The 144,179-nt window shown below is 35.6% G+C and overlaps 1 long non-coding RNA gene across 1 annotated transcript; it reads left to right on the top strand.

The window, feature by feature from the left end:
• The first annotated feature begins 65,432 nt into the window (after positions 1-65,432).
• Positions 65,433-142,896, top strand: LOC141279275 (uncharacterized). Its single transcript, XR_012333247.1, has 3 exons — positions 65,433-65,496; positions 72,607-72,665; positions 142,829-142,896. It is a non-coding gene; the product is annotated as an uncharacterized lncRNA (long non-coding RNA).
• The last annotated feature ends 1,283 nt before the right edge of the window (positions 142,897-144,179 follow it).

Genomic DNA, 144,179 nt, shown 5'->3' with positions numbered 1-144,179 from the left:
TATTGTCCAAAGAAAAGTAATAAAAGGAATAAAGTACAGAAAGATCATCACTAATATGTTTATAAACTTTCAAGAAATTATTTTAAAAAACAATTTTTACAAATTTTGATGAGAAAATAATTATAATTTCATGAAAACATGAAGTGAGTGGATTTAGAATAATTAATTTTTTACCTCCTTGTTTATGCAGATGGAGAAGGCTTGCTCCATAATATCACCCAGGACCTTAATTTTCCTGCCTTAATGTTGCTCCATCCTCCTATAGTACAATGTGCTCATTTTTCATGGTCAGAGTTAGGTTCTCTCCTGATTCATTATCAACCCTGCATAAAGACTAGAGATTGACCTGGGCAGGTAATTTTATTTTGATTAAGTCAGTTGAAAGTTGCCCACACCTCTCATGCTATTTTTCATTGACAAGAACCCAGTCACAAGGCCACATCCAGCTGCAGGGGAACCTGGGAATGTGGAGTTATCTGGATGGCTATAGGCTAAGGAAGAAGAGGAGAATCAATTCTAGGAAAGAAGGTCAACTTGCACTCAAACTTCCCCATCTGAAAAACAGAGCAACAGTAGCCATCCTTTATTGCACATTTGCCCTCTTGGTCCTGTTCTGTTTCCAACTGCTTTGTATGCTATCTCTAAGCCTCGCAACATGACAAGAGAGACATTAATCCATTACTGATGAAAAATTCAAATTCAATAAACTAAAGTAACTTAACCAAGACTCATAGATTTGGTGGTGAATGATACTGGTTGTCTTGGTATAAAGTAGCAGCAATGTTTAATACAACAAGCCCATGACATTTGGTTACCCTGGTTATCATCATATATGTCTTCATATATCTTCATATGTCTTCATATAATGGAAGGAGATTGGAGCAGAGTGCCTTAAAATCCACATCAATACAATATCAAACACATTCATTTACTGCCATGAACAATGAATATAGTGATGAATATGTATAGAGTCTGCCCTTAGTATGCTCTAATTAGGGTGTTTAACAAATAGACTAGTTATATATTTGATTTACCTATATTTTATATTTGCTTCCAGTGATGGTTCATTTTTAATGTGTCAACTTGACTGACCATAGGTTGCCCAGATTAAACATTATTTCTGTGTGTGTGTGTGTGTGTGTGTGTGGTGTTTCTGGATGAGACTAGCATTTGAATTACTGGACTCAGTAAATTGCCCTCCTCAATGTGGTTGGACATCATGCAATCCATTAAGGGTCCAAATAGAACAAGAGGGAGAGGAAGGAGAAACTGCCCCTTTTTGCTTTCTGCCTGCCTACTTGAGCTGGAACATCTCATCTCATCTTCTCCCACCCTCAGACTACGATTTATACCATCAGCTCCCCTTGTTCTCTGTCCTTTGTACCCAGACTGAATTATATCACTGTCATTCCTCGGTCTCCAGCTTGCAGATCATGGGACTTCTCAGCCTCCATCTCTCCTACTGGTTCTGTTTCTCTTAAGAAACCATACTAATAAACTCCCTTAGCTCAGGACTCTAATGTATCTCGAGCTTTAGCTCCCTGGTATTTATAGACTGATCTTTGCAATCAGTACCTTGTTTAGATCCCACGTTTGAGCAGAAGAAAATATTCACTTCTATATAGTCTCAATCAGTGATTCTGGATGTCAATCTACAATCTACTCTAAACTGTAAAGTCTTTGGTGATTCCTTCCACCTCTCGTCATGACTCCTTCATTCATCGGTCATTTGAGCATATGCCTATGCCCAGTTGCTTTTCACAGATGCAGAAAAACGTTTGAATGTGATAAAAGGTATTGGTCCAGGACAGGAAAAGCATTACAAAATTAAACTTTGTAAATATATAATTGTATGTTTACCATGTTTATAACTATCAGACATTTGTATCACAAACTAACTCTAATGTAGTTACACATAAATGTTCTTTCATGAGCCATATGAATGGACTTTAATATGTTTAGTATGATATGGGGTGAGGCTGTAAAATCAAGTAAATAAAGCCCACAGAAACCTTAAAAGGGCCCTGCCACCTCCCACTACTGGCAAAGAGAAGTCTTTTTTAATATATGAGACAGAGATAGATACAATTAATTAAGTGCCTGCTGTTCAGGAAATTCTGGCCAGTTGGGTCTTATTGCTCTGCTTAAAGGAGAATGATGTATGACATCTAAATTATCCTGACCTATCAAAAAAAAAAGTGATAATATTTCTTTTAGGTCACTGTAGCCCTGAGTGACTTCTGCTATTAGGGTATCCTAAGAATTCTTTTATTAAGTCACTTTTTATCTGTAAAAGGAAGGGAGAGAGAATGGTATGGTAGAAAGGGCAACAAACTGAACCTCATGGATTTGGGGTTCATGCTCTAGACTTGTTATTTTATCCTAGTAACTCAACAAGGTCTTTATTTGCTTCTATGTGAAATAAGGAATTTTTACTATATTAAGAGACCTTATCTTGGGGTCCATGGCCTATGAATAGTTTCCAAGAAATCTGTGAGCTATATGTGTACTTTCTTGTTTTATAAAGAGTATCCATAACTTGAATAATATTATTAAAAGAGTTTTGACCCCCAAAATGCAAGGAGTAGGTGAGTATATGACTTTCTAAATGTGGCATTGTATATGAGCCATTATATACAGGATTCTTTCAATAATATATAGTGGTGACTATCATGTTCAAGGAAATATGCTCACCTGTGTTATGTTTATGATACAGGTATCCAGAACAGGACATTGCAATGGAATATTTTAATGTTTGTTTTCTAGCGTTCTCTTTCTGAGCTATCTAATTTCGTATACTTCTAGGGGTAGATTCACAGTTGAACCTAAAATGGCATCCCAGAGTATTTGTGTATGTGACTGTGCCCGTGAGCATTTATTCACATTGTTTGGTGTGCAGGATCTCAGGGGTGTGTGAGCAGGTGGGTTATGTACTTACACCTGGGGATAGCTATGGGGGAGAAGGTGTGAAGGGGTCTGCTCTTGTCCCCATCAGCCTTAAAGATTTTTACGTGCACTTTTAATGTGTGTGCTCATTTGTGCAACATGAAGGGTTGAAGGAAGAGTAGAAAGAGATGGCCTCACAATTTAATTAGTGAGAAATTGAGACTGAAGCACTGAATCCTGCCATCAAGGAACATACAAGCTAGGATTATACAGAAGGAACATGAAGGGTGGCAAAATATGCCACCCCAAAATACGCACCTTTAGCATAAGGATTATTTTGAGCTAAAGACACTTGAAAAACAGCAGGTACAAGAAGGATACTCTGACCTTCCTTTTCCTCAGGAAAGCAACAGATAAAAACTCCCATGTGAAAGATGCTTTCTTTTTACCAGGAGCAAAGAAACATTCTTATCACCAGAGACGAGAAGTCAAAGCCGAGAGAAATCTGTTCAAACAGACCTTGCTAAAAGTAACTCTTATCTTCCTGTAGTTTCCCCATATATTTCAGTTGCTTTTCCATACCGCCTCTCTGTGTTCAGCCAAGTATATAAACAATTAGGTCCAGCCACTTATTTTGGTCTTTATTTTCCTATGGGGACTACCATATACATGTATGCTTTTCTCCTGTTAATCTGTTTTATGTCAATTTAATTCTCAGGCCCAGATGGAGACCTTAAAAGAGCAGAGGTAAAGTTTTGCCTCCCCTACACAGACACAAACAAATAAAATTTCTGCTATTACTCTTAATGTACCTTGTACTGATCTGCTGCTAGAATGCAGAGGACCTATAGTTACATGTTTTATAGTTTTGTCTTTGCCTTAAGATCTTTCCACTTCAATATTAACTAAACTTCGTCCTCTATGAGTCTGAAAAGACCAAGTGATACAACCATGAGAAAATTATTTGTTTCACCTTCTGCATTTTTTTGTTTAGTAGATGAAACTTCGCTAACTTCAAGTTTTTCAAGAAGAAACGATGCTGAAGCTACTAAGCCCCCAAAGACAGATAAGTCCAGAAGTATACTTTCCTGTTGTTAAAAAAAAGAAGTTTACAGTATTTTAAACTCAATACTCAGAGATTAACTTCAAAAAGAGGGCTTTCAGCCTTAAAGCATGTGTTTGATGATGAAAATTCAAAAGGAGACGTCACAGTGAATTCATGATATGTTCCTCTTAGGTGCTACTCCATGCTAGGAGATAGGGATTTAAACATGAATAGGATGGGGGCTCAATCTAACCATGAGAAATAAAGAAAGGAACAAGCATATAAGCGGAAATAACTAGCACCTTACCACGTAACAAGCATATAATCAGACATAACCAGCACCTTACCATGTCCTGTTCTCACCAGGCAATATCCAAAGAGCAAAAATGATTCTACTGCCCCATTTTATATCTAGTTTCTCATTTACTGTTGTCCTATTTTCTTTCAGCTAGTTAAGCATTAGAAAAGAGACCCATTGAATTTGCACTACAGTCTTTTCTTCTCTCTCATTTTCATGCAAAATAAATAAACCCCTTCTGTGTGTTCCATTAAGATTTCAAATATCCCTATTTTGTGGTAATTATATTAATTTGTGTGTCAGCCCCTATTGCCCTGCATAAAATCTCTGTTAGTTATATTTATATACTCAGAGCAATGCCACTGTAAGCTTTCCTATAAATGTTTGCTGCCTGATTTAATTCAGAAGTCTACCCGAAAGCAGGGATGAGTGACAACTACTGAATAAGTTGTTCTTCTGGTAGCCATTGCTGTCGAAGAAGTCTCCAATAGCAATAACAGTAGTTCAGAGCAAAGACTGTTTGATACCTGAATATTTCAGTTATGGGTAAACTGTGGGTGGAGAGCCCTTCTAGTTTCCCCGAGGACAAATACACTATGAAATGAGAAAGTATTCATTAATGTGACTTGATTTTTTTAATAAATAATTTTGAATATCTTTTAAGCACTCCCTTGGAGTCATAGCCAGAGCTAGGCTTGCATCCCTCAGCCAGGTGATTGCTTTTATCAAACCTCTAAAGTCTTTTGGTGAAATCAATGCCCACTATCAATAAAGAGATGTTTGTAGCAGGAATAACTTCATGTATTATTATCACTATTATTATTTCTTTTAAATAACTTGGACAATGCAAGTGAAAACAACTGTTTTGTACACAGCAGTCAGAGCTATTGTATTTTATCAAATCTCAAGTTTACTGCTGGGCTGGTTAGTAGAACCATTACAAGTCATAAGCCCCATGTTAGGTCAATTTGTTTTAGGCAGGAAACGTCACTATTGTTGAGCAACTTAGCATTAGCAACAAAAAGTATCAGACTCTGTTCTGGTTTGTATGGTCAAAGTACTTTATGACACAATCCCACAGATTTATGTTTTGTCTGTAAGGGACAGTACAGAAGTTCTGACAACAAATTACCTGACGAGAATTCAAGTTAGAAAAAGAAAATTGATGTAGCTCCTCCGTTCTCCAGCCAATCTGACAATTATCCCTTCCTCCCCATCTCCCTCAATCCTTATAATTTATGCGCAAAACAGACCCACAAAATGTATCAGAATATACTCTTTACCAATCCTTCTCAAATACTTCTTAAATAAGAAGCAGAGATACTAAGCAATAAGCTAAAAATATGTTCAATAGGCATAAGTGCTGAATTAGTAAAACAATTCTTCAAAAACCCTCCATATATAATAAGATCCATTAGATATAATTTTAGTTTTTGAACTATTTTTTCTTGAACATTTCTAATTATTTGTAAGTGTTGATAATTTGTGATTTTGTGTGTGTGTGCTATTCCAAAGAGCAACAAAAATGTACTTATTTTTCAACTGAATAATCCTCATTTTATTTCTCTAATACTGAGTTGACTGTACTCTTTTACAAATCTAAAGATCAGGAAGAGGTCATAGTGAACTTGTTTTTCACTCCTGAAACATTTTGCCATTTAATCACTTTAGGAATTATTTCATTATTATTCATCAATTATTTCCCACTAAGCCAGAAAAGATTAAAAACAAGCAAGTGGTAGATTGATGGAATTGCCTAGAAGAATGATGAAATACTGAAACATCCTTAAGATAGGAGATCAGAACTGGCCAAAGGAAAAAGCTATTTCCTTTGTGGAAGCCTTCTTCAGGGAATGGTCTTAAAATTTAGGTAGGTTTGGGCCCATGAAAATGAAGCCATGGATGGGGAAAGAGACATCCAGGAAGGAGATGGGCACAGAAATATGAAAACCTTAAAGGTGTGTATAAGGCTTCACAGGAATTCAATTTGCCTGTGAAAACTTCAAAAGAAACTCCATTCTGCAGAAATATTTACAAGTCTACTTTTTTATTAACAAAGCTTTAGTTTAGTGAACTAAATTCCTATTTATGAATCATCATTACATCTTTCTCCATCTATTGAGGGAAGCTTCATAAAATAGTAGATCTGTTGAGGTGCTCGAGCGAAAGAAAAATGGAAAGACGAGTTATTTGTGAAAAGAAAGTCGAGTGTGCACAGGAAAAAGGACAAGAAAGACTTGAAGTTGTGACACAGAGAATTATTTTATCAAAAGGGAGAATGGAGCAAATACGCCTTCTAAAAAGTTGGGGCTGCCAACTGCTTTATGAAATGACTATGAATGAGAACCTGTTGTTATCAGTCGATAGTGAGAAATTATAACTGAAGCTAAAGTTTGCAATATTCTATTAGCATTTACTTGTTATTATGTTGATATAAGTGGTAGTTTTACTTTGGTGTAATATATTGTTGGTAACCTGTGTATGTAAAGGGTTTCATACTTATCGTTGCCATTCTAATTATTGGTATTTAATGTCACTTAAATTATTCAAACTCTTGTCTTATTTTTAATCTTGTTCACATTATGATTATTATTACATTGTCATCAGACACAAAGTATCATTACCCTACCTAAACTACAATGAATCATCATTTTGACAAGAGAATTAAAATTCAGTTCACTATTGCTATCTTTGGTTGGTTCTCAGTTTCTAAAAACACATTGTACAATTAAATAGTATAACAGAGTATGTATAGGATAGAAGGAATGCTTTATTAATGTTTAACCTTGATTGTCAGGCAGCCACAAAAAAATCCAAGTAAGTTTAGTAAAATTTAAGTTCATTGAAATTGGACTATTTAATGATTCATTCAATCAAGTCAAAAACAAAAGATTCAGTTGGCAAACATCACATATTGTATGTATCCATATTCTGTTTGGGGTTTGATTGATTTCAAAATTGCTGTCCTTGAAAAAGTAAAAGTTATCAAGAAACTCATTAAGGTAGGACTTCCAATGTTCTGGAGTTGGCAAGAAAACTGACAGGTTAAATTGTAAAAGTATGTATTTCTATGCTCTGAGCTGGATTACAAAGCTTTGGAGTTCTTTGGAATACTACTCTAGCTTTAGAACCACCCTGCCTTTGCTGGCTTTACGGAAGGATCTTAGCAGCAGTTAGATATGCTTTGGGTTTCACTGCTGTTTTTCTTCTTTCTTACTTGAAAGTAAAATTGCGTCATGCAACCAGAAAGAAGCCTGAAGGTTTTGGTAGGGTTGCATCTAACTCTAAGATATATAAGTATAGTATAGGTAAAATATCAAAGAATATTATTATCCTAGTTTTCCATCACCATGTTTGTAGGTACAAGATTCCAAAATATATTATTTTAATGCTAAAGCCAAATCTCTTTTGCTGCAATACTTTTTCAATTTTATCCTCTATAGTGTAGTTAAACCAATTTCTCTGTTGTGGAGACTAAAATCTATCCCCTTAGAATTTGATAACATTCCTTTTATTTCATGTATCTTCTTCAAACTCTCATACTTTTTATGAAATCACTCTTGTATCAGACTTTAACCTGACATCACATTCCTGTTTCCCCACATGTTAGCTTGGTACCTAAAAAATTACTTTATCAGTCTAAGCTTTAAATAGTTATTTGTAATATATTGATATGATATGATATCTGATATGATATAAATATATCATTTAATACATAATATGATATATACATGTACTTTATATAAATATAAGAACAACAATATAGGGTTTGCTCTTAGGTTTAAACTATATCAAAATCTTAATGCAGGGCATGCAGAATAAGCATTCAATACATCTTAGTGATTCTTCTCTTTCTTCTCATTTACTGACACTTCTCCCACACCCATTCCCAGCCTCTTTTCCTAACCCTCAAACCTAACATTTCTTAATAAATACTGTGCAGAGTAATTCGTTAACCACTGGGCCAGTACTAAGTTCACATCCCATTGGGGTATTTTTAACATCCTTATCGGAGTATAATTGCTTTACAATGGTGTGTTAGTTTCTACTTTATAACAAAGTGAATCATCTATACATATGCATATTCCCCATTGCAAATTGTGCTTAGGCTAATAGAAATGGGATTTCCAATTTGGGAGTTGAAGGAGGTAATCGGACCTACAGGATCCCTGAAGTCTTGATTACCTAGGATAGATGGAGAAATAAGGAATACTGATACAAGACTGTGGTAGCCTATCATGATGAGGTATACAAACAGGGATCATGAAGAACAGTGAGCTCAACAGGCTTGAGAAGTGACAGGAGATGGGGTCTGTTAGTCCTATGAGCTGCCTGGATATTACTAAATTACCAACATTTTTCCTGGATTTTTTCCCAAGTATGGATCATCACCATCAAAATGACCTGGGGATGTTTGTTACATTTTAGATTATCAGACACCAACCCAGATTATACAAGCATAGAATCTCTATATTTTCAATAGTTTCCTATGGAGCTTCTCCTGGGAACGAGTCTCTTAGAACCTCTTCTCCAGACATATCTCTCAGTTACAATGCTGATGTTTCTCTGGAATAGGACAGCAGTGTAGACAGCTATTCCTCATTAAGCTTAACAGGCCTCTGTGATGAACTATTTGGTAATAATGCCTCTCCCTCTTTTAAGTAGTCTCTAAATTACTCTTTGTAAAATTACTATTTTTTTTTGACACTTAAAGTTGTTTTATCTCACCTTGGAGAAATGGTTGAATTACAGGTCTGGGGTGGGAATGTGTAAGACAAGCCTATAATGCTTTGTCCACTGTTTCCCAATGGCTAAAGTGTTTCAAAAACAATAACTGCAATTGATTGGAGCACACTGGATATATAAAAGTTCCTGTGTTCCTAATGGTACTCAAGAAAAGGGAAAGCAACAAATGTCATGTATGTGTACGTCTGTTTGGGCCCTTGAATCAGCCATAAGGTCAAGGAAGAAAATTGAAATAGCAAGTTTCAACATGAACATCCTCTTAACTTGATTATGTTTTGTGTTGACTAACAGGAAATTTTACTTCCAGTTAATGGTTTTTTGTTTTGGGGTTTTTTTTTTTTTTTTTTTTTGTGGTATTCTCTTTGTTTTTAATCATTTCCCAAATGAATATCTGAATCTTCTTGTTTTCAATAATTTCTAATTCACTTTTGTTTTGTTTTGTTTTTAATTGCTACAAATATCCCTCCAAAGCAAATTGTGCTTTTTGGCTACATGGTCTCACAGCCTCTATTCTATGACAGGTATAAACTGCAGCAGGAACAGACCATTCTACCATATTTTGTCACTCCTTAGCACTGTATACTCTTACATTCTTAGTGTGCCTCTGTCATGTTCCATCTTAAGTAATACAAATACAGAATTCATGGTTTCCACAGTCATTTTTAAATTTACTATAAAGATAATGCTGACACTACAAAACAGTTTCTATCTTGAACCTATTCAAATGTCATAGCAGAATGCCATTTTTTTATGTATTGATATGCCATTGCCTTGTTTGTTTTACGTTGTACCTAAAAGCAGGGTAATACTCTACCTGCAGTGGATGGATCATTCAGTAAAAAAGGGGTTAGGGGCTTCCCTGGTGGCTCAGTGGTTGAGAGTCCGCTTGCCGATGCAGGGGACACGGGTTTGTGCCCCGGTCCGGGAAGATCCCACATGCTGCGGAGCGGCTGGGCCCGTGAACCATGGCCACTAAGCCTGCGCGTCCGGAGCCTGTGCTCCGCAACGCGAGAGGCCACATCAGTGAGAGTCCCGCGTACCGCAAAAAAAAAAAAAAAAGGGGGGGGGGGTTAATGTCACCTTATTACATTAAGAGAACGCTTAGTTTCCTTAAATAATCTATATATTATAAAAAATTCATTTAATCATAAAATTATATTTTATTAATGTTAATTAGGAAGATGACAATAATAATATTAATTCTAGATGATGGTTATTGAGTGTGTTTTGTATGTGATAGTAGTAACTGTGTTAAATACTTTTTTTTTTTTGTGGTACGCGGGCGTCTCACTGTTGTGGCCTCTCCAGTTGCGGAGCACAGGCTCCGGATGCGCAGGCTCAGCGGCCATGGCTCACGGGCCCAGCCGCTCTGCGGCATGTGGGATCTTCCCAGACTGGGGCACGAACCCGTGTCCCCTGCATCAGCAGGCGGACTCTCAACCACTGCGCCATCAGGGAAGACCTGTGTTAAATACTTTACATACAATATCTCAGCTATAGGTACAGGAATCCTATGATGGGTTATTATCAACTTCATTTTTTTGAAAGAATTGATAGAAAAGTAAATGAATATAGATAATATCACACAGCTAGTAAATGGCAGGCCTAGTGCTCTGAAATCACCTAAATACTTTCTAATCAAAAATTACTTGTTTTTATTAGAAAGAACAAGAGGAAGCTATCTATGTATGCATGACAATATAGGAAAGGAAAATGAACGTTTAGGTCACTAGGAACCTAAATTTGCTTCTTATGAAAAAATTATTGCTAGAGGCTGAACTTTTCTTTATGTATTGAGGCAAAACCTGTAAACATTAAGTCATTTCTTTCAAAAATATATCACATGACTTTATTGATTTGTTGATCTTTATAAATGCTATGATCTCTTCCTAGGATAAATTAGCTAAGTTTAGAAATACTTGTATTCTGTTGGAAATGTATTATCAAAAATGAAGTTTGAGAGGAGACAGAAAATGAAGGGGGTGCTAGAAATTGGATTTTAAAGAAATAAAACTATTAGCCATTTTTTATTCCAGAAAATACATAATGAAAGATTAACAACTACAAGTTTAAACCAGTGTTTCTCAAAATGTGGTCTTCTCCTGAGATATTTTAAGATTTTTGATCCCAAGCCCTACTAAATCAAAATCACTGAGCTTGAGACCTAGAAGAACAGATTAATAACAAGCACCCCAGGTGACTCTAATGCATTTGTTTGAGAACTAACATTTTAAACTTCTAAGGTAAAATTAACATTCAGCTAGATTGAACTATCATAAAAATGAACCAACTGACAAATGTTAAAAAAGAATCATCAGGGCTTCCCTGGTGGCGCAGTGGTTGAGAGTTTGCCTGCTGATGCGGGGGATACGGGTTCGTGCCCTGGTCCGGGAAGATCCCACATGCCGCGAAGCGGCTGGGCCCGTGAGACATGGCCGCTGAGCCTGCGCGTCTGGAGCCTGTGCTCCGCAACAGGAGAGGCCACAACAGTGAGAGGCCCGTGTACCGCAAAAAAAAAAAAAAAAAAAAAAAAAAGAAGCTTTCAGTTTCACACAATGAGGACTTGCAATAAATTAACCCCCATCTGTGTCCACTCAATTCACATCTAAACTTAAAAATAAAAACATCACTTACATAGAAGAGCCTCAGGCCAGAAACAAAACTCACGGGAGTTTAATAGTATCTTAGAGCCCAAAATATATATGACATTGAATTAAAAAGCAAAAACATAAATAGGGTTGGAGGAAGGAGGGGAAGGAACCATTTCCTCTTCTTCTTTTATCACAGAGGTAGTAATAAAAATAAGAACCAGACTATTTACTTTGAACTTTTGAATGTAGTACCATCTTGTGAATATGTATATTTTGATATCCAATAAAAATAGGCCATTTAATTGCTTTGACTTTTGCTTCCTAGAGAGAATGACTTCTTTAACAATAACTTTCAGAAAGGTATAATTTTCTTGTTGATCTATGAATGTTTCCCACTAAGCCTATTTCATGCTGATGCAGGCCAGCAGCCCTCCCTCCCATTATCATTAATTAGGCTAAGGCACTCAGTAATGGGAGAATGACCTTGTTTAAAGAGTAGTTATCCATCCAATTGCCTCTGATGGAAATGTGTAGGATCATTAATAGAATAAATGATCACACAACAGATACAAATGGTGGACTGATGTTTATAATGAGGGATGATAAAATCTTGGAGTGAAAGATAAAATCTTTCTCTTTAGAGTGTGGAGTGTAGAATGGATAAAATTCAATTTATGCTTAAATAAAACAGCTACTTGGCATTTTGGCAAAAAGAGTTATATCAGAGCACAGTTAATGACTGTCCATAGCTTTAAATAGTGCAATAGATTTGCTTCACAAGCAAGCATCATACAGAGGGATGAGTTGACTACATTGTCTATAATGAGACTTGTTATGGTCTATAGCACCTGCTTTACATACATACCCCAAGTTTATCATTCTTGAAGATAATCAATATAAATTATTCTGTCTGTAAGCAATCATTCAGCGTGTATACTTCATTGTTTTGGGGGGCATTCTGATATTAAATATTTGGATAATTGGCTCAATATTTTGGGAACACATAAAGCTCACTTTTCACTATTAGATATTACTAATAGTGAATAAGCTTATAGTAATGAGCTTATTTTAAAAATTTCCAGCAATGCCACTTTATTTATTTTATATGGAAGATGGTAAATTATTCTGATAGATGCAATACATATTATAATAATTTAAGTGGTATAGAAAAAAATAAAATGACTGTAACTCCCCCTGATTAAAACTAGCATCTTTAACTTTGGGTAGATATTGCTCAATTCACCTATTGAGATACAAATAGAAATGGAAAGATGGATAGACAGGTACTCTTTTATAACATACTCTACTGTACATTCAGTTTTTAAATACGGAGTGATGCACTTATTTTTATTTGAAAACATACAATTGTGAAGTTGAAAACATTCAACTTCAATTAACTCTTTCTTCAACAAAACTATTTTATAAAGAATTTCTTTCAGGCTATGAAAAGAAATTATTTTAAACTTTAAGATGCTGGAATCAATGTTTCTTTTTTAACTATATCTGTAAAATTTTCAGAGTTCTTGGAAATCCATCTAAATTTTAATTTAATATTTCAATGACATTTTACCTTCTAGATGATTTTTACCTGATAAAAATTGTGTCCATGGTCCAAAATGTTTGTGTCCTAATAATCAATTTTTTTTCTGAATAAAAACAAAATTATGCTTATATATTATAGGCATTTTTTTTTCAGCTTTAGACATTATTAAAACATCTGATTCAGCAGCTTATCTTATGAAGATTTTTTTTCTTTATTGATATTCCTTTTTTGTTTTGTTTTGGCTATGCCCTGCAGCATGCAGGATCTTAGTTCCCTGACCAGGGATTGAACCCATGCCCCCTGCATTGGGAGCGTGGAGTCTTAACCACTGGACTGCCAGGGAAGTCCTTTTATTAACATTCTTACATTGTCAATGTTTATAATAATTACTATCAGTTTCGAGGCATAATGTCCAGTTGCTTAATCTACATTTTGTTATTTAAATGTTTCAATCAACCTTGCCATTACAATGATAATATTTTTCTTGACTTAGTTGCCTAAATTTCATATTTTTCTTGACTTAGTTGCGTAAATTTCGTAATTTCCTTAAGAAATGTTTCCATCTCTCCAGGACAGAGTCACAAATGCTGTATTTTCTGAGTTAAATGTAACTTGAATTATTACTTGAATTATTACTTGAATAATTGAAGATAAAGTTCAATAAATTCAAGAACATGGTTCCATATATATTTCTGTGTAGCAAACTCTGTCTACATCTTTCCTGGAACAAGATATATTCTTGATCTCTTCATTCAGTTCTTTTTCCATTAGAGGAATCTTTAATACTTTTAGCTTCTGAATATTATTTTCTGTTCTTTAAAAACTTTTTTTGATCTTTAAAAATACTTATTAGGTTTTCTTTTTCCTCCACATCTATTAGCTTCTCTCTAGTATTTTTCACTTTTCATCTTCATTCATATTCACTGTGATCCTTTGTTAGCAGTTTGATCTTTGTCATGTATATTCTGTTTTGTGTGAAAGTCAGAATAATTATTAGTTTTATTATAATGGAGTTTTGGTCTTCTATTTGTTTTATTAGATTTTTATTTCTTTAAAATCTCTGTTGATTTATAATTACATTGCTGAATATTTTCTAACTCACATTATCTCACATTACCTTTTATTGTTCCAAATAACATGTCTTAGAATGTTAAAACAAAAACCAGTAAACTTGTTCATAAATTTCTAGAACCTAATGTGGAAATGCAGTTATACCCTATTTTTATGGTTAGTTAGGAATAAGGTACTTCAAACTTTGCTCATATTTTTAATACCTATTTATTTACTTATTTACTTGCTTATTAAAATCTTAAGAGGTTTGGGACTTCTATAAAAACATGAATTACTGACTAATCAAAAATATGACAATACAACATAACATAAGGAAAACTTGTCTTTAAGAAACTTGTCTTAAAATTCTAAATTAACCCATTTTCTTGTGTATACATTTTATTAGTATAATGTTAAATATTTTAATATTAGATAATTAGTTGCCACAGGAGGCTATATTCCTTTGTACTCTTCCTCTCCTCTCAATTAGTTCTTTTTTTCCCCCTGGAAACTGATATCTTCTCTTACACTGATTGTAAGAGAAATCAAATTAAAATAATATTAATTTATTAAAAATAATTTTTTAAGTTAATATAGTTAAAACAAATAATAATAAGCTCTTTACATATGAGGCATTATACTATAGTGTCATAGTCAAGACCTCAGGCCCTTCTGCGAGATCTGGCTCCAGTCTACCTCCATGACATACTCTAAGTATTTGAGCAATATTAAAATTGTTTTTCAGCTTTATTTTACTCATTTATAAATGGGGCATGAAAATATTACCTACCATATGGCAAAATACCTGCCATGTAAGGTTTACCTGAGGTTTACATGAAATAAGGCTTCACAGAGCCTGGTATATGAAGACCCAAATTTATTAACTAATACATTTTTCTCATTATCAAAAACCATCAAATCTCAAAGGCAATTATCTTTATATCAGATACTTATATTATTTCTGGTGCTGTTTAAATGTATTATTCAAGTTCTGTATGAAGTCAAAGTCATTTTTAACTTCATTATGTACTTAAGATTTTGAGGGACTTCCCTGGTGGCACAGTGGTTAAGAATCCGCCTGCCAATGCAGGGGACACGAGTTCAAGTTCTGGTCTGGAAATATCCCACATGCCACAGAGCAACTAAGCCTGTGCGCCACAACTACTGAGCCTCTGCTCTAGAGCCCGTGAGCCACAACTACTGAGCCTGCGCTCTAGAGCCTGCAAGCCACAACTACTGAGCCCTTGTGCCACAACTATTGAAGCCCGTGCACCTAGAGCCCATGCTCCACAACAAGAGAAGCCACCGCAATAAGAAGCACGTGCACCGCAACGAAGAGTAGCCCCCACTTGCCACAAACTAGAGAAAGCCCACGTGCAGCAACAAAGACCTAACACAGCCAAAAATAAATAAATTTATTAAAAAAAAGATTTTGAAAATGACTATTATATGCATGTTTTTGGTTTGATTTTATTGGCATCATCACAGAAAAATAGTTTCCAATACTTGATACTATTGTAGTCTACTGGTGCCCTCTTTGGCTTTATCTAGTTGACAAAAGCATCTTACTTTCGGAACTGAAGTTTTAATTGTACTGTTCTTTTCTGAAATATTTTCATGGTGTTTCACATCTCTGCTATATATCACTCTAAAAATAAGTTGAAATTTAGACAACTGCCCATTGACTCTGGCAAAGGAAAGGATTAGACCTCAGTTTCATGAAGATCAAGTAACTAAATTCCAATTTTCTTCAGTGGTTTCTTTCTTGATATCTGCATGGGCAAGGCTGCCTTGAGTCATGATCTCTTGAGCTCAATGACTAAGAAGGTTAGGCCAGGTCAGTGATTGACTTGAAAGCCATAAGGAAGTGTCCAGGGCTCACAATATTCAGGATGCATCACTGGTTGATATTTTTCTACTGTGAATTTCAGAGTTATATATCAGAGGCAGTAGATAAATTGATTTTTTGGTAATTTGGTATGTTCAGGAACTTAGCAAGTTGAACGTATATTTCAAAAATACCTAAATGTTCTTAAAATTCACCTTATGCTTTGGCTACAAGAAGATACATTCCTATACAAGTTACTTCCCTAATTCTACTTTCATTTATGTTTCTAACCCATACCATTTCCAAAGAGGAGATGTTAAGTATCATTGAGTAAAATCTCCTTTATTCTCTGAACTGCAATTCCTTTAAATATAAACAAAGAATTAATAAATCACATTTGCATAATTGCAAAAATTTAAAGAAATATAATATATGAAAGCCACATCAATCTTATTAAATGTGGTGCTTTAAAATGTTTGTAAAATTGTTCAAAGTATCAGCATTTATAGTCAAACATTTATATTTTAAATTTGTTCATTCAGCATATATTTATTTGTAACCTACATTCCTGAAAACACTGCTCAGTTCTAAATATGTTTAAATGATTCATTCTAACTGATGATCACCTAGAAGAGTTATAGTGAATCAATGTAAACTTTTCTGATTGTTGTATATACAGATCCACACAATCATCAATAAACATAAGAACTAAAACGTACCCTGCTAAGTGTTTTGAGCAGCATTTTAATATATTTAATATTTGAGGCAGATTTTTTTTGTTACTAGTTTAGTATACTTATTTTATTTTATTTTCTAATTTCCTTTTCTATTGATAGTTTACGACCTACAGAGGAAGGCCTGGCTGCTCCCAGGTTTGGCCATCCAATTAAATCACTGGTTGGTTGAGAGAGAACAAGAATCACTTCAATTCCTCTGCTTTTCTCCTTTCAGAAAGAAGATGTGAACAATATTAGTGATGGCACATGTTGGTGAAACAAAATTTTACTTTTTTATTTAACCTTATTCAAAATCTTTTGGTTTTAAGCAATCTACAAATATCTTCAGAATGAAGCTGGGCCATAGTAACTCCACCTTGTAATATGCAATAATCTGATGAAAAGTTTTTAATTATTATTGTAATTTATTCTTTTCCAGTTTTATTGAGATATAACTGACAGACCGCACCATACATGTTTAAGGTATAAAGCATAATGACTTGACTTAACATATATTGTGAATTGATTAACACAGTAAATTTAGTTACATTCATAACCTCATATAGATACAAAAAAAAACAAACAGAAAAAAAGTTTTTTTCCTTGTGATGAGAACTTTTAGGATTTACCTTTTTAGCAACTTTCAAGTATACCATATAACAGTGTTAACTACAGTCGTGTTGTACATTATATCTCCAATATTCATTTATCTTATAAGTGAAAATTTGTTCCTTTTGACCACCTTCATCCAATCCCCCCCACATAACCCACCCCTCATAACCACAAATCTGATCTCTTTTTCTATGAGTTTGGGGGGGGTTGTTTTGCTTTAGATTCCACACATAAGTGAGACCATACAATATCTGTCCTTTTATGATTTATTTCATTTAGCGTAATGCCCTCAAGCTTCATCCATATTGTTGCAAATGGCAGGATTCCCTTGTTTTTTATGGCTGAATAATATTTCATTATGTATACACTTCGTTATCCATTCATCTATCAGTGGACTCTTAGGTTGCTTCCATGTCTTGGCTATTGTAAATAATGTTGCCATGAACATGGAGGTGTGATGTCTTTTGGACTCAGTGTTTTCAGTTCCTTCAGAGGAAAATTCTTATTGTAGCGTTTAAGTTGCACGACTTCTCTTTCTTTTACTAATATATACGGCACTTGTGCAAATTCTCATGCTGATCAGGTTTTTTTAAATTCAAATGTTTGCTTTCATGGTAATAGTCATGCTCATGATTAAAAATTTAATTCAAATTCACCTCAGACCAAATGGTATCCTTCTCGAATATCTGTATTGTATGAAAATGCACGTGACAGCTAAGCTGCTAGGTTGTATGTTATGTTCCTGTTCAAATTATTAGTTACTTGTCTACTTTACTCCAGTGATCCTGGTGAGTCTAATCCGTGGCATGTAACTAACAATTAACAATCTTAGGGGAATTTCCTGGCAGTCCAGTGGTTAGGACTAGATGCTTTCACTGCTGTGGACCCAGGTTCTAGCCCTGGTTGGGGAACTAAGATACTGCGAGCCACGCGGTGCAGCCAAAAAAGCAAAAGAAATCTTAGTACTTTATCTCTTTGTACCCAAAGAAAGTTGTGCTAGGCTAGAATTCCAGTTTCTCTTCTTGAAGTCCCCTGTTTCTACAGTTATTTCCAGAATAATAAGTTGATTATTTGTTCTTAAGTTATTTCACTTTGGGTGTCTGTCTTTCACAACCAAACACAGTGGGGCTAAAGCAGAAGACAAAATAAAAATTGTAAATGCGTTTTCCTCTAAACCCACTAATGGTATCCAGCTCCTTTTTAATCTGTTTCTAATTGATCTAACATCACAAGCAAGTGGTTATCATGTAGTCATAATCAGCTGCCAAAATAGTCTTTCTCTCACTATAGTCTATCTCTACCAACAAATCAGAAAGTATGACCTATACTGAACAAGTAGTTTATGTTAATCATGAGTGATTAAGTAGAGATTAAGTAATGGGGCAGGTATTACAAGTTAATAAATATGTGCTATCCAATATTTAAATGTAAAGAAACATATATCTTCTTAGCCACTCTTCTCATTTTTTAGCTTAATACCTAATTATATAAAATTGTAAAATTGTTATAATATTTGTCAAAATTACACACAAGCAATTTCTTCTTATGGAAGCACAAGAATTAGAAAATTTTATCTAGCCACAATCAATTTTCCATGCAGAAGAATTTTTTAGCCACCAGATTTAACACTGGCTCAAAATGATGAAAAGAGTTACTAAATACTATTTTCTTTAAATTAATAATTTTGAACTTATGATAATTTGTTTAGATGAAAGGTACAGAAAAGTGCTTATTTAATAAGCAGAATGCTATTAAAATGAAAACTCCACAGAAATGCAAAGCTTTTGGACTGTATCTTCATTAGCCAAGTGGTATATATTATTATTTTTAAACTTTTAGGCAAAGAAGCATAGCCTCTGGTATGAGTATGTAAATATGCTGATGAGATTTCCAGTGTTTCCAGAAAGAATCTTTTATCTGGCCTACATAATGTGGAGTTGTAATCTCAGGGGGAAATGTAAGATGTGGAGCCTGTTGAAGGAGGTAAATGAGGAAAATTTATTGTAATCACGTGTAACTCAGGAGGCAGAATGCAGGTTGTCTTGTTGTAAGTCCACCATCTATCGGATATGTTATTTTATCACTTCATTTATGAAAGTAGAAATAGTATATATGCCATATTGACTTATATTCTTAAAATTGGGTGTGTTTGTGATTTATGACACACACAAACATATATATATGTGTGTGTGTATACACATACATATGATTGTTATTTACTATGGCATACTGGTTACTGATTCCTTATTATGAGCCAGTTGAACTCAATGTAGAGACAGAGATAGATTTAGATAAAGATATTGACATATACATAACATAGGAAATCAGTAACCAGTATGTGGTAGTAGTGATACATGGTTATTACTACTATCATCACCATCATCATCATCATCACATCATCATTTTTATTACCATTACAGGTTTCTCCCTCTATCCGAAAGTCGAGCATTCCTATGAGACCTTCGGTGAGCCGAAATGGCATAAAGGAAAGAAGCAATTACCTTAGAACACATCTTGCTAAGGGATGCACAAAATAAATCAAGATAAAGCACAGATGCTCACAGAGTTCAAAGCTATGGTGGCTTGGTGCTGAGATGCTGAGTGTAGGTCCTGGGGAAGGGACTTGGTGGTGCCACACTCAGGCTTGGGGTGCGCATTGCCTCTATACCAGATCGCTGTGGAACAAACACTGAAGGCAATTTTCCCTTTCTGAAATTTTTTCTTGAAAGTTAAAATCCTCTTACAATTTCTTCCAGTTAGCAAAAACAGGTACTAATTTAAGTCTTTCATAAAATTGAAGTGGCATAAGCTAACTTTCAAAAAGTGGGGGATACCTGTATTATCACTTTTTATATAGCAAGTCAGTAAGACAGAGTTGATGCCACACATGAACTTATAAATAATTTACTGAGGAGAAAAAGAATCCAAGAATATACTTTAATACAATAAACACTGTACTTTTTGTTTACCAAAAACTTTAATACCTGCTTTGAGATTTAAACTTGTTTTTGACAATTTATTCTTTAATCATATGTGAAGATAAAGTATTATTTTTTTACAAATGAAGGGAAAATTATTATTTCAATAGTGTCTCTCCTCTACTCAAAGCCTTTCAATAGCTTCCCATCTTACTAAGAGTAAAAGGTAAAATAAAGCACAGAAGGGTCTGCATGCTCTGATCCCCATCATCTCTTTGAACAAGTTTGCTACTCCTTTCCCCCTTGCTTACTCTGCTCCTGCCACAAAGACTACGTACTTAACTTTGCTTAGAACACGCTAGGACTGCTCCCATCTCCAGCCCTGGCACTATGTTCAGAAAGCTCTTTCTCCATACAATTTAATGATTTAATTCTTTAAATCATTCAAGGCTTTGCTCAAGTGTCACCTATGCAGTGAGACTTAACGTTACAATGTGTACTGGTTTATATGTTGCTTTACCATTTGCTTCCAAGATCGCCTTGGCACAGCACGGGAGAAACAAAAGAACTACACTGTGAAGAGTTACCTTCCCTAGATGCTTCTGGATTAGATTTTTATCAGTGAGAAGAACTCACATGAGATTTTGAGGCAGAAAAAGGAAACGCCATTAACCTCCAGAAACAGCTGCATTTAGAATCCTGGGCAGAGAGAAATTCAAAGTAATTTTTTCAAATTAATGTGTTTAAACGTGTATTAATGTGTTTGAAAAAGAGAATATTGGTAAAAGAAAAATCACTTTCAGATAAGCAAAATTAAGACAGATTATCACAAGTAGATTCTATGACAATAGATTCTAAAGAATTCATTTCATGAAAAAAGGGGAAAAAGTTCCAGAAGGACAGTCTGAAGGGAAACAAGAAATAGTGAATAAAAAGGTAAACATAGAAAAAAATAATGACTGGTATAAAATGATAACAATGATAAAGTTCATATATGACATTAAAAGATCACAACATTTTATGAGAATTAAAGTACAAGCCACAGACTGGAAGAAAATATTAGCAAAACATATGTCTGAAAAAAAACTAAAATATAGAACTCGTAAAAGAACTCTTAAAACCCAACAATAAAAAAACAAACTATTAAAAATTTAAGATGGACCAAAGATCTGAACAGATATCTCATCTAAGAAAACATGCAGATTGCAAATATGCATACGAAAAAAAATCTCAACATAATATAAAATTAGGGAACTGCAAATTAAAACAAGGTACCACTATAGACCTGTTAGATAGCTAAAATCCAGAACACTGTAAATACCAAATGCTGGTGAGCATGTGGAGCTACAGGAATTCTCAGTCATTGCTGGTGCGAATGCAAAATGGTACAGCCCCTTTGGAAGACAGTTTGACACTTTCTTACAAAACTAAACATACTCTTACCAAATGATCCAGCAATCACGTTTCTTCTAACTTACCCAAATTAGTTGAAAACTAACATACACTCAAAAACGTACTTACTAATGTTTTTAGCAGCTTTATTTATAGTTGCCAAAACATGGAAGCAACCAAGATGTCCATCAGTAAGTGAATGGATAAACTGTGGTACATCCCTACAATAAAATATTATTCAGCAATAAAAAAGTGACATGGTAGGATGAAAGCCACAGTAGAAACTTAAATGCATGCTGGCTGATAAGAGAAAGAAGCTAAATTTGAAAAGGTTACATGCCATATGATTCCCACTATATTACTTTCTAGAAAAGGCAAAACTATGGTTACAATTAAAAGATCAGTGGTTGCCAAGGATTCAGAAAGAGGGAGGGAAGGATAGAGCACAGGGGCTTTGTAAGGCAGTGAAACTATTCTATATGATACTGTGATGATTATTATATATTTGTGTTCAACTTTTTGGACAATCCAATACAACACAAAGAGTGAACCCGAATGTAAACTATGGACTTTAGTTAATAACAATGTATCAATTTTGGCTCATCAACTTTACAACAAATGCACCATCCTAATTCAAGTTGTTAACAACATGAAATAATGAATATGTATACAAGGCTATTCAAGATAATTGTTTTAAGACATGTAAATGGGTACTTAAGGCACTTTGGATAAATTTTCAAGTGATAGCATCATGCATGAATTTAAAAACTGCTGTATATCAAACATCTCCAATGGAGGACCACAGGATGTACTTTACAATACTTTTATTATTCAAAAAGTAGCTGATGTAATGTTGAAGACACTAATGGATTCAGTAAGAGACTGAAAAATATTTTTTTATAAGTTGGGATAATGGACAAATGTAATATGATAAACATATTATGATACATAATTCATAATTATGGATGTGTCACTGTAATTAAAGCATGTAAAAATTATAGCACCAATATATTAAAATTAATCTAATTATTTAGAGATAATATTTTTATACACATATAGACAAAATAATCTACATTACAAATTTTTAAAAGATAAAAAAGTTTCATAAGGTGGCTGGTCTAAGATCAGTGAGGATAAGTCAGCTGCATCAAACAACTAGAAAATGTCATTTAAAAGAAGTCATAATTTAAATACTGTCCGAGAATATAGAGTGCCTTGGATTAAATAATAAAAAAAAAATCTCTAAGACTTCTATGTGGAAAACTATAAAATATTATTAGTAAATGGTAAGAGACCAATAATTGAGGAGTCAGATCATATTGATGAATATAAAGATTAAAAGTCATAACACTGTTATTATTTACTGACTTATAGTTTTAATGCAATTCCAAATAATATTCTTCAGGACTTTATGACTTTAAAAGTTGATTCTCAAATTTATATTGGAGTCAAATCTTCCACTTCTTGATAAAGTTGGATAGCTTATTTATGATGAATCTCCCCACTGAGGACCATTAGAAAAATTAGAGAAACTGAAATAATGAGTACTTTGTAGCATCAGAGAACTAAGATGGCAAGGACCTGAGAGGTAAACATCCTGGGGAGAGGGGATACATATTGAGCTGATCTCTGTATGTTCTGGATAGCTTTTCTTTTCCTATTTGCTAATCTTTAAACAGCAGGTGAGAGGTTAGAAGCTGAGTAGGCTACAAATTTGAGAAACTGACAGGGCTTCTGACCTTCTGTTAATGCTGCATGAATAAAAAACTATAATTCAGGAGGCCTAGTAAACATTTCAAGCTTTCCTTTAGGACTCTTGAAAGCAAGCAACATATGCATAAATGCTAACACTCAGCCTAAAAACCAGCTTGGAATCATATCAAACTCAGATTGAAGTGAGGGAACTGCCATAATTTGTCTGCCAAATCCAAAAGTAAATTCTACCAGGACAAACAGAAATCCATTCGGGGCCTTAGATGTTCCCTTCAATTTTCATAGGCAATGTCCACTATTCAATTAACACTTGTCAATCAAGCATACCAAGATGCAGGAGCAATTTACAAAGGAAAAAAAAGCAATAAATTGTGAAAATATTAAAATCTTTGAGAATCTAAGCAGAGATTTGCAAAAAAAAGAAGCAAATGGGAATCCCATACTAAAAACACAATCACTGAAACTAAAAACTCAAAAGGATTTAATGTCAGGTAAAATACAGCAAGGTACAAGATACATATCCTGGAAGACAGGACAATAGAAAATAATCTGAAGCTTGAAAGGAAAAAAATAAAAGATTAAAATATAAAAGAAGCAAGAGACATATGGAACATGAAAAATATATTAACATAAATGCAGCTAGATCCAAGAAGATGAGGAGAAAGAGAATGATGCTGAAAAATATTTGAAGATAAAATAATAAAGAATTTTTCAATACTGGTGAAATACCATGCAACAGATTTAAAACCACTATGGATGCCAAACAGAATATATACAAAGAAAATCACACCTAGACTCATCATGGTGAATCTGCTAAAAATCAAAGACAAAAAGAATTTCTTAAAAGTATTCAGAGAAAAAGACACATTACTTTAAAGGATCAACAATAAGACTTACAACAATGGAAATAATGGAAATCAGAATATAGAGATAAAATCTTAGAAAATCTGAAAGAAAACAACTCACAACTTAGAATTCTATATACAATGAAAATATCCCTCAAAATTATGGCAAAATGATGATATACCTAGGCTGACAAAAAGTGAAAAAAATTGTTGTCAGCAGTCCTATACTTGAAAAAAAAAAACTAATGAACTCAAAATATCACTAAAGCAATAAGGATGCACCCAACAGAAATGCATGCATACATGCACCAAAAGGCATGTTTAAAAATGCTCATGGCAGTGCTATATGCAATAGCCCCAAACGCAATACAGCCAAAATGCCTATGAACAGTAGAATGTATAAATATGCTCTTCTACTTAAATACTATATAGTCATAATTAGGAATAGCCTGCTCCTACACACAACATGGATAAGTCTCACAAACATAATTTTCAGGAAGAAATCCGTACACAATAATAAATATGTTATCCAACATACTTGGATTTCAAAATCAGGTGGATTAATTTATGTTGTTAAGATAATGGTTGCTTTTGTGTTGGAGTGTGGGAAAATAAAACTGGAGGGTCACGAGAGAGCTTTTCCAGTACGGATTATGGTTTATTTCTTCACATTGGTAGTAATGAGTTGACCATATCCCCTGTGATATTTATGAATACACTTATATTTGATATTTGTATAAAATTATATTTGTTGAATTTCTGAATACTTATTATCTGATGAGAAATATATTTAATTAAAAAAAACCCAGCCAAACACAATCAATAAAAGAAAAAAAATAGTTACTTCACTTTTATATAAAACAGGAATATTAACAAGTGTAGTACTGATACACACAAAGTAATGAAGGAAGCGGATGAGAGGATGCAGAGAAAGATGCAGTTATATATGGAAACCTAGTATTTAATACAGGTGACTTTGCAGATTACTGGATCAAGGAGTAAATGTTCAATTAATGAAGATGAAAAAATTATTTATTTCTATAGGAAAAATAGGATTTTGTGTTCCTACCTGACAACTTTCAAGAAAAAAGTAAAACAGACTAAAGACAAATGTAAAAGTAATAATTTACCATTTAGAAGAAATTATAAAGGTACAATTTTATCATATTTAGTAACAAATTCACTTATAAGAATAGACAATAAAAGCTAACCACAAACAAAAAGATTGGTAAATCCAATTTAATAAAAATTAACATTTTTATCACACTGCAACCATAAAGGAAGTGAAAAGATTGGATAAAATGCGGGGAAAGATATTTGTAACACTATATAACTAACAAAAAATGTAACATACTAAACACATAAAGGATATCTATAAATCACCAAGAAAATGACAAAGCACTTAATAGAAAAATAGATAAAAGACCTGGATGGAAATTTTATAAAAAAAAGAAGCATGAATAATGAACTAACTAGTGAAAAGATTTCAACCTCATTTGTTATAAAGGAAATACAAATTAAGACCATAATAACCACCATTTTATACCAACTTGAAGGTCACCAATGAGGAAACGAAATTCCAATTAGGGAGAATATTGTAAATCAATGGGAACTCTTACATAACATGGATGATAGGTAAATTGGAAGAATACTATGGAAAACAATATGACATCATCTTGTTAAACTGAGCAAAAATATATCCTATAATTCATCACTATCTCTTCTTATATATATATATCGTGGGAATTCTTGCATGTGAACACCAACAAACATGCACTAGATGGGTTTTAGAAGCACAGTTTATTAAAGCACATAATTTTAATAACAAACCTGAACACCGTAAGCAAAATTTAAAAGTAAATTAACCAAATTGTTTGATGGAATATTGTATACTAGTGAAAAATGGATTACAACCAGAAACAATAACAGAAATCTTATAAAGATACTATTGAAGAAAAAGTCACAGAATATAACCTACAGCATGATACCATTTATATAAAGATCTAATACAACTAAAAACAAAGAGTACCTTATTTAAGACTCATGTATAATCACAATACTTTTAAAAAGAAAGTGGTAACTATAAAATTCATGGAAGTATGAAGGTCTATAAGAGACACAGGCTATAGAAAAGGAGACAGGCCGTGGATAGGTGAAATGGTATTGACAATGCTCAAGTAATAGCTACACAAAAATAAGAGAATAGTGATATTATGCTTATATTATACACATACTAAACAATTCTAGTTTATACCCTTATCTTATACAAAAGATAATGGAAAATCTACTTTTACATTTTGTCAATTTTTCTTATTTTTCTGATTTGTGACCTTTCCAAAAATAAATTTGGCACACTGAAAACAGTACTACATATTCTTAAAGGGCTTACTTAGACCTCTTCAAGCATAACAGCACAGTACTGCAGGGGATGAGATTCTTGACGGACACAAAGAACACATTGCCAAGCATAATAGAAGATCAAAAACATAAAACTGAAACTGTGAACTCTGGGTCCTCCTTTTCTATGCTCTTTATCTCCAAATAATCAAGTTTAATATGAGTTACATATATAATTTCTTGATTATTAAAAGCTATTACTATTTGATTTCCCTCTTTTTTTGTTGTTTTTGAAATACTTGTAGATGAGTCAATTACTTATCAGCAAAAGGTAAGTTCAAAACCTTAGCTGAAAATTCTTGGATTCTGTTCTTTTTCTCACGAAATGATATTTAGGGAATGTGGAGACGGCTACAAACTTGTGTTGTTCAACACTATACTGTCAACATATGTCTTTATATTACTTATACAATTAATGTCAGGATATCTTTACCCAAAACAGGTATTTAACACATAACCAATCTAAAGAAAAAAAAAACAATGTTTGATAGCCTCTTTAGCTATCTCAAATAAATTTTAAAAATATCAGTTTCCCACCCTTTATCCCATAGACCTCTATTGTTTTCAACAAATGACTTTCCCTCTGTCTTCCTGTTAACGTTGTACCACTTCTCTCTTAAATAAAGTGAAAAATTAGCTCTCTTCTTTAATAATTTTGTCTTCTTTTTAGCTAGGACTGGTCAATATAAACGAAGCCACAATACTGACATGTAGGTGTTACTATCACAAAGTAAAATACAAATATGTCAAATGATAATGTTATTACTACAAAGTTTTTCCACATTGTAACTTATCCACATCAATGTTTAATCTAACATCTTTTAATGTAGACAATATAATAAATGTTTTGTAGATGAAGTTTTATAGCCTATTACATACCTGTTTCTGAACATTTCTTTTTTTCTGCAACAAAGACAACTCTCTTCTAATTTGATCCTTTATTTTAAAGCTCCCAACACTTCAGGAGGGTTTTATAAAAGAGCTGAAAAATACTTCATATTTTTATGGTAATCCAGTCATTTTTCTTAACTCTAGGTAAAATTCACTAGAAATCTCTTAAAATGTAAAATTGTAGCCTTCTGCATGGGGCTAGATTTTATGCAGTTCACCTCTCACTGTCTGTCTTGTTGAATCATAAGTGGGCACCTATAATCAATTACAGATCATATCAGAGATTCCCTATAACATTTCATTAGAAAAATGACTCTTTTGGTGTCCCAATTCTTATTACTGGGATTGATGCAAAAACTTAAAATTATTATTTGTTGAAATAGTGATAATAAGAGGGATTTTGAATTAAAGCTGTGGGTGACACAGCTCATTTGGATCTTCTGGCCTGATTATTCAAACTGACTACTAGTCATTTTCATGTGACTTGTAAGTTTTCTGACCTACTTGTCTTGGGGCAAAATTGGCTAATATGCCCCAAACTTGGTTATTATAAGAACATTGATTTTATGTGCTGAAAATACTTATTCTAATTCTATCCTTGCTTTGCTCTGAAATACTGCCTGACATCAGAAAATAGTAAGCTTGCACACAGGATACATAACAGAGCAGATCAGAGTTCCTCAGAAATATCATAATTAAGGTAGTAGAAACATTATTTGGGGAGTGAACTCTTAGCAAAACTTACTCCATTGAGTTGCCTTAACTGAGGCAATTAATTTTCTCCATTTAATTGCCTTAACTGAGAATGCTTCTGAAAATTGGACTGATCACATCTATATCATGATATTCGTTGGGAGAGACTTCAACTGTCCACACATCTTTGCTAGTCTGCTAAACAACTGTTCGACGAGAATTGCCTTAAGATTTACAAAGTGCCAGTGGTCAACATTAATTTGATTTTAATGGCTTAGAGTCTCACATATATTATATAGATGGCATTTGACCACATTATGTAGCAATGTAGTAACTACAGACCTCTAAATAAAGTAGATCCACTACACTTCCCAATGAATTTACTCCACCATGAAGATGGGTTTTACCAATACTCATTTACGAAACTTACCTCAAACTATATCTCATAGCTTTTATAGTTTATATATTCAGAAGTTGATAATATAGCATGCATCCTAAGTATACCACAAGAGGTGAAAAGATTAAACTCAGGAAATTTTTACTCTAGTTACTTAAATCTAGTAACTAATTTGCTTTCTTTCTTTGTCCTTAATTGGGACAATATGTTAGTTATTTTCCTCATGTGAGCAGAGCTTTTAGTCATTTGGAAGCAATGCGTCTAAACAAATTTTGATGAAAAAATAATTATCATTTTTTTTGCCTTTATGACTTTCTAAAAAAGAATGCAAAAGACTAGTCTCAGGAGATACGATTTGGAATTTTGGTAAAAGTCAATCCATTAAAAATGTATTTTTATATAATTCTATAGTTACATAGAAAATAACTTAAAAGACTTTAATACCTTAAACGAATATTTTAACCAAAAATGATTTATGTATCAATAGAGCTAGGAGGAAGGGAACTGAAAATTTTTATATGGCTGCTTCCATTGTGTACATTCAAATTTGTCTAAATATGCTCATCAAATAAGTGAAATGCATTCCCTTTGTTTTTTTTTGATTAATATCACAATCTACTTCTTTGAATAATAAAAGCTATCCACTTCAATTCCCTAGTCATAGCTACAGCTGTGATTTTTTTCCCCTGAACTTCAAGAAGATGTAACATCTAATTCAATTCTACAGCAAAACTTATGCAAATATATTCCTTTGCTCTCTCTCCTAACCCATCTAGCCAATGCTTTTCAATCTTGTAAACTTTACTGAGTCATTCATTAAATGCAAAGTTTTAGATTTATTTAGGGTTTCTCTTTAATAGCATCTTCATTTAAAAAATTTTTTCTGAGTTATAATCTTTACAAATGGATGGCATCAGAAGAAATATCATGAGGATCCCTTATCTGCCTGACATGCAAGTGATCTGCATTGCTACAATCAACAAAATAAGTTCATCTGAGGTGTCCTTTAAAGGGACTATAAATAATCTTATTTCCATTTTTTATAATCCCAGTTTGGTGATTATTACTAATTTGCATTTTTTTTTACTAGAGGGAACTTAAGTTTCCATAAAAAATTAATAAATAGAAACCTCAATTAAATAGAGTTAAAAAGTAGAGCCCAACAGGAAGAAGAAAGACTCCTTTCTGCGAAAGGACTCAGCCAATGAGAAGCCATGGACTCTTTGTTTACTATAGCTCTTCCAACTTCCTTTTCCTCTTTATAAAAGAATTCTCCTTCCCTTGCCTTTCTGGGACTTGCATGTAGCTCATCATGGTTGCAGACCCTGGACTGCAATTCTCTACTAAACCTGAATAAAACTATCTTTGTTGAGGAAATATCTGGCAGTCTATTTGTTACAGGTTGAAAATTCCCACAGTCATTTTATCAGTGTCGGAGAAAATGAACCACAAAACCTGGGCTAGAATTCCTTTGGAGGAGAAATCTGATATCTTCATTTCTGAAGGCACTGTAAAAGAAGGGGCACTAGCTGAGAAGCTGAATCTATAAGATGTAGGAGCTATCTATAACTCTCTGTAGAGCCTAGAATAAATCACTTAGCTTCAGTTCCCACACTTGTGAAACTGAGACATAAATCTCAGAGTTAATGGGAAACCCAATGAGTTAATGCATAATAATTAAAATTCTGCATTAGCATAACACCATCATGAATTTTGCTGTGTTCTCATTTCATATGAAGTCTTATTGCTTATTACTTTTCTTTAAACTGAATCTTTAAAAAATTAAAGGTTATTTTCTAAAAGAAAACTATATCACCATTACAATGGAAAACAGGATGTTTTTCATAAACAGCAGACAATCAAAAAACAAACACTTGGAAAACAAAGCAATGCTACAAAATCCTACCTAAATACCATGTCAGCTGAAGACTCTGAGCCTGAGACTTTAGTTTTGTTAAAAGAGGGAGAGATTACAAAATGGATTAAAGACCTAAATGTAAGGCCAGACACTATAAAACTCTTAGAGGAAAACATAGGCAGAACACTCTATGACATAAATCACAGCAAGATCCTTTCTGACCCACCTCCTAGAGTAATGGAAATAAAAACAAAAATAAACAAATGGGACCTAATGAAACTTCAAAGCTTTTGCACAGCAAAGGAAACCATAAACAAGACCAAAAGACAACCCTCAGAATGGGAGAAAATATTTGCAAATGAAGCAAGTGACAAAGGATTAATCTCCAAAATTTACAAGCAGCTCAATAACAAAAAAACAAACAACCCAATCCAAAAATGGGCAGAAAACCTAAATAGACATTTCTCCAAAGAAGATATACAGATTGCCAACAAACACATGAAAGAATGCTCAACATCATTAATCATTAGAGAAATGCAAATCAAAACTACAATGAGATATCATCTCACACCAGTCAGAATGGCCATCATCAAAAAATCTAGAAACAATAAATGCTGGAGAGGGTGTGGAGAAAAGGGAACACTCTTGCACTGCTGGTGGGAATGTGAATTGGTTCAGCCACTATGGAGAACAGTATGGAGGTTCCTTAAAAAACTACAAATAGAACTACCATATGACCCAGCAATCCCACTACTGGGCATATACCCTGAGAAAACCAAAATTCAAAAAGAGTCATGTACCAAAATGTTCATTGCAGCTCTGTTTACAATAGCCCGGAGATGGAAACAACCTAAGTGCCCATCATCGCATGAATGGATAAAGGAGATGTGGCACATATATACAATGGAATATTACTCAGCCATTAAAAAGAAACGAAATTGAGCTATTTGTAATGAGGTGGATAGACCTAGAGTCTGTCATACAGAGTGAAGTAAGTCAGAAAGAAAAAGACAAATACCATATGCTAACACATATATATGGAATTTAAGAAAAAAAATGTCATGAAGAACCTAGGGGTAAGACAGGAATAAAGACAAAGACCTACTGGAGAACGGACTTGAGGATATGGGGAGGGGGAAGGGTGAGCTGTGACAGGGCGAGAGAGAGGCATGGACATATACACACTAACAAACGTAAGGTAGATAGCTAGTGGGAAGCAGCCGCATGGCACAGGGATATCAGCTCGGTGCTTTGTGACCGCCTGGAGGGGTGGGATAGGGAGGGTGGGAGGGAGGGAGATGCAAGAGGGAAGACATATGGGAACATATGTATATGTATAACTGATTCACTTTGTTATAAAGCAGAAACTAACACACCATTGTAAAGCAATTATACCCCAATGAAGATGTTAAAAAAATAAATAAAAAATAAAAGAGGGAGAGATTATAAAGAAATTGTGGTAGATGTTCTCTTTGATGAGATAAGAAGGCCAGAAAGAAAAATGGAAAGGAGCCCCTTTTTCTGTCTGTGACTCAGTGTTATTTAATGTTAAGACCACAGACCATCTATTTATATCCTATAACAACAACTCTATGTGTCTCATACTTTGTGAAACATTACAGTGATAAACATAAAATGTTTAACACAGTACATGCCAATGCACTTTGACAATTATACAAACTTAAAATAGTTCTGGCAAATTAAAAATCTTCATCAATCCAATTAAATAGAGCAAATTCATTTAGGGGCCTACTTCCCCAATAATTCATTTTCATTTCAATAAATTTGGATTACTTTGACAGGCCAGTTATAGTATTCCTCTTTTACGCATTTGGTAAAATAAATAAGTACCAATAACACAATGATTCTAACATATGTAGAAGTACTATACCTCCATTCTGCTAAGACTATCCACTAAATTTTTATTTTGATTATTGTATTTTTCAGTTCTAAAGTTTCCTTTAGATTTATCTTTATATATTTTCTTTCTTTGCTGATAATTTCTATTCATTTGCTGGAACTTTCTATTTGTATTTATTTATTTTTTGCTTCAAGTATGTTCTTTATTGTCCATTGAAACTGTTTTTCATGGTTACTTTAAAATATGTATCAATATTTGTTTTTCTCTTTCTGACTTACTTCACTCTGTATGACAGACTCTAGTTCCACCCACCTCACTACAAATAATTCCATTTCATTTCTTTTTATGGCTGAGTAATATTCCAAACACAACATTGTAAAGCAATTATCTCCAATAAAGATGTTAAAAAACATGTATTGATAATTCTAATATTTCTATCATCTTGCTCCTGGCATTTATTAATTGACTTTTTTCATTCTCTTCAGATCTTCCTGGTTCTTGGTATAATGTGTGCTTTTTGTTCTAAAGCTAAATAACTTTTAGTATGTTATGAGACAGCATGGTTAGCCAGTGTTGAAGCAAAGACTGCACCAAAGTTCAATGGGCAAGGAACACAACATGGCTATTGCAGTAGAGCAGAAAGACTACAATGCAGTCTCAACTCAACTGCACTGAAAGGAAGGACTGGAGAGTCTTTAAGAGCTGGGGATAGGGGCAGACTTAGGCCATGTGTGTTTGCTAATTAGTTTTACCCAAAGGCAAAGTAAACTTTCTGGAATCTTAGAGTAGGGGAGTCATAGATTTTTCTGTGCTCTCTGGCTATAGTTGAGCATTTGTGGTCTAAAATCTCTTCCTTAACTTTCTGGCTAGAGAGAGCAGGTATCTGTTGGGGCCATGTTTGTCTGTGTCCATTGGTGTTTCCAGGTTGCCAGCTTTTTAAACTCCAAGTCTGTGATATGAGACACAGAGAAATCCCATGTTGATCTTTGGGTCCTGAAGTTTGTAGCTGGTCTTCTTCTCTTCACCTTTCTTCCTCTTTTTTTTTAAAAAAAAAAAATACTGTCCACAGCTTTTAGTCGAGCTAAAACTAAAAACTATTTAGAAAGAGGAATAGGGAACAGTACATCTGCTCCATATTCCTGGAAGCAGAAAGATAATATACTTTTATTTTTAAATGAATAGTTCTTACTAGCTTCAATTGAACATTTTGGTTTGGAAGGCCGAACTACTTCTCTTCATTGACCTAAATTGTGCTGCTGCTGGAGATCCAAGCATTACATATCTTTAAAAAAATTTTTTCATGAATGCCAAATACTGTTCTTCAATGCATTGAAAATCCTTTCTTATACTCTTGATTTTACATGACAGAATTTTAAGCTTGGCAAAATAAGTAACTATTCATGAGATAGTAAGTTCTTAAATTCAATTCACCACTTATTGAATCTTTAATATTGGTCAAGTTGCTTTATCTCATCTAACTTCTATTTCCTTATACATAAAACTGAAAATTAATATTGAACTCACAGGTTGTTGGAACTATTAGATATGATGATACATGTGAATTTTTTAGCATATTACATAGTGAATATAAATGCTAAATTACTATTATATAACTTACCTTGTTCTTTCTTCTGCCCTTTTTAATTCTATTTTTTAAAAACATTTTTATACAATTTTAAAAGGATACTTTCCATTTACAGTTATTACAGAATACAGGCTATATTCCCCGTGTTGTACAATACATCCCTGTAGCCTATCTTACAACCAATAGTTTGTACCACCTACCACCCCACAACTATATGGCCCCCAGCTCCCTACTGGGAACCACTAGATTGTTCTCTGTGAGTCTGCTTCTTTTTTTGTTATATTCACTAGTTTGTTGTATATTTTAGATTCCACATATGAATGATATCATACAGTATTTGTCTTTCTCTGTCTGACCTAATTCTCTTAGTATAATGACCTCCAGGCCTATCCATGTTGCTGCAAATGACATTATTTCCTCCTTTTTTTATGACTGAGTAGTGTTCCATTGTGTGTGTGTATATATATATACCACATCTTCTTTATCCATTCATCTGTTGATGTACATTTAGGTTGCTTCAATGCCCTGGTTATTATAAATAGTGCTGCTATAAACATTGGGGTGCATGTACCTTTTCAAATTAGTGTTTTTTATTTTTTTGGATATATACCCAGGAGTAAAATCGCTGGGTCATATGGTTGTTCTATTTTTAGTTATTTGAGGAATCTCCATACAGTTTTCCACAGTGGCAGCACCAATTTACATTCCCACCAACAGAGTATGAGGGTTCCCTTTGCTCTACATCCTCTCCAACATTTATTTGTGTTCTTTAAAATGATATTCATTCTTTGTGCCTTTAATTGTATATGTTTCTGAATTAGCAACTTGACCTAAGAATGGAAAGGAAAGTTTCTGGAAAATTCAAGTGTATAATACGGACAGCAGATTTACACTTATATGTAATGAACTAAAAAACATAGGCCTGGTGGAGGTAAGTTATTTATAAGTAGAGATGCATAACATGAATAGGAAAATTTTAAAAAGAAATCGGTTCTCAGACTGAAAAAACTTCAATCGGTCTCAGATAAGATGACTTTCAACAACTTTATCCCACAAATAACAAATGAAAGGAAGTTTGGGATATTGCCTATACTAGAAGATAAAACTTCACCAATATTGGATAAATTAATTTTCTTACTGATATTTTTACATTTTCAAATATAGTCTCTTCCAGTAAAAAACATAACACGAAGATGTTGTGCACTGATGTGAACTAAGGATAGAGGTAATTTATAATTCAATGTTTTAGTTTTCTGAGTACAGAATTATAACTATTTGATGGAATGCCTATTTTGACAATATGAAGGGTGATTACCTAAAAATTTAGAGCCCTTTTCTTTTTTGCCCAGTACAGTATCTGACATAAAGGAAGAGCTTAATATGTTGCCTGAATAAAACGTAAGAGCCATCACATGACTTTATTTTTCAGCATTCCCCAAATTTCTGTTTTTTTCTTAATAACCGTGCACTGTATTATTTTTTAACATCTTTATCAGAATATAATTGCTTTACATTGTTGTGTTACTTTCTGATGTGTAACAAACTGAATCAGCTATATGTATACTTATAGCCTATATCCCCTCCCTCTTGCTTCTCCCTCCCGCCCTCCTTATCCTACCCCTCTAGGTGGTCTCAAAGCACCAAGCTGATTGCCATGTGCTATGCAGCTGCTTTCCACTAGCTATCTATTTTACATTTGGTAGTGTATATATGTCAATGCTAGTCTCTCACTGTGTCCCTTCCCCCTCCCTGTGTCCTCAAGTCCGTTCTCTGCGTCTGCATCTTTATTCCTGTCTTGCCCCTAGGTTCATCAGAACCATTTCTTGTTTTTAGATTCCATATATATGTGTTAGCATATGGTGCTTGTTTTTCTCTTTCTGACTTATTTCACTCTGTAAGACACATTTTAGGTCCATCCACCTCACTACAAATAACTCAGTTTCATTTCTTTTTATGGATGAGTAATATTCCATTGTATATAACAGCACATCTTCTTTATACATTCACCTGTTGATGGACACTTAGGTTGCTTCCATGTCCTGGCTATTGTAAATAGCGCTGCAATGAATATTGTGGTACATGACTCTTTCTGAATTATGGTTTTCTTAGGATATATGCCCAGTAGTGGGACTGCTGGGTCATATGGTAGTTCTACTTTTAGATTTTTAAGGAACCTCCATGCTGTTCTCCATAGTGGTTGTATCAATTTACATTCCCACCAACAGTGTAGGAGGGTTCCCTTTTCACCACACCCTTTCCAGCATTTATTGTTTCTAGCTTTTTTGATAATGGTCAATCTGACTGGTGCGAAGTGATACCTCATTGTAGTTTTGATTTGCATTTCTCTAATGATTAGTAACGTTCAGCATCCTTTCATGTGTTTATTGGCAATCTGTATATCTTCTTTGGAGAAATGTCTATTTAGGTGTTCTGCCCATTTTTAGATTGGGTTGTTTGTTTTTTTGATTCTGAGCTGCATTTGCTGCTTGTATATTTTGGAGATTAATCCTTTGTCAGTTGCATCGTTTGCAAATATTTTCTACCATTCTGAGGGTTGTCTTTTTGTCTTGTTTATGGTTTTCTTTGCTGTGCAAAAGCTTTTAAGTTTCATTAGGTCCCATTTGTTTACTTTTCTATTTCTATTTCTCTAGGAGGTGGGTCAAAAAGGATCTCACTGCGATTCATATCATACAGTGTTCTCCCTTTGTTTTCCTCTAAGAGTTTTACTGTCTGGCCTTACAGTTAGGTCTTTAATTCATTTTGAGTTTATTTTTGTGTATGGTATTAGGAAGTGTCCTAATTTCATCCTTTTACATGTAGCAGCCCAGTTTTCCCAGCACCACTTATTGAAGAGGCTGTCTTTTCTCCATTGTATACTCTTGCCTCCTTTAAAAAGATAAGGTGACCATATGTGTGTGAGTTTATCTCTGGGCTTTCTATCCTGTTCCATTGATCTATATTTCTGTTTTTGTGCCAGTACCATATTGTCTTGATTACTGTAGATTGTAGTATAGTGTGAAGTCAGGGAGCCGGATTCCTCCAGCTCCATTTTTCCTTCTCAAGATTGCTTTGGCTATTCGGGGTCTTTTGTGTTTCCATACAAATTGTGAAATTTTTTGTACTAGTTCTGTGAAAAATGCCATTGGTAGTTTGATAGGGAATGCACTGAATCTGTAGATTGCTTTGGGTAGTATAGTCATTTTCACAATATTGATTCCTCCAATCCAAGAACATAGTATATCTTTCTGTCTGTTTGTATCATCTTTAATTTCTTTTATCAGTGTCTTATAGTTCTCTGCATACAGGTCTTTTGCCCCTTAGATAGATTTATTCATAGTTATTTTATTCTTTTTGTTGCAATTGTAAATGAGAGTGTTTCCTTAATTTCTCTTTCAGATTTTTCACCAATAGTGTACAGGAATGCAAGCAATTTCTGTGCATTAATTTTGTATCCTGCTACTCTACCAAATTCATTGATTAGCTCTAGTAATTTTCTGGTAGCATCTTTAGGATTCTCTATGTATAGTATCATGTCATCTTCAAACAGTGACAGTCTTACTACTTCTTTTCCAATTTGGATTCCTTTTATTTCTTTTTCTTCTCTGATTGCTGTGGCTAAAACTTCCAAAACTATGTTGAATAATAGTGGTGAGAGTGGGCAACCTTGTCTTCTTCCTGATCTTAGAGGAAATGGTTTCAGTTTTTCACCATTGAGAATGAGGTTGGCGGTGGGTTTGTCATACATGGCCTTCTCCGTTGAATCTGAATGAGGTCCTTGCTGGATAGAGCACACTTGGTTGTATATTTTTCCCTTTCATCACTTTAAATATGTCCTGCCACTCACTTCTTGCTGGCAGAGTTTCTGTTGAAAGATCAGCTGTTAACCTCATAGGGATTCTCTTGTATGTTATTTGTTGCTTTTCCCTTGCTGCTTTTAATATCTTTTCTTTGTATTTAACTTTTGATACTTTGATTCATATGTGTCTTGGCATGTTTCTCTTTGGGTTTATCCTGTATGGTACTCTCTGTGCTTCCTGGACTTATTTCCTTTCCCATGTTAGGGAAGTTTTCAACTATAATCTTTTCAAATATATTCTCAGACCCTTTCTTTTTCTCTTCTTCTTCTGGGACCCCTATAATTCTAATGTTGGTGCACTTAATGTTTTCCCAGAGGTCTCTGAGACTGTCCTCAATTCTTTTCATTCTTTTTTCTTTATTCTGCTCCCTGGCAGTTATTTCCACCATTTTATCTTTCAGCTCACTTATCCGTTCTTCTGCCTCAGTTATTCTACTATTGATTCCTTCTAGAGTATTTTTAATTTCACTTATTGTGTTGTTCATCCCTGTTTGTTTGCTCTTTAGTTCTTCTAGATCCTTGTTAAATGTTTTTTGTATTTTCTCCATTCTGTTTCTGAGATTTTGGATCATCTTTACTATCATTACTCTGAATTACTTTTTAGGTAGGTTGCCTATTTCATCTTCATTTATTTGGTCTTGTAGGTTTTTACCTTGCTCCTTTGTCTGTAATATATTTTTTTGTCCTTTTTGTTTTTGATGGGTGGTGCTGTATTCCTGCCTTATTGGTTGTTTGGCCTGAGACACCCAGCACTGGAATTTCCAGGCAGTTGGATAGAGCTGGGTCTTGGTGCTGAGATGAGGACCTCTGGGAGGCCTCACTCCAACTGATATTCCCTGAATTGAGGTTCTCTGTTAGTCCAGCGGTTTGGACTCAGAGCTCCCACCACAGGAGCTCAGGCCCTATGTCTGGCCTGGGAACCAAGATCCCACAAGCTTCGTGGTGTAGTTAAAAAAAAAAAAAAAAAATGGAAGAAAGAAAGAAGAAAAGGAGCAGTATAATATCAAAGAATAAAAAACCAAATAAAATTAGAAAGATAAAAAATGTATTAGGAAAAATAAAACTATAATTGTAACAACTGCTGCAAGGTAAATTAAAACCACAACAGGAAAAAGAGAAAAAAAGGGAGGGGGGACAAGCCAAAAGGTGAGAACAATAACAAAGTATAAAGAATAAAATAAAATTAGAAAAATAAAAGATTTAGTAGAAAAAAAGAAATATAAGAGAATCAACAATAATGAATCAACAAGGTAAAACAGAACCCCAATCTAAAAGAGAAAAAAAAAAACAAAAACCCTTGGCTGTGGGGGTGGAGTTTAGACGGGGTGGAACTTAGGCAGGGGTGGGATTTAGGGTGGAGCAGGACCTAGGCAGGTGGGGGGTGACGTTTGAGTGAGGGTCGGGGCCTCTGCTTAGGACCTGCACAGAAGGGGAGAGGCAGCACATGGAAAGGAGGGCCTCTGGAGTGTGGAGTTTGGAGGCGAGGCCCTGAGTGAGTGTGTGTGGTAGGGGTTAGGCCCATTGTGTTGGAGGGGGTCTCAGAGAGGGTCTCTGAGGGTAGAGGTAGGGCCCTGGGTGGGGGTGTGGGGTGGGGCTTGGGCTCTGCATGGCAGCAGGGAGGCTCCGAGGGCAGAGGATTAGGCCTGGGAGCCCAACTGGCTCTGTGGTGCCTAAGTGGACAGGGAAAGCCCTGGTCCTGTTCCCTTCCGTTCCTTCGTGCCCCTCCCCCACTGTCTCCCCCAGGGCCTCCCCCCTCCCCGCTGGACCCCTAACCGTGGGTGGGTCCCACTGGGTGTAAGAACTCCTCCCCTCCGCCAGCCACCCCTCAGGGGTGCGGGTCCCGAAGGTCTGGCCTTTACTTTTGCTCCCCCTTCTCTCCCTCCCACTCCCTCAGGACCGACGTGGCTGGAGGGGGCCTAGGTGGGCAGAGCATCAGGCCCGGGATCTCAGCAGGTTCCTGGGGGCCCAAGTGGGCAAGGGAAACCTGGCCACGCTCCCTTTCGATCCTGTGCCCTCCCAATGGTTCCCCAATTTCCCGCTTCCGGCATGGGATCCCTTCCCCTCCCCCAGCCACCCCTCAGGGGTGCCTCCACTTCTCATCTTCCTTTACTTCCCCCACTCCCCATGTCCTATCCAGTTGCTGGGGGTTCCTCCCGTCCCCTTAGGTGTCCATGGTCCCTCACCGGTGCCTGGTAGGTGCCCTGGTTGTGAGGAGACGCAAATTCCTCATCCTCCTAGTAAGCCATCTTGACTCCGCCCCTCACTGCGTTTAATTTATGCAGCTGTCTGGTACCAGGGAGAGGAACAAAGTGCTACAAGATCATAAGACAAGACCGGCTGGTTCTGCCCAGGGGTAGAAAATGCCGACGGTGTTTCTCTTTATCACATCTCTAAGTCGTCATGTCAGCACGTTGGACGCTGCTAGCTGTCACTGTGTGTGAGAACCTCTGGTACCGTCAAAGTAGCTCGCTGAGAGTTTAGCTGTGTTTCTCAGTTCCCATTCAGCAGCCTTTTTATTGTCTCCAGATAGTTTCTGGATTGGAACCAAATCATTGAAATCTATGAAAATTCAGGAGGTGCAGCAGGTTTTCTGTTTATGACCTTCACTACCCCCGAGATGTTCGTGGATTCACATCCCACTGAGAAGTTTAGAAGCAACATTTTGCCCTGGATTCCACTGACCCCCCTCCCCAAGCCACCCGTGCAATTTCCATTGTATTTTTAGTAGTTTGACAGAGTCCACTCCCCACTCCCTTCGCCTCCCACACTGATCCTTCCCTTTGTGGTTTCACATATCACTTATATAAACCCAGAGGCTAGTTTGTGAAAGTTCTCTTTCCTTTCATTGCTGTACCTAAAGCCTCATTGTTTGGTTCACCCTAACTCTACAGGAACGTCCTTTCAGTGTTTGCTCTCCAATAACCTAAAATGCATGATCTATTATCATCATTCTAAGCTGCTTCTGATCTGTGCACATGAGTTGGATTCACTGAAGACTCTGGTTGGCATGTACCACTACCCTTGTCCCTACCCTAGGATCGCTTTTACTCCCTTCTCTTTCCTCTTCACCCTGTGAACACTACTGTGTAGACTGAGGGCAGCAAGTGGGGAAAATGACAAAAACACAAAACTCTTTCCTGCTCCCTGTGGAGCTTTTGGTGAGCAGAGGGGATCTCAGCTGTCATTCCTGAAAACACGTTTCATGTTCTCTTTCTCAGTATTGCCAACACAGAACTCTGAAAATACTTTCTGAAATGCCTCTGAAACTCATAAAGATAAAAGTGTCTTATCACCCGGTGGTAGAGACCACCCTGCCAGAACCAGTTACTGCCACTACTGCTGACACTGTGCATAGAGCTTCTTTTGTCATGGCCAGTATGTCAGCCTGAGTTTCCTAACCATTAGTACCTCCAGGACCTTTAAACTCATTCCCTGAAGCCTGACAGCAATTTAACAAGATGTCAATATTCCTGAATGTATTCATCCAGAAATTGCTTGGCCTATACTCTGAGAGAACTGTTAGGGAAGAAAAAGCAAAACAAAACTTCCCCGCTTAAAAAGAAAAGTGTAAAAATCAGGCCGTATGGTATTAGTTTAAAATTCTATCTTATCTGTGTTACTTATATCCGTATAAAATATAGATGATGACTTCATCTCACCTACATCATTACTTAGATGACTCCATCTCACCTACACAGCACATATCTTTATGGGCTGTAACAAGTCATATAATCGAAGAATGAACAAAGAGAGTGGGAAGCTCACATAAGTTCTAAATCGTTAAATTTAAATTCCTTACATATAAGTAGATAAAGCTGAGGGAATGGAAAGAGACCTCCCTCACAATAATCTCTCTCCCCCACATCCTATATTACTTTAAGTATTAAAGTTTGAATAGCTTTTATTCACAGATTCTCCTAGCTCTCATCCTTCTTTACCTTTCAGCATAATGAAAAAGGCTTCAGGACATATAAAAGGTCAAGTGCAACAATGACCTTGTAATTGCAAAATCCAGGAGCATCTCTGTAATCAGAATACTACTTAATCTCCCCAAAATCATGTCATTGAAGATATTCCTTCTTTATTTAAAAAGGAGAAATGTAGGGCTTCCCTGGTGGCACAGTGGTTGAGAGTCTGCCTGCCAATGCAGGGGACACGGGTTCGAGCCCTGATCTGGGAGGATCCCACATGCCGCGGAGCGGCTGGGCCCGTGAGCCACAACTACTGAGCCTGCACATCTGGAGCCTGTGCTCCGCAACAGGAGAGGCCGCGACAGTGAGAGGCCTGTGCACCGTGGTGAAGAGGGGCTCCCGCTCGCCGCAACTAGAGAAAGCCCTCGCACAGAAACGAAGACCCAACGCAGCCAAATAAATAAATAAATAAAATTTATAAAAAAAAAAAAAAGAGAAATTTAAAACTGAATATGATTACTATAGTAAGTAAAGTGAGAGTAAAATTCATTTTATTTTATAAATTACTGTTTAATAAATACATTCATTATAAAAGAAGAGTAACATATACGTCACATGGGGGTATGACTGAAAGGCAACTGACATTTGTTAATCACCCCCTATATATGTCCAGAATTATACTGGTAAGTGATAGTTTATGTTTAGAGATGACTTCTAAGAATTCCTCAGTCTCTGCATGTACATACCTCAATCCCATCAATAGGTGGATGTAGTATCTTCCTCTAGAATTTAAGCTCGCCTCGTGGCTATCTTTTACCAATAGAATGCAGTGAAGATGACACTCTGCCAGATCTGGACTTTGTCTCCAGAGGACTAGAATCTGGCTTCCCAAGTAAAGAAGCTCTACTACTGAACAGTGAAAGAATATGTAGAGAGAGCCCCAGTCAGATACCAGACGTTCCATCTATCCAAGCTGAAGTATTGTATATGCGATTAAGGCCATCTTACATATTCCAACATCAACTTTGCTCCCAGTTAAATGCATCAGTCACTGAACAGGTAAGTGACCACAGACAACACAAAACTGAGCAGAAGACATACCCATCAGAGTCTTACTTTCAATTGTTGGAAATGTTAAATTATAGTGGTTTTAAGTAACTAAGTATTTGGCGGTTATTTACTCAGTGATAAATATATGAGACAGACTTTGAGACCTGGAAATGGAGACCTGCATAACAGAAACTTAAAATATGTGGTATTGGCTTAGACCCAGGTGATTGCAAGAGGCTGGATGGGCAGTAAAGAGCCTGTTGATTGAGACTGGAGAAGCGATAAGGTGGCTTGCACTGGGAGGCTGAAGGAGGGAAATCCAGTGCTAAGTATCCATGGGAAACTGGCAAAACTGCTGACTAAGTTAGCATAAAATGTAGAAAATGTATCCGACTAAGGAGATATCTATGCAGAATGTCAGAAGTGCTGACTGACTTGATTACCTGTGTGTGAGAAAACAAAAGAGTTATGAGCTAAAGGAGGAAATATTCAGTGTTGAAACAGAATTTAGGGGAACTATTTCCATTTTTGGATTTTCTAGATGGGAAAGTAAATATTTTTCTAATCCCCAGCCTCAAAGACAGAAATAGCCTCAGGCAAAGATCAAATGCAGGGCACTGCCAGAGAAAGATCAAATCAAGGGTTCTTCCGTATGACCTCTTTTTAAAACCTCAGAAAGACTTAATGAGTTTTATACTGCATTCACCCAGCATGAAAAAATGTCTTCTAAGAATATTAAGGGCAACATCCCATAGAAACATGGCTTGCAGCCCAAAGTTGAGAAGGGCTGGTCTTAAAGACATTGTAGGTATGGCTTTTACCTAATGAAATGAATTATAATTTGACGCATTAACTTAATACAAAGTTATTAGAGTACTTGTACTAGCTTCGACTAAAGGAGATTAAGACATTTCAAAATAAAAAGAGGCTTCTGGCCACCAACTGTTTAGTATATCAGGAAGAAAAAGCTACTCAACAGCAAATAGAAGTTATTTCTTATGATAAAGGAATGGCATCTCAGAGAGCAAGTCTAATAGCTCAGAGGATAAAGCCAAAGGCTGAGGTTAGCCATGAATTAGTGATTCATTCTCACAGGCCAAAACTGGGTTATATTCAAAGAACATTTCCTGTCTGCAGGAGTAGGAGGCTGTGAAAGCAAGCGATGGTTGGATTTTAGAACTGCTATGGAGCTATGTGCTGCCTATTCTTCCTCTCTTTGAAAAAGTGTGTCTCTATTGTCCTGCCCCTGTCTCATGAATAATACTAGGTACAGATAACTAGTTTTTTAAATTATCAGTTCTCTAGAGGAACTGGACTTGCACCCAGAAAAACCTCATCCAAATCCAGTCCTGATGCAGATCACAAGCTATGGACTTCAAGTCTAATGCTATAATAGGATACGTTTTGGGGGTATGGTGCTGGAGGGTGCTGGAAGGTGCTGGAAGGGGGTGGGTAGATATTTTACATGACAGGGGCATAACTTAGTATGGTAGATTTTACTGGGATTAGATCCGGAAATCTGACCCTTCCCAGGACTGCCTGCCTAAGAGAGGTATTCTACTTCTCTTATGAATGACCACTGGCCTTATGACTTGTTGAACCAATAAAATGCAACAGATGTGACATTCAAGAGAGTTCCATCCCTGGGTTTTAAAAGGTATTGTCTTCCATTTTTGTCATTTTGATAGTAAGCCTCCATGTAAAATGTTAAGATTCTCCTTCTGCAGAGGCCATAAAGACACAGAGGTTTAGCATGCTCCTACTAATTCAGCAATCCCATCTGTTGTGCCCAGACATTTGAGTGAGGCTATCTTCTATCCTACAATTCAATTCAACATGCCGCAGACAATATCACATGGAGTAGAGATGATCCATACCCACTGAGCCCTATCCAAGTCGTGTAAGGAGCAATAAATTGTTGTTTTGTTGTAAGTTATTAAGCTTTGTGGTGTTCCGTTATACAGCAGTATAACATTTTAGTATAGGCATTTTATATGTAGTCTCTTTCTATTCTCAAAAAAAATATTCTAATATAGGCTTTCATACTTCAAATCACTTTCTCCTGTTAAACTACACTGCTGTCCAAATGAAAATATTCATATATTTAGATGATTGAATCAATATGAAGATACTGTACTTGAATTATCTAAATTATCAGCTCATATTCCACTTGGCTATGGGTATTCATACATTCATGATGCCACTTGACCTTTAAGTTCTTGGACGGGCACCTATTTGTCTAAGTTAATTTCAAGGCAGTCTACATGGAGTCAAGTGAATTAACTATGTCACCTTTGGAGTTCCCTTCCAGCTGTATGATTCTATGATTAATGCTGGCTCACCTGTTTTCATGGCAGTATCTGATGGTGTTAACTCATACGAAAAATCTTATCTTGCAGTGCTCTTTTATAACTATGTATACTTAGAAAAAATAGGAGGCTTAAACTTTTATTTCAAGAATAAAGAAACAGAGAAATGGCAAAGGCATGGCAAGTCAAAATGTAGCAATAAGAAGCATGCACTCTAAGTTCCTAAGTAAGTAATCGATACATATGTGAACATAAATTAACCCATTTCCTTAAGCAAAGTACCACCTTTAAAGTTAGATCATGGAGGTACCACAGGACATTTTTAGTGACTGTAGTTAGAACTACATGCCTGAAACTGCTAGGCACCACTGATTATGTCAAATAACCAAAACATAATCTTTGGTCAGAAAGATATGTCTCATTACCTGGAATTTATAAATCATTCAAATGTTTTTTTTTCTCATTCTCTCTAATTCTTTAAGTTAATTAAAATTGCTTTAGCAAAGACTTCAGACACTATAAGTTTAGCTTACTGATCCCATCCTGGGTATTTAATAGCTAAGGAGTGATTTAAGAACATAATTATAATAATAAGAGCAACAATACTAATATTAACTAATTCTGTTTTTTTCACGTGTTCAAGGAATTCACATTTTATTCTCACCACTGCCCAGTGAGATAAAAGGACAAAAATTGAAGTTTTCAAAATATGAGAAAGGAGACAGACAAAAATGTTTTAACTTTTTTGGTGTCATATAGCTAGTTACTGAGAATTTTATATATACATTTATATATACATATTTAATTAGTTTTAGCAATATTCAATCTCATTACTTTATAACTGTGAATGAAATGTACCCAATTACTCTAATGGTTCAACTTGTCTACTGGTCACTAGGATAGGAATTATTTCCTATCCTGGTCACTACAAATTTGTCTACTGGTCACTAGGATAGGAATTATTTCCCAAGTATCATTTAGTTTCTTTGACAATAAGTAGCAGAAAGTGTCCTAACTGACTTATGCATAAATACAGTGACTTTGTGGAAAGATACAGTATAAATCACAGCACTGGAGGAAGCACTCAGTCTTTGAGAAAGACAGGAGATAGGATATCTTTAGAGATCACAGTATTAGGGCCTACTGCACCTTACTCTACAGTGCTACAAATTACTTATTTCTAGCTGTCTTCTTGCCCTGGGTGTATCCCAACAGATAAAACTTGCTAGAGAGTTAACAGAAAGAGATAAAGATCGAAAGAATTCAATTGCCTTAGTAAGGTCTATATGTTGTGAGATGTAGGGATCTCATTAGTACAAGAACCATCAGAATCAAAAGAATAGAATATGGAAAATTCCCCAGAAAATTACTGAACAGATGAAAGCTAAGCATATTATATTTTATGGTTAAATATAAGGAAATAAGAGTCCAAATTAAGCTAAGTATTTTGGTAAAAGTTTCATTTGTTGTAGGTAGCATAGCTGGAGCTGGTATCTATACCTTTATATATATTTTTTTCACATGCCACTATGAGATTTTGAATACATCTTCCAGAGAAGCAGATTTTTTTTTTCTGGGCAAAGTATTTGTAAATATGTATAAAATCAAGTAAAGTAAATCACATAATTTCTTCAAAAGTAGTAGTTTCATAAATGTGTTTAGACCACAGTATTGTAATTAAAACAATTTGGAATTTATGAATGAGGAGTTTATCTAAAGTAACAGGTGCAGCAGAGTTAATAGTTACCGTAAAGTTACATGCTCTCTTTTGCAGAAATTAACAAATTTGTTTATAAGTCTAGGTTATATTGGGCAAACTTAGAAAGAAAGCAACCAAAATCTATTCCTGTTCTAGACTGAATGTTTGTGTCCCTCCTAAAATTAACACTTTGAAATGTAATCCCCAATGTAAGGATATTCAGAGGTAGAGTCTTTGGGAGGTGAATGGTTATAGGGGTGGAGCCCTCATGAATGAGATTAATGCCCTTACAGAAGAGCTTCTTTATCCCTTCCTCCATGTAAGGACACAGGATGTGTATCCTCACCAGACACCAAATCTATTGGTGCCTTGATAGTGGACTTCCTAGCCTGCAGGAACTGTGAGAATTGAATTTCTGTTGATTATAAGTCACCCACTCTATGGTATTTTTGTTACAGCAGCCTGAACTAAGATAACCTCTTTGAAATCCAATTAAATTTCTTCGAATCATTTAAAAGTTTATGGTCTTCTTATTCTCTATTTCTCAATGTTCCAATGTTCTATATCTGACTTTAAAATTCTCCAGATCTATTAGCTGCATTTGACTTGATTTTACACACGTGATTGATTTTCAGACAGAAGAGGATTGTGTAAGAGGTGGTACAGTACAGTGGTCAAGGATCTGGATCTCTAGATAGACTGCCTATGTTCAAATTTTGGCTCTGACAAGTTTTATGTTAGGCAAGTCCCTTAGTCTTGTCTGTTAAATGGAGACAATAACTGTTATACTGAAAAGCTCTTATGAAGATTAAATTTGTTAATATATGTGAAGTGCACAGAACAGTAACTGGGACATAATGAATGCTATATATACGTTTACTATTGTCATGTTAACCAAGCACAGTGTTATAAGGATTACTCAGCAGGTGTCTGGTGACTATTCACTTAGAGTACTACTGGGTTCATCTGAAGATCTGGATCACCAGAAGAGGATGAATAGACTGTCCGACTTAATTTGATTTCTGGGAAAACTTCATGTCCACTTTTTTTAAACTATTATGATCAAACACAGAATATGTATATGAAATAGATAGCAGGTAGCTTGAGTTATTCTCTCAGTGTTTAACTCTCTTACTCTCTCCTTTATAGTTGTAAATCGAAAAGTCACATTATGCAAAGTCACATTATTATTTTTTTTTAAAGATTTATTTTTATGTGGACCATTTTTAAAGTCTTTATTGAATTTGTTACAACATTGCTTCCGTTTTATGTTTTGGCTTTTTGGCCATGAGGCATGTGGGATCTTAGCTCCCCAACCAGGGATTGAACCCTCAGCCCCTGCATTGGAAGGCAAAGTCCTAACCACTGCACTGCCAGGAAAGTCCCCAAAGTCACATTATTTTTAACAGCTGTACTTTGTACTTCTGTAAAGTTTTGCTTAATAGTTAAACTTTAACTATTAAGCAAAACTTAATAGTTAAAGTTTGCTAAAGATTGCTTAATAGATTTTCTGAAGTATGTTGATATAAATTTAACTACCATCAGAGGAAAGTAGGTATTATTTTGAGCTCTTTGATTTTTTTTCTTTTTCAGGCAATGCCATAAAATTCTGTATATTTCTTTCTGAACACATCTAATAATAAATTGAAAAGGAATGTAGGTGTTATGAATTCTCTCGATGAAATAAAGATCTGGAATCCTGTGTGCCTACAGCTGCTTTGGTGTAGAGATACAGCAGAGGCCTCAGAATGCTGTGATTTTTTCAGTTCCTCATACAATCATTCCCTTATCTAAAAAAATACTCATTGAGTACTTTCCAGGTGACAGGTGATATTCTGTTCTCTGAAAGTAAAATACTGTTTGGTGCAGTATTTTACATGAAACACTACTGTTTTCATGGAACTTCTATTCATAGGAGAAGACAGATAATAAGCAAATGCATAAATATGATGATTTCAAATAAGAATTCCTGGGAAGACTATATAACTGTAGAATGCGAGAGAGGGTGACTGGAAGTAGAGCAGTGGTCAGAGAAGTCTTCCCTGAGCAATTCGTATCTCAGCTGAGATCTAAATGATGACAAGAAATCAGACCCATGTGGCTGTGTAGGAAGAAAGCTTGAGAGTAGGAAAGAGTAAGTGCAAAGGCCTTGGGGCAGAGATGAGCTTATAACGTTTGAGGAATTGAGATAAGACCCAGTGATTGATGCACAGTGACTGAGGGAAGAGCCACAGGACATGAGATGGGAGACTGATGCATGGCTTCATCATGTAGGGTCATTTAATAAGTAGCAGGCATTTGTATTTTATTTTAAGTACACGTTGTGAGAATTCATTGAAGAGTTTTAAGTAGATTCACAGTATAACTTCACTCATATTTTAAAAATTTATTTGGGTTTTTAGAATAATTGAATTTTGTGGCTATATTATAATTCTCTCAAAATTAAGAAATGGTCAAAAATATATATGACTATATACGCAAACCTTTCTGACCCCAAAAGGGACTTACTGAACCTGTAGATCCTACCTCTTCCCTCTAGCATTTCCATATTTGGCCATGTATACCTTAGTATTAGGTGAATTTTTCACTAATAAAACTATGGTTACTTATTTTTTGTTATTAATTACAAAAAGCTTAATTTAGATAGTAACATTTTCAGAAATATATAGTAATATACAGTAATATACTCATAAAGAATATTGACAATTTTCAAAGTATCATCTCTGTTTATACAGCTATTGCATACATCAAATCAGAAACAGTGGAAGGAAAACAGATCAAGTTATTGCCTCTTCCTCAGAAAGCATGCAGTTTATTAGAAAAATATTATGTTTATGAATAAGTTATTATGTAATGGAAATGTGCAAGAAGAGCCTTAGCGTGACACAAATTCCTTTATAGCTCAGAATGGCAAGATGATATTTTTGTTTAGCAGTGGAGAGGACAAGCAAGAGGTGGTGGGAAAAAAGGAAACTACAGAAGAACAGTAAAATAAAAGGTGACACAGATGATCCAAGAGCAGAGTGAAGCAAGTTTGGCTAGTAAATTTAATCAATACATGTCCGAATCTCATGGAAAGGACATATTTGAAATTAATAATCTAAGTTTTGTTTGTTTTAAATCAAGTTCTGACACTAAGTATAAAACTTATTTTCTCTCTCTGACTTTAATTTCTTTCTTATTAAAACAGGGTAGGTAGCTGGCCATGCCAAATCCCAGGTTAAAAACAAAAATTAATTCTGTAATTTGTCATAGGGTAAGTTTGTCCGCTTCCAATTAATTCTTCAGACTGCAGTCAAGTCAGAGTGCCCTTTTCAAAATGCAAATCCTATCAGGGTACTAGTTTGATCACTTTCCCTTTCACATAACATAAGACAATAGGGCTCTGCTTGGTATGGTTCTACCTACTTTTCTAGCCATATGGAGAACCACTCTTCCCCGGCTTTATCTAATTCAGTCAAATGACTTTCAATTGCTATTATTCACATCATGCTTCCTCTGACCTCTGTGCCTGGAATACTTTTCTTCTCCTCTTTTCTCTTAACTCCTACACTTTATTTAATTCCTTGCTCATATTTATATCAGAATCCTCTTTTAGAAGCTTTAGAAGCATCACGTCACTTTCATTCATAATATCTAACACAGTTGAACCTTCTCAGCTAGTTGTATGGAACTAACCTCTACATGTTATACTAGATTAAGGGTCCACGAAGATAATAGCTATGACTATGTTTGCTTTCTATGTTATTCTAACACCTCATTTGTGCCTAAAAAGTGTATATTGAATGGATGAATGAATGAATCAAACAATGAGTAGAATTAATGATGACAGTGAAAATGAAAAGAATGGATATAAAGTATATTTACGGGAGTGTCTTCTTCCTGATATTCTAATTCTCCACCATCATCTGATAATACTAAAGGTATTTTTTTTCTCAGCTTCTCTCCAAACAATGCAGACACAAGAAAGAACTTGGAAGTGCTATCAGAAATAGCATCATCATTATAATAGTTATCCTCAAAACCATTTTTCTTTATCATTATCATCGTGATCACTGCCATCATCGTCACTGTTAGAATTACAAATATACCTCTGTTCAGTACTTTAGCAAAATGGAAATTAAAAGTGTATATACATATAGAGCCAAGCATATTTTCCATGAATAAAGAGGATTAATGATCAGAGGGAAGAAAGTGTAAATCTGTAGGATTTATTCATGGTTTGAGATATCATGTGAAAATTTAGCTTTGAAAGTAAGCAATAAAATTTGCATTTTTGAATTTATACCTAGTTTGACACCCTCTGGGCCAGGACAAGGAACAGATGCTGTCAATACAAATTGCAGCACTTATGTAACACTGTGACATACTTGAGTGAATGTAAGTATTTTTCTCAAAGATCTTTCCCTCACAAGGCAATCACTTTTTAGGAGCTGTCCTTCATCTACAATATGTGGCCCTCATCACTTAGAATTTAACAAACTATCACTGCACCATGCTGTTTTTTCAATCTGAACTTGTTTCCTAGGTATATGAAATATTACCTATTCATAGAAGACTTCCTCCAAAATTGAATATACATGCACACCAAAACCTATAATGGGTTATCATGGACACCTCTAGTTTCCTTTGCAGAAAAAATAATTAGGATTTCTATTTTGCAAAAACGGAGCACCTGTTCAAAATGTTCCCTAAGATAGTCAAACTGGTATCATATAATATGCTTTTGTGTATAATATTAAATTATAGTAGATTAAGCAGAGTATCATGCATGCATTTTTCACAGCATATAATTAAGGTCCAAAATATTTGTTGGGTGAGTGAATGAATGCACTCTACAAGTCAGTAATTTATTTCTGCAGTTTCTGTTAGTGATTAAGGTATTTTTCTTCCTAAAAATTCAGTTTGAGGCAGACTCACAAAAAAAACTGACTCATTTCATCTCGTAAAGTACACCATGTTTTTTTCAAAGGGAAAGAGTGGTATGTGCACAAATTACTTCTTCACTAACGTCTGAAGTATAACTTCTCCCTGTATTCAACTGTTTCAATCCAATACCCAAAACATAAATGAAAAATTCTAATCTGACTTCTAACTCTTAAATAATAGGTAACCTGAAGTAAATCAACACATCTCTATTTTTTATTATTTTCTACCAATATTAATTTTCTTATTATACATTTTAATAATAAATGGATACGTAAATGTGGAGCCAAAATGCTCTCTTTTGATTTTTAGACAATTCTTTTGGCTAACATTATGAAGAAATAAAACTTTTTGACTAATGAGAATAATCATATTTGAAACAATTGAAATTTATAAAGAGCACATTATAAATAATGCTCAAATTCCTCAGTGAACAAACATTTTCTCTATTCCTAAATTAAGACTATTATCATGTAACCATCTTATTCATTCATTTATGTATGGGAGTCTCTGAGAAATTTAAGACTGAGTGATGTATTAAAAATATGGGTGGGTACCTGAACGATGGGTGTACATTCTGGAATCTAATCTAACTCCACTCAGAACTTTCAAAACTCAGTCAGTTTGAATACCAAAAATTAATAATCTTTTAATTCCCATCTCTTCATTATTTCCTTAATTTTGCCCATACATTTTCTCCTTGTATAAACGACTGGCATTGGAGATTAAATGCTAAAAATTCACTATTTCAAGATATTCTAATGATATTTTGGCCTAATTTTTTGAAGTATAACCATATGAAAGTTTGTAAAATACTGATAATTTTAAAAAGTATCTAACTGGTGACTTTATAAGTGAAAACTAAAACCTGACCTTGACTTTCACTAGCAATCGCAATCTTTCATTATGTACAATCATTTAGATCAATTCCTACTCTATAAATATTAGAGATGGGATTAAAATCTTATCTCCCAATTTCTTTTCACTTATCTATGCTGCTTCTATGTGTGAATCTTGATGAATGAATGCAGTTGATTATGAAGGACAAGTAGCTTCCTAAAAATAAGGCAGTATCAGGATGTAGTGGCCATTTACAATTATTTTGGCTGCTCAGAAACTGAAGCCCCTTCTAATATTGTGGAAATCCCCAGTCACATAAAACAAAGTGTCCCTCTCACAAGAGAAGATGTAAAGCGGGGTATCTGTTTTACCAAGGCCTAGAACACACACACACACAAATGACTTGGACTTAACCCACCAGCTGTACCAAGTCCAGATCTGGAATTGTAAGCCTGAGATTCAGATAAGCAGAATATTTGTATACCATTCTGGCCATGTTGAGAGAATCAATACTAACCACATTCAGTTTTCAGAGGCAGTGATGTATGACCATGTTGAGAAGTATCTCAAGACATTAATAGAAAATTTAGAAAAACAAGCAAGCAAAGAACTGAGGCAATAATTAACATCAGGAAAAGCAAAATATTGTATAAGGATGAAAACATGTTTATGTCCATTATGTGGTGCAACTGTGAACAATAACTATACAGTCCAAAAATTCATTCATGAAAAATATGGATTTAAGTAAAAATTGGAATATTATATTACAAAAATGAGGAAGAGGAAATGGTAAAAAACAAGAAAAGTTACAGCTTCATCTTCTAAATTTGGAAGTCTATATATCTATGTATATATATATACTTAGAGATGGAGGGAGGGAAGGGGAGAGAAAGTGAGAGACAGAGATAGAGACAGAGAGACAGAGAAAGAGATTGAGATGTATTTGAAAAAAAAATAACTCACGTAATTGTGTAAGCTTGGCAAGTTCGAAATCTGCAGGGTAGGCCAGCAGGCTGGAGACCGAGGAAAGAGCTGCAGTTCAAGTCCAAAGGCAGTCAGCTGGGAGAATTAATTCTCACATGGGGAGGTGAGTCTTTTCCTATTAAAGATTTCAACTGATTGGATAAGGTTCACCCACATTATGGAGGGTGATCTGCTTTACTCAAAATCTACTGATTTAAATGTTAATCTCTTTGGACAAATACCTTCAGAGAAACATGTAGAATAATATTTGACCAAATATCTGGATACCATGGTCTAGCCAAGTTGACACATGAAATTAGCTTTCAAAATATATAATATCTAAACCTGAAAAATCAAGTAGTAGTATAGGGAAGTGGGATTAGAAACTGGGAATGGTGAATTAGAGGACTGTGTTTTTTTCATTATAAGTCTGATAATTTTTACTATTTGACTCTTTAAACCTACATGGAAAGATTACCTGGATAAAAATAATGAATTTAAAATATTTTAATAAAATTTAAAAACTCATGCGGTCATCATGAATATTTCAGATGTATATTAAGTGTCTTTGTCTTTCACCTCCCCCTCCTAAGATAAACAATGGAACAATGACAGAATTTATAAAATCATCGACCTACTCAGGAAAATGAGGGAAATAGTTGTTAAAGTTGAGTAGATTGGTTATCATGTTTGTTATGTTAATCTCTGCAATTTACTCTATTTTAAAAATATTTAAGAGAACACATATTTTAGCCCATAGACAACTGAAAATAACAATAAGTAACATAAAGGATGAACAGTTTCATTGAGTATGACTGCTCACATTGGAGAGCTAAACTAGGTTTGGAAGTTCCTCATCACAGGGGTCCTACTAGTCCACAAAGACCATCTCATCTTACATACACTGAGAAATCTGCACTCCCTCCTCTCCCATCTCCCTATAGCTAGGTACAATTTTATGGCTTGTAATAGCAAGAAGGGCGAGAATCTTTCTCTTTCTCACCCTGAGGACAGTAACCGGAGTTGCAAAGTCATGTTCTTGAAGCAGGAGTGAGGACGGAGTGAAGTGATATGTTCTCAGCCTGCTGGCAGCTCCAGCTGTTTCCTCTTCAGACTAGTTCAAGGCTGTGGTTTTGGGAATTGTTGCTAGAAGCTTTGCCTTGAGCATAATTGGCAAGTCCTCTTAAACATTTTAAAAATCCAATATCGATTTAATCTTTTTTCTGTATTATATACCAGAGTGCATGTTTAAAGGGATGAGCTGAAGTAGAAATATAGCTGCTGCTGAAGTAAATTTAATGGGTGATATAGGAAACAGCTTGAAATAGAGTAGGTGTGTAAGACACTAATCAGAACTGGAATACAGGAGAAGAAAGATGCAAAACCCAGTATAGTCAAAGACAATGGAGGAGTGTTTTTTAGCAGGGATGGGCCTGGGGGGGAGCTTGTGCTCCTATTCACAGAGGGAGCGCAGTATAATGGGAAAAACAGGGATTTTGAATAGGCTTGAATTTTGGGTTCTGACTCAATAATTTCTGGAGGCAAGAGGCTTCTTACACACCTTTACACACACACGGAAGACAATATTAAGACAAGAGTTATTTGTGGATGACATAATTATTGTACAATCAACATCTTGATAGGATTCACAGAAATTACCCCATGTATTTTTATTTTCTCCATGTTCTAGAGAGTATTCCAGTGTGCGGTGGCTCAGGAGCAGGTGCCTGTGTGTGTGTGTGTTTTCTCTATTGGCTCTCAGTGAGTCTAAGTATCATCACTATTTGATTAAGATCCTGCCTGTATCTAGGTTGACCATAAAATAAACAGCTATAAATACTTGCAAAAAATAATAGAAATTTCTTGTTTCACGTCTACATACATCCTGTAAAATGCTTTACTCACTTAAAGCAGCTCTGCTTATAATGGCTTTCTATTAATCTTACAGTAATTGAAAACATATTTCTGCTATTGTAATATCTTGTTTTTTTATGTTTTAATGTCTTTTTTTAAATTTTCAGATATTATTACAGGAGGAAATAAACAATGAAAAGACTAATGCAAAATCTAATACCTGCATGACCTTGATACTAAATCTATCTGAATTTCAATTTTTGTCAACTGTAAAATAAAGGAATTAGACAGAAAGAACTCAAACATTCCTTCCGACATTAAGATTCTGGTTCTATGAACACAGACTGATTTTTTTGTCCAGGATGGTATTAAAATAAATATTTCTATCATTATAAACTTAATAAAATTTCCCATTTCTGAGATTTGAGAGCAGCATTCCAGAAGAAGTGAAAAGTCACAAAATTAGGCACATGAAATTTATGATGGAATGATTTGACACCAAGAATTGACATTTTATAACTGCCACTCTCCAAATACTATTTTATCTAATAAATATGCTCAGGAAATATTCTGTGAATGTAATTTAAAAAGACATGGAAATAATTCCTCATTTTCACTATTTTATATGTGGGTATTTTGGTGGTAACTCAGGCTTAATTTTATTGTTAGGTGTTTACTTTACAGAAATGTAAAATAACATCTTTACCAGAAAGTTTCAATTAACAACTGTATTTAGACCTCTGTAATGTAAAAACATTCCCCTACACTTTGAAATGGAGACTTTATAATCAAACTAACTTAGTTTTAATACCTATCTGTCATTGGGATATAATAATGACTTAAGATTTTGCTATACGGGAAGAATGAGCTAAATTTTATTAAACAACTACATTTTAACTCTTCCAAAGACATTATTGCCTTATTTTATTTTTCTCTCTGACATATCTGTGCAGTGCATATTATGCCTATTTTACAGATGATAAAACTGGGTTCTGAAAAAAGAATCAAGGCGTGCTTGAAACAGATATTCAAGGTGACTTAACATACATTATTATTTAGTCTTCATAACAATGCTTTTTATTTTATTTATTTTTAATTGAAGTATAGTTGATTTATAATATTATATTAGTTTCAAGTGTACAATATAGTGATTCAATAGTTTTATAGATTATACTCCATTTAAAGTTACTGTAAAATATTAGCTGTATTCCCTGTGCTACACAATATATCTTGTAGCTTATATATTTTACACATAGGAGTTTGTACCTCTTAATCCTCTACCCCTATCTTGCCCCTCCCTCCTTCCCTCTCCCTGCTGGTAACCATCAGTTTGTTCTCTATATCTATGGCTCTGTTTCTGTTTTGTTATATTCATTCTTTTTTTTTATATTCCACATACAGTGATAGCATACAGTATTTACCTTCCTCTGTCTGACTTACTTCACTAAGCATAATACCCTCTAGGTCAATCCATGTGGTTGCAAATGGCACAATTTCATCCTTTTTTATGGCCAAGTGATATTCAATTGTGTGTGGGGGGGGGTATATATAAATATGTATACACATGTATATATAAACACGCATGTATATATGTATACAGACACACATAGGTGTGTATATATATATATCACACCTTCTTTATTTGTTCATCAATTGATGGACACTTAGGTTGCTTCTATATCATCGTTATTATAAATAATGTTGCATGAACATTGGTGTGCATGTATCTTTTTGAATTAGTGTTTTCATTTTCTTCAGATAGATACACAGGAGTGGAAAATAATGAAATTAGAACATTTTCTTACAACATATACAGAAATAAACTCAAAGTAGATTAAAGACCTAAATGTAAGACCAGAAATCATAAACCTTGTAGAAGAAAACATAGGCAAAATACTCTTTGACATAAATCATAGCAATATTTTTTTAATCTGTTTCCTAAGGCAAAGGAAATAAAAGCAAAAATACACAAAGGGAACTTTAAGTTAAAAGATTTTGCACAGCAAAGGAAACCATCAACAAAACAACAAGACAACCTACTGAATGGGAGAAAATATTTGCAAATGACATGACCGATAAATTGTTAACATCCAAAATATATAAACAGCTCATACAACTCAATATCAAAAAAAACTCAATAAAAAAATGGGCAGAAGACCTGAATCGATATTTTTTGAAGAAGATATACAGATGGCCAACAAGTACATGAAAAGGTGCTCGACACTGCTAATCATCAGAGAAATGCAAATTAAAAGCACGAGATATCACCTCACATCTGTCAAAATGGCTATCATCAAAAAGTCTACAAATAACAAATGTTGATGAAGATATGGAGAAAGGGGAGCCCTAGTACACTGTTGGTGAGAATGTAAATTGGTGCAGCTACTGTGGAAAACATTATGGAGGTTTCTCAAAAAACTGAAAATAGAACTAGTATATGATCCAGCAATAACAATCCTTTATAGTTAGAGGCCACTCTCTCCCAGTTAGAGATTGGAATAATGATATTTACAGGGTAGGGCTAAGTAACACGCACAAGGTTACTAAACTCGCAAATGACAGAAGAGAGTAAAAAGTTAATTCTTTTTATACTCCAAATCTTGCCCATTTTTACTCCACTATGCTTTACGATTACTGCCTTTCTCTCCTTCCTTCTTACATCTCTGTTTTCTACAAGATTGGTGAATAGGAGAAGAGGGTCTGAGTTATTACAGGTATTTGTGTTTGTATATATGTATCCATGTATTTATGTAAGCATTAAAGGAATTGGAGGAATTTCATTATAAGAAGTGTAAGATAAGGTTCCTGGCATCAGAGAGCCTGGACTCCATACAGGGAGAGTATTAATCCATTAATACAAAATTCAAGAAGGTGAGAATTACTCAGAAATGAGTAATTTAGAAAGCATATACTACCATAGTTCTGCACAAACTACATGTGCATCAGTGCCTGATTGGTTCATTCTGGATAAAGAGTCTAGAGACTGACCAATCAATATTCTTCAGTGAATCACACACCATTCAGACTCTGTTCTAAAGAGCCAAAAAGGACCATGAATGAAAGGCAAGTTTAGCATCCACTTAGCAACTGTATACTAGTTGTTACGGAAATAATATGTGAAAATAAGGCAGAAGCCTGTAACAAGAGTCAGAAAACACATGGTACAAATCTGGGCTTACTGGGAGGAAATAGTTGAAGGGGAAACCACAAGAATATCTGTCTTGGAAAAATCCAGGAAAGAGAAGAGAGCCAAGGGCACATTCTAGAAGATTCAGAATCAAAGATTCCAAATGAATGCTTCATGCTGAGAAGAGTGGTAGTCAGAAATTAAGATCAGATTGTTTAAAGCCTGCCTAAGTGCTAAGGATTTTGAGCTATATAATAAGCTAGGAACCATTAAGGATTTTTTATGAAAAAGTATAATTTTTAAAGATTAGTTTTTAGGAATCCAATAGGAGTTAATTTTATTGGAGTTATAAATATATATATACATATATATTTATATATATATGTACATATATATATATATTTAGTTTTCTTTAAGCAATTTAAAAATTGGCAACACAGGAAAACATGGCAGTGGCTATATGATCACCTCGGAGCAGAAGAAACACATAAGTGGTCTTTCCTTATTTCCCGAGCTACGTAATAGTAAGCAACTATTTTCCAGGAACGAGGTTGGCATGGGTGTAGGTAGATACCTTTACAGGTAACTCCACAGATAAGGTGTAATAAGACACTGAAACCTATATGCATAGATTGAATAATCTAGCCTGCAAGGTGTGTGGGTATGCTCTGCACACATTATTACAAAATTTTTCAGAAAGCCTTTAAGGAAGCATGTCTTTTGTCTTCTCCAATTCTCTTTTGACTTCTCTCCCTCTCTCGATACATATATTTGAGTTCTCAAATACTTACATTGTCCAGTATGAAAATATATTTTTCCTGCTTGGCAATGTAAATATTTGAGTTAACAATTCTTAGTGTAGACTATAAAACATTATCTTCAACAATATTTAGGTGAAGAAGGCCCAAGAACTTAGTTGGTCAATGAAATCAACAATTCACTGATAAGTATTAAAATTCCAGAAGAATTGAATACTGTACAAAAATTCGTTCTTTTTTTTCAAAGTTCTCGAAGAGGTTATACATACAAAGATTATTAGACTGAAATTGAGTCAGTCTTGAAGAGGCTATACATACAAAGATTATTAGACTGAAATTGAGTCAAAGCCCTAGAGAGAGCTTAAACATCTTTGGTCCAAGTTTGTTCTGTCATAAGGGATGCGTAATGGATGTGGCTGGTTATAAAATTCAAATATAAATGTTTTCATTTCTCTTTTTGGGGAAAAAAACATATTGGAAAGAACTCTGTTGTCTAGCTAAGTAATCTTTCATAAAAGTTTTTCTTTTATGAATATTTTAGTTGAAATATTCAGAAATAGTCAGAAATGCATATGGCATATGCCAATTAAGTCTGTTAAATCTGGGATAAATACATGTATATATCTGTAAATAACACATATATAACTTCTGAAATGACACAGATTAAAAAGTGAAAATGCATTGAAAAATGACGTTTTCCCAGATGAGATTACGTCAAAAATAAAGTGGAGAAATATAAGAGAACACAAAACATATGTAACCTTATAAACCATCTTATTAGAAATTTGTAAAACTCAGTACATGTATAACTTCCTCTCAAACAATCTTTAGAACACATTGCGCATGTTGTTCCTTGTGACCACTGTATATCCAGCAATATTTTTAAAAAATCCACTGCCCATGAATGAATATTACAGAGGTAATCAATTCATTGTGCAAATAAAAGAAGGGAAGAGTGAACTAACATATATTTAATGCAATAGAGTCAGGGTTTATTTTATAATTGAGGTTTAGATATGCTAAGTAAATGTTTAAGGTCTTAATGCTAATAAGTGGCAGAATCACTAGTAATAGTCAAGTCTTCCTGGTGAGCATATCAACTTTTTTCCCCATTTATTAAATCACCTCCCTCTCTTAGGCTTAATAGGACAAACAGAGACTTTTAAAATTCTGATTTGCAAATGAAAAATGTACATTCTTGGAAAACTGGAAAATAAAGAATTCCAGTAGAAATTAAGCAAATGTTACCAGTATATCCACTACTTGTAATATGCAGCTTCTACTATGAGATTTCTATGCACATATTTATCTAATTTTACATACTTGGACTCTTTCTATAGATATCTCTTTACAACATACTTTTTCCCTTTTGTAGACATTTTCACATGCCAATAGTATTATCCCACATCATTATTTTAATGGATTCATGAAGAGATTTATGTATTTAAATATATATTACTGGATATTTGTCATTTCTAACTTTTATTATCAACAATGCCATGATGAACATGCTTTCAGCCACCCTTTTATGCATATCCCTAATTAGATTCTTAAAATAAATTCACAGAGAGTTTGTTCAGTTGAAAGGAGATGCATTTCTCAATTTACTGATATATTGCTAAATTACCTTCCCAATGTTTTTACCTGTTAAGATTCTCAAAAATAGGGTATGAAAGCATCCATAGCCCATCCATATTGTTGCTAAAACTAGGTAAGAACTTTACCAGCAAAAAACCTTTTCCAGTCTTATGTGAAAAAATACTACCTCCGGGATTGAACTGGCATTTCTTTGACTCTTAGTGATGTTGGGAATGCTTTTATTGGCTTATTGGGTTTTTGTATATCTTCTTTTATAATAGACTAATTTAAGCCTGTCTATTGGGGTTTTCAGCTTCTTTTTAAAATAGAGTTTTCAAACATGAAAAGCTTTTTTACTGTGTGCTTGCACCCCTCTCCAGTTTTGGCCTTTTATCTTGGTAATTAATTTTATAATCAGATGATTTATATTTAATGTAGTCAAATGTATAAACACTTTGAACTTTTTATGTATGTTTAGCAAAGACTTCACCACAATTTAATTAAATACCTCTATCTCTTTCTATATTTTCTAGTTCTTTTATGTTTACATTTTTAGATTCAAATACTTAACAGAGGTTTGTTTGTCATAATGAGATTTTTTTGTTTTTCTCCCAATATTGTTAGGCAATATTCCCAATTGTCAAGGCTCACTGAATGCTCACCATAATATTTGTTAATCTTATTTTATTTTATATCACTGCATGTTAAGAAGCCTTGCGACCCAATTATGCTTATCTTACACAGAAGCAGTAAGAAACCCATTCTAGAACTTTCTAAAAGAGAGAAGGAACTCAGGTTATAAAAGAACAAAATAAGGCTAATGTTAACTGTCCTAATAAAATGTGTACATGCCATGCACATAGTATGAGACAACCTTGTTCTAATCTCAGTGACCTTGTAATTTCAGGTCTCTAAATATCCTTATCAGGTAAGTAGTATTAACATCCTGACTTATAGATTAAATAAATAATGATATTGAGGCAAAAAGTCACACAAATAGAAATGGATAAAAGTAAGATTCAATCCCAGGCAAGCTAACTCCAGTGGCTATGCTATGAATCATTACCCTATATTTTCCCATAAATAAAGAAATAAAGAAGGAGAGAGCGAGAAAGGGAAAGAGAGAGAGAGGAGGAGAAGGAGGGGGAGAGGGAGGGGGAGAGAAGGTTAGAGAAGAGAGAGAAGAGAGAATAAAAGAGAAGAGAGCAGGCGGAGGGGTGGGGAGAGGGAAGGACTGGAAAGGGTAGGGCTAAGGGGGACTGAGAGGGAGAGAAGAAATGAAGAAACCCAATAAATGCACAAAAAGGAACATATCCTTTCAGTTATGTTTTGTTGTTTGATTTTTTTTCTCTGCACAGACTTTGAAAGACAAGCACTAGAACTAGTTAACATGAAAAATGAAGCACATTCACAGGTAAGTATGGCCAAAGGTAAAGAGCAGCATTCTCCAAAAGAGGAAGTATTGGTGGTCATATATCCCCAAAGGTGCTTAAATATATGATGATTGGGGTCACATTAAATTCTTTCCCTAAAGATTACAATAGATATTTCAATGCATCAGCACCATATGGACAGTGATTAGAGAGGTGCTAACTATAGAATCTAACACCAGTGTTTTTCAAACATATTTCTATTTAAAAATAATAACACTCACATACACCATCCTACAAATTATAAGCTGTGACATAGAAAATAAAGTCATAGAAAAAAAAGACATAGAAAAGGAAGTCAATGTAAAATTCTCAGTTCAAGGCATTATATTTGGATATATATATCACACATACACATGTATGTACACACATGAATACATATATAGGAGTGCTGGTAAAATAATATTTCTACTTTGCTACTGACTTTGAGTAACTGAAAAATTTCCAGAAGAGGGGAAAAATCCCTTGATAAAGTAATTCGAAACTGAAGAAGGTCAAGAAAATTCAAGTGTCCACATTAAGATTTCCAAGATAGGAATAAAGAGGGGGATTCCAAAGGAAGGTAGGTAAATGAAATATTGATATGCTTTCCTTCCCAGAATGGCAACGCATTAATTGGTTAATGAGGGTTAATTAAAAGGGTTAATTATAGCTTTTGCGTTTGTTTCTTATCATTTTACTTAACAAATCCCTAGTGATATCAAATCTACTTTCCAAACCATACACATACTAGTAAAATGGAATGGCCAGTTTATGCATTTACCTTTACATCCTCTGACGTAGGCACCACCCAAATGGTTTCCCATGGTGTTGGAAAAGTGCATACAATTTTCTAAAAGATTTGCACTTTGCTTCACACCAGGTATTGAAAAATACAAAAGCTATTTGCAGAAGGATTGAGAGTATCTGAATTCTTTCGATATTTTCTTGTCTGAAAATTGTTTTAAATTCAGGTCAGAAAAGCTAGTGTAATATTGGAATTGAAAAGAGCAACAGTGTTTTGACATTGTATATCTTGGCATAAACCTTGCCTCATTCACAGTATGAGATGTCATGAAACTCAACTCAGCATAACATAAAATCAAGTGGGTTAAAGGAGTTCAAACAGCAAACATCCAGGTGTCTCCTGTGTCCAGCATCTGGTAATGCAATGAGTTTGTGACAGAGTAACATCAACATGCCAATAATCATTCAATATTGATTGTGCACCTCAATGTAACAAGGATGTGTCAAGGACACATAAATTAATAAAACATTTTTTATTCCCAAGGAGGGAATGACCTGACAATTAGCGTTTACTGAAAAGTCAGATACTGGCCTGAGCATTTTACATGTATTGTTTTTTAATCCTCACATTAATCTCATGAACTTGATGATATTTTACAGAGGCAGAAAGAGGATCCACAATGATTATCTAAGGCACGTAACCAGCAAGTGGCTGATAAATATTTGGAACAGAACTGCTTTAACCACAAAATCTTTATGCTTTGAATTAGAATATTTCCTCTCCATCCACTGAAGGAGATAATCCAACAATGCAGGAAATCAATTCAATGTGATGTGTACTTTTTGCATAACTATATACAAATTACTACATGAAAGGCAAGAGAAGGGCATGTAATTATGCTCTGAGGCTGTTTTTTTGAGCTCAGAATGGGGTTTTAACTGAGCCGTGGGCCTTGAAGTCGAGCCTTACCTTTGCGGGGCCTGGGACGGCATAGCAACTCTCCTGGACAAGCTGTACGTGACGGGGACAGCAATGACGACGCTGGCTGCAGGAGGGACATGTACCATGTAGCCTGCTACAGCTCGCTGCCGGGCAGCGGTAATCCGCCTGCCCACTCCAAGCAGAGAACGGTGAGCACTGCCTCACGGCGTTCAACAACAGGATGCACCTGCTGAGCGGCCCGGAACATCCGGGGTAGCGTGCGGGCTGCGTGCGCCTCTATGACGTAATGACGTGGAGACGGAGGCTGGGAGGAGGGGCTACAGCTGGACCTCTCCATCCCCGCCTCACAGCCCTTGCTCTTGTTCGCCTGCCTAGTTACCTACGCCTCCAGCCACCCTGCGGGGCGCCTGCCCGCAGACAGGCCTACGCGCACGTGGCCTCCGAGGTGATGGGCCCCAACACTTGGCCTCCGGCGGCCTTTCCTGCCTCTGGCACCGCTGGCTTGAGGCTCCTGCCACACTTCCTTCACGCCAACCCGTCGGCCCGCCGGCAGCAGGTATTTCCGGGGCTTTGCCGGTCTGTGGCTGTGTTTAACCTACCGTGGGTTAGGTTGAACTTTCGGGAAGGGGTCCAGTCCTTTGAAAGGGTTTACCATGCAGCTTCTCCAGCTCTGACGTGGTGTGCCAACAACGGCTGTCTTGGCCTCCCTGCTCCCTAGGTCTAGTCCCTGCTGGGCTGAGATGGTGCTCTTCTCCCAAGGGACCTGGGGATTGGCACCCGGGCGAGGGACCGAGGCACATTTTGCCTTTCTATGAGCAGGGAGGGGTGAGGTGAGCCCATCACCTGCCCCGCGGCCCGGGGCTTGAGCAACAGTGAGCTTCCAGGAACCAGAGAGGGAGCAGAGATACATAAATGACCTGAGACTGGTTCTAGTCCTAAAAAGATCACCTACAGCTGGGGTTTTTTAACCCCATGTTGTTGATAAATAAAATAAATCATTTTGCACAAACGCACACACACACAAACAAACCAACAAGACGAAAACAGTATATTCCAGGAAAAGGGAGCAGCTTGTAAAAAAACATGACATATGTAAGGAAAAACAACAGAATTCTTTTTGTAAGAAGAAAGGAAAAAACAAGGATCATACTAGAAATATAGATGGGGCCAGAATGTGAAAGGCCTTGGAGGCCATTTTAAACAAATACGGACTTTTTTTTTTCCATAGGAAGTGAGGGAGTCAAGATATGTTTCTAATATGGGGAAGATATATACCTATCTGCATTTATTAACACTTCATTTTAAAAAACTATTTCTTTAGTTTTTCAGCACAATATTTGTTTCTTTTATAAAGCTTTATATTTACTTGTAAATATTTTGGCATCATTGATTTTCACACAATAAAAATAGCTGAGGTGTATGTGTGTGGCAGGGGGAATATTTGGGATCAAATGTTTGTGAAATACTTCACAAATATAGCACTTTACCTGCAAAAAGCCATGAAGTTTCCTTTGTGAAAGTGAGTGTGGTAATGTCTTTGCAGCTTCTCAGTTTCAAGTAAGAGATTAAAAGAAGATCATCATTCTTAGGACAGAGTCGTGTGTCACATGGACAGATGTTTGGAGATCGTCGTGCTCTTGTTTTTCACTAGTTGAAAAAAGGTGTGTATAATTTTCTACCTTTTGTTTATAAAAGGAGGAAAATAGAAAAAAATCCTGCTTTATTTACTCTGCTGGTTTTCCCTTTTATAACAAAGCTGTTTATAACAAAGCTGTTTATAAGACTTTAAATGAACCCTGATGCTGCAAAGTGCTGTTCTAGCAACTTTAGTTGTCCTAGTGCACTGAAAGTACTTCTCTGTCTTACTCCAAACGTGGTAATGGTGACACCTTAAACTCTAATTTCTTTTACTTTTACCACTTTGTATCTGATGATGCTCAAATTTCTTTAGGTTTTTGTTCCCCTGATTTTAGGTTCTCTCATTTATTTCCAGAACAATATTGTTTCCAACTTTTCTATAATAATTAATGTTTTCTAATTTTGGTCTATTGTGAAATTTGATAACCAGGCCACTTACATTTGGAATGACACTTTAAATAATTTTTATAAAGAAAACATGCAAATTCAAGAAAATGTCATCACATATACTTGTAGGATAATGCATACTGGTTAATTGGTTGAGAGAGAAGGTGAAATGCACATACACATGTATGCATGCCTGTGTGTGTGTGTGTGTGTCTGTGTGTCTGTGTGTCTGTGTGTGTGCTTTGTGTAATCCTTCCCAGGTACCACTTTTCAGTTGAGTGGCTTTTGAAGTGATCACTTGGTATACACCAGAAGCAAAGACTGTGTTTAATTCGTGAAAAAATTAAATAAGAGTGCCATTTTACATTTTTATAATTTTATTTCTCATTTATTCAGTGCATACAAAAAGAACACATTAAGATAAATATTGAAATATAAGGCAAGGTGTGGTCAAATTTCATGAGATGAAGAAATATATATAATGAAAAGGTCAATTTCTTGGCCTCATGCCTACGCTTATTCCTTAGCAACCACTGAGTCTGAATCTTTGAATGTGTTCAGGAATATTCTATGTATCAGTTTATAAGTATCATTATTAAGTATATCTACTGAGGGGTTTTTTAAATATGTGATTGGTAACATACTATATAAGTGGTTCTGCAGCTACTTCTATTCACTTAATATTTTATCTTAGTAATTGTCTAACATCAGTGCCAAAATTGACCTATTTTTAGTGACATTCTACATTAGTTAAAACTTTGTTCCATTTGGAATTTATTTTGGTATAGGATAAAATAGGTATGCATTTATAATGTTTTACTGGAAAGAGTAACCTGCCTAATGATAGGTGTATATAAATAGTTAAGAACATAACCATCTATCCTCAATTTATGAAGAATTTATAACCATGTATTTTTAACTTCAATAGAATATTTTTATTACAATTAATTAAATTTTATCAAATATATGTAAGTATTACTGGAGATGACCATAAGTTTCTCTTCTAGGATGAATTTTTGCTTTTGACATATAAAAGTGATAATGAATTATATACATTAAAAGATCTATTTACATTGAACCATCCTTGCATTCCTGTAATTATTCTCACAGGGACATCTGATCTTCTTCACTATGATGCTGAATTGTATTTTTCAGTATTTATTTTGACTTTTTGCATTATTATTCACGGATGTGTTTGTTTAATTTTATTTATGTTCTCTGTGTCTATGGTCTTTATGACAAGTTTTGGGTGAATTGTAACCTAGACTATAACTATTTTGGAAACTTCCTTTTTTTTAACTAGGTCTTGGATTTCATTGGAATTACCTGTTTTGTTTGTTTGTTTGTTTAAGTATGGTAGTAATTTTGAATCACCCTGATCTATATTTTGGGGAGTTTTCTTTCTATTAATTTTTAGTTGTATTTGATTGCAATTACTAAATATTTCTGGGTATTAACTTTGTTTTGGAATTTATTAAAGTTTTATTTGGTGCTTAATATATGGAATTGATTTTTATGAATACTACATGCATATTTGAAAAAATTCTATAGTCTTTGTATATGGGGAGCTATTTTCAAAATGTTTTAATTAGATCAATGTAAAGACATGTTCCAGGGCTCATATTTTTTATTTACTTTTGGTCCATTTGATCATTCATGACCTGAAAAAGATGACGTAAATTATATGGTAGATATTATATTTTTATTATCCTTGTATTGCTGTAGTTTATTTTTAATTTGTAAGTATTGATGTAATTTGGTGCGTACACATTTACCTTATTATAAGGTAATTCCACCTTTTCTATATAAAATAATATTATTTATTCTATCCAGTTGCACAAAATATTTATCTTAGATGTCTGATAATTTTATGCAACTAATCTTTTTTTTTTTTAACATCTTTATTGGGGTATAATTGTTTTACAATGGTGTGTTAGTTTCTGCTTTATAACAAAGTGAATCAGTTATACATATACATATGTTCCCATATCTCTTCCCTCTAGCATCTCCCTCCCTCCCACCCTCCCTATCCCACCCCTCCAGGCGATCACAGAGCACCAAGCTGATCTCCCTGTGCTATGCGGCTGCTTCCCACTAGCTATCTACCTTAAGTTTGGTAGAGTATATATGTCCATGCCTCTCTCTCGCTTTTTCACAGCTCACCCTTCCCCCTCCCCATATCCTCAAGTCCGTTCTCTAGTAGGTCTGTGTCTTTATTCCTGTCTTACCCCTAGGTTCTTCATGACATTTTTTTTTCTTAAATTCCATATATATGTGTTAGCATACGGTATTTGTCTTTCTCTTTCTGACTTACTTCACTCTGTATGACAGACTGTAGGTCTATCCACCTCATTACAAATAGCTCAATTTTGTTTCTTTTTATGGCTGAGTAATATTCCATTGTATATATGTGCCACATCTTCTTTATTATGCAACTAATCTTGTTAACTGTTGTTACTTTTTGTGGGTTGTAGTACAATCTTTCAAACTTCTATTTAAGTCGTCTTTTAATTTTCAGAATGTTTTATTAAATTACATGTTTCAGTATGTTTTGCTTTTGTATCTGTAATAGTTTTTTTTTTAATTCTGTTTTTATTGAGCTGCTCATAATTCTTCCACAGTTTACTGAGCTTAGCACTACATGGTAGTTCTCACTGCAGAGTATCTCTTCCTCTGTGCCTCTCCAACTATTTATTTCATGCAAATATATCATGTCTATTTAATTTAATTTTAGCCCTACTTTCTCTGCTTCTTGAATTTATTTTATTTTTTTAATTTTTTTCACTGTATGTTTAGGGAGGCCTCCACAACCAACATATATAGTTTTTTATATATTTTTCAAAATCAGTGGATACAATCCTTAAGATAACTAATTTGATTTGAGCATGTTGAGTTTAGGTATCTGTCAGATATGCAGTAAGAGGTGTTCACAAGACATTTGGGTATATGGACTAAGTACTTAGGAAGAAAAATATTTTTGTATATAAAGAGGAGGCAGAAAATAACACTGAGAAGGTGAGCTCAAGAATGTTAATGGAGAAGAAAATTCGCAAGGAATAGTTTTTTAAAATTACATTGTTTTCTATAGAGACAGAGACTATAATGGGACTGAGAAAGACACTAAATTGTAATCTACAATATATTTATGACCTTCATTGTTATTATCTTCTTGAGGTTTATACTTTCTAACTTGTAACATCCTAGGTATTGTATACATGAATATTGGCTGATCAATTAGATCTTGCACATCTATCTGTTGACCATTTCTTCCCCCATGGAACGTATTTCTCTTGTGAAATACTTAATAAACAAGATATTATTATTAAAAAAAGGTTTAGAGAATTGTTTGGATCCCCTGATCTCTATAAACAAAAAGAACTATATAGAGTCATAATTTATTACATTTTGTCAAAGCTCTACAAAGATGAAACATTTTAAGCATTCAAACAGGAGAAGATTTGAGAGTGAAAGCTTTTCTGGGACAAAAATATATAAAGCAGGACTTTCCTGGGTAAACTGGGGTGTACTGTCACCTAATTCTAAGACACTCAGTGAGGTACATTTCATTGGTGAAACAAGTATATCAGGTGGTAATAGTTTGATTTTACTCTTGATGACTATCATGCATTGATTCTATTTATGCATCAAACTCTCTTACTTGTAATGCAATTTTCTGTTACTATTTTGTTTCCAAGTAGGCTTTCCTGCCACAAATGGAATGTGTATTTATCTAAGTGACACTTCTTTCCAACACATCACACAAGTTATTTGTCAGTGTAAATAAGTGATCTGTTTTTTTGACATACAATTTATCCTTTTAGGGTTTGGGGTAGCTAGATCAATTTCTTAATCGCTTCTGGTGATTTGATGCAACTTAGTTGCCAAGCTTGACTATATGAGGCCAGAGACCTTAGTATATTTATAGAATAATGAGTAGAGCAGTAATGTTACATGGAGCCCATGAAGTTCAATTTTGACAACATCAGTGATCAAAATTTCTTGAAGAATAATTCCCATAATTGCAGCCAGGAGGTACTAAGCAATGTCCCGTTATCTCCATAGAGCATTAACTGAAAAAATATTCCCCGAGGTTTCAAACTTTCATTGGTGTTCCTCACTGCCACTGTACAAAATGCCATTGATGAAATATTTTTTTTTCTGTAGTTCTTTCCACATAGACTGTGGTCTCTGAAAATCTAATGAAATGTCTTTTTCTTTCCTCTTTATTTTCTTGGTTCTCCATTCATTGCATATATTTTCAGAACTCATTCTTTTTTTTTAACATCTTTATTGGAGTATAATTGCTTTACAATGGTGTGTTAGTTTCTGCTTTATAACAAAGTGAATCAGATATACATATATCCCCATATCTCCTTCCTCTTGTATCTCCCTCCCACCCTCCCTATCCCACCCCTCTAGGTGGTCACAAAGCACCAAGCTAATCTCCCTGTGCTATGTGGCCAGAACTCATTCTTGTCTCATTCATCTATGAAAAGTGTGTAGGTCAATAAACTCAGAGGTTTAGGTTCTCTTCTTTTTTGTTGCATTCTTGGTAGTTCTTATCCTCAGACACATGTTAAGTGAAAGACAGTGATGGCAGAGGTAATAGGCATATCTTGATTCTAAACCAAAGTAAACAGGCTGTCATAAAAATACGGAATTGAATAGATGACAAACTGAATTCTCTCTCTTCAAGCAATTATTTCTGAACCTCAGATCTAATCTGCAATTTTGAAGGCTGAGGGAAGTATTCGTTTGCGGCTCAATCAATTTAAAACAGAAATCCACATGATGATGCAGATAGCAGCGGAGGGAAAAAATGTTTCTTTGTTCTGAACAAGTGATGGATACCTATTCTAATTTTTATTGTATCTCAATTTTTTACAACAGTAGTATATTATGCAATCATCTATTTCATCAAATAATAGCTTGACTAGTATAACCATTTGTACAGTAATGCAATGGTAAATGAATGAGCAAATAATGTTCTTCAGGGAAAGGTAGATGAGTCCCATTAAGCAGATATTTGGTAAAAGAATTTTGACTCTACGTGGGATTATGTCTCTTAAATAGTATATTCAATTGGAGCAGTATCTTACAATTGGTGAATAGCTTTATTTGTCTTTTTAAAAATGACTTCATAAGAACGGCACAGGGGAAATGAAAGCCAATGCATAATAATTCTATCATACTCTGTAATAATTCTAAGTGCAGACAAGTAAATATATTTTGAAGAGCTGTCATGAGCCAGAACTAAATATTTTATCCCTTTTAATCCTCAACTAATGAGATTACTATTATTTCCATTTTAGCTTCAGGAAAAATTAAATTCAGAGTCAGGATATACTTACCCAAGATGACATTTAGGAAGTGGCAGAGTCAAGGTTTAAAAGCATATCAGGGCTTGCCTGGTGGCACAATGGTTGAGAGTCCGCCTGCCGATGTAGGGGACACGGGTTCGTGCCCTGGTCCGGGAAGATCCCACATGCCGCGGAGCGGCTGGGCCCGTGAGCCATGGCCGCTGAGCCTGTGCGTCCGGAGCCTGTGCTCCGCAACGGGAGAGGCCACAACAGTGAGAGGCCCGCGTACCGCACACACACACAAAAGCATATCAGTCATATTCCAAAGCCTAGATATATTCGTCTGTATCACCTCCACCAACTGAATGATACGACAGGTTGAATCCAAACCATACTTCTGATATTGCCATAATTTACTAGGTATAGAATATAGTCATCCCAACATAGTTCTACATACATAAATTTGTTAATGAAAGGGATTACTAAATGTCTCATTCCATCAAAATGTTACAAAATTAAAATAATTTTATTTGTGTACTTCACTTGAAATCCAATTAAGCAATTAGTAGTGATGTCAAGATTGTGCATATAGTTGAATGTTCATTGTTCTTATTGTTTACCTTGGCTCCTTAAAATAGACTCTAAATTATTATTACATAAAATTAGATAAGTCCAAAATTAGAGAAGTCCAAAGCTTTAAACTTGTACAAAATTTGCACTTTCTAGATAAACTGATACTGAGAAAGTAAGGTGACTTAACCAAGATTGGATGGGAAGAGGGAAAATTTATTTCTAAAAAACTTTCATAATTCTGATATGATATGAGATATATTTAAATTTTCTTAAACTCTAAAAAATTTCAATATTTAGCTAAGGTGGGGAGTAAATTTTGGATGACCAGAATACTGCTTAACTTATAATGATACATGTCTTACAAGAAAAATGTCTCCTATAAATTATTTCTCCTGTATGTCTTTCTGCTTAAGTTTGAATTCCTATAAGTTGTTTAGTACTTTCCATTCATTATTTTTGTCTCTTTATTCTTTTCTCCTTGGGATATAACTATCTAAAACTGGTAACTATAATATAGAATTATATAACTACCATCTAGAATTAGAGAAAGTTTTAGTGTTTTGCAACTGAGAAAGAAATTGATGATGGACAATGTTTATACTGCAGACTACAGCTATATAGAAACACTAAGTATTCAAATTTGGTAGAAAATAAGTCTAGTATTGTGATACATGTATGCAAGACTACAAAATTGTTCACACAATTGAAAGGGGCATTTATTGCCTAGATAGATACATGAATGCTACAGTGGAGACATATTATTAAGTTCTTCATAATATTTACCATTGGGGCAGAGAGCACTTTGAATTACTGGGAATATTGCACGGTTTTAGCCTTTCTCTCAAGAGTGAACTTCATGTTTTTCTTCATTAGAGAGTGGAGCTACACTACGGAGAAGTAATTCCAAGGAGAGTTGAGTAGGACAACACATGGTAATATACTAGTTTTCTGTATTACAAATGTTCTTCTAAGCCCTTTCCATATAATAACTCATTTTAGCCTCCAAGCAATACTAGAAGATTGTATTTTTATCACCCCACTTTATGGATAAATAATGGAAGTACACTGAGGATAACAAGCTTGGTTTTATATAACTTTCATATTGCCTAGCTGTTTAAATATGTTTTATAGATGAAGTTGAAAGTGACAGCAGATGGTGGTTGGAGAGAGTCCAATATTTTCCTTTTCTCCTTCATGTAATAGCAGTTTTTACTATCTTCTCCTCACTCCACACATTTACCCCACCCATCAGAATAATTTTCCGAGAAATTTAACTAATGAAGCTACTTTTACAAACATGTCCTTGGTGTATGTCTTTACATGTGAGACAGATTTAAGCCACATATTTATATAGTTGATCAACCATTTCTGTTCTATATTCTCATGAATATCTCCACTGCTTTTGCTCTTACCTTTTTTGTGTGTGTGTGCGGTACATGGGCCTCTCACTGTTGTGGCCTCTCCCGTTGCGGAGCACAGGCTCCAGACGCACAGGCTCAGTGGCCATGGCTCACGGGCCTAGCCGCTTGCGGCCTGTGGGATCTTCCCGGACCGGGGCATGAACCCGTGTCCCCTGCATCGGCAGGCGGACTCTCAACCACTGCGCCACCAGGGAAGCCCTGCTGTTAGCTTTATCATCCCTAGTTTTTAAGTGATGATTTAGAATGTGGACATTGATTATTAATGATTTCATTCTATAAGGACTCTAAAGGTGACGTGAAGTATTGCCTCTTTATTTCAGAAGGAATGAAAAGGTTCTCAGCTAATTAGAGATTTTCTAAAGTTCTGATGATACTAAAGTCAAAAACAGGCATTATTTTTTATTTAAGAGTTTAAACACTCTTTATCAGCAACAATGGTTCAAAGCCATGATCACAGCAAATCTTGATGTTTCAAAGGGAAATAAAATTTCCCTTTCAAAAAGCAAATGCTAAAAACTAAAAATTAATAAAATAAAGTAAAATTTAGAAATTATGCTCTGACATGATTTTTACCAATTTTAATCTGAAAATAATATATAAACAAAATGTTGCATAACCATTAGATATAAAAGGAGAGTTTAAGGAAAATGAAAGAGATTTTATTCTTAAATTTTAAATTGGTAGTTTTTAAAAGTTATATATTTTAGTATATTGCAAAATGTTGAGGTAGCATATAAAACAACAACCTAGTGACTGGATGCTAAGTAAACTTTAAGTTCTTGGTAAAGAAAGAAAAAAAGATATTTTGATTTGAAATTTAAATAAAAATATGTACCATTTCATTTAGAAACCTCATAAGGCATATTTGGTTCCCCATGAAATGAAATAAATACTTTATAAAATTTGCCTAACCAAATGTGTAACAGGATATTTGAACTACTATTTATTTTTTAAAACTTTTTATTTTTTAAAGACTATTTCACACATAATGATGCAGAGCCCTTTTAAAAATAATACTCTAGGTTTTTTATTTAAAGCATATGAACAGAGGCTTTCACTGAAAATCAACAGTCTTTACATTAGATAGTGTCTTGCAAGTAACTCTAAAACCACTGCAAAGAATATTAAATTTTTAACTTGGAAAGTTATAATGTATATAATTATTTTTACAGTGTGTGTCAGTTAACCATTTCTGGCTAACAAAATCTCAACGGCCTACAATTTATCCTTCATCCCTTCAATGGAGAGAACCAAATAGAGGTCATGGAGAGATGCAAATAGAGAGATGCAAAACATTGCTCTCTGTGGTGAATCTACCACAAAAGATACACAAAGGATAATATCAGAATATACTGGACAAATGGATGGTATTGCCAGAAATCCTCAAGTTGTGCATTTGTGATTATAAGAATAAATGGAATTGATATAAAACAGAAGTGTTTTTTGCCCCAGAACACAAATAGTTATTTAATAAGTAATCAGCAAAATATGAACACATTACATTTAATTGTCATGTCTCCTTAGGCTCCTCTTGGTTGTGACAGTTTCTCAGACTTTTCTTGCTTTTGATGAATTTGACAGTTTTAAGGAGCACATCAGATCCTTTGTAGAATGCCCTTCAGTAAGAGATTTTTCTGATGTTTTTCGACATGACTACATATGGATTTTTTAGTATAAAGACTACAGAACTCAAATGTCATTTTTATCACATCATATCAAGGGTACATGCAATCAACATGACAACACTTTTTTTTTTTTTTTCTTTTGCGGTATGCGGGCCTCTCACTGTTGTGGCCTCTCCCATTGAGGAGCACAGGCTCCGGACGCGCAGGCTCAGCAGCCATGGCTCACGGACCCAGCTGCTCCGCAGCATGTGGGATCTTCCCAGACTGGGGCACGAACCCGTGTCCTCTGCATCAGCAGGTGGACCCTCAACCACTGCACTACCAGGGAAGCCCTTTTCACATTTTTTTTTTTTTTAACATGACAACACTTTTAATGTTGACCTTAATCATCAGGGATCGGTAGTGTTTGTCAGGTTTCTTCACTGTAAAGTTATTCATTTTCCCCCTTTATTTTTACTGCTTAGGAATATTCTGAACTTTGGATATACCAGTTTGTGTGTACAGTCACCCATTGAAGAATATCTTAGTGGTTTCCATTTTTTAGAGATTTTGAATAAAGCTGCCATTTATACCATATAAATGTTCATGTGCAAGTATTATAAGGATACAAGTTTGCTGTGTATATACCTAGAAGCACTGTTGCTGAATCATATAGTAAGACTATGCTTATTAATGTTATAAAAATCGATAAATTGTCTTCCAAAGTGGCTGTATGATTTTGCATCCTATTTCCAAATGAACAACAGTTCTTGTTCATCCACATCTTCACCAGCAACTGTTGTCAAGTTTTTTGAATTTTAGACATTCTAATTGGTATATAGTGGTTCTGGGTCTATATGTCTTTGTACACACATTTACAGTGTCATTTCTCACATTTCATGGTATGTCTTTATTGTCTCCATTACTAGAGCCCCTTAGGGTAAGGTTTATATCTTATTCACCATAAGCTCTCAGTGTCTGACAAATAGTAGGTGATTATTTTTGTAATGAAGGCAAGATTGGATGAAAGAACAAAAGAATTGTGTCTAATAAATAAATTCAAACATGATCTGAGTAACTGAATGTGTTGAAGAATCAGACTGATAGTGATCATTTGTTTGGCATTATGTTAAAAGTTCATTACATTGGATCTGGCTTCTCCTGAAACCCAGCCCCCCCGCCAATTAATTTCCTTTTTAAAAATATTGTTCTTTAAAAAATGTTCCAATAATTCATTAGAACCATCTATTGAAAAATTAATTTCCAAACAAAAATTAATTTTGTCCCATATGTTAAAATTAATAGAGAAATGAATAGTATTTACTTTAACAAAATAATTTTACTTCTTCCAATCAGGTTTCAGTAACAAATATTTGAAGCCAGTAAACATATTTGAACAATATTAACTTTCAAATTTGGCATGTAACTGCTTAACTATGTATTATTTGTAGACATGGTGAGACAATATTAACAGTAAGTATATTGAGGGCAGTATATAAAAAATACATATAATGTTACAAACTAAATTGATACATATTTAGTGAATGATTTATTCATTTATTCTTCACATTAGACTGTATTCCTTACATCAAATTTATTAAGGTATATAATTATCATTTCATAGACTATGAATTTAAGACCAGTGGAATTTAAGAAAGTTGACTAATATTACTTATTGGTTACAGTGTCAGGCCAGGATTTGAAGTTTCAGTAGGATTTATTTTATACTTCAGACTGACCATTCATATCAAATATATTTTTTATTATAGTTAATTAGTCTAAGCCAGTTAGTTTTTATTAAACTACCTATGTATAAAGTCCCTCAAAGATATAGCTATGTTATCTTATCTCCCATTACTGAATCACCTTGCTCTTTTGTAAGGCACCTTCCAGCAGAAATGTGATATAGATATCAAAATAAGTGATGATGCAGAAAAAAGCTAAAGAGAGCAAATTTATCAGAATACACTATAGTCATACAAGGTGATTCATTTCCTGATTTTCCTTTTACTTCAGCTATAGTTACATTAGTTTTTCTATTGTACCCTGAGGAATTTATAAGTTATTCTTGATGTCAATGCTGTACTTCCCACAGAGTCCCCGTTCTTTTAGAAATAAAATTAGAGAAAGTAGAAGAAAGTCACTCAAAGATTCTCATATTTGTGCTATGTGAAAATTTATTCTCTAACCTATCTCCTGCCTCTCTTGCCAAGATTCTGGACTTTCATATACTTTTTGCTGACTCCTTGAAATTTATATTCTTTTCTCCTACGCTTTCTGAGATAGAATGTGGATGGATGTCTACTTCCAACAGTAAATCAGTTGCTCTATGCACAAAGAACATTTGTTCCAGTAAATATTTTTCCTTGATTCCTCAGCAAAGTGTGAGCCAAGAACTAAAGTCAGACCCATGAAATGACATGAGGTTGATGCCATTGGAATGTTTTATGTTAATTGAAAAATGTGGGAGACTAATGTTTCTTAGTGAATCAGTCGGAGAAATATTGATATAAGCCCCATTGTAAGACAACTACCAAGTTGATAAGAGAATAGAAGAGAAAAAAATACTAAAAGGAAAGAACTTTTAAGAATTTTAAGTTAATACAAAACTTTGTAAGAATTTTGTATTAACTGATGCTATGAGTTTGTTGATTTATAGAATTATGGGGAAATTAGATTGGGATCATTCACTGATCCTTGCTTGATGGGTGAAATAAGTATTATGTCATTGTCATATTTTTTGAATAAACACAGTGTGGCTTTTGAACTGTGGCACCATAATGGAAGCATTAGAAAGGTTTTCGGATTTTTTGAAGGATGAGGTAAGATGTTAAAAATAATTTAAGTGACTCAGAAAAGACTTTATTCAGCTGTTGCAAATCAGGAAGTACCTGAAGAGCAGGGGGCTCCCAGTGAAGCAGAGTCAGGATTTTTATGGGATAGCGAAAAGTTGCATACCTGTACTGGCAGTTTGGGCTTAGGTTGTTTTTTACTTTACCAAAAGAAGTTGTTGTGGACCATTGCTGTTTCCACGTCCCTTGCTCAGAGCACCGATAACCATTGCAAAAATATTTTCTGAGAACTACTTTTGCAAACCTTACATTTAATCAGGTAATCTGGGTGAGGAAGGTAAATAGCAAAAAAAAAAAAAAAGAAAGGGAGAGAGAAGGGCGCAAAGGTAGAAAGCAAAAGAGGAACTGGGACCCTCTACCATGTTTGATTTAATGATTTTACAATAAGTTTAATTTAATGTTTTAATGTAAGGTAAAATATACATATATATATTTTTTGCCTTAAAAATATATATAGCTTTCTTTGTTTCATTGTGTGTTTCTATATATGTATCTCTCTCTCTCTCTATATATATATATACACACACACACATGTAATCTGTGGAGGAAGGTACAGAGTTGAGAGGGAGGTACAGAGTTTTCTCATATACTCCCTGCCCCCACTCATGCACAGACTCCTCTTATCAATATCCCCACCACAGTGGTACATTTGTACAACCTATGAACCTGCATCGACACATTATTATTACACAATGCCCATAGTTTTCACTAGGGTTCACTCCTGGATTTGTACATTCAGGGTTCAGACAAATGTATAATAACATGTACCCACTATTACAGTATCATACAGAGTAGTTTCACTGCCTTGAAAATCTTTTGTCCTCTGCCTATTCATCCTTTCTTCTCCCCTAATCTCTGGCAACCATGCATCTTTCTAATGTCTTCACAGTTTTTCCATTTCCAGGTCACATAGTTGGAATCATGCCAAATGTAGACTTCTCAGATTGGCTTCTTTCACTTAGTGATATGCATTTAAGTTTTCTCCCTGCCGAGACTTCCCTGGCAGTCCAGTGGTTAAGATTCCAAGCTCCCAATTTAGGGGGCACAGGTTCAATCCCGGGTTGGGGAAGTAAGATCCCACATGCAGCTTGGCACGGCCAAAAAAAAGAAAAAAAGTTTTCTCCCTGTCTTTTCATGGCTTGGTAGTTCATTCCTTTTAAAAGCTGAATAATAGTCCATTGTCTGGAATAAACACACTACAGTGTGTTTATCCATTCATCTACTGAAAGAAATCTTGGTTTTTCCCAAGTGTTGATGATTACATCTCTGTGCAGGTGTGGACCTAAGTTTTCAACTCTGTTGGGTAGATACCAAGGAGCATGATTGCTGGATCCTGTGGTAAGAGTATGTTGAATTTTGTAAGAAACTGACAAACTGTCTTCTATAGTAGCTGTACCAGTTTGCATTTCCACCAGTAATGAGTGAGAATTTGTTTCTACAAATCCTCTCCAGCATTTGATATTGTCAGTGTTCCAGATTTTGGCCATTCTGACAGGTGCGTAGTGGTATGTTCTTATTCTAACTTGCGTTTCCCTGCTAACAAATGATGTGGAGCACCTTTTTATATGTTTATTTTCCATCTGTACATCTTATTTGGTGATGTGTCTATTAAGGGGTTTGGTCCATTTTTGGATTGGTTTGCTTGCCTTCTTATTGCTAAGTTTTAAGAGTTCTTTTGATGTTTTGGATACCAATCCTTTATCAGATATGTGTTTTGCAAATATTTTATCCCAGTTGGGGCCTGTCTTCTCACTCTTTCACAGAGCAGAATTTTTTAATTTTACTGAAACCCAGCTTATCATTTTTTTCTTTCATGGATTATGCCTTTGGTGTTGTATCTAAAAAGTTGCTGACAAACCTAAGTTCATCTAAAATTTCTCCTATGTTATCTACTAAGAGTTTTAGAGTTTTACATTTTACATTAAGGTCTATGATCCATTTTGAATTAATATTTGTAAAGGGTATAAGGTCTGTGTCTAGATTTTTTTTTTTCTGCATTTGTCTAGGTGTTTCAGCATCATTTTTTGAAAAGACTATCTTTTCTCCATTGTATTGCCTTTGCTCTGTTGTCAAAAATCAGTTGATTGTATTTATGTGGCTCTATTTCTGGGCACTGTATTCTACTCTGTCTGTCTGTTTATCTGTTCTTTCGCCAGTAGCACACTGTCTTGATTTTGACAGCATTGCAGTAAGTCTTCAATTTAATTCGATACTGTCAGTTATCCAACTTTGTTCTTCTCCTTTACAATTTTGTTGGCTCTTCTGGGTCTTTTACCTCTCTGTATACACTTTACAATCAGTTTTCTTATTCCACAAGATAATTTTCTGGGATTCTGATTGGGATTGCATGGAATCCAGAGATCAAGTTGGGAAGAACTCACATCTTGACAATATTGAGTATTCCTATCCATAAACATGGACTATTTCTCCATTTATTTGATTCTTCTTTGATTTGATTTATCAGTTTTGCAGTTTTCCTCATGAAGAATTGTACCTGTTTTGTTAGACATATATCTTATTATTTCATTTTTAGGGGTGCAAATATAAATTGTATTGAGTTTTTCATTTTAAATCCCACTTATTTATTGCTGGTACAGGCATTAAAAAAAGTTTTATTGCACTTCACGTTATTGTGCTTTGCAGGTATTGCTTTTTTTTTTACAAATTGAAGGTCTGTGGAAAACCTGCATTGAGCAAGTCTATTGGTACCATTTTTTCCAGCAGCATTTGCTTACTTCCTGTCTCTCACATTTTGGTAATTATCACAATATTTCCAATTTCTTCATTATTATTACATTTGTTATGGTGATCTGTGATAGGTGGTCTTACAATTACTCTTGTAATTGTTTTGGTGTCACTAACTGAGGCTGTATATGGCAAACTCAATTAATAAATGTGTGTGTTCTGACTGCTCCACTGACCGACTGTTCCCCCATCTCTCTCCCTCTCCTTGGGCCTCCCTATTCCTTGAGACATAGAGCAATTTTGAAATTAGGCCAGTTAATAACCTTGCAATGACCTCTAAGTGTTCAAGTGAAAGGAAGTGTCATACATTTCCCACTTTAAATCAAAAGCTAGAAATGATTAAGCTTAGATGTGAAAAGCCTAGATAGACTGACAATAGACCTCTTATGCCAAGTTGTGAATGCAAAGGAAAAGTTCTTGAAGAGAATTAAAAGTGCTGCTTCAGTGAATATATATATGGTAAGAAGGCGAATCAGCCTTATTTCTGATGTGGAGAAAGTGTTCACTGTCTGGATAGAAGATCAAACCAGCCACAACATTCTCTTAGCCAAAACCTAATCCAGATGAACGTGCTAACTCTCTTCAGTTCTATGAAGGTCGAGAGAGGTGAGGAAGCTGCAGGAGAAAAGTTTGAAACCAGCAGAGGTTGGTTCATGTGGTTTAAGTAAAGAAGCCATCTCCATAACATAAAAGTGCAGGGAAAGCAGCAAGTGCTGATGCAGAAGCTGCAGCAAGTTATCCAGAAAACCTCTCTCAGACGATTAATGAAGGCAGCTACATTAATCAACAGATTTTCAATGTAGATGAAACAGCCTTCTGTGGGAAGAAGATACCGTCTAGGACTTTCATAGCTGAAGAGGAGAAGTCAATGCCTGGCTTCAAAGCTTCAAAAGACAGGCTGATTCTTTTGTTAGGCGCTAATGCAGCTGGTGACTTTAGGTTGAAATCAGTGCTCATTTTCCACACTGAAAATCCTAAGATCCTTAAGAATTATACTAAATTTCTCTTGCCTGTGCTTTAGAAATGGAACAACAAAGCCTGAATGACAGCATATCTGCTTACAGCATGGTTTACTGAATGTTTTAAGCCCACTGTTGAGACCTACTGCTGAGGAAAAAAAATTCTTTTCAAAATACACTCTGATTCACTTCATTGTGCAGCAGAAACTAACACAATATTGTAAAGCAATTATACTCCAATTTAAAAAAAAATACACTCATTGACAATGCAGCCGATCACCCAAGAGCTCTGATAGAGATGTACACAGGATTAATGTTGCTTTCATGCCTACTAATGCAGTATTCACTCTGCAGACCATGGATCAAGGAGTAATTTTGACTTTCAAGTTTTATTATTTAAGAAATACATTTTTCAAGGCTATAGCTTCCATAGATACCTGGGCAAAGTAAATTGAAAACCTTCTGGAAAGGAGTCACGATTCTAGTTGCCATTAAGTACATCTGTGATTCATGAGAAGAAATCACAATATACATATTAACAGGAGATGAGAAGAACCAACCTTCCTGGATGACTTTGAGGGGTTCAGGAATTCAGTGGAGTAAGTAACTGCAGATGTGGTAGAAACAGCATGAGAACTAGAATTAGAAGTGCAGCCTGAAGATGTGACTGAATTGCTGCAATCTCATGATAAAACTGTAATGAATGAGGAGTTGCTTCTAATGGATGAGTAAAGAAAGTGGTTTCTGGAGATGGAATCTACTTCTGGTGAAGATACTGTCAAGATTGTTGAAATGACAACAAAAGATTTAGGATATTACATAAACTTTGTTGATAAAGCAGAAGCAGGTTTTGAAAGAAGTTCTACCGTGGGTAAAATGCTGTCAAATAGCATTGTATGCTGTAGAGAAATTGTTTGTGAAAGGAAGAGTCAATTGAGGAAGCAAACTTCATTGTTGTCTGATTTAAGAAATTGACACAGGCATCCTAACCGTCAGCAACCACCACCCTGATCAGTCAGCAGCCATCAACACTGAGTAAGAACCAGCACAAAGACTATGACCTGCTGAAGGCTTAGATAATGGTTAGCACTTTTTAGCACTAAAGAATTTTTAAACTAAGATATGCACATTATTTTTTGACATAATGCTATTGCACATTTAATAGACTACAGTATGGCTAAACAACTTTTATATGCACTGGGAAACAAAAATTTGACTTTATTTCGATACGTGCTTTATTGGTGGAAGTGTAAAATCAAACCTGCAATGTCCCTGAGCAATGCCTATACATACAGGAAACCCATTGATCTTTATATATTAACCTTGTATCCTTCAACCTCATTATAATTGCTTATTAGTTACAGGAGTTTTCTGTCAATTCTTTCAGATTTTCTACATAGCTGATCGTATCATATCTATGAGCAAAGACAGTTTTACTTTTTCCAAATGTGTATACCTTTTGTTTCATTTCTTGTTCCATTACGTTAGCTAGGACAATTGTTTCTTTTAAAAAAATATATCCTGAGGTATTACTTAGTGATATTATGATACTGAAATGTAGGAAAAAGAAGAGAGCTTTAAACAAGACTTGTTCAATTTCAGAATGTAATTTCACTCATCTAATGTACTTTGATATTATAAACAAGGAAACTTAAGTTTAGGTGACTTGACCAAGATCACACTAGCTTAGTACTGAAAGGGATACTAACCTTTCTCTATCTCAGTGATTTTCAACTGTAAGTGATTTTGTGCCCCGGGGATATTTGGCAATCTATGGAGCCATTTTTGATGGTCACCACTTGGGAAAAGGGGTTGCCACTGACATCTAGTGGGCAGAGATCAAGTATGCTGCTAAATATCCTACAGTATATAGGACATCCTCCCCCAGAAAAGATTCATTGTGCAAAATGTCAGTAAGTCCACAGTTCAGAGGTTGAGAAACTCTAGGTGCTAGCTGTATTATTTAAGCTAATACAAAGTGCTAAAGCAAATTTTAGTTGCTTACATAATGGAAATCTATCCTTGCTCAGTTGAGTCCAGTGCAACTGTTCCTGATTGGGAGACTCTTCTTAAATCTATTATTCAGGTTGCCAGATATTATCTATTGCTACATAACAGGTTACTCTTATGTTTAAGTTACTCATAAACTAAAGTGGCTTCAACAACAGCAACAACCCATGTATTGTATCTTATAATTTCTGTGGGCCAGAAATTTGGGAGCAGATTGTCTGGGCAGTTCTGGCTCAGAGTTTCTCATGAAGACTCAGATATATGCCGAAGTGGCAGTCATCTGGAGGTTTGATTGAGGATGAAAACCGGCAGTAGCTTCCAAGGGACTCATTGACATAGCTGGCAAATCTATGCTGGCTATTGGCAGGTACCTTAATTTCTCTCCACATGGGCTTCTCCATGGGGATGCTTGGGTATCCCCATGGCAGAAGAAGTAAGTTAAGTGGAAGCTGCAATGCTTTTTAAAACCACACATCACTTCTGCAGTCACCTATGTGTCACGCAGATCAGCCCTGATTCAATGTGGGAAAGGACTGCAGAGAAACTTGATTACCAGGATGTGAAAATTATTGGGGGTCATCTTCAAGCTGGTTGTTACACCTTGTTACTTCCATTATATGTCGCCACTGTATTCTGTAGCAGGCTTTAAGGATCACCATTGAAGTCACATCTATCCCAGACAACACGAATAGGAAAAGAGCAGAGAAAATTACATGTAAGAGATTTTGGGGCCACAGCTGGCAGCTGTGCACATTCTCTCTTGCTAAATGAGAACCATAGAGGTGGTTGGAAAATGTAATTGACGTCTGTGCTCAGAAAGAAAAGTAAACAGGTATGGCAAAACATTGAGCAAACTATGTCATACTTCCAGGAAGTTACTTAAACACAATATTTTAGGCAATGTTATGTAAAAATGCCATTCCCTTTAGAAATCAAAAAGATATGAAGCTATAATTGGAAGAACAAACATAATTAATAATCAGATTGAGAGTAGCTATCCAATAAGAGTACATTATACAGTTGGTATCACGTAATTATTTTTATTCTAATATAGTAAAAAAAATATTCTTCACTTTTTCTAATCATTAGATTAGAAGGATAACTAACATGGGTTAAGTATCTTGTTTGTACCATATAATGTATAACACATTTAACAGACCTGAGAAATAACTATTATAATCCTTATACTACATATCAGGAAGTAGACCAAAGTTTTTTCAACATATTCAAAGTGATAGCGCTAGTAAGTAAAATATACAAAATGCAAATGTGTGTTGGTCTCACCCTCATACCCATGAATTTTTATGATACACTAAATAAGGTATTCTCATTTTACCGTCAAATAGATATTAGTTCACTCTTAGTTCCTTAAAAATATCTGTGAGGTTTTTAAATTTTTCATTTATTTATTTATCTTTAGTATTCTCTTTACAAATAAGCACCTACATATTTATATTGTAGATACGTCTAAAATTGCAGACTTTAATCTTGGACAGAAGGATATAATGCAAAGTAAAAAAAAAAATTCAAGCCTCGAAACAGCATTGTGTTAGGGTGCTTTTATCATATTCAGGAGCATTTCTGGAGAGTGATATCATGCATGCAACTGAAGTAGTGCATAAACAAAGGAATTTAGCGATAGAATATTTAAATTATAACAGCCGGAAGCTGAAAATACATCTTTAAAGGGCAGATTGTAGAGAAATCTACTGGTAGACAAAATACTCTCTTAAAAAGAAGTCTTTTAGACACACTGCATACCTCTGCTTATTTCCCATACATTTTGTATGACAAACTACTCAGTGTCATTCAGCTCTTGGAAAGGTATTTTATGATCAAATGATGATTACTTTAGGTTGATGAGATTTGAAAGGTATGCAAATGTGCTCTTTGAGGGAACAGCCATTTACCTATGAAAAGCAACATTACTAGAAGACTGATACATTTAGAAGTAAATGGCAAACCAAGTGAGCCTCACAGTATTTGCCTGGTTCTTAATCAGCAACATATCCAGAAACATCCAGTGCCAGGATTAGAAAATGGTAGTGTAGTTAAGCACTGGAAGAGTCCATAATTTTCCAATCTTAGCGTAGAGTAGAGCTAAACTGGGACTAAAAAATACACACTAAGACACACAGGGACAGTTGTCTCAGAGCATTCTTTTAGACTAGACTTCTGATCTTATTTTTTCATTTCTCTTCTGTTAAAAGATGCTTTTTGTTTGTTTTTGCTGTTTGCTGTTGCTGGTTTGTTTTGTATATTTCTTTGTTGTTATTGCGAACTGGACTTACGTAGCTTTGCATGTGGTTTATGTAAGTTTTCTTATTCCAGGGAGTCATCTTCCATGTATTACCCATTAAAATCATTAGCTCATGTATTGGGTACAAATTCTCAAATATTTTTGGTCCATAATCAGTTCACGAGAAGGTAGAGGATTTTCTAGGGCCTTTGTCTTTTCCCATTTGCCTTGTCACTGTAAGAGCCACCTCTCCCAACACCACCACCTCCGATTAATGGTGCTCCTTTGGTTGGAAGGCTAACAGGAAAGATATTTCTCTTTTCCACCACAAATTTTTCTTACTCACTTATTTAAGTTAAAAGAAATAAAATTAACATATACCAAAAGTAAAATGCTAGATATATTCATAATATTAAATACTATTCACATAAGACTCAAGAATTCCCTGTAGATTCCTCATTACAGAACCATGACCCATGCTTTTATATCCACAATAAGAAAACTATAAACACGATGGAGAACTTACATGGCAACATATTATGTGATGCCTCAAAGCATTAATTTCCTTTTTTGGTCCATTAAAAAAATAACTCCAAATCAAGGTAAGTATAATAGAGTATCTCCTGATTTGTTTACCTCTCATTTACGCCAGGGAAAACACAAAAATCAAACAAATCAAAGCAAAATCAAATACAGTGAAAAAGTTTACTTTTGTCAAACTAAAAGCTGGAAGTCTCTGCCATTTTTTATCTTCTTGTGTTAGGGAACAGCTGACTGAAACCGCCCACCTTGGCCAGGCACATTAATAACCACTTGCATGAGTTGTCTCACAATAGGAGTTACTGATAAGGAACACAATGCCAAAAACCAACCGGGAGTATTCAGGAGGGGCCAAAAGGAAGGAGGGATGCCAACCCATAAAATGTCCTACCAAACTCCCAGAAACCCTGCTCTGGCATCTATCTTGGCTTAGAGATATTCCCGCCACCAGGAAGGACACTGAGTCAACCTAAATATGGGCACAAGCAAGATGATTGGCCAGAGACAACACAGAAAGCTAACCCTACCACCATGAAATCTGAGGCTGCAAGCCACATGGCAGAGCAGTTCTAGGTTCCCCTACCCTGCTGCTCTCCATCCAGGCACCCCTTCTTTTGCTTTATCAGTGTGTGTCTCCTCAATTCATTTCCGAGTATTAGACAAGAGCCCACTCTGGGGCTCCCCCTTCTGATAACACTTGTACTGTTATAGAACCACATTCAAGAGAGGTAACCTTCATATACTGTTTCCACCCATTAAAAGCAGATCAGGTCTGATGGGGTAAGAAAACTTAGTTCACTGGAAGAATATTATCTTTAGAGTTAGATATTATGTGAAAACATTAGAGTAATTATTTAACTTCCAAAAGCCTTTGTAACTTCATCCTTAAAATTAGAATCACTATAATTAGTACCCAGGGTTTCTGTGAGAATGAAATACAGAGCATGTATAAAATCTCCAAGCAGGAAGCTCATTCAGTTAATGTTATCAGGGCCCAGTTTTCATCACTCAAGGCCATTTGAAGACTTCTGTGTAGTCCCAAAAGGGCCAGGTCATCAACAAGTGTAGCCATTTACAGTTTTGTTTTGTTTTTTTTACTGTCTCAATATCTTTACTTATGTGTCAGTTTCTTTGTCTGTTGAAATTCTTACTGGACCTGTAATTTAGTTAAGCCAATCTAGTTCTAACCTCTGCTTTCAAACATTTTTGTGATGGAGGAATACATAAAATTTAGTGGCTGTTTGCTTCATTTTGCAAGTTTCTAACTTCAACTGTAAAGAAACTCCTTGTCAGCTCTAAGATCTTTTTCTGCATAAGAGAAAAAAACAAATGATATATTGATAACATTCAGAGATGGTGTTATTTTGAGACAAAAAAATCACTCCTCAGAATTACACCTATATGATCACCTAAGCGAAATATATTCTAGAGCCATTGCTGCTTACTTTTTCTTATTTGATTGTGAACTGGGCAACAGTAAAGCAAATTGTGCACTACTGTGTTGTCAAAAGAGCACAGTCTTTGAAATCAAATTGACCTAGGGTCCATCCTGTCTCCACCATTTAACAATGATATAATTTTGCTCATGCCTCCTAGTGGCTCTGAACCTAATTCTCTCCTCATAAGTTGTATAACACCTGCTTGCTGCAATGAAAATGTTCCTATGAAAAAACAGCTTCTGTTTCACAAATTCAAGCCTTCCAAACTTCTGGCTCCCAGCCTGGCAGGCAGCAAAGTTGAAATTACTGGATAAGATGGATAATAACTTTGTGTATCTTCAGTGATAATTGTGTGTCATTGGTGCTTCTGTAGGTGAGATGCTATAGGAAAAGTCCCTGGTCCATGTTCTCTCTTTTTTTTTGGTCTTTTTGTTTACAAGCTTTAATGTGTTTTGAAGACATATAAGTCTTTTACATTTTAAAAAATAACATAAAATTATACATGAGAAAGCAAAATTATCCAAAACCCCACCATAAGAAAAGAGAAATAATTTACATGTCAGTGTAAAAGTAGAAAATATATGCTTTTATATGTGTATACATACACACGGATACACACACGTGGCATTGTGAACATATTTTACTCTGCTAGATGTTGTAGAAAAAAATACCATGATTCTATGTCAGGAAATAGATAGCCATATTATATTTTTAATGGTTGCATTGTTTTATTTTGTATGAATACACTTTAAAATATTTAATCAATTCTCTACTGAAAGATATCCATAAAATAAAGTTTAGAGATGTTACTTCTTAGGTCACCCAGCTGATGAGTATTGAACCAAAAAATCAACCTAGGTCTTTCTGCTTTCAAAGCCTATGTGCCCTGACTACAGAATATTAGTTTGCTTTTCTCACGTAGCATTTCCAATTACTTGAATGCATGTCATTGACCTAGACAAATCATTCTAGGTTCTAAAAGCAAGGTTAATGTTGTGGCTTAAATAGGCCATTCGTTTTTGCCTTCTCATTTAAAAGAAGGTTTTTTCCTATATATATATATATTAGTAGCTCCCTGTGCTTACAATGTGAAGACGCTAAATAAAGACCCCTTGTTTTATATAATTTTGAAAGCTAACATGGAAAATTCCACCTAAAAATGCCCTCAGCTGCATTAGTAGAAGCATTAGCCCTCAGCTGCATTAGTAGAAGCATTAGCCCTCAGCTTAGTTTGCAAGGAACTAAAATGAGCAGTTAGAATGATAAAACAATACTCACCAGTTGCCTGGCATTGTGCAGACCCAGTCATAAAGTACATGTTATGATGTAACACCCAGCACAAGCTGTGCAACCTTTGGGAGTATTGACTACTCAGAAAGCCTTCTATTCCTCTCTCCTCCCAGTCTCTGCCTACAATAGGAATTCTCCCATCAAGCTTCCATTTTGCCAGGAGAGGATAGAATCTTTGGTAATTGATAGTCTCTGTTCTGGCATGGAGAGGAGCAAAAGTCTGCAATTGTCACTCCTCTACTCAGACATGATCAATGGATTCTCACTGCCTAGGAATAAAATCTTTAACATGGCCCAGGGCCCTCAAAGATATGACCCAGCTTGCCTTCACAGCCTTGCTCTCATCACTGCTTCTCTCTGTTTTATTCCCTTCTACCAAGCCTGTCTATTCGTTGTTCCCCAGAAGCAAATCCTACCACCTCACCTTTCTTAACAGTACTACATCGTCCAAAAATGCCTTCAGAACTCTTCTGCCTATGTGAATTCCGTTTTAATTTTTTTTTTTTTTTGTAGTATGCGGGCCTCTCACTGTTGTGGCCTCTCCCGTTGTGGAGCACAGGCTCCGGATGCGCAGGCTCAGCAGCCATGGCTCACGGGCCCAGCCACTCCGCAGCATGTGGGATCTTCCCAGACCGGGGCACGAACCCGTGTCCCCTGCATCGGCAGGCGGACTCTCAACTACTGTGCCACCAGGGAAGCCCGTTTTAATTTTTACACAGTCAGTATACCGCTGTTCCCTAAATACTGCCAAACTACCTTGAGTTTTGTTGATGTTTATTTATTAGTAGCACTTGTTTTCTCTTAAATGCATCTTTCTATGACCAGTTTTATTTTTTGACCACGTTATTTTTCTCTGCCATTAAAAGAATTGTCTTTTACTCTGTCTCTAGCTGCTTAAATTCTGACATATCTTCTCTTAGGTGTTCAAATCTAGTGATTGCTTAATCTTCTTGGACCTGAGAGCTTAACCCTTTACGTGAAAACCTTCACATTACAGTGAATTAGAAAAGAACCTTTTTTCTTACATATCCACAGAGAACCATCTTTAGTTTTATCACTGTTTAAAATCCTTCTGTATGTTAGGGCTGTGTCAGCCCATCTGAGACAATTGAACACCAGTTAGCACCTGTGAATGCAGGTAGTACCTATAACACTCATTAGTCTCAGATAAAAAGAGGAAGTAGTTTCAAGGTATATGGTAACAACAGAAGACACTTTCCTCAAAAGAGCTCTTAGGACTTTTTTTACAAAAGAGGACTCGGAGAGAAACTAGGTTGCTTAGTATGGAAATGAAATGTTGAACTTTTAAACAGTTGTGCTGGTTTAATACCAGGAATATTTTTAAAAGCCTTTAGCTATTTTGCTGTTCTCATATTATAGGCAAATAGTCATAGTTTATCTTCTTCTTTGCTGCTTTAGGGTCTTCTAAGCCAATCTCAGTAGGTAAATATCAATTGTTCAGCCACAGAAGTCCATAAAAACCAGAGTTCCAGAAAGAGCATTATGTTTTGCATACAGTAATATGCTTGTAAGTGTTTTATATGCCCTGTGCAACAAAAATGGAAGTGTGAATACCAACAATATGATATTTCAGTTACTCTCTGGGGCACTTAATAATATTAGCAATATGTTTCAATCAAGCTCACACTGTATTTATTAAGGAATTTTATGTGGTTTTCTTTTTCAACTTGAAGCTAAACCACTGCTTAAAAAAACTCCAAGTAAATGTGTGGCATCAATCCTTGTATACCAGCCGATGTTTACAACAGCACACCATGGGACATTACTTCTAGCATGACTTGAAAGCCAAACCATGAATTTAAAGGGCTACATGAGCTCCCATTATCAATTTCCAGCAATTCAGGTAATTCTATAGGATATAAACAGCAACTTTACATAAGATGGCCCCAAGTCCATTTTTCTTATTAATTGCCACTAAACTGCAGTTCAACTAAGCCCTTGAAGGTGAAGAAACAAGTTTTAATCAATTCAGTTTTAATGACACTCCAGATATTATTCCTTGCCCAAATGGATATACTTTTTACCCATTTGCTAAAGGAAGAAATCTAGGAATCAGCACAACTGTAGTGTTTATTTTATTTATTTATTTTTAATTTTTTTTGTGTGTGTGTGGTACGCGGGCCTCTCACTGTTGTGGCCTCCCCCGCTGCGGAGCACAGGCTCCGGACGCGCAGGCTCAGTGGCCATGGCTCACGGGCTCAGCGGCTCCGCGGCATGTGGGATCTTCCTGGACCGGAGCACGAACCCGTGTCCCCTGCATCGGCAGGCGGACTCTCAACCACTGCACCACCAGGGAAGCCCTATAGTGTTTATTTTAAATCAAGCTTTTTGGACAGTTTTAGATTGGTTATTCTATGCGTACATCCTTCCTTCTGTATGAGACTGATGTAATGGACAATGGAGATATTCTATCCAGATCCCCTTGTATGCCTCTTCTCTTTCTGTAAGCTCTTCCTTGAGCTTGTATTAATGGTCTACACCTGTGACTTTTTTCTTGTGGGTTTCCCCTCAGGCTTCTAGGGCCACTTTGCCCTGCAGGCATAGAGAGTTTAAGTACTTTGGGTGCAGACCTTAGCCAGTCATACAAAGACTTGACAGGTTGGGTGAGAGAGGTAGGTCCCTAGCCTCAAGGCATGGCAACTCTGGAAGCAAATCTTGCGCTCCAGAATTTTCCAGTGGAATCAGTTGAAAAGGCCTTCCATGGTACTTTGTGGCAAGTCATAGCCTTATTTGGTTTCCTGTCCTTCTTTATCATGCTTCTCCTTTTACCTGTTTATCTTTGGGGTTCCTCCTAATAAATCCCTTGAATACAAATGCTCACCTTGAGCTTTGGCTCCGGGGAACTTAAAATAGCTTGTTTTACACATAGATGATTGGGTATTTAGTACAATTCTCGGTCTACTAGTAAAGAATGATACAAAAGTAATTTATTAGTGACTACTCCTTTGCAATAATAATTTTTGTTATTGCTCCTTTTGGAGAAAACATAGCCTTACAAGGCAAAACAAGGTACAAAGTCAACATGGGCTTCTCACTAGCTGTGCTACACTGGAAAAGTTCATTAGTCTTTGTTTCCTTAACTCTATTGGATTAAATCCCTAGAGGGATGTATTTAACAGTGAATGAATATGCCTAGTCCTTTGTTCATAGAACTTCTCACTATCAAATAGCTTTTTTTTTCCTAGCTACCCTTCCACTTGTTTGAAAATGTTTAATCTACCAGAAGTATGGTATATTCAATTCAACAGCAGTAGAATAATCAGTTTATTCCATGTAGGTTAGACCATGTCATCCTGACTACTGATCTTTCAAGGAAAAACAAGGGATACTAAGAGGGTAGGAAACAGAAAGACAGCCTTTAGAGGTATTATGACTGCATATTTCATGATAGACAGAAAACCTTCCCTCTATGCAGAAAGCCAATATCATTTTCTATCTTTTCTTCCCAACTGTGGCAGTATCACCAAATTTAATTAGAAATGCCAACATAGAGCAAAGTTTTTAAAAACTTCAAATATTCAGGGAAGAATATAGCTTTAAAAGTTTACAGAGAAAATCAAAGTCACTTGATACTTTATTTATTATAAAGACAGTAAGACTGCTTAGTGAGTTTGTCTATGAGGTAGGAGCATTACACTGCCTATATTTCTTTGTAGTTACAATGATTTGCTTAACTAGCATCTAATGATCCCTTCCTTCTCCCTAACAGAAATCCAGTTTTGTTCAGGTATCTAACCTTTCTTAATGCAGCCCTTGTGGTGCAAGAGAATCTGAATTCAGCTCCATCTCATTGAGAAGACCTGAATGGATTAAAGATAACCTCGTTTTTACTGATTTAAAAAATGGACCTAACATGAGCAAATACATTTTGAGGAAAGTATTCTAGGTCTTTTACAAAGGTATCTCTGAATTCTGAGAGAGCAGTCTGAAGCAAATTTCTTATTTCTTCCTGACTTTCACTGAAAATTATCATTATATATGTGAGTTTTGTTAATTGCTGCAACCATTTTAAAATTGGAGTAAAGATGAAGCTCTAATGGAAGAAGGCAAACCGAAAGAATTGCAGAAAAATAAAATTAGAGCAACTCAACTCCAAAGAGAGTCATTTCTCTGAGCTACTGTTTGTGGGAGCTAATAGATTCCCATATTTTAAAAGTTAGTTTAAGTGGGTCTGTTAGTTTCCTAGAGCTTTGGTAACAAATTACAACCAACTGGGTGAATTAAAATGCACAAATGTATTCTTTCAAAGTTCTGTTACCCAGAAATCTGAAATTAGTGTATCCACAAGGCTGGTTCCTTCTGGGGGCTCTGAGGGAGAATCTGTTTCTTGTCCATCTCCCAGCTTCTGGTGATTTCCAGCAATTCTTGTCACTCCTTGGCATGTAGACACATCACTCCAATCTCTTAACTCAGTCTTCTCATGACTTTCCTTTGTATACTTCCATGTTTTAAATCTCTCTTTCTTCTCTCTTATAAAGACAACAGCCATTGGATTTAGGGCCCACCCTAAATCCAGAATGACCTCATCTCCAGATCCTTTACTTAAATCTTCAAAGACCTTGTTTCCAAATAAAGTCACATTCAAGGAACCAGGGGTTAGGATTTGGACCTATCTTTTTGGAGGGACACAATTCAGCACACTACAGTTGAATTTTTGTTTCTCACAGACACAACCATTCTTACTGATAACGGACTCCAATTTAACTCAAATAAATAATTCCTTATTCTGTAGCATAATTCTAGGATCCATGTCTTACCAGATGGTTGAATTCTACCCTCTTTCTATTTAAACTTTGAAAGCGCTTTAAAGATCATCTTATCTAATGTTTCCCTTACAATAAAATTCTCTTCAACAAGTTCCTAAACAATGGCTGTCTGATACTGTATTTAATTGCTCCCAAATGTATATAAATATATTTTCATGACCTCTATGTCACTTCCAGAAAATTTTGACCAGTTGAAATTTTCTGTGACTGAAAAGCATATCTTGATTTGAAGATCTGAAATGTGTAGCTTACAGATATGAAAGAGGATTTTAGATCCCTATAAGAGCCATAAAATATTTGGTTTTAAGAGTAATCCCTAACCAAGTGTGCTATACTAATAGATGGAAGAGAAAAACGGTCTGCTTTGGGTATATTGTAGAAGTTCTGCATGGTTTACACTAGGAAGTTTACTGTTAAGACTTGATAAATATAATCTTTGCTACTACTGTTCATAGGGGTAGGGTAAAATGAAGTTTGTGGATTCTAAATAGAAAGTAAAACTTTAATGCATGTACTCCCTGGCACACAGTGAAATGAAGGAGAGACATAAAGCATCCAGAAATAAGACATTTGGCATAAATGCCATGGATTTGAAATTATGTTTCTGATTAGAAATGTTTTACGTTTATTCAGTAAACACCCAGTGATACTAGTTCATGTTTCCTGCCATGAAACTTGTTAAACTTGTTAAAGAAATTGCTAAAGAGAATTTTATTGTAGGGGAAACTCCTGCTGGAGTAACAATTCTCATATCAGACAAAACAGACTTTAAAATAGAGACTATTACAAGAGACAAAGAAGGTCACTACATAATGATCAAGTGATCAATCCAAGAAGAAGATATAGCAATTGTAAATATTTATGCACCCAATATAGGAGCACCTCAATACATAAGGCAAATGCTAACAGCCATATAAGGGGAAATTAACAGTAACACAATAATCGTAGGAGACTTTAACACCCCACTTTCACCAATGGATGGATCAATCCGAAATGAAAATAAGGAAACACAAGCTTTCAATGACACATTAAACAAGATGGACTTAATGGATATTTATAGGACATTCTGTCCAAAAACAACAGAATACACTTTCTTCTCAAGTGCTCATGGAACATTTTCCAGGATATATCATATCTTGGGTCACAAATCAAGCCTTGGTAAAGTTAAGAAAATTGAAATCGTATCAAGTATCTTTTCCGATATGAGACTAGATATAAATGACAGGAAAAAAAATGAAAAAATGTAAACACATGGAGGCTAAACAGTCCGCTACTAAATCACCAAGAGATCACTGAAGAAATCAAAGAGGAAATCAAAAAATACCTAGAAACAAATGACAGTGAAAACACGATGACCCAAAACCTATGGGATGCAGCAAAAGCTGTTCTACGATGGAAGTTTATAATAATACAGTACTACCTCAAGAAACAAGAAAAATCTCAAATAACCTAATGTTACACCTGAAACAATTAGACAAAGAAGAACAACAACAAAAAAAACCCAGAAAGTTAGCAGAAGGAAAGAAATCATAAAGATCAGAGCAGAAATAAATGAAAAAGAAATGAAGGAAACAATAGCAAAGATCAATAAAACTATCTTTGAGAAGATAGACAAAATTGATAAACCATTAGCTAGACACATCAAGAAAAAAAGGAGAATACTCAGATCAACAGAATGAGACATGAGAAAGGAGAAGTAATGACTGGCAGTGCAGGAATACAAAGGATCATGACAGATTACTAAAAGCAACTATATGCCAATAAAATGGACAAATTCTTAGAAAAGTACAACCATCCAAGACGGAACCAGGAAGAAATAGAAAATATAAACAGACCAGTCACAAGTAATGAAATTGAAACTGTGATTAAAAATCTTCCAACAAACAACAGCCCAGGACCAGATGGCTTCACAGGCAAATTCTATCAAACATTTAGAGAAGATCTAACACCTTTCTTTCTCAAACTCTTCCAAAATATAGCACAGGGAGGAACACTCCCAAACTATGAGGCCACCATCACCCTAATACCAAAACCTGACAGAGATGGCACAAAAAAAGAAAACTACAGGGCGATAGCTCTGATGAACATAGATGCAAAAATCCTCAACAAAATACTTGCAAACAGAATCCAACAGCACGTTAAAAGGATCATACACCATGATCAAGTGAGGTTTATCCCCACTTGAATGCAAGGATTCTTCAATAAATGCAAATCAATCAATGTGATACACCATATTAACAAATCGAAGGAGAAAAACCATATGATAATCTCAATAGATGCAGAGAAAGCTTACAACAGAATTCAACACCCATTTATGATAAAAACTCTCCATAAAGTAGGCATAGAGGGAACCTCCCTCAACATGATAAAGGCCATATATGACAAACCCACAGCCAACTTCGTTCTCAGTGGTGAAAAACTGAAACCATTTCCTCTAAAATCAGGAACAAGACAAGGTTGCCCACTCTTGTCACTATTATTCAACATAGTTTTGGAAGTTTTAGCCACAGCAATCAGAGAAGAAAAAGAAATAAAAGGAATCGAAATTGGAAAAGAATAAATAAAACTGTCACTGTTTGTAGGTGACATGATGCTATATGTAGAGAATCCTAAAGATGCTACCAGAAGACTACTAGAGCTGATCAATGAATTTGGTAACGTAGCAGGATACAAAATTAATGCACATAAGTCTCTTGCATTCCTATATACTAATGAAAAATCTGAAAGAGAAATTAAGGAAACACTCCCATTTACCATTGCAACAAAAAAATAAAATACCTAGGAATAAGCCTACCTAAAGAGACAAAAGACCTATATGCAGAAAGCTATAAAACACTGATGAAAGAAATTAAAGATGATGCAAATAGATGGAGAGATATACCATGTTCCTGGATTGAAAGAATCAACATTGTGAAAATGACTATACTACCCAAAGCAATCTACAGATTCAGTGCAATCCCTATCAAACTACCAAGAGCATTTTTCACAGAACTAGAACAACAAATTCCACAGTTTGTATGGAAACACAAAAGACCCCAGAGAGCCAAACCAATCTTGAGAAAGAAAAATGTAGCTGGAGGACTCAGGCTCCCAGACTTCACACTATACTAAAAAGCTACACTAATCAAGACAGTATGGTACTGGCACAAAAACCGAAATATAGATCAATGGAACAGGATAGAAAGCCCAGAGATAAACCCATGCACGTATGGTCACCTTATCTTTGATAAAGGAGGCAAGAATATACAATGGAGAAAAAACAGCCTCTTCAATAAGTGGTGCTGGGAAAACTGGACAGCTACATATAAAAGAATGAAATTAGAACACTTCCTAACACCATACACAAAAATAAACTCAAAATGGATTAAAGACGTAAATGTAAGGCCAGACACTATAAAACTCTTAGAGGAAAACATAGAACACTATTTGTCATAAATCACAGCAAGATCCTTTTGACCCACCTCCTAGAGAAATAGAAATAAAAACAGAAATAAACAAATGGGACCTAATGAAACTTAAAAGCTTTTGCACAGCAATGGAAACCATAAACAAGATGAAAAGGCAACCCTCAGAATTGGAGAAAATATTTGCCTCAAAACAACTGAGGAAGGAACAATCTCCAAAATATACAAGCAGCTCATGAAGCTCAGTATCAAAAAAACAAACAACCCAATCAAAAAATGGGCAGAAGACCTAAATAGACATTTCTCCAAAGAAGATATACAGATGGCCAACAAACACATGAAAGGATGCTCAACATCACTAAATCATTAGAGAAGTGCAAATCAAAACTACAATGAGGTATCACCTCACACCGGTCTGAATGGCCATCACAAAATCTACAAACAATAAATGCTGGAGAGATTGTGGAGAAAAGGGAACCCTCTTGCTCTCTTGGTGGGAATGTAAATTAATATAGCCACTATGGAGAACAGTATGGAGGTTCCTCAAAAAACTAAAAATAGAACTACCATACGGCCCAGCAATCCCACTACTGGGCATATACCCTGAGAAAACCATAATTCAAAAAGAGACATGTACCACAATGTTCATTGCATCTCTGTTTACAATAGCCAGGACATGGAAGCAACATTTTACTCTTTCAATGGACCCAGATTTCAGTTTGCTGGTTCACAGTATGCATTTCAGCCCATTTCAGCAGTTTGGGCTGACAAGTTGGCTAGAAAGACCAGATAAGTACACTAACACACAATGTAACAAATATTTATCTAAAGATTATAAATTTTAAAATATACTTAGTCTTCTAAAATGACAAATACCTAAATCCTATATGCTTTGATTGCATACCACTGATAAGACACAACATCTCATTTCTATTTCCTGGGCCATCGTTTCCTCATCTTGAAACTACAGTAGTGAACTAAATAATCTTTGAAGTATCTTCCACATATAAAATGTGATCTTTTCATTGTGATAAACTCTGTATATCTAAGTATCCAATGCTAATCTGTCTTTTTGACATTAAATACTGACATTTTGCTCTATGCATCTTCATGTTCAAGGGAAAAGAGAGGGTGGGAATGGGGAGAGAGAAAGAGGAGAAAGAAAGATCAAGATTTTCTTTTATTTTCGGTGATAAGCTTTTCCCAGCCAGAATGAAGTCATTTCATGATTTTCTACACGTCTATACCTGTCCAGCTCCATGCTCCTTGAAGCCATTATTTCCATTTCATAATAGAATCAATTACTTTAATAGGAACTGTCCGCTTCCTACTGTTCCACATCAGTCTACGAAGACCAAATTTCTTAAAGGATCAAGACTTCTATTTTTTATAGGACATTCAAAACACAATAGAGAGAAATATACACTTTTATTTTTAAAACTGTTTTTTAAATAATACCAAGTATTACAGTTTGGTTGTTATTATTTTTTAAGCTTATATAAATAATGGCCTCAGGTAAATGACATATATGCATTTATTGCTTTATAATGTCAAGACAGAGCTGCTTATTATTCCTCTAAGGCTATTCTCTATGCATTGTTACCTCTTCTTAAATTGTAAACCGTAGGGTCTCTCTTTTCTTCTCATTCCATTGATCTATTTTTTGCTGAAACCTGTCACTTTCAGCTGCGTCTCACCTCCAAACTGCCCCTCCCTCAGAACTCCCACTCTGACTGTCTTTGGTGCGCTCATCTCACTATTCACACGTCACTGCCATTCATATTTCATGGTGATGACATTGACAGTGATTGTCTCCTTATATAAATGGAAAAAGAAAAAGCCCACGACAAAACAATTCTTCTCCAAAGACTGCAGGCAATGATTGTAATCCATTTGCATTTGCAGTTTGGTGATTCTAGATTTTCAAGAAGAGCCCTGTCTGCTGATAACTTCGTAGGAGGCTGATCTGTCTGACACTGCTATTTCCCAGAAGTTTACCTGTCTGACACATTGTGTAGAGCTATCCTTTGGCAAGTGTACACCTCTGCACTTGGACCAGAAGGGATAGAATTAAACTTACTGCAAATGAGCATTTATTTTTTTATCTGACAGCTGTTACAAAGATAAGGTCATGCCTGTATAGCTGTGCTTCAGTTAATGAAAGCTGATTACACATGTGAATTAGGGAATGAACCTTTGCATTATGGAAGGGATTATTCATAACACAAAAGAATTCACAGCAGGATTCCATTAATAAGTGACTAGTGCCTTTAAAATGATTCTTTTGTTCAAGTCAATTCAAACACGTGAACAATAATTGAGATTCCCCCTACTTTTGGGCCAACTGTATTTTATCTATATATGAAGCTAAATATATATATATGCTTTCAGGAAAATAGATATTATATAGAGGCAAAGATAATTTTACTATACCAAATGGTATACTGAAAGAACCCTTTAACTTTGAAAACTTTTGCTGGAATATTAAGATCAATGAAAATTAGTTTTTATGTTTGTATTAGCTTTTCTTCTCCTGGAAACTAAGAGAAACTTTGAGTCAGGAACAATGTGACAGTATGTGACAGAATCAGGTCTCTGAATTATTTTTATTAATAAGAGCAGCATTAGTATACAGCTTAAATTAAATTTCACACCCAGGAAAGAAATTTTCAGGAGATCCTATAACTAAAATAGCAGAAGGGAAAAATTACAAAAATGTTCCAAGCTTCTGTGAATGAAAGACAGTTTTAAAGTGATCTTTAAGGTACTTTTAAAATTTCATTTATTTTCCTTGAACATAGATTTCATAGTTGGGCGTGGATTTCCAATAAACTCTTTTAAACGGATTTGAGGGTTTTTTTTATGGAATTCACTAAACTATATTTTGGATCTCAAATCTCTCTTGAATACTTCCTTGGAGAACAGAAAGCTTTATTCTAAGGTGGTTTTGTCATTATAGGAGATACAACTCTCCAGATTGTTTCCAATAAATACCTGGCTTTTAACAAATTTTCTCATCTAACAAAATAACAGTAAGGAGAGAATGAATCTCCACTATGTAACATCAATGTGTTTGGGTAAAATAAAAATAAAGTAGGACTTGGAATAGAATATCTGGTTCATTGTCACAGCTCTGCTATTAGATCATGAGATATCCACCTTAAAATCTGTAGACTTTATTTTCCACATGAGTTAAATGAGGGTCATACCAGCCTTACACAGCTCACAGACTGATGTGATGATAATCAGAAAACTGATTTGAAACCATTTGAAAGTACAAAGATAATTTCTCATAAGTAGTCTGAAAAAGGAAAATGATTTTAAGAACTGTTTAAAGAGAAAGATGCAATCAGCAGTACATCTTAGATCTTCAATAGGAAGTGCCAGAAAATTTTTGGTTTTTTTCTTTTAATTTTTAAAAAATTTTCAGGTAAATTATTTAAAATGTTTAATTGCCATTCAAATCTGATTTTTTTTTTCCACATGGTAGTGGCTGTTCTTTTTTTTTCACATCTTTATTGGAGTATAATTGCTTTGCAATGTTGTGTTAGTTTCTGCTGTATAACTAAGTGAATCAGCTATATGTATACATATATACCCATATCCCCTCCCTCTTGCGCCTCTCTCCCACTCTCCCTATCCCACCCTCCTAGGTGGTCACAAAGCACTGAGCTGATCTCTCTGTGTATGCAGCTGCTTCCCACTAGCTATCTATTTTAGATTTGGTAGAGTATATAGGCCAATGCTACTCTCCTACTTCATCCCAGCGTACCCTTCCCCCTCCCCGTGTCCTCAGTTCCATTCTCTGCATCTGCGTCTTTATTCCTGTCTTACCCCTAAGTTCATCAGAACCATTTATTGTTTTTATATTGCATATATATATGTGTTAGCATACGGTACTCGTTTTTCTCTTTCTGACTTACTTCACTCTGTATGACAGATTCTAGTTCCATTTACCTCAGTACAAATAAGTCAATTTCATTTCTTTTTATGGCTGAGTAATATTCCATTATATATATATATATATATATATATATGTGTGTGTGTGTGTATATATATATATATATATATATATATGTGCCACATCTTCTTTATCCATTCATCTGTTGAAAGCTACCTGGGTTGCTTCTGTGTCCTGGCTATTGTAAATAGTGCTGCAGTGAACATTGTGGTACATGTCTCTTTTTGAATCATGGTTTTCTCAGGGTATATGCCCAGTAGTGGGAATGCTGGGTCATATGGTAGTTCTATTTTTAGTTTTTTAAGGAACCTCCATACTGTTCTCCATAGTGGCTGTATCAATTTACATTCCCACCAACAGTGCACGAGGGTTCCCTTTTACTTCATTACTGTAGGTCATCTTTAACATGCAGAGCTATCATTATCCCCTGAATAGCCTCTCTGCAACTTGGAACTGAAAAACAGAAGCCCCATATATTTCCCCTACCCCCTAATATGTACTACAACTATGTAGAAAATATTTGGTGGGCAGTTATATTATATAGGCATATTCTTAGGGTCTCAGAATTTTATCATGAAACATAGGCTAAGCCTAAAACATAGGCTCTGGAAATCATACATAAAGGGACCTACCTAGACATAGAAGGCAAAGCAAAATAAAACAGTATTCCAGGGATAACAGATGGGATAGCTGCTGAATCCATCCTCTAACTCTCTTCCATTGTTTCCTGTTTACTTGTGAATTAAATTCCTGACTGATGGAGCATGTTGTCCTTGAGATTAACCTCAGTTGGTTAGAACTGTTGCCTGAGAAACCAGAGATAAGAGTTTATGGCACTGAAAGAGCCAGGTGGCTTTCACTATTCCATAGGTTGGGTGAATCTGAACAATATCATCAACTCTCAGGAAGCAGGGCAAATCAATGGCCTGCCAGTGCTGATCAATGGCATGTACACAGCACACAGGAATCACACAGCAGGCACTCTCTCACTGTTCTCCACCCTATTCTTCTATTTTACACATATCTTCACAGGCTTTCCTTGAGGTTTATATTATTCTACTCACATTCTGAATAATTCTCTTTGAAAGGTTTAAGCCTTTATATTTTCCATACCATAACCAATTTATACAGTTTATTGCCTTTTCTTATTTATCACTGAAATCACTTTACCTTATTTTATGTAAATTTTTGAGAATACATGTATACATGCATACATGTATATAATACATGTATGCAAAGGTTTTTTCATTTCTATTTATAAATCTTGATTCTTTACATACCTATATCATTTATTCAGATATTATATATATGACATAATACATATGTATTTAATTTATATATGAATATATGACTTATTTTCCCTATATATATATTTACCACTACAATTTAAAATATAGGTATATATGTAATATATAAAAAGATTAATGATCATATATTCATTTTAATTAATAAATATTTTATGATTTTTACATATTCAATATTTAAAATATTTAAATTTTTAATATGTTATTCATTTATATAAATAAAATAAGCTTTATTAATGAAAATATGTTCTACAATTTTATCTCTCCATTTTTCCTACCATATATATTAGTAAGTTCTTACTTTTGAGTAGGACATTCTTTATCTCAGCATCTTTTGTGAGGGAACATATTTCTTTAATATACCTATATTATCTATAGAATTTGTTATGTGTGTCTGTATAGAAAATATAGTAATTGACGCTACTATAGGCAGACATTCACAGATATAAGAAAATATTTGTTTTGATAAAGAAGGCTATGATTATCTCCTTTTTCTCATAGTGAATAAATAAATAATAATTCTTCTCTGTGATTTACTTATTCATTAAAAATATAGTTCTTAAACCTGACTCTCATGCCAGATAATGTATAATGTACTAAAGTATAAAGACAATACCTATGTAAATAAGTTAGACATACTGGCTTTTTCTTTATTTCTCTATGACCTTCTAGATATTTGGGTGTGATTTGTCTTCTTTTTCATCTCTGGACTTTCGAGCATGCATTTGGCCTAAAAATGCTTCCACAAACTCAGATTTTTGCTTCTCATCTAAGCTCATTTGCTGATTTCCTTTCACTCTCTAGGGCATTCTTTGAAATCTTTTACAAATGAACTAGCATTATCTAGTTAAAAATTTGAGTTAACTGTCACGTGCATTATATTTTGTGTCAGTTCTTAAGTTTTTTTATTGTTTTAAATGTAATGTGTGCTGGCAAAGATAAAGCCAGGTACCAGTTAAAGTGGTAAGGACAGGGGCTTCCCTGGTGGCGCAGTGGTTGAGAGTTTGCCTGCCAATGCAGGGGACACGGGTTCGTGCCCTGGTCTGGGAAGATCCCACATGCCGCGGAGCGGCTAGGCCCGTGAGCCATGGCCGCTGAGTCTGCGTGTCTGGAGCCTGTGCTACGCAACAGGAGAGGCCACAACAGTGAGAGGCCCGCGTACCGCAAAAAAAAAGAAAAAAGTGGTAAGGACGTATTTTAATCAGTAATACACTACAGCAAAAGAGAAAAGTACAGCATGAACTGAGCTCAGCTTTGCTTTATACATAGGTAACTGGACATTTTAAAGAACAAATGAGGGAATAAGGAGGAGGCTGAAGCAGGGGCTCAGTAGATTCAGGGAAGTAAAAAGGTACAAAAAGTGGAAAGGAGTGGTCAGTCCATGTGAAAGCCATTTTGGTGTGTTAACTGTTCCTTATCAAAGTTAGGCTACTACCTTCTCACAGAGGCTGGAAGACAGAACCCTATCTTCAGATGGTGGCTGGAGAAAAGAGTATATTCTTTTGGCAGCCTTGAGTTTTCCCAGGCAGGCACTTTTAGGAGACTAGGATTATCCGGGGGATTTGGCCTTGAGCTGTTAGAGTCTATGTTAGTATTTGCTCAAGTGTTTATGGGCTAAGATTAAGGCCTAATTGAGAAGAGGGCTCAGAGGACCCTGGCTAATTTTGTCAAGGAGAGAATCTTTGTCAGCATTCACATAAAAGTTTTTGAAAAGTATAAAGAAAAGCAGTTAAAGCTTCCATGAAACCAAGACTAAGATCAGTTAACCAACTGTTCACATTTGTGCATATTTCCTATTCTTTCACTTATTTCTTATTTTTACATATTCTATTTCAATGAACATAATGCACTTTGAGGATTCTAAAGCTGGAGGATGACTATTTTCCTGAGGCAAAGTGAAGGATTGTTTAGGGAGAACTAATTGCATTCCCCTCCAGTAGTGTGTTCAGTGACATGAATCTTGGAGACCAAACATAGAATCAGTGGTAGGCATATTGCAAAATTCCATTTCAGAGGAAACTTGTCTAACAGGGTTTCTGCTATAAAATATGGGGGCTTTTAAAAGAGACAGTCCAATCCAAGAACATGGTATATCTTTCCATCTGTTTGTGTGGCCTTTGATTTCTCTCATTAGAATCTTATAGTTTTTGGAGTACAGGTTTTTGCCTCATTAGGTAGGTTTATTCCTAGGTATTTTATTCTTTTTAATGCAATGGTAAATGGGATTGTTTCCTTGATTTTTCTTTCTGATGTTTCGTTGTCAGTGTATAGAAATGCAACAGATTTCTATATATTAATTTTGTATCCTGCAACTTTTCTGAAATCACTGATAACCTCTAGTAGTTTGCAGGTGGCATCTTTAGGATTTTCTACCTGCAGTATTATATCTTGTGCAAATAGTGACAGTTTTACTTCTTCCTCTCCAATTTGGATTCCTTTTGTTTCTTTTTCTTCTCTGCTGTGGCTAGGACTTCCAAGACAATGTTGAATAAAAGTGGCAAGAGTGGGTATCCTTGTCTTATTCATGATCTTAGAGGAAATGCTTTCAGCTTTTCACCATTTAGTATGATGTTAGCTGTGGGTTTGTCATATACAGGGTTTATTTTGTTGAGGTTATATTCCCTCTATCCCACTTTCTGGAGCATCTTTACCATAAATGGAAATAGCCATACTATCCCAGACAATCTACAGATTTGATGCAATCCCTATCAACATACCAATGACATTTTTCACAGAACTAGAACAAAAAAAATGTTTAACTTGTATGGAAACACAAAAGACCCTGAATAGCCAAAGGAATCTTGAGCAAGCAAAATGGAGCTGGAGAAATCAGGCTCCCTGACTTCAGACTATACTACAAACCTACGGTAATCAAAACAGTATGGTACTGGCACAAAAACACATAGATCAATGGAACAGGATAGAAAGCCCAGAAATAAACCCACACACTTATGGTCAATTAATCTATGACAGAGGAGGCAAGATTATGCAATGGAGCCTTCAGATTATACAATACTGTCTTCAGTAAGTGGTGCTGGGAAAACTGGACAGCTAAACATAAAAGAATACGATTAGAACATTCTCTAACACCATATACAGAAATAAACTCAAAATGGATTAAAGACCTAAATGTAAGACCAGATACTGTAAAATTCCTAGAGGAAAACACAGGAAGAACACTCTTTGATATAAATCACAGCAATATCTTTTTCAATCTGTCTCCTAGAGTAATGGAAATAAAAAGAAAAATAAACAAATGAGACCTAATTAAACTCAAAAGCTTCTGCACAGCAAAAGAAACCATAAACAAAACAAAATGACAACCCACAGAATGGGGGAAAATATTTGCAAGTGATGAAACTGACAAGGGATTAATCTCCAAAATTTACAAACAGCTCATGCAGTTCAATATCAAAAATAAAAAAACCCAATCAAAAAATGGGCAGATGATTTAAATAGACATTCCTCCAAAGAAGTCATACAGATAGCCAACAGGCACATGAAAAGCTGCTCAACATTGCTAATCATTACAGAATTGCAAATCAACACTACATGAGGTACCACCTCACACAGGTCAGAATGTCCATATCATCAAAAAGTTTACAAATAATAAACGCTGGAGAGGATGTGGAATAAAGGAAACCCACCTACACTGTCGGTGGGAGTGTAAATTGGTGCAGCCACTATGGAGAACAGTATGGAAGTTCCTTAAAAAATTAAAAATAGAGTTACCATATGATCCAGCAATCCCACTGCTGGGCATGTACCTGGAGAAAACCATAATTCAAAAAGATACATGCACCCTGATGTTCATAGCAGGACTATTTACAGTAGCCAAGATATGGAAGCAACCTAAATGTCCTCTGACATATATACATATGCATAAGGAATGTTACTCAGCCATAAAAAGAATGAAGTAATGGCATTTGCAGCAACATGGATGGACCTAGAGATTACCATACTAAGTGAAGTAAGTCAAAGACAAATATCATATGATATCACTTATATGTGAAATCTAAAAAAAAAGATACAAATGAACTTATTAACAAAACAGAAAAAGACAGACATAGAAAACAAAATTATCATTGCCAAAGGGGAAGGGGGGGGTCAGGATAAATTAGGAATTTGGAATTAACAGATGCAAACTACTATATATAAAACAGATAAATGACAAGGACTTACTGAATAGCACAGGGAACTATATTCAGTATCTTGTAATAACCTATAATGGAAAAGAATCCGAAAAAGAATATATAAATGAATATACATATATATTTGAATCACTTTGCTGAACACCCGAAACATCATAAATCAAATATACTTCAATTTTAAAAATTAGTAAAATTTTTAAAAATAAAAGAGATAGTCCACGAGCAGTAAGGTACCAGAAGCCAGAGTCAAAGGTGACAACAGAAGCAGCCTGTTGAGATAGAGTTAGTCTGGGTGTCAAAATCAGTGGCACTCACACAGCATTCTCCAGAGATACCAAGAATGTTCCCATGTAAGTGTGTTTCTTTCCTAATTAACCACAAAGCCAAAAGAATGCAAAGACAAGCAGACAAGGAAGAAGGGCTGCCTGGCTTACCCTGCTTTCCTCCCCCTAGTCCAGAACCAAGGAAGTCTAGAGCAAATGAGAATCATAAACTTAGGTTCTAGCTGGGAAGTCTGGCTCAGTGATCTCACCTTTGAAGAAAAATTAAAGAGATGCTTAATGTACTCTAATTTTCATAATTAAGAGTTGTTAGTTAAATTGAACCATAGCTTTCTAGTATTTCTATTTATGACAAGAAAAGGTATGAGGATCTGCTAGTGTTTTAAACCAATGGCAAAGAGGATATTACCACCTCAGAATAAATTTTAAAGTGACAGTGGATGACAAAAATAAATGGCTTTCGGAATTGCATCCAAAAACTCAAGTTTCTGCAACATACCGATTGCAAATACATATCAGTATATCAATACTTATATCAATAGATAGCTAGGTACAGCTATAGACATGTATTACAGAACTTAGGGTCAATATTATATCCATGCAAACTTTTATCCTGTGTGTTGTATCCAAATCTCCTTAAATATCTTGTCCTCGCTTGTTCTAAGACAGCTTTTTTTGTTTTTGAATTTATTCTTCACAAAGGTGTTAGATTGCTAGAGTATATAAATTTGTGGTTAATTAAGATATTAGTGTATATAATAAGTTGCATGGATCTTAACACATTCAGGATCTTCCTAGTACTGGCATGAGTCTCTGGGACTTGATTTTTGTACTTGGGTCCTGAAAACAAATGCTACTTCAGAAGAAGAAATTTTCTCTTCCATTATAAAGTTATATCTTCAAATAGCAGGATCCTGTAAGCCTTAAATATAAAATTGGCTGATGAAAACTGACTATAATGCAGTAGTTTGGACCCAGGTAAAAAAGCTGCGTTTGAATTGAGGATGTGATGGACTTTTAGCTATATACTTTAAAATATGTTTCCTGTGCTTAGGTAGCCCAATAATTCTTAAATGCCTGGCCACTCTATTTAGGAGAAAAGATTAAATTTATTTATTGTCAGAAACCTGAATGCCTTATGGCCATTTGGAGCAGTCTGGGTTAACATGTCAGGTCTCTAGTCTTTGCCTTTCTGTTGTACCTGGTGAAATCATCTGTCCTCTCTTGTATAAGTTGGTAATGAACTGGGTTGGGCAGTTATAAACAGAGCCCTCAAAACACACAATTAAAAGTAAACTGATCATATGAAGAGTGTAATCTTCATCTAAGAGTTCACTCCCTTTGTTCAACCAGAAATCCAGAATTAGGTGAATTCTGGCTTTGGTTCAGCACCTACTGAAACATGTCACATCTGTGGTTGGTGCAACCAGTTGGCCTTTCTCTCCTGATCTCAATATGTGTGCTGACATTTAAGCACCCACATTCTAGGTAACAGGGAAAAGAAAAAGTGGAAGGACAAAAAGGGCTTTCTAAGACTCCCCCCACTTCTGCTTGTATTAATAACTCACTGTCCACATGCATCTACAAAGAAAACTGAGAAACAGTGCTTTTCAATTGGGCACATTGCCACTTCCAATAATTCTGTGATGTTAGTGGTGGTGGTGGTATTGATGAGGATTCTCTTAGAAGGAAGAAATAAATAATGATAGTAAGTATTCTCTGACATTCAGCTAAGCCTAATGGAAGACCCTGGTTTGCTGGCCACAAAGACTACCAGAATATGGCCTGAGTATCTCTACCTCCTTCTCTACTTGGAGTAGGAATGCTCCAATCCTCAAGCATTACTGTCTAGGAGCCTCCTGCCTCTTTACCCTATGGCTCAGGCAGGAAGCAACAATCAGGCTTGTAACTGTTTTATCCATATCCTGTGCATTAAAGGTCTCCATTCAAATGTTTACTCAATTAGAGCAAAAGGAATCTATCCTCAGTTGAAACTTTGAACTAGATGAATTGCTCTATATTGATCTAATATATCCACTTGATGAGTGTTTTTATAAGAATAATAGAACAGTGAGAGAGAATTCCAAAATTTCAAAGCAAATCTTCATAAAAATGAGGCACAATTCAGTATCCTTCAAGATAGTTTATGCAGGGCAATAGTGTAGTGATAAAGTACATTGTTATGCTCCCACAGCCTGCAGCCACTGCTCCCTATTTTAGTCAACTCTACTCTTCCACCAGTGTGAAGGATTCAGTGAATCTGGCATTGTTTTTGAAATCCCCTTCTCTTTAATATTCTTCTATTTCAGCATTTTCTAAACTGTATTCGTGTAGATCTAGTGTTCTATGGTATGTTAACAAACTCATTTAAAAAACAACCGAGGATCTACAGCCAAAATTTTGGGTATTACTTTTCATAGAGATACACAATTCATATGTATATTTTAAACATTCTGAGAAACTTTGTAATAAAGAAGTCCATTCAACTTAATTTAACTCAGCATTTCCCATATTTGTGCTATGATGGAAATCATTTTTCTTGCTTATGAACATTATGTGGAAAGTTCCATGGAAGGTAGTTAATATAAAGTTTATTCTACTTTAAGGCTTATGCTTATTCATTTCCATTTGACATGTATATATAATTAGATTTAATACCTCTTTCTATCTTAAAACAAAATCCAATAAGACAACTAACTATACAGCATATTGGTGGGTTGTTTTTTGTCCAGGCATTTAAACCTAGTCCAGTTAATTACAGCTTGAGTGATGAGGCCCACACACGACAAAATATGGTAACGTACTTATATGACACTTCTTCCGGGAAGGAGTTTCATGAGGGAGCTGAGGGGTGCCACTTTCATTCAGGGGATCATTCACTCCTTTTCAGTACACAAACTCTGATGTTCTCAATAAATTTGAGTCCACAGTCTCTCATGATGCATTTCTATAAATAGCAAGTCAGATTTGGGAGAATAAATTGAATGAACTGTCACAAACATTACTCAGTGAAATAAGGGGGGAAGTGTAACTGTAGCCTGCATAAGAATTACATGTAGATTTGCTAAGCTTTGGGGTCCTCTTGGTTGAAATGCATTTCCAAAGCGAAAAAAAATCAATATTAAGCTACATTTGATATATTTCTTTGCTAAAAGCCACAACTTCGAGTATTCTAGAGAGGAATGATTTATAACCATTACATCCAACAAAATGTTCTTTTTGGCCCTGAAATCTGATAATTTGGTTTTACGTGGTGACTGTGCTTCCAGAAATAAAACTCCTGTCCATCACCATTACTATTATCAAGGATAGGCTGAGAAGTACTGTAGAAAGCACAGCACATTTTCACTGCTTTACTCATGTGTGATAATTGCAGAGTTTTGGAAATATATTAGCTACAGAAAAAGAAGAATGAAGACCTTAAAGCTGTTTTAGGTAGAAATGAGCAAGGAACCTTGGTTTTCTATCTAGAGGGTACTTTTCTCCATGTACTCTGTATAATACATTTCCTCTTGGCCTTACAGATGTGTTTTTGAATATTTCAACCTGAAAACATTTTCACTGATTTGCAAATGTTTTATCAGCCTGCCTCCTTCCCCATACCAGAACCTCACGCATATTGCAAGTAAAGGATAGGGAATGAGGACACAGTCCTCATTTTCAATTTTTAATTAATGTTTTGTGTTTCTGGATAAGTCATGGTTGTGTGGTTGCATATGGATGTCTTAAGGCAAAAAGACACTCTCTTCATCAGTTGTAACAAATGTAGCACTCTGGTGGGGGATATTGGTAATGGGAGAGGCTATGATTGGGTAAAGTGTATATGAGACGTCTCTGTACTTTTGTCTCAATTAGCTGGGAACCTAAAACTACACCAAAAAATAAGTCTATTTTTAAAAAGACACTATCTTAGATATCCTACTATGGACAAATCAATATCTTTAGGCCCTTGTATAAGAATTATTAAGAAACTAGAGTTGGTTACAGAATGAAGAAAAGGGGGAATGCTGATTATATTATTGTTAAGGGCCTTGGTGAGCTGATCTACCTGATGATGATCTACCTGATGATGAGCTGCAGCTTCCAGGAAAGACATAATCAATTTTATATCAAAAATGGGGTTCCATCCATATTTTTTTCCCAAGAGGAGAATCAGTTTTCAGCTCACATTGCAATTAAGAATTTACTTCTTTCCAACAGAAGGAGATCATAGTACCTACCTCCTACTCAGCCATATAAGAGTCATAAACTGGGCATAAAAAGCAGAAAATTAACCCCACTGAGCATGTAGAGTTCAACTAAAGAGATAGCAAATGCACTAAGTAAACAAAGGGAGATAACATTTACTAAGTAGTTAAGTTATGGATGATCATTACAGATAAGCATAATCAAAAGACGAATACTAAATGAAAGACAAATACTATTACAGTCAAGATTCTGAGGCCAGGTGGGCAAAATGAAGATAAAATATGTTACCAGAAAGCGGTTGTATTTTCCTCTGTATCTTCCATGCAGTGTATGGTTTGATTTTAACATGCATTGAGAAGTTGTCTGCCAACACTTAATGTTTAATGTTATTCCTCACCAACATTTGACTTGAGTGTCCCTTTTCCTTGAGGGGGAATACAGCACAGGGGTTAGCAAACTAGTCAGTTTCTGTAAAGGAAGTTTGATTGGAAGAAAGCCACACTCATTGTTTTATGTACTATCTATGGCTGCTTTCAATCTACAACAGAGTTGAGTAGCTGCAACAGAGCCATTTGGCCTTCAAAGGTTAAAATATTAACTGACGCTTTACAGAGAAGTTGCGTCATGCCCGATATAGTACAAAGAAGATGGTCTTCGAGTCACATAGACTCACAAGGGGCTATGTGTGACAGGTTAAACTCTATGTTTTGTGCTAAATTTTATGAGTCTTAATACGTATTTTCCATGTTAAACAACCTAACATTCTCCTACAGTAAGGTTCTCCTTTTTCCAAATAATTGGGACCTTATCTTGATGTTGAACATCCAGAATTCTCCCCCAGCCCTGAAACTAGGCCAACTCTAGTATTTGTTGGGTCTGAGTCATGAAGATACGTGGAGGCTCATCTGTGACATATTTAAATGTCATAAATCAAGCAAAAGAAGTCATTAAATACTTTGATAAGCCTGCCTTCGTAATGAACTAGAAAGTCAAACTTGCATCAAAATGTTCAGACTTTTAACAGTTTCTGCCCCAAAACATGGTAGTATGAGGGGGATCCCTTCTTAGCCTCCACCCTGCAGTTTTCCCACACCCTTTCCTTCTCCTTTTCAATTCTGCCTGCACTGTGATTGGACTGCATGCATGTGGACATCCTGGGCTCATGTCCAAGCTCAGTCCATACCTCTCAGTGTGTCTCCCTTTAGCTACTCCTCCTGAAGGTCTGAGGTTATATACATCTGTGACATGCTCAGTCCCTGGGAAAACAGATCCAGCAAAGAGGCCTCATAAATTTTAGAAACAAGCCTGGATCATTTCAGCAGGCACTTCCACGTTCTTGATACCTAGAACTTGGTGGAGAAGGGGAGCATAGGCTCAGGATGTGTCCTGCTCCTGGCCCCACACACTCCTCACTCTGCGGGCAGATGCATAATTAGCGGGGAGCCCAAGCAGAGCCCTCTAAAAAATCTCCCTCCTCAAGACCTCCAGCATCAGCATCCCCTGCGACAGTGATTCCCAACTGGGGGTGATTTTGTTCTCTAGCAAACATTTGGCAATATCTGGAGGTATTTTTGATTATCATGACTGGCAGGGGATTGCTACTGGCATCTAGTGGGTAGAGGTCAAGGATTGTGCTAAACATTCCACACTGTACAGGATAGGACCCCAAACAAAAAAATTAACTGGTCCAAAATGTTAATAGTGCTGAGGTTGGGAAACCCTCACCTACGATTTTACTAGAAATGCAGAAGTTCAGATTGACCCCAGATCTACTGAATCAGAATCTGAATTTCAACCAGTTGTATAAGTATTCACATTAAGGTGAGAAGCTCTAAGGTATGAAACAGAGGCAGAGGCTCTCCTTGCCCCAGTGAAGGCTGGTGCTGTCTAGGAGAGATAGCTTGTTTGCACTCATATCTGATTTTCTGGTGTCGGTGTTTGATGTTAAGATCTCCCCTCATTCTAGCACTAGTTTTACACCTACTGGTTTATTCCTTTCATAAAAGAGTCAGAAAATCAGATGTATGCTTTATCTTCATTCTTTCTTATGGAGCATACCATAAACATACCAAGCTTAATCTACAGAAAGAATTCTGAAGGATATTTGAAAGGTGACATCAATAAAGCTCATAATTTCTAATCAGTCATTGCAGGCTTTGTAACATTAAGATTATCCCAAACTGAATTCTCCAGGTTGCCTTGAATCACATCCTGAATTTTATGAAACAGGGTAAAACATTTCATAGAATACATCATAGCTTTTTTAGAGGATTTCATTATCTGAGCAGGGCACAGAAAGGCCTCCGGTACTAGATGCTTAATGTCTGGCCTCTCTTAACATGACTCATTTACTCATGATACCAATTGCATTTCTACAAGAATGTGCTGGGGAATGAATGGGATAAAATTTCATTTTTCAATTTAGTCTGAAAACCTTAATTCATTGATAGAAAAACATGTTTATGTTTAGTTTGATTCCTGTTTTACCCATGCAGAGACAACCGAAGGGACTATTCTAGTTTGAAGAGCAAAAGGATGAGCTATGTGTGTCTCATACTCAAGGAGAGTATTTCTGGAGGCAACAGGATAATGAGAGGGGCATATCAGATCTTTCAAAGGGGTCTTGACATTTTCTCGTCCTAATCATATTGCAGAGAAGGCAGGTTTTGCATTTGGCACTTAACCTTATCCTCACGTGTGCCCTTGACTCAATGAAATTCACCCAACCCCTAAGGAATACATTCACTTGGTACTTTCTTACTCTTCCCGAATTCTGATTTTATATTTACCCTAAGTAAGAGTTCTACAATGATTTCTTGAGAATCCACAGTATTTCCAAGCACTGTGCTAAACAAAGACAGAAAACAAACCGATAAAACAAAACAACAAACACTTCAAAATTCTATGACTATGTGACTGACAGGATTTTCAAATCTCCCTTTTTTTTTTTAACATCTATAAAACACTGTCTTTCCCATCTCAGCTCTAGAACTCTGCAGTTTGACAAGGAAAAAAAAATACCATAAATTTATGCTGGATAAATATATGAATGAAAACTTGGAGGATAATATGAAAGTTTATAGAGGCTTTTGTGGCCTCTGGAATTATTCAGTTTAGGAAGTTACTTGTTTTACCTCTTTATAGAGTCTGATTCTTTTGGCCTCCTTAACAGTTCTTCTTTTATCAATATAACTGAATCAGCTATTTATAAAGACATTGTTCAAAGGCAGTGTATATTCCATTCACCTTTAAAAACAATATTTATGACTTGCTTCTTTTTTAGCCACTCGCCAACCATGGAGCTATTTTTCTCAACTCTGTCTCCAGCACAAATTTTAACTCACGTGAAGAATGATTCAGTGACTCATCCATGATAGACCAGCATCTGAGCTGCCCCATCAAAAGACTCTTTAATATGGCAGTCCTGGACTTTGCCCCAGGCCTGATCATTGAGCATTTTTCTCATTCCCAAGGAGTTTACTTGGCTTACATTTTCCCATCCCATTTCCAGCAGAAATTCCTGGTTACCCGTGACTGTAGCTAACACATTATTTGCTGAGAGATATTGAATGTTGGTTCTGTCGGCTGAATTCCTCATTAATTAGGACCAAGTCTGCCTCCTCTTACTTATATTTAACTAGGTAGGTTACAGCCCTAAAATAAAATATCGCTGCCATATATGTATTATATATATATTCAAACACATGGCAACCCCGTGCTGCCCTCCCAACCCCATACTACAAGTTTCTAGACAAAAATTTACTTTATGAAGTGAAGTACTTTTATCTCTCTAAAAAGTGCACATTTTTATAAAGTTCCTAAGGTAAGATGAACTTTTATTTCTAGTTTTTTAAATTAAATTATTAATATATTTTGACATAAGTTTGGGTATTAGACATATGGCCATTGAGGGAACTTGAAAACTGACATGTAGCTAAGACCAAGACAAAAGTTATATAGTGATTTCAATATGATTTAAACGTTTTATGTCTTTTGTCCTTTTTCTAATAGGGGCTGGCATAAAGGAATGCCTCTGAGTTGTGTTCATATTAAGAACCCTCAGTTTCCAAGATGACCCATTTACAACCTGTGCATATTTTCATTTTTCATGCTGAGTTTATTGTTGTTGCCTGTGTCATTTTCCTCTATTTACCTGTCTAAAGTGGGGGACAGGGTGAGAAGGGGTGTGTGGCTATCTTAAAGCCCTGTTGAAACTTGAGGATGCCAAAGGTACAGTGTTCATGTGATTGTAGAACATCAGGATCAGTTACTGTGAGAGCTTCTCTTAGCAGATTTCAGGCTTAAAATTTTTAAATGTGGCTGCTAGAGAAGCTGAAGATACAGAATTAAAACAGAAACCTCAAACTGTCTAAAGAAATAAACTCTTAAAAATATATACATATATATACACATACATATATATATTATATATACATATACATACATATATATATATATTCCATCCTGGGGCAATGTCTTTTTGAACAACCTAAAGGGAAGAACAAATTACCAAAGGAAAAAGCTGTTATCTGTGGGGAGAGGAGCTGGAATTTAATTTTACTAAATTCCTTTACCCACATAATTCTGAGTTGGGGTCTGCGTGCACATTAGATTGTATAGCAGAAGATAAGAGAAGCTGAGGGTTGCCGAAGCACACATGAGCAGACTGCTCGATACGGCTAGGAACAGTCTCAAATTTGTATTTTGCAGAAGAAACCTGAGATATAATCCTACAATAATGAGAAACAATTGAAAGAAAAACCACAGAACACTGGGGGAAAATTGTATGTGGTTGAAAATTATTTTATTTTATTTTTTTCAGTTTTACTGAGATATAATTAACAACACTGTATAAGTTCAAGGGGTACACCATAATGACTTGACAGACATATACTGCAAAATGAGTACCAAAAGAGGTCTGGTTAACACTCATCACCTCATATAGTTATAAAAAAATGTTTTTTCCTTGTGAGGACTTTTACTATTTGCTCTCTTAGCAGCTATCAAATATACCACACAGCAATATTAACTATAGTCATCATGTTTTATATTACATCCCCAATACTTAGTTATTTTATAACTAAGTGTAAACCTTTTAACCACCTTCATCCAGTTCCCCCAAAACCATCCCCTGCCTCAGGTAACCACAAATCTGATCTCTTTTTCCATGAATTTGGTTTTGTTTATTTATTTTTAGCTCCCACATATAAGTGAGATTATTTCTCTATCTGACTCCTTTCACTTAGCACAATGCCCTCAAGATACATCCATGTTATCACAAATAGCAGGGTTTCCTTCTTTTTTATGGCTGCATAATATTTCATTATAGATATGTACCACATTTTCTTTATCCATTCATCTATCCATGAACACTTAGGTTGCCTTCATGTCTTAGCAATTGTAAATAATGCTGCTGTGGGTATAGCTATCTTTTCAACTTAGTGTTTTGTTTTCTTTCTTTTTTAACATATTTATTGGAGTATAATTCCTTTACAATGTTGTGTTAGTTTATGCTGAATAACAAAGTGAATTAGCTATATGTATACATATATCCCCATATCCCCTCCCTCTTGAGCTTCCCTCCCACCCTCCCTATCCCACCCCTCTAGGTAGTCAAAAAGCACTGAGCTGATCTCCCTGTGCTATGCGGCTGCTTCCCACTAGCTATCTATTTTACATTTGGTAGTGTATATATGTCCATGCCACTCTCTCACTTCATCCCAGCTTACCCTTCCCCCTCTCCATGTCCTCAAGTCCATTCTGTACTTCTGCGTCTTTATTACTGTCCTGCCCCTAGGTTCATTAGAACCATTTATTGTTTTTAGATTCCACATATATATGTTAGCATACAGTATTTGTATTTCTCTTTCTGACTTGCTTCACTCTGTATTACAGACTCTAGTCCATCTATCTCACAACAAATAAGTCAATTTCATTTCTTTTTATGGCTGAGTAATATTCCATTGTATATGTGTGCCACATCTTCTTTATCCATTCATTTGTCGATGGGCACTTAGGCTGCTTCCATGTCCTGGCTATTTTAAATAGAGCCGCAATGAACATTGTGGTACATAACTCTATTTGAATTATGGTTTCCTCAGGGTATATGCCCAGTAGTGGGATTGCTGGGTTGTATGGTAGTTCTGTTTTTAGTTTTTTAAGGAACCTCCATACTGTTCTCCATAGTGGCTGTATCAATTTACATTCCCACCAACAGTGCAAGAGGGTGCCCTTTTCTACCCACCCTCTCCAGCATTTATTTTTTGTAGATTTCTTGATGGCCATTTTGACTGGTGTGAGGTGATACCTTATTGTAGTTTTGTTTTGCATTTCTCTAGTGATTAGTGATGTTGAGCATCCTTTCATGTGTTTGTTGGCCATCTGTATATCTTCTTTGGAGAAATGTCTATTTAGATCTTCTGCCCATTTTTGGATTGCATTGTTTGTTTATTTGATATTGAGCTGCACGAGCTGCTTGTATATTTTGGAGGTTAATCCTTTGTCAGTTGCTTTGCTTGCAAATATTTTCTCCTATTCTGAGAGTTGTTTTTTCATCTTGTTTATAGTTTCCTTTGCTGTGCAAAAGCTTTTAAGTTTCATTAGGTCCCATTTGTTTATTTTTGTTTTTATTTCCATTTCTCTAGGAGGTGGGTCAAAAAGGATCTTGCTGTGATTTCTGTCAAAGTGTGTTCTGCCTACGTTTTCCTCTAAGCGTTTTATAGTGTCTGGCCTTACATTTATGTCTTTAATCCATTTTGAGTTTATTTTTGTGTGTGGTGTTAGGGAGTGTTCTAATTTCTTTTTTTTACATGTACCTGTCCAGTTTTCCCTGCACCACTTATTGAAGAGGCTGTCTTTTTTCCATTGTATATTCTAGCCTCCTTTATCAAAAACAGGTGACCATATGTGTGTGGGTTTATCTCTGGGCTTTCTATCCTGTTCCATTGATCTATATTTCGGTTTTTGTGCCAGTACCATACTGTCTTGATTACTGTAGCTTTGTAGAATAACCTGAAGTCTGGGAGCGTGTTTCCTCCAGCTCCATTTTTCTTTCTCAAGATTGATTTGGCTCTTTGGGGTCTTTTGTGTTTCCATACAAATTGTGGAATTTGTTGTTCTAGTTGTGTGAAAAATGCCATTGGTAGTTTAATAGGGATTTCACTTAATCTGTAGATTGCTGTGGGTAGTATAGTCATTTTCACAATGTTGATTCTTCCAATCCAGGAACATGGTATATTTCTCCATCTGTTTGCATCATCTTTAATTCATCAGTGTTTTATAATTTTCTGAATACAAGCCTTTTGCCTCCTTAGGCAGGTTTATTCCTAGGTATTTTATTTTTTTTGTTGCAATGGTAAATGAGAGTGTTTCCTTAATTTCTCTTTCACATTTTTCATCATTACTGTATAGGGACACAAGAGATTTCTGTGCATTAAGTTTGTATCCTTCTACTCTACCAAATTCATTTATTAGCTCTAGTAGTTTTCTGGTAGCACCTTTAGTATTCCCTATGTACAGTATCATGTCATCTGCAAACAGTGACAGTTTTACTTCTTTTTTTCCTATTTCAATTCCTTTTATTTCTTTTTCTTCTCTGATTGCTGTGGCTAAAACTTCCAAAACTATGTTGAATAATATTGGTGAGAGTGGGCAACCTTGTCTTGTTCCTGATCTTAGAGGAAATGGTTTCAGTTTTTCACCATTGAGAAAGATGTTGGCTATGGGTTTGTCATATATAGCCTTTATTATGTTGAGGGAGGTTCCCTCTATGCCTACTTTCTGGAGAGTTTTTTATAATAAATGGGTGTTGAATTCTGTTGTAAGCTTTCTCTGCATCTATTGAGATTATCATATGGTTTTTCTCCTTTGATTTGTTAATATGGTGTATCACATTGATTGATTTGCATTTATTGAGGAATCCTTGCATTTAAGTGGGGATAAACCCCACTTGATCATGGTGCATGATCCTTTTAATGTGCTGTTGGATTCTGTTTGCTAGTATTTTGTTGAGGATTTTTGCATCTATGTTCATCAGTGATATTGGCCTGTAGTTTTCTTTCTTTGTGACATCTTTGTCTGCTTTTGGTATCAGGGTGATGGTGGCCTTGTAGAATGAGTTTGGGAGTGTTCCTCCCTCTGCTATATTTTGGAAGAGTTTGAGAAGGATAGGTGTTAGCTCTTCTCTAAATGTTTGATAGAATTTGCCTGTTAAGGCATCTGGTCCCGGGCTTTTGTTTGTTGGAAGATTTTTAATCACTGTTTCAATTTCATTACTTGTGATTGGTCTGTTTATATTTTCTATTTCTTCCTGATTCATTCTCCAAAGGTTGTGCTTTTCTAAGAATTAGTCCATTTCTTCCAGGTGGTCCATTTTATTGGCATATAGTTGCTTGTAGTAATCTCTCATGATCCTGTGTATTTCTGCAATGCCAGTTGTTAATTCTTTTTCATTTCTAATTCTGTTGATTTGAGTCTTCTCCTTTTTTTCTTGATGTGTCTAGCTAATGGTTTATCAATTTTTTGTATCTTCTCAAAGAACCAGCTTTTAGTTTTATTGATATTTGCTATTGTTTCCTTCAATTCTTTTTCATTTATTTCTGATCTGATCTTTATGATTTCTTTCCTTCTGCTAACTTTAGGGTTTTTTTGTTCTTCTTTCTCTAATTGCTTTAGGTGTAAGGTTAGGTTGTTTATTTGAGATTTTTCTTGTTTCTTGAGGTAGGATTGTATTGCTATAAACTTCCCTCTTAGAACTGCTTTTGCTGAATACCATAGGTTTTGGGTCGTGTTTTCATTGCCATTTGTTTCTAGGTATTTTTTGATTTCCTCATTGATCTCTTGGTTATTTAGTAGCATATTGTTTAGCCTCCATGTGTTTGTATTTTTTACCTTTTTTCCTGTGATTGATATCTAGTCTCATATCAGAAAAGATACTTGATATGATTTTAATTTTCTTAAGTTTACCAGAGCTTGATTTGTGACCCAAAATATGATATATCCTGGAGAAGGTTCCATGAGCACTTGAGAAGAAAGTTTATTCTGTTGTTTTTGGACCAGATGTCCTATAAATATCAATTAAGTCCATCTTGTTTAATGTGTGATTTAAAGCTTGTGTTTCTTTATTTATTTTCATTTTGGATGATCTGTCAATTGGTGAAAGTGGGGTGTTAAAGTCCCCTACGCTTATTGTGTTACCGTTGATTTCCCTTTATATGGCTGTTAGCATTTGCCTTATGTATTGAGGTGCTCCTATGTCAGGTGCATAAATATTTACAATTGTTATATCTTCTTTTTTGATTGATCACTTGATCATTATGTAGTGACCTTCTTTGTCTCTTGTAATAGTCTTTATTTTAAAGTCTATTTTTCCTGATATGAGAATTGCTACTCCAGCTCTCTTTTGATTTCCATTGGCAGGGAATATCTTTTCCATCCCCTTACTTTCAGTCTGTACGTGTCCCTAGGTCTGAAGTGGGTCTCTTGTAGGCAGAATACATATGGGTTTTGTTTTTGTTTCCATTCAGCCAATCTGTGTCTTTTGGTTGGAGCATTTAATCCATTTACATCTAAGGTAATTATCGATATGTATGTTCCTATTACCATATTCTTAATTGTTTTTGGTGTGTTATTGTACGTCTTTTCCTTCTCTTGTGTTTCCTGCCTAGAGAAGTTACTTTAGCATTTGCTGTAAAGCTGGTTTGGTGGTGCTGAATTCTCTTAGGTTTTGCTTGTCTGTAAAGTTTTTATTTGTCCGCTGAATCTGAATGAGATCCTTGCTGGGTAGAGTAATCTTGGTTGTAGGTTCTTCCCTTTCATCACTTTAAATATGTCCTGCCACTCCCTTCTGGCTTGCAGAGTTTCTGCTGAAAGATCAGCTCTTAACCTTATGGGGATTCCCTTGTATGTTATTTGTTGTTTTTCTCTTGCTGCTTTTAATATTTTTTCTTTGTATTTAATTTTTGATAGTTTGATTATTATGTGTCTTGGCGTGTTTCTCCTTGCATTTATGCTGTATGGGACTCTCTGTGCTTCCTGGACTTGATTTCCTATTTCCTTTCCGATATTAGGGAAATTTTCAACTATAATCTCTTTAAATATTTTCTCAGTCCCTTTCTTTTTCTCTTCTTCATCTGGGACCCCTATAATTCTAATGTTTGTGCGTTTAATGTTGTCCCAGAGGTCTCTGAGACTGTCCTCAATTCTTTTCATTCTTTTTTCTTTATTCTGCTCTGCGGTAGTTATTTCCACTGTTTTATCTTCCAGGTCACTTATACATTCTTATGCCTCAATTATTCTGCTATTGATTCCTTCTAGAGAATTTTAATTTCATTTATTGTGCTGTTCATCATTGTTTGCTGTTTAGTTCTTCTAGGTCCTTGTTAAATGATTCTTATATTTTCTCCATTCTGTTTTCAAGATTTTAGATCATCTCTAACTTTCATTACTCTGAATTATTTTTCAGGTAGAGTGCCTTTTTCCCCTTCATTTGTTCAGTCTGGTGGGTTTTTACCTTGCTCCTTCATCTGCTGCATATTTCTCTGTCTTCTCATTTTGCTTAATTTAGTTTGTTTGGTGTCTCCTTTTCACAGGCTGCAGGTTTGTTTATCTTGTTGTTTTTGGTGTCTGCCTCCAGTGGGTAAGGTTGGTTCAGTGGGTTGTGTAGGCTTCCTGGTGGATGGGATTGGTTCCTGTGTTCTGGTGGATGAGGCTGGATCTTGTCTTTCTTGTGGGCAGGACCACATCCAGTGGTGTGTTTTGGGGTGTCTGTGACCTTATTATGATTTTAGGCAGCCTCTGCTAATGGGTGGGATTGTGTTCCTGTCTTGTTCGTTGTTTGACATGGGGTGTCCAGCACCGGAACTTACTCGTCGTTGAGTGGAGCTGTGTCTTACTGTTGCAATGGAGATCTCTGGGAGAACTCTCTGCTATTGATATTACGTGGGGCTGGTAGGTCTCTGGTGGTCCAATGTCCTGATCTTGGCTCTCCCACCTCAGAGGCTCAGGCCTGACACCTGGCCGGAGCACCAAAACCCTGTCAGCCACACAGCTCAGAAGAAAAGGGAGAAAAAAAGAAAGAAAGAAAAAAATAATAAAATAAATTTATTAAATAAAAATTTTAAATTATCAAAATTAAATTTTAAAAATAATAAAAAGAGAAAAGAGCAACTAAACTAATAAACAAATCCACCAATGATAACAAGCACTAAAAACTAAACTAAGATAAGCATAAAAATCAGAAACTAGTCAGTTGCATACAGCAAAGCCCAAGTCTATAGTTGCTCCTGAAGTCCACTGCCTCAATTTTGGGATGATTTGTTGTCTATTCAGGTATTCCACAGGTGCAGGGTACATCAAGTTGCTTTTGGGGATTTAATCCACTGCTCCTGAGGCTGCATGGAGAAACTTCCCTTTCTATTCTTTGTCCTCACAGCTCCTGGGTTTCAGCCTTGGGTTTGGCCCTACCGCTGCATGTAGGTCACCCTCTGGCGTCTGTTCTTCACCCAGACAGGAGCGGCTGATTAGGGGGCTCTGGCTCACTCAGGCCGGGGAGAGGAAGGGGTACAGAACGCGGGGCAAGCCTGTGGTGGCAGAGGCCGGCGTGATGTTGCAACAGCCTGAGGTGTGCTGTGTGTTCTCCTGGGGAAGTTGTCTCTGGATCATGGGACCCTGGCAGTGGCAGGCTGCACAGGCTCCCGGGAGGGGAGGTGTGGATAGTGACCTGTGCTTGCACACAGGCTTCTTGGTGGTTGCAGCAGCAGCGTTAGCATTTCATACCTGTCTCTGGTATCCGTGCTGATAGCCATAGCTCTTGTCCATGTCTGAAGCTCGTTTAGGTGGTACTCTGAATCTCTTCTCCTTATGCACCCCGATACAGTGGTCTCTTGACTCTTAGGCAGTTCCATACTTTTCCCCGGACTCCCTCCCGGCTAGCTGTGGGGCACTAACCCCCTGCAGGCTGTGTTCACGCCACCAACCCCAGTCCTCTCCCTGGGATCTGACCTCTGAAGCCGGAGCCTCAGCTTCCAGCCCCCGCCCGCCCTGGCGGGTGAGCAGACAAGCCTCTCAGTCTGGTGAGTGCTGGTCGGCACGGATCCTCTGTGCGGGAATCTCTCTGCTTTGCCCTCTGCACCCCTGTTGCTGCGCTCTCCTCCATGGCTCTGAAGCTTCCCCCCCAACCCACCCCTCGTCTCTGCCAGTGAAAGGGCTTCCTAGTGTGTGGAAACTTTTCCTTCTTCACAGCTCCCTCCCAGAGGTGCAGGTCCCGTCCCTATCCTTTTGTCTTTGTTTTTTCTTTTTTTCCTTTTGCCCTACCAAGGTACATGGGGAGTTTCTTGCCTTTTGGGAAATCTCAAGTCTTCTGCCAGCGTTCAGTAGTTGTTCTGTAGGAGTTGTTCCACGTGTAGATGTATTTTTGTTGTATCTGTGGGGAGGAAGGTGATCTCCATGTCTTACTCCTCTGTCATCTTGAAGGTCCTTCCAAATTTGGTTTTTGCTCTCCAAACATGTTATACCTTCTATTGAACATTTTCAGTATTGCATAGGTGTGTATTTATTCTGGGTCTGACAGCTAGAAATGGGAGATTTATTAAAGTAAGTTTCTTTTTTCCCCAATTAATTAATTAATTTATTTATTTATTTTTGGCTGTGTCGGGTCTTAGTTTCAACACACGGGATCTTCATTGCAGTGCACAGGCTTCTCTCCAGTTGTGTTGTGCAGGCTTCTCACCAGTTAAATCATGAGGGCTCTGTAGTTGCGGCGTGGAGGCTTAGTTGCCCTGCAGCATGTGAGATCTTAGTTCCCCAACCAGGGATCCAACCCTTGTCCCCTGCATTGGAAGGTGGATTCTTTACCACTGGACCACCAGGGAAGTCCCAAAAGTAAGATTATTTCTATCTGACCTCACATCCTCAGATACTATTTAATGTTGCTCAGGATTAGACAGCAGATGCAACTTTATATAAATAAGTATATATCTCAGGTTTCCACACAAGTATGCCTAGAAGAATTCCACTACCTACCAGTCTCCATCAAAATCCTTTGTTTCTTTGCAAATGCAACCATAGAGAGTAGATAAAAAATATAAATTCACACATTTCAAATATAAGGTCCAAGTTCACTCTTAGAGTCACTAGCAACTACTACCTCATGACACCACATAAAGGTCTTGACCTGACCAAATTTGAGAAAAATCATGCAAAGTTTATTTCAGGAAAAAAAAAAAGAATAATAGAATTTGTAAACTATGCAATGATTCCCTAAAATATATATGAAAACAAATAGTATCACATTATCAAGCTTTAGGGAAAAAACACACAAAAAAATAATTTCTTTCATTATTTTAAAATATTTAAAGCCTAACCTCCCTGGAGAAACTTTTGTGAAAGATTTCATTCCTGATGGTCCTAAATATTCACTTGAGAAAAAATTGGAAGTAATTTCAGATATTGTGAAGCACCATATTAATAATTTTAATAAGGATGTCAAATCTCAAGGTTTTCAAAATCATTACATTTTAGGTTTCATTTTTGTTATTTATAAAGAATTAATCATAAAATAATTTTCCCTCAATTCCTGTTTTATGTGGATGACATGACTAAATATCTCATTGAAGAATCAGCATTATTTTATAAATAAATGAAGACTACCATAAAAGCTGATGAATTCTTTGGATCAAAGGAGCCATAATTGGGATGGGGGAGGGGTGTACAAAATTGAACGCTAACCAATACTTCAAAATGTTGGATTGGTGATTGACGTTTTTGTTAATATCAAAATTAAGACAAAAAAAAATACCCGTTTTCAGGATGAAATGTGTCATTTACCACCAAGCATTGGTTTTCAAAACTGCATGTTTCACAAGATCTAAGAAAATCTGAACTTTCTAATCAAATAACACAATCATACTGGAGGAAAAAAAGAGATTAAATACTGAAACTTTTGCTTTCTTTTTAAATATCATAATGTAAAATAAAAGTTTTTTATTCCATACCGAGGTTCATTGGTTTTTAAAAAGAAATATGCTAAAATATGCAATTATCCCATTTTTAGAATGCTGAGGTAGGATGATTGGACTGTTTCAGTTATACGGGTGCAGAGTAACATTAATTGACTAACTTAAACAATCTTAAAAAAATGACAACTTACAAGAGAACGAGGCAAACAGTAGTTTGCATGAAGATTTGAAAACTTGAAGCTTCGAGTATCAAACAGAAATATTATGGAACATTATTTATAATTCAAATTTTTATTGAAAAGTACTAAAAATTAGTGATACAGTTCTCTTAATTTTATTGACTTGGTAAAGTGCCCAGGGACAAGACTACTTAACTTAATTTTTATGGAAAAAAAATCTAGTTTCAGTAGCCTTGCTACAGGATGACCTCAGATGAAATTTTTCTTGTTTTGACTGAGCATCCCAGTTGGCAGTTTGTAAAGAACCAGTTTGTGGGATAATTATTGTGAGATTTTGTTAAAATTATCTTTACTCAGTGACCTTTCATTTTATCTGAAATACATGAAGGCATATGTTGAATATAACTTATCTATCAATTGTTATAAAATAGATAATAAAATACATTATTCATGTTATTAATTTTATTTTCTTTCATTGCTACCTTTATCCAAATATTTTTAAAAGCACAGCAACTAAAACTGGTTTCATAACTTGTATAGTGTAGTAGGTCGCATGAAATAATGAAACATATACCAAGTTTTATTCTATCTTATAAACCAGATTTATAGGAGTGTATTTATAATCAATGGAATAAAGCTAATGCTCTCACTCATACAATCCCTAAGTATTTCCCTAAACATGGTCAAGTGTCTTTGTAAAATGTGCAAAAGCAGGATATTTTAATCACAATTTTTTAAGTCCTTAAAAAGACTCTTTCTGATTCAACTTCCCATCTGTCAGAATCCCCTATCAGGTGACTAATATTACAATTGAGATGGTGTGAAGAGGTGATTAAAGAAAACATACCTAAAAGTATATTTTAAAAATAATGTGTAATTAACATTTATTATATGTTTGCTGCTCTTCTAGGGTCTTTGGAAATAATCTCATTTATTTTCCATTAAAATACTGTGTATCACATAGTCTTATAATTATTTAAAGGAAATTATTTTCAGAATAAAGGTAATTATGTTTAATTTATTAATCAAGATACAGAAGCAGACTATATTATTAAAACAAACTTTTGACTTTGATGGTATATTAATTTTTCATGACAGATTAGACAGAAAATTTATATATCATTTGTTTTGCTCTAGTTATTGGTTCAAGTTCTAATTGGAATTAGGGAAATAAAACTGAGAACATGAGAAATATGTAGACTATCAATTTGCCATTCTGAGGAATTCTGAATGATAGAAAGCAGATATATATATATTCACACATATACACATACATTTACATATGTAGTATTTGTGTATCTATCTCACATATGAAATATATCTCACAAATAAAATAAGACATCATCCGGGCTTCCCTGGTGGTGCAGTGGTTGAGAGTCCACCTGCCGATGCAGCGGACACGGGTTCGTGCCCCGGTCCGGGAAGATCCCACATGCCGTGGAGCAGCTGGGCCCGTGAGCCATGGCCGCTGAGCCTGCGCGTCCAGAGCCTGTGCTCCACAACGGGAGAGGCCACAGCAGTGAGAGGCCCGCGTACTGCAAAAAAAAAAAAAAAAAAAGACATCAAAAGCAGTTATGGGCCTTTCCAGGGAAAACATGGAGAGACCACATAGCTGGAGACAATCAATACACAGGACTGTGTCTTTCTTTGACATTTAAGAACAGTATGGAAACCCCAGATAGAGTTGTGCCTGTTTACCTTTTCTCTGCAGAAGGTATCTAAGAAAGTGGGTTTGTGCTGGAAGAAGGTAGTATTAAGTAATACTTAATGGTAGTATTAAGGCCAAGGAGAGAGAAAAGAACCTCATAAGACTGCAACAAATTTAGAGCAGGAAAAATATTTAAACTATAGCTCTAGCATGAAGTGAAGTACAAAAAAACACGTAATACAGAAAGTTTTTTGGTTTATTTTTATCCAAAGATTTCACACCAGGAATTGAGTACTACCTAAATTTGAGGAAACAAAAGATTAAGTATAAGTATACAATCACTGTAACCACTGAGAGATACACACTATGCACCGCACACACACACATACACAGAAGAGTCACGTCTGTGCAGTCAGCCAGTGGGAATGGCTTAGGGAATGGAAGCAGTGGCAAAGCTGAGAATCTGTCTCTTTTTTTTTAAGCTCTGGTACTGTTTTACAATGTATCACTCTGTATATTGCTTCTATTTTGTTAGCTTTAAATTCCTTTTTTCACATTTGTCTACATCTGTAAGACAGTCTGCTAAGACGTTGCTTCGGCATCTGACCACTAGGGGGTGGCCTCATTGCATATATTACTGTACAATCAGTACAACAGCAGTGATCTTGATAGGGAGTGCAGTGAGATAAATTTTATTTTGGGCTAAATTCAATTCTGAATTTGTTTTGCTATTGTAATATTTTTAACGTCTGACCCGAGGATTTGACATCAGTGCATTCTTCACTATGAGACATAAAGCCACTTTCTCTAAGTCCTGTTAATGTTCAGACATGTTGGAGTGTTTCCTGAAAAGAACAGAAATCTAAGCTTAAATAGTTCTTACTAATTTTGCCTCAGTTTTTTGTTCTCTTCAGGAAACACATAAACCCTCATGGGTATGTGGCATCAATTATTTCAGTTTCACGTAGTTGCTTATATTTATTTTGTATTACTTTAAGAAAATTTCCAAAATTTATGTAAACTGATTATAACATATGTTATAAAATTTAAAATATTCGAAATTTTAATGTGAAAACAAAATTTGTTAGCCTATTTTTTTTTTTTTTTTTTTTTTTTTTTGCGGTACGCAGGCCTCTCACTGTTGTGGCCTCTCCCGTTGTGGAGCACAGGCTCCGGACACGCAGGCTAAGTAAGCGGCCATAGCTCATGGACCCAGCCGCTCCATGGCATGTGGGATCTTCCTGGACCGGGGCACGAGCCCGTGTCCCCTGCATCGGCAGGCGGACTCTCAACCACTGCGCCACCAGGGAAGCCCTGTTAGCCTATTTAAAAGTATTAAATTTTACTCTCTTATCACTAGTGTGAAGAATCGATTCTTTTTATCTGTTAATCTACTTGCATTTTATACATTCTTAATAATTCATTTTCATTCAAATTTTGTATTACATTTACAATTACTAGTGACAAACAGCCTGTCATAATGTTCCAGTATGCCTTTCCTTAACAAAGTAATGAAATAACTTGCTGAAATTTATATGAAAATATTGAGTATTATATTTCCATGAGAGCAATGAGATTAAATGAACTCTGTTTCTTATATTTAAGAAATTATCAATGCAAAAATTCAAGATCATTATTAAATTATTAGTATAACATTATAAATATAATGTTTAGTCTTAGAAAATGTCAGGAAGAATTTTGAACAACTTTAAAATGCAGAAAATATTGGTGGTATATTGAGATTACCCATTCAAGTAATCTACATCTTTCATGGTCTTTGAACTATTTTGAAATTTTGTAAGTTATCGAAAAATGATAATAGTGCAAATGATTCCTGTTCATAAAATGGCAGTTGTGTCCAGTGAAATGCAATTGATTATTGCCCTGAGGAGAGACCTTTTAAAGAATCTTTTCACAAATTTATTTTAGAATTTGGTTCCTATGTACGTATGAATCTTCGAATTTTCCTTTGAACAGTTTTTAATGGTTTCCACATTCAGTATTGAGTTAAAATGTTTGACACATTTTCATCTTATATTTTTATAAGTTATGATTTTGCCATTTTCTAACAATTATCTATTAATATGTTTATGAATTAAAACAATGGATGAAGATTCAGATCAACAATAGTCAGGTTCCATTAAAACACAAACTACCACAAAATTTTTAAAGAATTGTTATCAAGAAATGTCAGCTGGGCTTCCCTGGTGGCGCAGTGGTTGAGAGTCTGCCTGCCGATGCAGGGGACACGGGTTCGTGCCCCGGTCTGGGAAGATCCCACATGCCGCTGAGTGGCTGGGTCCGTGAGCCATGGCTGCTGAGCCTGTGCATCCGGAGCCTGTGCTCCGCAACGGGAGAGGCCACAACAGTGAAAGGCCCGCGTACCGCAGAAAAAAAAAAAAAGAAATGTCAACTAAGATGTGAATTCTTTTAAATATGTTAACATACAATATTAGTTTCACCAAGAAAAACCTTTTAACAAGTAATTTCTTTACTGAGCCATGGGTTTGTGAGCTCAGCTTTGCACATAAATATTAATAACTCCCCACAATCAATATGTGTCATACATATCATATTTTTCAATAATTTAGAATTAAATACATATGGGTTTTAGATATCAGCATTATACTTAGATAGTGAGAGATGTAGAGATATATATTAATACTATTGCAATATAGTAGAGTCATATTTCTCTTGTCCTCTCTTCCCCAACTTGCTCCCTTCTAAATACTATTGCAACAAGTCTAAAGAATAAATTTTATGATACAGATACAGGTATGGGGGAATTTACTTCCAAATATCCTCAAATTTGTTTTTCTGACACCATAGTTAAATTTTGATGTATGACTGGGCAATGTATAAGTGTATCTACAAGAGTAGATCCTCTACCATATGACCCAACAATCCCACTCCTGGGCATATACCTGGAGAAAACCATAATTCAAAAAGATACATGCACCCCAATGTTCACTGCAGCACTATTTACAATAGCCAGGACATAGAAGCAACCCAAATGTCCATCAAAAGAAGAATAGATAAAGAAGATGTGATACATATATACAGTGGGATATTACTCAGCCATAAAAAAGGAACAAAATTGTGCAATTGCAGAGACGTGGACCTAGAGACTGTCATACAGAGTAAAATAAGTCAGAAAGACAAAAACAGGTATCGTATAATATTGCTCATATATGGAATCTAGAAAAGTGATACAGATGAACTTATTTGCAAAGCAGAAATAGACACACAGACATAGAGAACGGACGTATGGATACCAGGGAGAAAGGGGATGGTGGGATGAAGTGGGAGAATGAGACTGACATATATATACTACTATGTATAAAATAGATAACTAATGAGAACCTACTATATAGCACAGGGAACTCTACTCAGTGTTCTGTGGTGACCTAATTTGGAAGGAAATCAAAAAAAGAGGGGATATATGTATACATAAAACTGATTCACTTTGCTGTACAGCAGAAACTAACACAACATTGTAAAGCAACTACAATAAAAATTTTTTTAAAATAAAAAATTAAAAAAAAAGAGTAGATCCTCAGTGTTAGGGTGTGCTATGTGAGTGCAAAAGAGCTTATTCTCCCTGGGGATGGCCCACATTGCAGAGCCATTTTGAAATTTCAGCTTCAAACAAATACTGTTCCTTCTAAACTGAACAATTCTTGAGCCTTGTATTACATGACAGCTCTACTGCCAAAGTTAGATCTATGGTGGCCCATGTTGCTGGCTGAGCCGCATTAAGGTTCAAGCCAGTGAAGCACTCACCCATGTCAACAATCTTTAGGGTACTAAACTATCCCTGGACTTCTAAAAAACCACTGGAAGTAGCTGCTGATGAAGAAATGTAGTAATCAGCCTAAGAGGATGTTAAGATGGGACTCTCAAAATTTGTGTCTACTGAAAAGAGAACATTTAATGTGACACACTCCACATTCTAAATCAAGTGCAAAACCTCTGACGTGGACTTGTAAAGTACGTGATGTTCAAATAGTCCCTTAGTTCAGTGATTCTCAAATAAGAGAAATTTTGCACCCTATGGGATATTACCAATGTCTAGAGACATTTTTGAAGTTCAAGACTTGGGTTTTGGGGGAAAGCTGCTACTGTCATCTATTGAGTAGATTTGGAGATATGTTAAACATTCAATAATGCACATGATAGACCTCTATAAAAAATTAGCCCGAAATGTTAGTAGTGCTGATTTTCAGAAACCCTGGCTTAGCATAAGAATTTTCTTTGTTTGTTGAAGTACAGTTGACATACAATATTATATTAGTTTCAGCTGTACAGCTCAACATTTATATACATTACAAAGTGATCACCACAGTAAGTCTACTAATCTGTCACCATATAAAGTTATTACATTATAGTTGACTGTATTCCCTATACTGTACATTACATCCCTATGTCTTATTTATTTTATGACTGGAAGTTTGTATCTCTTAATCTCCTTCAACTATTCTGTTCATTCCCTACCCTGTTCCCTCTGGCAAACACCAATTTGTTCTCTGTATCAATTAGTCTGTTTTCTTTTGGTTTGGTTTGGTTTTTTGATGGTTTTCTTTGTTAGATTACACATATAAGTGAAATCACTTGGTGGTATTTGTCTTTGTCTGTTTGACATATTTCACTTAGCATAACATTCTCTAGATCTATCCATGTTGTTGCAAATGGCAAGAATCCATTCTTTTTTATGGCTTACTAATATTCCATTGTATATTTATATATCACATCTTCTTTATCCATTCATCTATTGGTGGACACTTAGGTTGCTTCCATATCTTGGCCATTGTAAGTAACACTGCTATGAACATAAGTGTGCATATATGTCATCCAATTAGCTTTTTTATTTTCTTTAAATAGATACCCAGAAGTGAAATTACTGTTTTAATTTACTATTATTTTAATTTTTTGTGCCACATCCATACCATTTTCCATAGTGGCTGAACTAACTTACATTCCCACCAATGGTGTACAAGGGTTTCTTTTTCTCCATACCCTCAGTAGCACTTGTTATTTGTTATCTTTTTGATAATAGCCATTCTGAAAGGTGTGGTGTGATATCTCATTGTGGTTTTGATTTGCATTTATTTCCCTAATAATTAGTAGTAGTGAGCATCTTTTCATTTGCCTGTTGGCCATCTTTATGTCTTCTTTGGAAAAATGTCTGTTCAGGCCTCTGCCCATTTTTTAATTGGATTTCTTGTTCTTTTCGATATTGAGTTGTCTCAGTTCTTTGTATATTTTGGATTTTAACCTTTTATTGGATATATCATTTGTAAATATAATTTCCCATTCAGTAGCCTGTTATTTTGTTTTGTCGAAGGTTTCCTTTGCTGTGCAAAAGCTTTTTAGTTTGACATAGTCCCATTTGTTTATTTTTGCTTTTGTTTCTCTTACCTGAGGAGACAGATCCAAAAATATATTGCTAATATTGATGGCAAAAAGTTTACTGCCTATGTTTTCCTCCAGGAGTTTTATGGTTGGTTTTACATTTAAGTCTTTAATCCATTTTTAGTTTAATTTTGTACATGGTATAAGAAAGTGCTCCAGATTCTCTTTTACATGTATCTGTCCAGTTTTCCAACAGCATTTATTGAAGAGACTATCTTTTCCCCATTTTATATTCTTATCTCTTTTGTCGTAGAGTAATTGGCCATATAAGTATGGGTTCAGTTCTGTATTCTATATTCTTTTCCATTGATCTATGTGTTTGTTTTTGTGCCAGTGCCAAACTGTTTTGATTACTGTAGCCTTGTAGTATAGTTGAAATCAGGAAATGTGATGTTTCCTGCTTTGTCCTTCTTAAGATTGTTTGGCTATTTGGGGTCTTTTTTTGACTCAATATTAATTTTAGAATTATTTTTTCTACTTGTATGAAAGTTGCCATTGGTATTTTATAGGGATTTCACTGAATCTGTAGATTGCCTCTTTGTATAGAAGGGTGCTATATAAATAATAATTGAAGTAATTAATAAATTAAGGAATCCTTAATGTTGTGTGTTCAGTGATAGGTGAAAGAGCTCTGGTCTCTTCCCTTATGTAGCACACAGTCTATTAATATAAACAGATTGAGTCCTAACAATGTGATTGCTGTTGTACTAGAGATTAGGTATACACAGATGAATAAAACTAACATTGACCTAACCGTGATGGAGTTTATAATCTAAAGTTCCAGAATAATAGTGAATCATGGCAGAAAAATAATGACCCTGATATCAGTTGAAATATTATCAGAGTGTCACAATCAAGCATAATAGTTTCTGGAAGTTTCTAGTAGATACTCTATATTGTCATGAAAATCATTTGAAACTTTCAAATAAGGCATAAAGGTGGGCAGCAAATCCTTCTAATACTGTGTATGGCCAAAGTCACCTGATGATTATCTAGGGGAATGTAATTAAATCAACTCACAGTTTACTATTTATTAAAGGTCCCAGATTCCATGTTAACTTGTAGACTTTTGGCCCTTTTGTAGAGATGCAAATAATTTTCCTCTGGTTAAACAGATAACTAAAGATTTATGGCCCTTTTAGACATAAACCAGTTTTGTATCTAATCCAGAAATCTTTTCCTAGCATTGCTTATATACACCTAATCCATAATGCTCTCCAAACTGGCCATAATATCTTATTTATTCTCTCTTTAAATAATGAGTTAAATAAAAGATTGATGGGTGTTTATTTTATATTTTTCTGAGAGTCATGAGTTTTACCTTTTTGAAAATTACACCTAACAAAATCAAGTTTAAGGCAAATACATTTTTATAACTACTTGACTAATAGGTTTTTATTTTAATCAAGAATGATTATCAAAATTTTATCAATTTATTATCTATAACATCTATCAATATGGTAAAAAGTTTCATTTTAATATCTTAAATATCTCTTAAATTAGTGAAATATTATGTAGCTCTTTTTAAAGCTGAGCCACCCTTATATATTTATGATACAAATAATATGTTTTAAAAGTATTATTTTAATATACTCTTAGATTCAATTTGGTAATACTGTATTTAGAAATTTTTGTGTCTAAATTAGTACTTGTTTAGTTTCTTTAATTTTAATTTGGTGTATGATACTTGTGATTTTTGTTTTTGTAGAAATGGTTGGTGAACTTCTATCCCCCGCTCCCCGCCCCCCAATATTCTGGAATAGTTTAAGCAAAGATGAATCCTGTCCTATGTCTTTGATGATCTGGTAGAATTTTCCTTTTTGAAAAATATAAGTGTATTACATTTTTAATTTTCTCTATGGATATTGGCCTACTCAGTTTTCTACCTGATATTAAGTCCTTTTAAAAATATAGGTTGTTTTAGTACATTGTCCATTTTAACTAGATGATCACATTTATTGATATCATGATATAAGTGGTATTCTTTTATTAATTTAAACATATTATGTAAGAAATACTTATACACATATTTGTGTATAATTCCATCCTGATGGGTGTTTATGTGTGTATGTGTGTTTTATTTTATATGAATGGATAAGAATAAGCATATTTTTCTATAACTTGCTGGTTTACATGTCTCAATTTAGAATATGCCCCTCAAATCTCTCCAGGTCAGTTTATGTAAATTGCCTTCATTTTTCTTTTAATGGTGCATGTTTTACATAGGGTCTAGCGGTTATCTTTATAATTACTTTTATTAGATGCAATATGCTTTTTTTTGGACTTCTTCAGAGGTTAATTTTCATCTTTATATCTTATTTTAATATTTATTAGCAATTTTAATATACCTTCCATGTGATATTCTTAATTACATCCCTTTTAACAAATCCTTATCCTACATGGTTATAAATATATAAGGCTTGTAATATCCAGTTGGCAGAGAAAATAATGTGCTATTTTGCCACTCCCTTTGATTTTACTTGGGTTCCTAATGTTTCTGCCCCATCTATGATTTTTTCCATCTTTTTAAAAAATTATCTTTGCTTTGAATCAGTGTCATTCCCTGGAAAAGAAAGCGACATAATTCCATAGAAGGATTGCTGACTGCAAAATCACATTATGCTTCATATCATCACATTTTAAAAGTAACAATTAGAGGTGATGACAGAGTGTTCTACAAAATATATATTGCCTCATAATGAAGCAGACATATTAGAGAAAAACCTTGACAAAATGCCACCCCTATTCCCACAATAACTCCCTGCCTGGATTTTTCATGCTAGCCAAAAAAATGTTAACACATAGTCAACACTCAGAATTAACATTTCCATGCTGAATAATTACATTTTTAAGCCAAGATTATTTTAGTTATAAGTAACAGAAACCAATTTAAAAATTATTACAAAGAAGCAGGAATACAGGGAAATCCTATGGATTTTAACTGCAGGAAGCTTTTCCCAGTGTCTGCGGTCAGGTACCAGGAATCCACCAGTAATTGAAATTGCTGTTTCTGTTTCTGTTTCTCTTTTTCTTTCTCTCTCACTCATGGAAACTTACCACTTATCTCACTTAGCTGTTTTTCTACATGTTTCATTTGTTTTTCTGAAGAATGTTTTTCTCCACTTCCCCATACCAAACAATCGTTTTACAGGTTCTGTTTTCAAAAGTAACTAGTATTCACTCATAAGCCTATAAAAAAAAAATTGTACTGGAATAGTTAAACAAGCAAGGAGGAGTTTATTCAAGACTACTGTAAAAGGAAGTGAGATTGACCTCAACTCTGCTGCAACAAAGGATAGTTTTAAGTGCTGGGGTGAGCTAAGTACTAAGTACTGGGTAGAAAAGGTACTAGAGGGTGTTAGTGGGGGTGTTGATCAGTAGGATGCGTTGAGCGTGATGAGTTATTCCTGAATTTGCAAATGTTTTCTCTGCGATTAGGCCCCATAAGTTTGCTAACTGACACCCACTGAAGTTAGCCTCGTCATCTTCCAAAGCAATTGGGAGAGAAGGGTGCTGTCCTCCTTGATGTTTGCCTTTCAAGTGGGTGGCTCTCTGGTCCTTGAGAAAAATGTTCCTGGGTTATAAAACTGGCGGGAGGCTGGGAGAAGACTTATGCACCTTTCAAAGGGGCAGAGAAATAGTTTTAAATTACAAGTTTTCTAAAGTAAGTGCTCTAAGGAAAGGGAGGTCAGTAGCCTATATAGTCTGGAAGCAACATCACTAATGTTTAGTCAAGCTGAGGGGAATGTTAAGACCCTCTTGGGCAAGTCCAGAGTTGCAAGCATCTTTCAGTCAGGATTCCAGATTCTTAAGTGAGTAAAATTGATTTGCTCATGAGAGGTTTCATGTCTAACCCAGGTCCAATCAAAATTAGCTATTCAAGTAGTATAACATGGCTTTCAGAGGAGGGCAGTTCTCAGAGACATGGTTTATAGCTGTGCAGGTCTGCAAAGGCAGATACTGCAAACATTTGCTGCACTATTGCCCTTAAATGATTGTTTATCATTTTGCAAGTTTAAAGCATTAAAGTTGAATCTCCCTAGAAGCCTATAGAATAAGAAATTTTAAGAAGCAAAGAAAATAATGTGCCTTAGTTCTCTGCAACCAGTTAACAGAATATGCATGTTGACAAAATGTGGTAAAACTGGGAAAAAAAATATGTAGTTTGTGTATAATCTAATGAGTACTTGAGATTCTTTTTCTTTACTTCTATGAGATGGTATTGTATTTCTCTGAGATTGAATCTCTGAGATTTATTGGCCACAGGATGCTAGATGATGAATATATAAAAATATTGATCAGTCATACTTTCAATAAATATATGGGTGCGTTTGAGCTAAGAACTGTGTATACACAGATCAGAAGACTCAGACTCCCAAATGGCAATTTTAAAACACTGTGGAAGAACAAAATAAGACAGATGCCAAGAGTCAGATGGAAATAAAATGGAGGGCTATCCAGTCTAGCTGGAAAGGCAGAAGAGAAAGGCAGTTCTCTGAAGAGGCAATCCTGAACTGAATAAGGGCAAGAGGAAGAGTACCACATGTGGAGGGTACAGAGTGAGTAAAGAGACAACACAAGGTGGATGGAGAATTACAAAACTTATTGTGCAGCAAGAAATTAAATTCCAAGTCAGGAAGTGATGAGAAATGAGACTGGAGAAATAGGCTAGATTACAGAAGACTCATATATGTCTTACTAAAAACTTTGAATTTTTATATGCAGATCTCACCAGGTAATGTCCATTTGTGAAAACCTACTTTAGCTCTTGCAGTTGTTCCAAATGTTTCCATCATGGCATATATTAAAAGTAATAAAATTCATGCATCACCTGAAAAATGGAAGAGGCCTCAATCTTTCTTGCCTCAACCCCTCTCCTGCCTCAGAACCCCATCTGGCTGCACCAAGGACAATGGTAATCAGTTGGCATAACAGTAGTGTGCTGTAGTTGTCCAGTTTAAGGCTTTGGAATGCCACTACTTAGAGGGAAGATTGCGGGTTACAAGCTGGAAAGCAAGGAGAGAAGTTTGGGGCAAGGTAATGGCTTATAAGAGCTCACGCTAGAAATAAGAAGTATGACTAAGAGAAAGTAGTAAACGTGCAGAAGATGCATGGACTCATTTAAGAAATGTTTAGGAGTTAAACTTGACAGAGCTTAGTGATTGATGGCTGTGCAGAATGAAGGATAGGATGTAGTCCAGGATGACTCTGCCCTATCATTTAATAGCAATGCCAGAATATTTTTACATGCCAGGGCTATAGTTTTTATCACATTGGTTATAGACAAGTTGATCCAAAGTATAGTGGGAAACAGAAGTGTCAGCAGAAAAAGAGTATGCAGGAAAAACAGAAAGAAAGAAAGAAATCATGGGGTGTGGGGGGATAATGTAGAGACTTAAAATGCAAGGCATATTTAGGAGACGACAGCAATTAATTCCACAAGATTAAAGTGGATGAATATGAGGCTTGGAAGGTAGATTTAGCCCGGTTAGTTGAAAGCTAGAAAGTTCTGCTATAGAAATAGCCAACTGGGGCTATGGGACTCTCTTCTCATGAAAAGGAAACAGGATTAACTTTGTTGCATTGCTGGACTGAAGAAGCTCCTAGGATCCTTAGATTATTTGGAAGAAGTCCAGAGGTTCAGAGTATAAAATTCAGTCTCTCTCTCTCTCTCTCTCTCTCTCTCTCTCTCTCTCTCTCTCTCTCCCCTGCTTTCCTGTCAGTTTATATAATGTCAGGTAAACTATTCTTTACACAGTGGCAATGCAACCCTTCACCCCTGGCTCCTTAATAACTGCCATCTTAGAAAGAAAGAGATCTTTACTCTCTCTATAAAACTACTCTGAAAATTAACGTACAAATAATGTAACAAATTTATTCTCAGTTTCTGTATTTTTCTACCCTCATGGACCCAAAACAAAATTCATGCACCGGTATAGTTTTGCAGACCACTAGGTCTAGTGATATTCCACCATTTCAAAAACCATCAAACCCAAAGCTGAACTTCTCTGAATGTAGTGGGAAAGGTGTCTGAATAGCCTTACTTATTATTTGCCTCATGCTATACAGAAGGAGGCAGAGTCCCAGTTTTATAGCCTCACTGAATGGGAAAGTGGTCGGTCCTCAAGATCCTTTCTTTACCAGAAGAAAGGTTTGGACAAAAACAGCAAGTGCCTTTACAGTAAGCATAAGGAAAATATACATAGGCCCTGCCCTTTCAGGGTGGATTCATTAGAATATGACCCAGAAACAGATAACTAGGTGCAGAGCAGTCCTCTAGGTCTAAGACCTTAGGACAAGTTTGTTCTTTTGCCTTTTTACCATGAAAATGCCTACCCATGATTTTTTCTGCCAGTTGCTAACTACATACATAGATCATAAGAGGATGTTTGCTGTTGAGGGCTGATGAAGCATATACTATTTTATAATATTTTAAACTATTTCCTGGACTCTTCAATTTTAAGTATAAAAAACGAATAAAAGCAGGTACAATTACAAGATTAAATATTCATGTCAGTAACCTTACAACATAACAGGTTTTACTTATTTTGCTAAGTGGGAAGAGTCAGTAGAAATGGTCCCCAAACAAAAGAAGCAAATATTTATTTCATTTAGCTCACTACTTGACTGATGGAAGTATATTTCTCATGAGATAGTAAGCAAGTAAGCAAGTGTTTAAGGGAAGGACATTTTGTCTTTGTTTACTACTGTCCTCAGCAGCTAGCTTCGTGCCCGTCACATATACAATAGAGATGGAATGAATAAATGAGAACAACTTTTTTTTTTTAGCATCTTTATTGGAGTATAATTGCTTTACAATGTTGTGTTAGTTTATGCTGTATAACAAAGTGAATCAGCTATTTGTATACATATATCCCCATATCCCCGCCCTCTTGAGCCTCCCTCTCACCCTCCCTATCCCTCTAGGTGGTCACAAAGCACTGAGCTGATCTCCCTGTGAGATGCAGCTGCTTTCCACTAGCTAGCTATTTTACATTTAGTAGTGTATATATGTCTCACTTCATCCCAGCTTACCCTTCCCCCTCCCCGTGTCTTCAAGTCCATTCTCTATGTCTGAGCCTTTATTCCTGTCCTGCCCCTAGGTTCATCAGAATCATTTTTTCTTTTTTTTTTTTTTTTTAGATTCCATGTATATGTGTTAGCATATGGTATTTGTTTTTCTCTTTCTGACTTACTTCACTCTGTATGACAGACTTTAGGTCCATCCACCTCCCTACAAATAACTCAATTTCATTTATTTTTATGGCTGAGTAATATCCCATTGTATATATGTGCCACATCTTTATCCATTCATCTGTCGATGGACACTTAGGTTGCTCGCATGTCCTGGCTATTGTAAATAATGCTGCAATGAACATTGTGTTACATGACTCTTTTTGAATTATGGTTTTCTCAGGGTATATGCCCAGGAATGAAGGAGTACTGCAATCTTCCTCTTTCCTTATTGAATCAGTCAAGGCAATTTTTTTTTCTTTTAAAAAAGAAAATAGAAAAAAATATACCAAAGAATAAGAAAAAGTCTGTCTCCAGAAGCAAGATTTGTTTCCAAATATTTATAGTTTAATTTTCAACTGGACATATAATGACTGAACTTCTTTTTCACATTTTGCTCTAATAAATATGAACTTTATGACATCTAAGGGGGCAAGACAGCTGCCAATCACAGGATAAATGCTTAAAGCTTCTTTTATTCTTTTTCATCTGGTGACCATTGCTGAAGGATATCTCCTGTTTTCCTCAGTGGCAGAAGCAGAATAAAAACATTTCATTTTATGGAAGCAATTAGATACATATCTGTTCCCGAACTTCCATCTTTTTTTTTTTTTTTTTTTGCTGTATGTGGGTCTCTCACTGTTGTGGCCTCTCCCGCCGCGGAGCACAGGCTCCGGACGCGCAGGCTCAGCGGCCATGGCTCACGGGCCCAGCCGCTCCGCGGCATGTGGGATCCTCCCGGACGGGGCACGAACCCGTGTCCCCTGCATCGGCAGGCGGACTCTCAACCACTGTGCCACCAGGGAAGCCCAGAACTTCCATCTTAAATGCTTACCAACATAGTCCTTGTGAGTTTCAAAATGTCTGTTTGGAACAAGGGAGGTTTTAAGTCACATTGATGTATAAGGCCATGTTGTGAGACATGGCCCTCTTTCACTTTGGTTCAGTGAAAACACAGCCTTTCACTCCTTGAGTAGTTAAAAACCTCTGGTTATTTCTGTTGTGACCAACCTAAGATGTATTATAATAATCCATTTGGCTTTTCATATCTGTTTAACATGTGGTTAAAAGATGTGTTTTCACCTCTGTATTCCTAGCATTGAGCTTGGCCAGTATGCAGTAAATCACTGTAGAATGACTAAACAAAGGAATGCGTCTGAGAATAGGAAGAAAACTAAATCATTGAGATTCTTACACCCAGATGTCATATTTGAACATATAGACTCTATTTGGGGATGAAACCTGATTTTATTCCCTGTACTAATAATTAAAATAATTAATTAATAAGATAAAATTAAGTATTTTTAAACAAGCACACACATGCATATAAACATTGTCACATATGTATACATTGTGTATTAGCTATTCATTACCACAAATTGATTGGGTTTTAAGAAATAAGATTCTAGGTAAGATATCATAAAACTATTTAATACAAAGTAAAAACGGTAAAAAACTAAAAATAATACATAAACATATACCAATATAATTTTTTTTTTTTTTTGCGGTACGCAGGCCTCTCACTGCTGTGGCCTCTCCCGTTGCGGAGCACAGGCTCCAGACACGCAAGCTCAGCAGCCATGGCTCATGGGCCCAGCCGCTCCGCGGCATGTGGGATCTTCCCGGACCGGGTCACGAACCCATGTGCCCTGCATCGGCAGGCGGACTCTCAACCACTGTGCCACCAGGGAAGCCCCCAATATAATTTTTTTAAAAGCATAACTGAGCTCATTATATATCCCTTTTTAGTTAGTGCAGTTTTTTCTTTGTTGGTAGATTCCTGCCCCCCACCCTTTGTCCATCTCTGTATCACCCTAGTTATGGAATTCATTTTAACAACTGACTTATATTCTTATCTCCATATTCAGGGTAAGTTGTCCTCCTATCCAGGAATACTTAAGGGAACTTTGTACTCTTTTTTTCTTCTCTCTTTGCTTCTCTAGAGGAAATAACTTCCCATCTAGGTATGGCAATTCCCCTTTATTGATGGAGTCTTTATTTATTTATTTTTTAAACATCTGAGTACAGTGTAATGATACACTTGGTTACAGTAACCAGAATTACAACTGATTACATTTAACTTAACATACAAAATAATCCTAGTTGAATATTTCTCTTTAAGATACCTCGGGTGCCCTCTAAAGTATCCCAGCTGGAAATCAAAAAAAACTTTAAGGTTTGATATTTGGGAAGTTTGTCAAAAAGTTTTAAAACACTTGGTCAAATAAGATCATCAGTCACTGTGAGACAATACTTATTTCTTAAACCAAAGTAGCAAGAGATCTCAAAAGCAAATACACATCACTTAAAGGCAAAGAAACTCACACAATCTGTTGTCAAAAGCAGCATTTCAAGAATACTTTGGAGGGAGAAACCAGATCCAGTCTTGTTCTAGCCCATTCCTAATGAAATCCATGTACCCAACTAAATTTAATCCAATCTTAGAAAATCCTGATCATGTATAACTCTTTTCAGTATTTTTCATTCTTCACACCTTTTTTTTTTAATGCTTTTTAAAAAAATTTATTTAATTAATTTATTTTTGACTGTGTTGGGTCTTCGTTGCCACGTGCGGGCTTTCTCTAGTTGTGGGAGTGGGGGCTACTCTTTGTTGAGGTGCGCGGGCTTCTCATTGTGGTGGCTTCTCTTGTTGTGGAACACAGGCTCTAGGCACGTGTGCTTCAGTCATTGTGGCTCGCGGGCTCTAGAGCGCAGGCTCAGTAGTTGTGGAGCACGGGCTTAATTGCTCTGCGGCATGTGGGATCTTACAGGACCCGGGCTCGAACCCGTGTCCCCTGCATTGGCAGGTGGATTCTTAACCGATGCACCACCAGGGAAACACTTCACACCTTCTTTTACTAAAAACACATATCTTACTTTCCTTAAAAGTTTTTTCCCATTGAGTTCCTTTTCTTGTTGACAAATATGTAATAGATATAGAATAAGGTCTTATTTGACCTCTAGTAAACCTAGGTACAACAGGAGTATTATACTTGACATTGATGACTCTAACATACCTATATTAATCAAACCAACAAGCTTAAGCCACCTTCAATACCGGATATTAGTTTAGTACTGAGTGTTTTCCAGATGACATGAACCTGAAATTCATTCTGGCCAGATTATTTTCTGTTTCTGAGTATTTATATAAGCACTTAATTTTTTTAAAGCCAATTAAGTAGCGCTCTTTTACGAATTCATTTTAGGCAATACCATACACCTACAACACACGTAGAGACACATACAAACACACAAACAAACATGGAGGCCTCCTAGTTTCCATTTGAAAATTTCGAGAGTCAGGTACAACATAAAAGCCATCAGTTACAAGGGGTTGGACTCAAATTGGGCTTCTAGCAGATGGAAAACATCAAGGTCACCTATCTAGATGGTTAAACCCTTTTTACTAGTGTTTACAGAAAAGACACCTAAGATTTCTATTTATCCTTGACAAGTAAAGTTGTAAATTACTTTACCCTTTTTTAAATTTCAGGTTTAAAAAGATGGCAGAGATAAGTGTCCCTGAGAAGACCAGATAGGACATTTGCATCTCAATGGTACAGGCAAGTTCCTCTTAGGATGACTTTGTTTCCCTTTTGTTTAATATTTACAACCCTCTTAAGATAAATAGGGAAGGTTTTGGGAGTGGTAAAAGAGATTGGTGGGTTTTGGGTTATTTTGGGAGCCACACCTCTGGTCCTGTAAAGACTACATTTGTAAAACAAGGACAGTTTGGTTTTCTTTTTCAAAGAATTGGGTGGCTACCTCAATGATATTGAAGGACTGACATACCCATTCACCCATGTTGGAAAGTTTTACTTTTCCTCCTTTTGCTTAGGGGAGAAGGCCTCTTCCAAAATTCCTATCAGGCTCTGAATATCAGCTATGGTTAGTTTAGTCAGACCAGTGGCCTCCTATTTTGGTAATCTATTTACAAACATGTTCTGAGGATCTTCCCTAGGTTCAAGAAATTTGTACCTTATATTTAGACACTTTTAGACACTATATAACCCTTTTTACTTAATAATCACTGGGTGGATATCTTTGGCCAAGCCCAGAACCTCGATATTCCACGTTCCAGGGTCTACTAAGGCTTATCAGAACAATCTGAAGGAGTAAGGGAATGTGCAGAAGTCAGGAGGCTTGTTTTCCCCCCTGAGACAGGAGAGTTTTTCTGATTCCTTAGGCTTTAAATTACAGGAGAAAGTCCTGGACATAAGGGAACCTCAGTCCATTTTCCCATCCTGTGGCAATAAAGATCTAATTTTAAGAGACCCATTTTTAGGCCATTTTTCTTTGTCATTGGATCATAGCTATAGGTTGACCAGTCATTCAAAATTTTTTCTAAGGGGTTCCCAGGTGGGGGTGGAACCTTAGAGGAAGTGCTTCCCATTCTAGCTTGAGCAGTTAGTAACATGTCTACACGCTCAAACCAAAGTAACCAAACGAACCCAAACTTCGCCAGCTGGAAGCCACACTCAAAATAATAATAAAAAAAAAACAGTAAAGAGATGCCTAGAAATCAAAAACCAAATGGCAAAAATGCCCCTAATGTGACTTCCCAGTCCCACTAGACCTGTGACCTTTGTCCAAAGCGGCACCTTACAAATGGAATTTCCCTTCACAGGGAAAACTCCCCAAACTGGAACCGAAGTTCCCCAAACGAACAAAGTCAAAAAGGCTACGGTGTGCACTCCCGGGGACTTACCAAATTGCTGGCAGGTGTGTTGCGATGTACCAAACTCCCTCTTTCTGATCCTCCAAGAGTTAATGTCTTAGAATAGATGTCCGGCCTGATGCAGAGAAGGGAAAAGGAAAGTGTCCTCGAGGCAAAGAAAGCCTCG

This window comes from Tursiops truncatus, chromosome 8, assembly GCF_011762595.2.
Source record: "Tursiops truncatus isolate mTurTru1 chromosome 8, mTurTru1.mat.Y, whole genome shotgun sequence".
Classification (NCBI taxonomy): domain Eukaryota; kingdom Metazoa; phylum Chordata; class Mammalia; order Artiodactyla; family Delphinidae; genus Tursiops; species Tursiops truncatus.
The sequence above is the reverse complement of the archived record's forward strand: the minus strand, read 5'-3'. Positions and strand labels throughout refer to the sequence as shown.